This window comes from Myxocyprinus asiaticus, chromosome 34, assembly GCF_019703515.2.
Source record: "Myxocyprinus asiaticus isolate MX2 ecotype Aquarium Trade chromosome 34, UBuf_Myxa_2, whole genome shotgun sequence".
NCBI lineage: Eukaryota > Metazoa > Chordata > Actinopteri > Cypriniformes > Catostomidae > Myxocyprinus > Myxocyprinus asiaticus.
Window position 1 is genome coordinate 11642333 of NC_059377.1, and position 144179 is coordinate 11786511.

At 39.4% G+C, this 144179-nt stretch overlaps 1 protein-coding gene across 2 annotated transcripts; it reads right to left on the reverse strand.

The window, feature by feature from the left end:
* Positions 1-272: 272 nt before the first annotated feature.
* Positions 273-65680, reverse strand: LOC127425585 (dysbindin-like). Of its 2 annotated transcripts, none has more exons than XM_051671720.1 (4): positions 65409-65680; positions 11393-11545; positions 8103-8246; positions 273-706 (listed from the first exon to the last, which is right to left on the reverse strand). In XM_051671720.1, exons 1-4 carry the CDS (start codon positions 65449-65451, stop codon positions 492-494), a joined length of 555 nt encoding a protein of 184 aa, XP_051527680.1. In that variant the 5' UTR covers positions 65452-65680; the 3' UTR covers positions 273-491. The 2 variants fall into 2 exon arrangements, with proteins under 2 accessions (XP_051527680.1, XP_051527679.1); XM_051671719.1 differs by lacking the exon at positions 65409-65680 and adding an exon at positions 20278-20403.
* Between the last annotated feature and the right edge of the window lie 78499 nt (positions 65681-144179).

Consider the following 144179-nt stretch of genomic DNA (forward strand, 5'->3'; position numbering starts at 1 on the left):
CTTTATGACCATTTAATGCAGAAAAACAGCTAATTCCAAAGGCTTTACATACTTTTTCTTGCCACTGTATATATATTTGGAAAAGCTTTAGAACGAGTTAACCACATTAAGAAATACATTTTGAAATATACGAATGTACAGAATAATAAAAAATAAAATAAAAATCTATAACTGGGAATGGTTTGTATTTTATACCTTTACAACTGACAACAATGGCCCAGAAGGGCAAACGGACCCAAAATCATTACTAACTTGTCTGAAGTGAAATGTCCAACTGAATAAAATATATTTATTGATTTTGAGGGCAGGCACAGGATCGGGCTTAAACTGCACAGCACATAAAGAATTTCTTTGCCAAAACTGATAGGGTTTCATAAAACACAATTGTACACTCTTCCTTTGGATACAAGTGCATAGCACACTGCTAATTACATCACTTCTTCTCACAGTCTGTTGTTCATCCTCATTGTGTTCAGGATGAGCTGCTGCTCTCACAGTTCTTGATTGGATGAGCCAAGGATGCCAGTCTGTCCCCTCTTATCATCTTCATCATCCTCTTCATCATCCTCCTCCTCTTCCCCTGCCTCTGTGTCCTGGCTGGCAGAGTCTGTGCAGGTGGAGGACAGAGAGGCGAGCTTATGTCTCAAGTCTGCCTGGGTGGGTACCTGAAGAGTGATCTCAGAAGTGAATGACTCCACGTCTGGACCTGAGAGAGATTCATTATCTGATTAACAGTTTTTATTGATTCTTAATGTATGACATAAAATAAATTACAATATACATGAACAGAATCAAACAATTATCCCCTTTTATCCCCTAATATCCCCCTTCCCAATCCCAAAACCCACCCAAACCCTCAACAACATCCCGTGGTCAAGCCTGAGTCACACACATATAAACACACAAAATAAAATATAATTGAAAACAAATAAAGAGAAAGAGAGGTTGATGATTAAGGGATGCAAATTTCTAGAGAAATGAGTCATCAGTCTTGGGAGTTAATGGGATTCTCAAGTTATCTTTACTCAGCCGATTTAAGGCTGCTCTGTGCCTGCTCAAAATAATGTGTAAAGATGCAATTCCACAAATACCAGACTGAATAATTCTTGCTCTGTCCCACTTCAGCCTCTAATATTAAAAGGTATTTCTGATGCTGCTTTCGTTCTGTGTAAATGAAGTAGCCTTTAAGGGGTCATGACATGAGGAATCAAATTTTCCTTGATCTTTTGACATAAGAAGTCATTGCACTTTAAAAACATACTATAAGCTTCAGAACTAAAATCTTCCTCCTCAATAGAAAAAGAGCATTTATTTAAACCAAGCTGCAAAAACGGCTCTTTTGGAATTTGTGGAACTTGTGACGTCACATGGACCAAATACATTTGCATATGACTGCCTCTTTAGCAAGACATTAATGCCTATTTTTCGTCATTGCACCCTTGGCACCACCCACTGGTACTCAGTCAGTCACACAGGTGAAGAGGAGAGAGATGGTGCCTTTCATGATAGATACATCCAAAGGGGACTTATATAAGACACCTTAATGTATCTATCTGGATTCAGGGGCGGGGCTAGAAGGGTGGCACGGGGCAGCTGCCACCCTAAAAATGAGCTTTGCCACCCTGCTTGCGTCCTGGAGACAGTGTGCAACAGCTTAAACGGTCCGTTTCGCGGCATGGTCCATAACAACGTCCCCCCCCCCCCCCTCCCCCCACCAAATGTCTGGCAGACGAAATTACAGGATGCCACCCCTGGTAAAAATAAATCCTGGACACATCCCTGTCTGGATTTAAATGTTTAATGTTTAACTAATGCCGAACAGCTTTGACCATTATCATGCCTCTCACGCCGCTTTTAAAAGACGCAATGTCAAGTTATAACTGTAAAAAGGATCCCCCATTCTTTTCATCTTGCTGTTTGCTGTCTTGCTGTTGTGCTGTTTTGAAGGCGTCCTGGACCGTTTTTTGCACCCATCTGTACTATTTTTAATTGTTGGTCTTCTGCACAATACTGGCGATGTGCGCCAAGTTTTAAGAATGGTACATGCACAACTTTTAAAAACGCATCTTATTCTGCTGCTGTCACTGACTGGGAGAAACACATGTAGACCTATGTGTAAACAAACTGGGAAAATGTAAGATGTCACTTTGGTAAAGACCAGTGTTTTTGCTTTGGCCTGTTGAAGCACTCAACATCACCGTGGATACGTTTGCGTATTCAGATGATTTCAACATGGATTGTTTTTTTTTGGGTTTTTTTTCAGCTCATATCAGTATGGATTGCTTGTGAACCATTCACAATATGATTCAAGCTTTGCAAAGGAACTGTTATTGAAAGATAAGGCATTTGCAATTGGACTATTGGATGAAAACCATAAGTAACCAATTCCATTCACGAATGTTTCAGATGTCATGACTGTTTGATATGTTATGCCAGTGGTTCCCAACCCAGTTCCTGGAGGCCCCCCAACACTACACACTTTGGATATCTCCCTAATCAGACACATCTGGTTCAACTCATCAGCTCGTTAATGGAGACTCCAAGACCTGAATTGTGTGTGTCAGAAAAGGGAGATATACAAAATGTGCAGTGTTGGGGGGGCTCCAGGAACAGGGTTGGGAACCACTGGTTTATGCTGTGCTTGAGTGAACAGTTTGATATATTAAGATGAAATGTGTTGGGTGTATGTTAGGTGTTAACCCTGAAATGCAGTTTTATAATGTTGTGTGGAATTTGGTCATTTTCTTTGGATTGAGTTTCAAATATGGCTGTTTTGGAAGGGCTGCACAATGTTAGCCAATCACAACAGTGGGTGTTTACATTGAAGTCTTAAAGGGCCAGGCAGCTTAAAACCAAGCATTTCAGACAGAGGTCCAGAGACAGGGTGGAAATGTATTATATATGACTAAATTATGACTGTTCTGGTGCAAAAAAAAAAAAAAACGTCACTAACATTATAAGTTGACCTCAGGGAAGATAATAAAAATATAAATAAGAGTATGTCATGACCCTTTTAAACTTTGTTGTTGTCATGAAAGAGCTTATATTTCCTAATTTATAGTTTCATATTTAAAAGTATAATTTTTCTATATTTATATATTCATAACTTTATATTTAAAACAGTCGTCTCATAACATTATTTATGCAATTGTAATTGCTGTGCTACTGCATTTATGCCACCTCTGAGCAGCATTAAACATGTGTAAATACACCTAAATGCCAATTCAGACAAGAGCTATGTTCCAAAACTTAGTGAGCTGCCTACCTAGACAGCATTTTAAGACATTTTCGACATCCTCCCATCCTGACGCAAAGGCAGCAAAATTATGTTGCCTTCTACAATACCTTGACTGAGTAAAATTTTACAGTAGTATCCTATGTATTTTTGTCTGATAAGCCAATCCCATCATTTATTGCTACAAGCTCATAAGCAGACAGAGAAATGTCCATTAAAAATATTTTTCATTCAATAGCAAAAAGTATTGATAAAGATAGTTAAATATAATTAAAAATTAACTATTTTACCCAATATTTGTGCACGCTATGTATTTTTAATGCTTATATAACAGTTCCAGTCCTCAGATTTGATTGGATAGGTGGCGTTCCAAGAGTGCTGATATATATTCCAACAGCACTGTAACGCTTCACTTTTTGTTTCACTCAGCTTTTCCATGTTCGTGGAGTAAGTCATTTAATTATTGATTCGTTAATGACTGATTAGTTAAAAAACACATAGTTGTTCACCGCCGAAACAAGAACAAATTGTTCACCTAATAGATTACTTCAAAAACACTGATTCATAATTGAATCAGTGTTTTTGAAGTAATCTATTAGGTGAACAATTTGTTCACCTAATAGATTACTTCAAAAACACTGATTCAATTATGAACGAAACATCAGTAGTTCAAACCCAGAGTATTAAACAGCATAGAGAGTGCTTCTTTTGTAACTATTTTCAGTGGCGGAGAAGAAATGTAAGAAGCCTGCGGCCGAATCACAGCCGTGCTCATATAAGGAACAACAGCACTCTTGCTTGTGTGATATTGCTTCATTATTAGAGTATCACATTGTTAGCTTTGCAAAATATGCTATCGTCAATAGGCACACTCCCAAGGTTGAAGCTTGTTCCAAAAGGCAGGCAACAAAATTATGCTGCCTAAGTTTTGGTCATTCTATGGCATTGAATGTATCCTTTGCAGGATATTTTCATTGTATTGTATTGTCTCTGTATTTTCTCTGAATTCTGGGTTTTAAAGTTTCATTACATTTTATAATAATACAAAAAAAAAAAAAACAAACAAAAAAACTGTCTAATCAAATGAATTCATAGAATTTTAATACAATGAAAACAGAAAAATTACTTTACAACATATCAATGCATTATTTTTTTTTATTAAATGAAGAGCATCTATACTGATCCTCACAGCACAATCCAAAAGCCAAAATTGTAGTTTTTTGTTATTATTATTATTATTATTATTATTATTATTATGGTCAAATACAGCACTGCACAGTAGATCGTCACAGTATTAATGAAAGCAGTGAGAAAACACTTGCTTGAGATATTGTTTAAATATAATGTAATTATTATTTATATATTATTATTATTATTACTACTATAATACATTTACTATACAGAAGTAATATATAGAGTTGTGGCCAAAAATATTGGCACCCTTGGTAAATATGAGCAAAGAAGGCTGTGAAACTTATCCTTTTGATCTTTCATTCAAAAACATCACAAAAATCTAACCTTTAATTGAAGTAAAACAATTGAAACAGGGGAAATGTCTCATCATTAAATAAATATTTTTCTCCAAAACGCCATAATTATTGGCACCCTTTTATTCAATACTTTGTGCAATCTCTCTTTGCCAAGATAACAGCTCTGAGTCTTCTCTTATAATGTCTTATGAGGCAGTAAGGTTTAGATTTTTTAATTGTTGGTATTTGATAGAGTCCATGATGCCATGTATCCGAACAAGATGTCCAGGGCCTCTGGCAGAATAACAGCCCCACAACATTAAAGATCCAGCAGCACATTTAATTGTGGGCATTGAGTACTTCTTCATCTCTGTGTGCGCCAAACCCTTCTCTGGTGTTTCCTGCCAAAAAGCTCTGTTTTTGTTTTATCTGACCATAGAACCCAGTCCCATTTGAAGTTCCAGTAGTGTCTGGCAAACTGAAGATGCTTGAGTTTGTTGTTGGATGAGAGCAGAAGCTTTTTTTTTCTTCTTTTTTTTTTCTTGAAACAGTCCCAAACAACTTGTGGTGATGAAGGTGATGTCTGATATTTAAATGTTTTTTTTGTTGTTGTTGTTTTTTTACCACCAGCTGTGATCCTTGGAGATTCTTTGGCCACTTGAACCATCCTCCTCACCATGCGTGGAGACAATATAGACACACGTCCTTTTCCAGGCCGATTCTTAAGATCTCCAGTTGATTGGAACTTGTTAATTATCACCCTGATGGTGGAAATTGGCATTTTCAATGCTTTGGCTATTTTCTTATAGCCACTTCCCATTTTGTGAAGCTCAACAACCTTTTGCTGCACATCAGAACTATATTCTTTAGTCTAACCCACTGTTATTGGTGATTAAGGGAATTTGGCATGTATATTACCTCATATTTATACCCCTGTGAAACAGGAAGTCATGGCTGAACAATTTCATGTTCTTAGTCACACAGGTGCACAAATTGTTTTTAAATATGTGACTCCAGCCAGGCCTCCTAAGCAACCAAATTGGCCCGGTTGTTAGGGAGGGTAGAGTCACATGGGGTAACCTTCTCGTGATCGCTAAAATATGGTTCGTTCTCGGTGGGGCGCGTGGTGAGTTGAGTGTGGTTGCCGTGGTGGATGGTGTGAAGCCTCCACACGCGCTATGTCTCCGTGGCAACGCGCTCAACAAGCCACGTGAAAAAATGCGCGGGTTGACTATCTCAGACGCGGAGGCAACTGGGATTCGTCCTCCACCACCCGGACTGAGGCAATTCACTACGCCACCACAGGGACTTAAAAGCACATTGGGAATTGGGCATTCCAAATTGGGAGAAAAATAAAAAATAAATTGGTCAAATATGAATGGGAATATACTTCAGATATATTTTACTCATAATAATTTCTAGGGGTGCCATTAATTGTGGCCAGCGTGTTTTGGAGATAAATATTTATTTAATAAGGAGATATTTCCCCTCTTTTAATTGTTTTACTTCAATTAAAGGTTAGATTTTTTTTTTTTTTTTTTTTTTTTTTAATGAAAGATCAAAAGGATAAACAATGCTGATTTTTTTCACAGCCTTCTTTGCTCATATTTCCCAAGGGTGCCAATATTTTTGGCCACCACTGTATTTCTGCCGCATTTTTTTCAAACGGATGTTTTTGACAGCTTCACTTCTCACCTCTGGAAAAGCAGTTCGCTAAATGGGCTAATGTGCTTATTAAACTACAAAAAGCCATGCTTTAATTATACAAATATATAGTCTGCATGTGCTGCGCTTCACAGTGAATAAAGTGCTCTGCTTTTTGTCATTAGTACACAAGTAATTCTCAAAGTAGAAATTCTCCGGAAGTATATCAGGGCCTTAAGAAGGTAGCTGCGTATGTAGAAAGACAGTAGTCAATAACTATGTTTCCATTCGAGGGTTTTTTTTGCCTACAAAATGTGTAGCGCATCAAAAAGTTTACCGATATAGCTGATGGAAATTTCACAAGTGTCAACATAATATATTTCCGTTTAGACGCATAAACTCTGTGTCGATACTTCACGAAGTGAAATGGTTTGGAAACACTTTTTGTTGAGAAAATTGGCATTAATGCAAAAATATAGTGTCACATGACATAATTTACCCCAATCGTTAGCCTGTGTTAATCATGATGACAAGGCATAAATCCTTGAAAGCCAATTTATTGTATGTGAAGCATTAATCACACTGTTATGGATTGATCTTAACGGCATACCTGCACAGATCTGATGATGCAAACACATCTGCGTCATAACACTTCCAGAAGTGCCGACACAAATATCATGTACAATGCACCTGTTATTTAATTAAGGACATCTGGGATGCAAAAGGTACACAATTAGCGATTAACACACATTTCTGTATGGAAACGGCTTAACGGCAGATTTCTTTTGTGATAAACCAAAACTTATGCAACAAACTGTTTTTAAGCATGACGTCATCATGCACACCATATTTATAGATAAAAGGCCATTTGAATGGAAACAGGTAGAAGACGGCAAATTTCACAAATTTTGCATTTTCACTTTGTCAATAACAAAACAGCTCAAAAAGTAGATGGAAACTAGGCAAATGAGGTGACTCACTGTGTTTTGCAACAGAGCGAGGGAGTAGAGTGACCTGATGTTGACTGTATAATCCAGAGAAATTGTTTTGCAGCTCAATGTAATTAGTGATAATTGTAAAACCTGTTTGTTCTTCGCAGGATCCAATCAAACGGCATCTACATCATCTCAGTGTGTTCTGCTGACGGTGGCAGTAAATGTCAGCACTAATTTAATGGCATCTCAGCATTAGTGGACCTACAGAGTTCTTTAAACATATGCAGGGGATGCCAGGGAGCCATATTCGTCATTAGTTAAGTGTGATGTATGGAAATCAATTGGACTCCACTTGAAAAAGACATGAATGCAAACTGCTCCCACAGAGTATGCCAGTATATTGTCTATATTCACACAGTACTAGAATACAGTTGTTATCCCTGTTTTAAAGTGCTAAATACGGTTACGTTCACAAGCAGTTCAGTTATAAACAAGAGTGACAACCGCACTTTATAACCAAACTGTCAGCTGCAATTTGAGAATAAGTCACAGAGATAAAAATATGAGCCATTGTCATCGGAAGGTTTTAGATCCTGTCAGATCCATCTTACAGTTGTTATTCAAGGCTATCGCAGGAATAGAAAAGGGGATTGACTTTGGTTATGTGTTCATACAGTCAGTATTCGATCGGCTACTGTAAGCTGTTCAAGAGTCACACCTATAAGTAAACACGGTTGTCAATCCTAAACATGGACTGTGTGAACGTAGCCGTTGATTCATGGATAGAAAATGTCACTGTGTATATGTACTATATTATACCGAGCAGTGGTGAGGCCATGCTGTTGTCCTCGCCACCAGAGTTGAGAAAGACGTCCAACGCCTCATGGTCAGACATGTCCATCAGGTCCATTTGCTCCAGCATGTCTACATTCACCTCCATAGAAGACATGCTTCCTATTGTCTCTGTGCACCAAAGAAAGAGAAACAAATTCATTTCTTGTAACGTCACACCCCAACATTGAGCTACAGTATATCAAGGATTTGAGTCCAGGATGAACGTTAAAGACCCCATGAAATAGTTTGATGTGCGCAGTTTCCTGTGTTGACATTTATTTTTGAAACGGGAAGTTTGGGTGGGACATATTGAAGGGCTCATCCTTTTTTTATTTTTTTATTTTTTTTAATAGGCTTTAGTTTACATCTGAGCCATAAACCATGATTTGCTAGTTGGTTGCAGGTTTTTTTTAGGGGGAGGAACATTCTCATTCTAGAGATTGTTTAAAAATCTGTGTAGTGCCAGATGAGTCATCAATATGTTTGGTCCAGTTTTCCCAGAAGAGAAATAATGTAAATTTTAAATGTGTATATAACTGATAAAGGTAAATTTTGTCAACTTTTAGGAGTACACTACCATATGTATGGCTTCAAAGCTAATAAACAAGGTCTAAAAGCCATAAAACCTGCAGTCTTTAATACATGGAGTCCCCATCTCTGTGAACACAGAACCCCCTTGGATGAGTTCTGAGTCATCTCTCGCCTAATAGAAGAACAAATTTGGTTGTGTCAGACCATATTTGATCTTCTAAGCTTTCTCCTGGATTCGTCTCCTTGCTGTCATGTTGACTCTGTGATGTCATTAGCGCATGCTTCAAACACAGACTGCAGCGTGAGGCATGCCCGTCACATGTGCGTGTGTGAACGTGACATCAGTAAGCAGAGCGGTGAGCTGCGTACCTCAAGGTTGAGTAAGAGCGCAGCGGCACAGGGAGGTGGACAGCAAAGAGAGAGAGGTGTTAGCTCCCCTTTTACAGAACTGAGATACAAACACAACTGCATACATACACAAAGAGTACTTTTGAACCAAAACAATTCCCGTTTATACTTCATAAATTCCTGAGTTGAGGGGTAACCAGGTCTACTTAAAGGAAGAGTTCACCCAAAAAGTGAAAATTCTGTCATCATTTACTCAGTCATGTTATTCCAAACCCAAATTATTTTCTTTCATCCATAGAACACAAAAGATTATTTTTTTGCAGAATGATCTGGCTGCTCTTTTCCATACAATAAAATTGGGGAACTGGGCTACTGAGTTTGGAAAATGACAAAAAATATACAATAAAAGCAGTTCATATGACTCGTGCTCTATATTCCAAGTCTTCTGAAGCCATATGATGGCTTTGTGTGAAAATAAGACGCAAATTTAAGTTTTGCTGAATTTGAAGTCTTTTACCCTGCCCTTGCTCTTCAATAGGTTTGAATTTGGCGAATAGGCGAATATGAGGCAAATTTTGCAAAGCAAATTATAATGGACTGAATATTATTTGTTGAATAATAAAGATGAATAAAAAAATAAATAATATGGAATATTTTGGAGCTGAATTTTTGAAGGTGAATATTTAATATTGAATTTTAAATGATACAATTTTGTGCGAAAAGTTTTAAATTGAAATTCTCATAGCTTAAATATGTAACCATATGAAATCACATCCCCAAAAATGCAAGCACTGTTAATGCAATGTGTTTATTTTTCAATTAGTGCAATTCAGTGTGCTTTTTTGTTTCAAATAAATTTGTCATTAATTTACTTCCATTGAACCATACTAAAATACTCCAACAGTGTTTCCTGCAGCGCAATACAGCAGCACTGCCCATCTACTGAATCTACAGCGTGAAATACACAACAGTGTAGTCTTATTCTCAAACGAATGACTTTAATGAGCTGATTCTTTTGGTAAATCAGAAACATATAACATACATGCCACGCTGCTTGTGTGGTTTGATGAGGCGTGCTGACTACCCCCTGCTGACACAGCTCGTAAAAACATGTACTTCAAGCTTGAATTGCTCACATGGTAGGAAGATACGTACTTTTATTATGAAATTTGGGAACGCAAAACTATTGCGAGGCTACTGCAAGGGAACGCAAACTATTGCGAGGGAACGCAAAACTTATTGCAAGGGAATGCAAAACTTTTTGTGAGGGAATGCAAAAGGAATTGCGTGGGAACGCAAACTATTGCGAGGGAACTCAAAACTTACTGAGAGGGTATGCAAAAACTATTGCGAGGCTTTTGCAAGGGAATGCAAACTATTGCGGGGGAATGCAAAACTTATTGTGAGGGAACGCAAACTATTGTGAGGCTATTGCAAAGGAACGCAAAACTTATTGTGATGGAACGCAAACTGTTGCGAAGCTATTGCAAGGGAACGCAAAACTATTGCGAGGGAATGCAAACTGTTGTGAGGCTATTGCAAGGGAACACAAACTATTGTGTGGGAATGCAAAACTTATTGTGATGGAACGCAAACTGTTGCGAAACTATTGCAAGGGAACGCAAAACTATTGCAGGGGAATGCAAAACTTATTGCAGGGGAATGCAAACTGTTGTGAGGGAACGCAAAACTCATCGCAAGGGAACGCAAACTATTGCGAGGGCATGCAAAACGATTTCAGAAAAAAATTCAGAAAACACATTCATTGTTTAGAACAAAAAGGAGCAAAATCATCTTGTGTTATACTTAAGAAGGAAATTCAAGAGTTTGGAACAAAATGAGGTTGAGTAAACAAGGATTTTCCATTTTCAGGTGAACTTTCATTATTGCATCATAAAACATTTCACTTTTTGATTCTGGCATATTCCCCCACTGGCTGACCCAAGCCCTGACCTTTTAATTACCTCACTGCCTTTACATTTTCTGCTTCAATGGAGTTTCTCTACCATCAGGCCAGCATAATAGTATGCTTGCTGTTCCACCACAACTCCCTTCAGCAACTCTTTTCTACATTCATCTTGCAACAATGTGCCTCCTGAGTCATTTTAGACAAATTGAAGGGGGAGGAAGATGAAAGGAACACTTAGTTTATGGAGTTAGGGGCTGGGAATAGCCTCTTCTATCCAATATGGTGGGTACTTACATTAATTGTAATAATGACTGCAGGGTGTTTTTGTACAAGACTGAGTAGACATTTACTTAGGATATAACAGCTTTTCACTAAGACAAAATTATTTTATTATTATTTATTTAAATTGCTTCCATATCTATTGGTAGAGTGTATGGTGCATGTTGATCCAGTTAAAGTATTCATGAGGGGTGTGGGTATCGCTCACCTCTCCTTTCTGTGATCTGCAGGTACCCTGTGGACAAGTAGTGTTCCATGTCCTGCTGAAAAGCCTCCTCCAAAAACTTCTGCCTTTCCTTCAGTTTTACCTGTGGCTGCACAGGCTCTGCCTCAGGGACTCTCTGAGCATGCTCCAGCTCCGCTGTGATTGGAGGACGAGAAGATGCCGATAAGACAAACTTTGTTAAAGTTGAAGCGACAAAGCGTGTAGTTTCTGTGCTACTAGCGACACCAAGCATAGTTGCAATAATAATAATAATAATAATAATAAAAACAATGTTTCCAATTAGATATCCCAAATACTTCTACTGCCACACCCCAAATTTGCTATTGTACAGGTAGTAACGGCCCAAACTCATGCCATAGGTCGGGACAAATGTTGCTCAAACAAACCACTCCACTGAACCATAGGGAAGTCCACCAAAGACTTCAATTTTAAGTGTTAATAAGTCATTTTTGTTTACAAACTGAGGGACGATTCAGAATAATTTTCTGTGGTGAACAACATGGTATCATATAAAAATACGAGTTCATACCCCACTGATTCCTTGAAACAACTTCTAAAATGTAAAAATAAAGTCTCACTTTTGATCAAATGTCATATTCCATTCTATGCATGAGTTCATATTGAACTAAATCTAAAATCTTGCAACATTCTGTGAACCTATTTAGAATTAGAGAGTTCAAACAAACATACTGTACACAGTGAGCTTCCCCAAAAGTTATTAATTACTCTTAACACTTTATGGAACATGCATGTGCCTCAATTCCTCTTCAAAAGCCACCACAATCTCTTTTTTCATCTTTTGTCTCGATTTGTCTTACTCTCTATTTCACTTTCTCCTTTTGCATCTATGTGGGCTGGAGTGCATGTGAATGACTAGAGCTGCTTTATTGGGCTACAGCGACCTGACAGTCTGTTGCTGGGCCTGAATATCCATACTTCCCTACTACATAGTATGCCAATGAAGAAGTATGTTTGAATCCTCAGTATTCATAAAACAGTAAGCGAGAAATATCCGGATGTCCTACTGTTTCCGGTGAGATTCTGAAATGCGGATCAACTGGACACTTTACTATTCCATAATCCCTCGGGAGCTAAGGAGACATCAAGTTCAAAATGGTGAATTTAAAAGAACTGCATTGAACCGCTCATCGGGCGGCTCATTTAAACTGTAAGTACTATATACACTCACCGACCACTATATTAGGTACACCTGTACATCTACTTATTTATGCAATTATCTAATCAGCCAATCGTGTGGCAGCAGTAAAAGGCATAAAATCATGCAGATACGAGTCAGGAGCTTCAATTAATGTCCACATCAACCATCAGAATGGGGAAAATTTTTTATCTCAGTGATTTCGACCGTGGCATGATTTTTGGTGAAAGACGGACTAGTTTGAGTATTTCTGTAACTGCTGATTTCTTGGGATTTTCACACACAACAGTCTCTAGTATTTACTCAGAATGGTGCCAAAAACATAAAACATCCAGTGACAGAAAGGCTATGGTAACTCAGATAACCACTCTGTACAACTGCAGTGAGCAGAATAGCATTTCAGAATGCATAACACGTCGAACCTTGAGGGGAATGGAACAGCAGACAGCAAATACAGAGTGGTTATCTGAGTTAGCCGTAGCCTTTCTGTCAGCTCAAACCAGTCTGGTTATTCTCCATTGACCTCTCTCACCAACAAGGCGATTCTGTCCACAGAATTACCGCTCACTGGATGTTTTTTCCCTATTCTGATGGTTGATGTGCATAACTTAGCATAAACTGCAGCTCCTGACCCGTATCTGAATGATTTTATTCATTGCACTGCTGCCACACGATTGGCTGATTAGATAATCGCATGAATAAGTAGGTGTACAGGTGTTCCTAATAAAGTGGTCGGTGAGTGTATACTTGACTCAAAAGAACAAAGTTGTTCCTTGTGTTTAAATGCTGCTTGTTTATCAAAACCAGAGTAAAATATTCTCATGGTTGTTATTATATCATATATTTGGGACAAGGGTCAATACCCACATCCCTGGATGAAGTATGTCCGGATTCTTTTTATACTACTGTGTGCATACCTAAAGACTGTACCATTTTACCGGCTGAGAAGAGCGTCCTTCATCAAATACAGTACATATTCTGACAGTATGCGATTTTGGACAAAGGGCATATTATGTATGTGTGAGGGCAACAGATGGGCTCCTTGTTAGCTCCTTGTTAAGTCCAGCATCAGTAACTTTACTGTGTATAAGACTGCTAATATTCTTTTGTGGGTGTGTGTCTTTTGTTTGGTCTTTTGTGTGGATTCATCAAGGACTGTGGTCATCCAAAAGAGGAAGCAGCTCTGGTGTTTCATCAAGAGTGCACACATGTCCTCTTGAGTTATCATCCCACAATCTCCTTACCAATGTGCTGTTCATGAACACAATACACTCCAAGTTAGTAATGCACGTATTATACTGTATAATGCCTGATCACAATGAATAAAATGATGTCCTGTGCATGTCCTTCCTTATCCATTTGATGCACAGTCATAATCGGATTATGACGAAGAGATGTAGATGAGCACATGTCTGTTACCTTGCTGTCCTGACTGATTTTGCTCCAAATGTGCCATTTGAGAGAGTTTTCCCTAAGCTTTCACTGTTAAAAATAAAAGACAGTTCAGTTTACGTTAGAGGTTTAGCACTCCTCCAGACTGTTATTTCCCCTGAGAGGATCTCCTCTGTCTGTTGCTGCTATACAGATTCACTGACCTGAAACATACACAAAAGATAAAGTGACCAGATTTCTGAAATGAAAACCGGGGATGTTTCAAGTTCAGTGTTCAACAGGTTATGAAATTTCATGTTATTCATTAATAAAAAAGGGGACAAATCGAATTTTATGTATTCTGACCATGGTGAATGTGGTAATGTGCTGAACTATGCACTCTAAGAAATTATTTTGGTTAAACTTAAAAAAAAAAAAAAAAAAGGAAGCTGGTTGCCTTAAAATTTTGAGTTCATTTAAAACAAAATGTTACAATAAAATAAATAATAATTTGAATAAAAAGGTCTAGTAAACAATTATTGGAATTAACCTTTTTTTTTTTTTTTTTTTTTTTTTTTTACATTATATCAGTGCATTGCCAATGTGCCATTAGTTTACTCAATAAAAACACAGAGTCTTATGTTATCTGAACAAATTAGTCAATCTAAGTTGATTTGGCAAAAATATAAAGTTAACAAATCATGGAAATATTTTTATATCATGCTCTATTGAATACTGTAGCCTATGTCTCAATGGAATTCAAATCTTTTGTTTCATCTTCAATTAGTTCATTCTTTTCTATGCTGTACAGATGACATTGTGGCATATAAGTGAACTAAACAAACATGTATAAACAATGAGGTACTATTGCAGCTGACTTCACAGCACAGGGGCCCTGCATTTGAGCATCTTAATCATTTCATGGAATACAGTGAATAATGTAAACATTTAGCATCTAAAACATACTTTATCGTATGACACAAAGATATTCAATATTTTATAATAATGATAATAATAATTATTACCATGTTACCTGTTTATCACATATGGACCTGTTTTTCTAAATTTCTACCTTTTATTTTGATCAAGTCATATGTATTATGGTGCTCCTTTTCAGTCACTTGTTTCCCTGGAAAGCACAATATAATCTATGCTGTGATATACTGACTAACTCTACATTTTTTGCAGATATTTTATTATACATTTTAATTTTTTAATTAATGTTATTAATGTCATATTCTTATTTTAAATGTATTTCAGGTATATGGTAATACAACAAATGAGTAAATATGTGAGAAGGTGCTTCCTTTAGTGTGTGAATATTACTAGTGCGAGAGGGGCTGTGTTCCACTTCACTTTAAACATCTACTCGCTAACTCCCCTAATCACTTCACCTCGGGGGGATCCCCGCCACCATTTTGGAAGTCCGTTCCACTTCATTAAGTGAGCGAGGGAAATTTCTGATGACAGACCCCTCGATTTTGACAGAGGGAGTGAGCCTAATCTGATGTACGCTTCGTTGTATCCCACAATGCAATTCGATTGTGACGTGACAGCAGATTGCACTTCATAAACCCCACCCCCACACATCTCTAATGTACGAAGTGAAGTTAAGTCAATTAAGCAGTTTAGAAAAGTTATATTGAGATTTAACAGCATAATACTTGTAGCTACCTAAAACTGTTTATCACACAGTTATAGCCTATGTATTCATTGTTGTGTTAACATTTTCGTTTGTGTAAATCTTGATTAATCCTTTCTAACAATTTATTGTAATGAAATTTTTTTTTTAAACATACGAGATTTATACACAAGCCTCTGAAATCAATCTCCAAAAACATTGTTTTCTCAGGAGCAAAAATCACTAAATAATCCACAAATTGACATCAGCCTTCAACATGTTCGAAGTGATCAAGGGTTTAGTGTGTTCCAGTTAAACCCATTGCATGTCTTCCACCAGTAGTTGACTCTCTTGCAACGTAAGCATTGACGTACATCCGAGTCCATGAGACAGAGTGAAGTTTGCGAGGGAAGGGGATACAAATTTGAAATGGAATGCAGCCAGCCAGGGAGGGAGAGGGGATGGTGGGCCGATAGCGCTGATATACACAACATACACTGATTAAAGATACAATTATTGATTTTATTTGTTCATCTGCGGGGATTAATTTGACTACTTCTCACCATCATGTTATAGTTTGTGCGGTCTGTGTGGGAATTCCTGCATTATGAAGGCCAAACTTTCAGGAACGTTTTACACTGTGCAATACAATCCCGCGCCAAATTCAGAACCTGTTAGAAAATACATAATATATCTTTATAACATAACTAGCTAGTGTGTGTGCCTTACTTTGAAGTTTATATCAATGATGATAATTCTCTTCAATTGCCTGGTCCAGTGGCATAACTGGCCCGACCAAGTAATCAGTAAAGGAAGACGAATGATTTGAAGCTGCTATAGTGAGCAGCCCCCTCTGTTGGTCAAAATAAACAACACACAGTAGGCTTTGCTGCTCAGGCTTTCTTGCAATTTAATATTTCAATATGAACGCTGTCTTGAACGCTCGGGAAAAACGGGGACGTCTGGTCACCTTAACAAAAGAGTCTGCCTTTCTCTGGAAAACACATACTCAGAGGACTAGAGCATAGCAGTCTTCTAGAGGACTGGGGAATACTGAATTTAAAAAAAAATCTGAGACTTCACATTTGGCAAGATGCTTTTTACAAAGTGGCTTACATTCTCAGTCTTGGCATTACTAGTGCATGAGCTACAGGAACACTAGTCATCTAGAGAACAGAAGAATACTGAGTCTTCAAGAGGGCTAGAGAATACTGAGCCAAAGAATACTGAGAATTATAGAAGACTGAAGTGTACTGATTCAAAGTAAAAAGACTAGATAATCAAGTCTAGAGTCAAAAAATACTAAGTCTGCTAGAGGACTAGAGAATACTAAGTCACAGCATAGTGTCTTTTCGAGGGCCAGAAAATACTGAGTAAAAAATACAGAGCTTTCAAGAGCACTTGAGTACACTGAATGAAAGCATTCCAAGTGTGAAAGAGGACTAGAAAATACTGAGTCAAAGCAAAATGAGTCCGCTAAAGGGCCAGAGAATACTGATTAAATAAAACTGAGCATTTTAAAGGACTAGAGAACACTGAGTCGAAGCATACTCAGTCTGCTATAGGCAGAGGTGTAGTCAAGACCAGATCATCCAAGACCCAGACCAAGACTAGACCCCTCAAGACCCAGATCCAGACCAAGACCTGTCGGTTCAAGAACCAGGCAGTACATTTTAATGACCCAAGATGCTAAATTTATATTTGAAGAATCCTCTTCAAAGTTTCCAAATGCACATTTTACCACTGCAGGCTCTGACATTTTACAGACAGCTATATAGAAAAAACAGTCCAGTTTTACAAGATGCCTTCATAACCCAAATGCCCCAGGTGTCACAAAGCAGTTTATTCTTCAACCGTAATAAAAGTAAGATAAAAAAGTATCATATGTATGGCTCTTTATTGCAGGCTTTATTTTTAAAAAGAAGAAAAAAATCCTACAGGAATCCTAATAGATTGTAAATGAAATAATACAATTTTAGTTTATTCAACAGGATCATAATGTATTCTTAGTGGATACTTATCTGATTGCTTTAGTTCAAAACTGATTCACATGTTAACATTAAATGCCAAATTCATATTTGCTAATCCAAATTAAAATGAAAGATGGAAACTTAATTGAAAACTATTGTTGGAAAATTAAACGATTAAAACAACTATGCATAAACAGAATGTTCTTCACTGACAATAACACTGAGCATCTCTGATCGAAATCAAGATGTAAAACAATCGTAATAATTGAAAAGAACAGTTTGAAAGAACTGAATCGCGAAAATGAGTCAGACTTCCCAAAACCATGGGTAACTGAGAATTGTGTTTCATATGTATTATGAATACATCAAAATAACAATGTTTATTTTTCAAAAATCACAAACATGTCTGTTGAGCGCATGAATGCAACAGTCAATCAGAGGCGTTTAAGTGCAGATGAAATCCACTCAGTGAATATTCTCATTATAAACAACAAGGTGTAGAAATAATGTAAATAAGAAATCTTTTGCACAGTGTAGATAGCTTCATTGATTATATCGGGAGATTTTGCAAGAGTGCAGAACTTAGTCAGTGAGTTCACGCTGAACTGAAGTGATTGACAGCTTCAGTGATTATAAAGGAATGCTCTTTGCTCTTTCTGTATATAATTATATCACAATTTGAATCACAGTTGGGTAACACTTTATACTAACTTTCATTAATAAATCATTGATAAAAAAAAATTTGTGCTTTACAGATCATTAGTTCATGTATATTCAAATTGTTAGAAATAGAGATAATGCACTTGTTCATGTTAACTAATGAATTTAACTATCATCAGAATCAGAATCAGAATGAGCTTTATTGTCAAGTGTGCTCAAGTACACAAGGAATCTTTTTTGGTGATAAGACAAACAAGCAAGTGCACACAGAACATTACAGTGAGACACAGAATATAAAACAAGGTAAGAGTATAAATAGACATAACAGAATAGCGTATGCACATGTGCATGTTGTAATGTATGTGCAAGGTAGGGGTATGCACAGTTATTGAATTAAATATGAGTGAATTTACATATGTACATGACATAGTTATACATTATTGCACTATGGGGGAGTCCTGAAGGCAGTTTAATTGTTAAGGGTAAAAACTGTTCTTGTGCCTGGATGTCCTGGCGCTCAGTGCTCTGTAGCGCCGGCCAGAGGGAACAGTTCAGAGAGGGAGTGGGCAGGTTGTGGGGGGTTCAGAGTGATTCTACCTGCATGTTTCCTCACTCTGGAGACATACAGGTCTTGGAAGGTGGGCAGGGGGACACCAATAATCGTCTCAGCGATCCTGACTGTCTGTTGTAGTTTCCTTCTGTCTGATTTGGTGGCTGAACCAAACCAGACAGTTATAGATATACACAGGACAGACTCAATGACTGCTGAGTAGAACTGTGATCAGAAGCTTCTGTGGCAGATTGAACTTCCTCAGCTGGTGAAGGAAGTACAACCTACACAATACTTAACAGATCATTAGTTAATATCAAATAAAATACTTACAAATGTTATTAAGCTTTCATTCCTATATGGCTTTGCACTTTTTAACATTAATATACTATTTTAAAAAAAATGTTACATAATGACAAACAGATCATTCATTAATGTCCAATTGAATGCTTACAAATGTCACTAAATATGTTAATAAATGATTTATAAATGAGCTTATGCACTTTTTTACTTTCACAAATGTTTTCAGAAATTATTAATATTTTTCACCACTTCATGTTTACAAATCATTTACTAATGTTTAGCTTATTAGTAACCAATGTCTGACAAAGCCAAACATTTGCTGTTTGTTTATGCAGGTAAGCATGCTTTTACACATCTTTAAAACTAATTTATTAATCATTTGTTCATATTTTTTATGTAGTCTTCTGATGTCTGATTTTCGAAGCTGAACCAAACCAGACAGTTATTGAAGTGCAGAGGACAGACTCAATGACCACTGAGTAGAACTGTATCAGCAGCGCCTGTGGCTAATCATTAGTAAACCTTTATACACATTTACAATGTATGAATAGTTTCAAATTTAGATTGGGTACTACAAAAAATATGAACAAGTTATTAATAAATGATTTGTAAAGATGTCTAAATATTAAAAACTGACATTCATTAACAAACAAACAGAAATGTCTTGCATTAATGAATAATTTTTAAACATGAATAGTGTGTAAATTGGTGAAAAATACTAATAATCTTTGAAAACATTTGTAAATGTTAAAAAGTGCATGACCTCATTTATAAATAATTTATGATTTATAAATGAGCATTCAAGTGTACATTAACAAATGATCTGTTCATCATTATGTAACATTTTCTAAAATCATTTATAGATGTTAGAAAGTGCAAAGCCATATAGGAATGAAAGTTTAATATCAATTGTAAGCATTTGAATTTACATTACATAATGCTTAAAAGATCATTAGTTCATATTAGTTAAATTCATTAGTAAACATTAACAAGCACATTATCTCATATTTCTAACTATCTGAATATATATTAACTAATGATCTGTTAAGCATTGTATAATGTTTGTAAATTATTTATTAATGAAAGTTATTATAAAGTGTTACCCACAGTTGTTTTCCATGCTGCTAATGTCAGGAAGGATGAGACAAAAGATCCAAGTGCAGAGAACAATGCTCAGTTTATTAATATGAATACAGCAAGGCTGGTAAAGCTTAGAGAGAGAAACCCGGCACCTACTGCAGCGTGGAGAAGGATGGTGTGTATGTAGGCTTGTGTACGTAGTGGTCATGTGCAGAGCAGTCCCAGTGCAGAGAAGTATCGCTGAGGAGAAACTCAGAAGGAGTCAAGCGTCAAGGAGGCGAGGCAAACAGGCAGGATGGTAACTACAATCCCGGCGCACGCAGCGCAGACTGGTAACCAATATACAGACATGATACAGGATATACTAGGGCAGAGGGAGAGAGTGGTAAGAAACAGGACTCAAGCAATGAACATAAAACAGAGGAAGGTAGAAATAGCCCGGGAACTATGGCGATCTGGTGCCACTCATTCGTAGCAAGCTGGCACGATCAGTGTTACCATGGAAACAATCAAGGCTTCCAAGGCAACGCTGATCACGCGAGTCAGTGATACCTGAACCCAAACGAGAGAACGTAATGACAAAAGAAAACAAACCAGTGGACTCACCGTGACCGTGACAGCTAAGAGGAACAATGTGAAGTTGACCGTTTAGTCACTGTCTTGATTTACTGATGCATACAACAGCAATGAACTAATTCAGGAACACAGTTCTCAGCTTGTTTGGGATGTGTAGCTACAGGTGCATCTCAATAAATTAGAATGTCATGGAAAAGTTAATTTATTTCAGTAATTCAACTCAAATTGTGAAACTTGTGTATTAAATAAATTCAATGCACACAGACTGAAGTAGTTTAAGTCTTTGGTTCTTTTAATTGTGATGATTTTGGCTCACATTTAACAAAAATCCACCAATTCACTATCTCAAAAAATTATAATACATCATAAAACCAATAAAAAAAACATTTTTATTGAATTGTTGGCCTTCTGGAAAGTATGTTCATTTACTGTATATGTACTCAATACTTGGTAGGGGCTCCTTTTGTTTTAATTACTGCCTCAATTCGGCGTGGCATGGAGGTGATCAGTTTGTGGCACTGCTGAGGTGGTATGGAAGCCCAGGTTTCTTTGACAGTGGCCTTCAGCTCATCTGCATTTTTTGGTCTCTCATTTCTCATTTTCCTCTTGACAATACCCCATAGATTCTCTATGGAGTTCAGGTCTGGTGAGTTTGCTGGCCAGTCAAGCACACCAACACCATGGTCATTTAACCAACTTTTGGTGAAATCAGCATCTTTAAAAAGCTGGTCAGCAGAAGGAAGCATGAAGTGCTCCAAAAGTTCTTGGTAAACGGGTGCAGTGACTTTGGTTTTCAAAAAACACACTGGACCAATACCAGCAGATGACACTGCACCCCAAATCATCACAGACTGTGGAAACTTAACACTGGACTTCAAGCAACTTGGGCTATGAGCTTCTCTACCCTTCCTCCAGACTCTAGGACCTTGGTTTCCAAATGAAATACAAAACTTGCTCTCATCTGAAAAGAGGACTTTGGACCACTGGGCAACAGTCCAGTTCTTCTTCTCCTTAGCCCAGGTAAGACGCCTCTGACGTTGTCTGTGGTTCAGGAGTGGCTTAACAAGAGGAATACGACAACTGTAGCCAAATTCCTTGACATGTCTGTGTGTGGTGGCTCTTGATGCCTTGACCCCAGCCTCAGTCCATTCCTTGTGAAGTTCACCCAAATTCTTGAATCGATTTTGCTTGATAATCATAAGGCTGCGGTTCTCTCGGTTGGTTGTGCATCTTTTTCTTCCACACTTTTTCCTTCCACTCAACTTTCTGTTAACATGCTTGGATACAGCACTCTGTGAACAGCCAGCTTCTTTGGCAATGAATGTTTGTGGCTTACCCTCCTTGTGAAGGGTGTCAATGATTGTCTTCTGGACAACTGTCAGATCAGCAGTCTTCCCCATGATTGTGTACCCTAGTGAACCAAACTGAGAGACCATTTTGAAGGCTCAGGAAACCTTTGCAGGTGTTTTGAGTCGATTAGCTGATTGGCATGTCACCATATTCTAATTTTTTGAGATAGTGAATTGGTGGGTTTTTGTTAAATGTGAGCCAAAATCATCACAATTAAAAGAACCAAAGACTTAAACTACTTCAGTCTGTGTGCATTGAATTTATTTAATACACGAGTTTCACAATTTGAGTTGAATTACTGAAATAAATGAACTTTTCCACGACATTCTAATTTATTGAGATGCACCTGTATATAAATTATATGGCATGCAATACATTTATATTAATCAATATTATTAATAGCAATTACAATATCAAGAGAAATAATTTTCAATTATGATTTTAGTCATAATCGTGCAGCCCTACTCCCGCCAACAACTCATAAGAATACCGGCCACACCCACTTACAACTCCCACAACGTAACAAGCTTATTGGGTCCCGCGGCTACCGTGAGTAAAGTCATGGCCTCTACATGGCAGTTATAAGCATAAATTACTAATGATTTCTTTGTGTTGTTAGACCATATTTCTTGCACTTACATCCATATGATGAGCGAGACTTGTCGAAGCATGCATGATGACACAGAGGCAGAATTACTTGCAAATTCTCAGTAATGGTGAAGCTGCCACGCCAACTAGTAGTTGAAATAATTATCATATTTAGTGCATTGGTGATACACTGCAGTCTTGACTATGACCATAAGCCGAGACCCAGATGCAGACCAAGACATTGAGTAACGAGAACCAGACCAAGACCAAGACACTGAGTAACGAGACCCTGATCCAGACCAAGACCGCCTTTATATGATCTCAACATGTCTTGAGACCAAGACCACAAGATCAAGACTCCAACTCTGGCTAGAGGACTGAAATGTACTGATTCAAAGCATACTGAGTCTGCAAAAAGACAAGAGAATTCTGAGTCAAAGAATACTGCATCTGATAGAGGGCTGGAAAATACTGAGTCAAAGAATACTAAGTCTGCTAGAGGATTTGAGAATGCTGAGTTAGAGCATACTGAGTCTGCTAAAGGTCTAAAAAACATTGAGTCGAAGCATACTGAGTCTTCTCTAGGACTGGAGAGTACTCAGTCAAAGAATATTGAGTCTTCTAGAGGGCTAGAAAATACTGAGTCAAAGCATAATGAGTCTTCTAGAGCAGGGGTTCTCAAACGTTTTGGGGCTAGGGACACCTTACAGGGGAGAACATTTTCCAAGGACCACCCTTATAATTGTAACTCTGATTAAGCGTATGCTTACTACCATTTGCACTCTTAGATGCCACTGGAACCATTTGTATTCTAAAACTTTTCAACCTAAATACCAGACTTGTTTCATGGTGATAAACAAACACATTTCAATTTGAATCATGTTAATACCACTTATATACTTTCAAACAGAGGGTCATTTTTTTCAAATTGCATTTGGACTTAACAGCAAGTTTTCAACTTTTGTTACAGAACATATCATAGTAATTAAGCCTATTCATACATTTTATTGAAATATTTGCATTAGGATACATCACATTCCTATCTCACAATTCACAATAACTCACTTGATGAGCTCACCTAAACTAATGAGATTGGTGAGCCTCTCTCTCACAACACATTGTTTATTCTTAGAGTGATGGATGACAGGCAGACTCTAATATCATTCTCCACATGCAAACGAGCCCTGTACTTAGTCTTCATTGCAGCCAAAGTGGAGAATGATGACTCACAGAGGTAAGTGGTAGGAAAAGGGAGCAATATTCTCATGGCCTCGGCAGTGAGTTCAGGATACTCATGTGAGATGAAAGGCCAAAAGTCTGCATGAGGCACCTGCTGGAATTGGGCCTTCAATGTCCTATCGCAGGACAAGTCTAACAGCTCCTCTTCTGCCTTACCAGTAAGGCCACTTGCTGTTGCAGCTTGGGCAAAGGGATCCCTCAACCAGACCCAGGCATCTGTGTTCACATCTGAGAAGTATGAGCTGAAGTGCTTGCTCAGTGCAGTGAGGTGAGAGGTGGCTACCTCTCTCACTATAGCCACAGACAGGTTGTTTGTGTATAGAAACTCATTTGGGAGAAAATGTATGTTACTCCATCTTGTATCCTTCTTCTCCATAGCTCTGCTTTCTTCATGAATGTGGTGATTTTGTCGCTGACTTCCAGGATAGATGCATAGCCTTCTTGGATAGAGAGGTTTAGGCTGTTGAGCAAGTTAAATACATCAGCAAGATATGCCAATTTGGCTAAAAACTCCGGGTCGGAAAAAAATCTACGATGTCAGGTTTGTCCACTCTCATAAATTCTGACATCTCACTGCATAGCTCGAACTTACGCTGCAAAACTTTACCACGAGAGAGCCATCGTAATTCTGTGTGATATAGCAGTGTGTCATGCCCAGCGTCCATCTCCCTACAAAGTTGTCCAAACAAATGTGACTGCAGTGCCCTTGACTTCACAAAATTAACTGCAGTGACAGCTGTGTTCAAAACAGAGTGAAGGTCTTGTTCCATACCTTTGGATGCGAGCGCCTGCCGATGCAGCATACAGTGCGTAGCCATAATCTTTGGGTTTAGAGCCTTTATCCACGCAATAACCCTATTCCTTTGGCCTGTCATCGCCACCGCACCATCCGTACAAATGGCCACACATTTTTCCCAGCTCAGTCTTCAATACTTCAGTCATGAAAGTATCCAGGAGTCTAAATATTTCCTCAACCGTTGTCCTGCCAGGCACCTCCTTGCAGAATATAAAGTCCTCCAAAATCTTCCCTTCCCATGGATAGCAGACCAAAACAATCAACTGAGCTGCACTTGCAATGTCTGTTGTCAGGAGCACAACCTCTCCCTCAGTGTCAGCAAGACAAAGGAGCTTGTGGTGGACTTCAGGAGAAGAGACAGAGAACACAGTCCCAGCACCATCAATGGAGCACTGGTGGAGAGAGTCACCAGCTTCAAGTTCCTCGTGTCCACATCACTGAGGAACTCACAAGGTCTGTCCACACTGAGGCCGTTGTGAAGAAGGCTCATTAGTGCCTCTTCTTCCTGAGACGGTTGAGGAAGTTTGGAATTAACCGCCACATCCTCACACGGTTCTACACCAGCACTGTAGAGAGCATCCTGACTGGCTGCATCACTGCCTGGTATGGCAATAGCACTGCCCACAACTACAAAGCCCTGCAAAGGGTGGTGCGAACTGCCAGACACATCATCGGAGGTGAGCTTCCCTCCCTCCAGGACATATATACCAGGCGGTGTGAAAAAAGCTTGAAGGATCATCAGAGACTCCAGCCACCCGAGCCATGGGCTGCTCTCTCTGCTACCATCAGGCAGGCAGTATTGCAGCATCAGGACCCGCACCTGCTGACTTCATGACAGCTTCTTCCCCCAAGCAATCAGACTTTTGAACTCTTGATCTCTCACAATCAATATACATCAGCACTGCACTTTATTAATCTAATTATCTCACACAGAATGACCTCTGTGGTCGTGGGCATGGACTGAGTCTTGGTAACGACCTCTGTGGTCGTAAACATGGGCAGAGAATCAGAGACGACCTCTGTGGTCGTGTACATGGGCAGAGACTTGGAAACGGAAGCCTTTCTCCTCCTCCGGGAGGCCGAAGTTGTCAATGGCGGTTCTGGGATGGACAAGACTCGCAATGCAGGCTCTGGGACGGACGAGGCTGGCAACGCAGGCTCTGGGACGGACGAGGCTGGCAACGCAGGCTCTGGCTGGCAACGCAGGCTCTGGGACGGACGAGGCTACTGGCGCTGGCTCGTTAACTGTGGCAGGCATGGGCATTGACTCATTAACTGTGGAAGGCATGGGCGTTGACTCGTTGACCATGACATGGGTCTCCGGCTCGGCATCTGCCTCCCCCACAGTGAACATAGATCCGGTAATCCGCAGGGCAAGGTCGATATACTGAGCAAGGCTGATGAAACTGTGACCACCAGGCATCAAAGTGGAGATTGGCTCTTTCAGTCCAAAATGGAAACAGTCCTTGAGAGCCAACTCATTAAAATCCACCTGGCAGGCCAGATCGCAGAAGTCCTCCACGTAATCCTCCAGGGGACGATTCCCCTGACGTAGGCGTAGGAGCTGTATTGCTGGGTTCATATTGGCGGTGAGGTATTCTGTAACGTTGCTGGCAGGCAATGACAGGCAGACGAAGAGATGATGACAAAGTGTAGAACCCAGGTGCAGTTTTATTAACAGTCGTGAAAATCCAAAAACCCTTTACTATACAAGGAATTTGTCTTGGTGACAGGAGCTTCCAGTGTACAACAATACAAAAACAATAAAAAAGCAGCAGCAAGACATAGATAATAATAAAAAAATAAAAAATAAAACTAATTATACACATACGTACAGACACACACATACATACATACACATGGGTAGTGCAAATCTAATACAATCTGTTATGTACAGTGCAAATACAAATCTGTTATGTACAGTGCAATGTTTTTTGTTTGTTTTAGTTTTTTTTCTCAGAGGAATAAAATGGCAGAAGAGGTTGGATGTGTTGGATAAATATAAGAAAGATTAAACTGTGTATTGCACATAGTTATTGCTCAATGGGGCAATTTAACTGTTCATGAGATTGATAGCCTGAGGGAAAAAACTGTTCCTGTGCCTGATGGTAGGCAACAGTTCAAAAAGGTAATGGGCAGGGTGAGTGGGGTCCAGAGTGATTTTTCCAGCCTTTTTCCTCACTCTGGAAGTGTATAGTCCTTGAAGGGGGGCAGGGGGCAACCAATAATCCTCTTAGCAGTCCGAACTGTCCTTTGTAGTCTTCTGATGTCTGATTTTGTAGCTGAACCAAACCAGACAGTTATTGAAGTGCAGAGGACAGACTCAATGACTGCTGAGTAAAACTTGTTGAAAAAAATGGTTAATGAAGTGGCACTAAGCACAATTTGCTATTTTCCAGATAAATATGTAATTGTGCAAAGACGTCTGAGAACCATGTTTTTTTTTTGTTTGTTTGTTTTTTTTTTTTTTTTTTTTTTCGTGGCAAAGTCTAAACTCAGTTTCTGCATTTACTGTTTAGGGATTCCACCAGCAGGTGGTAATAAAGTTCATGACCAACCTCTACAGTTACAGTTAATATGATGAAGTAGAGCAATATGAAATAAATATACTTACATTCTCTATTATTTAACAGAGCCTACATCTAATTAGTCCCGAAGAGCAACACCTTTCCATGCTTATTCATATTTATTGCATTTTTACTCTCTCCTTTCTTAATGTATGCTGAAAACTGCAGTTAAAGTGAGCCAGTAAACTAATCTAATATAAGTAATATTTTATTTCAGTCTGAATCATTCTCTTACTAGTTGAGAAAACTTTACATTTCACCAGATTAACTATTATCCTTCACTAGTCAGTAGGTATCGCATTTTGGTTTCTCTTGATTGTTTAGGGCACCCAGCTGCAAGGAACATAAATCAGTGCCTATGCATACAGCCCATTTACACTAGCTACCAATGTCTTATGAATGGGCTGTCTTCATATATCGCTTGCACTTTGTGCGTATGATTTAGCTAACCCAATTGCGCCTAGATGTAGCACATGCTTGAGTGAAAATACCAAACCTCCTTGGACACGTCCACTGACATTGTGTGTATAGCAGTATACAGTGTTTACTTACACTTTCTAACTACATTTTGTACAAACATCATGAACTTTCAGTTTAAGAATTATTTTTAATCTCTCTCAGCAAAGGTCACTGGTGCAAATTAAGAGAAATACAAGGGTTTTAAAAGGCCCTTCACACTTGATTTCTGATAGCATGAAGCAAACACTTTATACTGATGGGAAAGTGCTGCAGCTGCTCAATTGTTTTGGAGAAAACTCATTTAATATTCAGCCAAGCCAAACAAACAACTCACCACTGCCAGAGTTTCCAGGATGGCCTTGTGTATCTAGGCCCTTTTCTGAGCATCTGACTTCTCTGGTGCATATAAATGTCCTAATTCTTTGGTAGAATTGCTTGTCAGGGTTTGCATGGCCCAGCATTGTACGAATATTCTATTTACATTAAAAGTAGAAACAGTATTTGGTAAAAGTCCTGGTGATAAGACAACTCAACTTTTTTCACTCAGATGAAAACTTGTTCTTACATAGTTTAAGAGATAAAATGGTGATTCTCAGTTATGTTTCCTTTAACTTTGTCTGAGATGTTCCTTCTAAAATTCCATAGGAGAAATACAAACAGGCACAAGTCAGACAATTGCTGGCATACAGTAAGAGTGTAGATGAATATTATAAAATTAAAGTGGATAGGATTGGCCAGATATGTGGTCTTGGAAAAATTTGATGAGAAATGCTTGAGTTCAAATTGACATTTTTGACTTTTGATTGCAGACTTTGATAGCATGACAAATCCGAGCACAGTCTGAGACATTATGAGTGGACAATATGAGTTCACTAAGGTCTTTCAGGAGAAAGAAATCATAGAAACAGAAGGCTTCTGCAAAAGTCTCCATGTTCTCTCCATTTAATCTCATTGCTGTCTAAGAGAAACCATTGAGATATTAAAGATATCTCTTTTGTGATTATTCTTTCTTATGGATAGGCACACAAAAAGCAGGTGCTGACCTAAAGGCACTTAATGAGATGATGCCTAGAGAGGTAGAGAAAGACATGGAGAGGGACATAGAGGGCAAAGGGATGGTTAATAGGCGTCGCTCTGATGGCAGTTAGCTGGCTCTGTGATTTAATGGCAATTAATTGGATCCACTTATTAACTGTGTCATGCCACAATGAGTGAATGAATGATTGCCTGCAGAACACCCCTACACACACACTCCATCTATCTTGATTTGTGCTCTTGTAATTACTTCATTTGTGTGTAATTGGAATGACAGATTGTAGGGATGTAGAGACAACAGAGACACGTGCTGCAAGCAGAGGCACTATTGAGTCGAAGACGATGTGCTTGCTTCGCCATATGGGCTGTTGAAAAAAATCATTCACACCAGCCTTATTTCACATCTCACTCTTTGTTTGGTGACACCTGTGCCTGTGACTTTACCATGCTCCAGCTAATTTAGTGTCATTCAGCGCTCTGTAATGTCTCGACATCAGATTGCATGACATTTTGCACACTACGTGAGTGGTGAAGTGAAGTGGCCAGGATTGACGCTGCTGATGCAAAGTGACAAGAAAGAAATTAGGCAGTGTGAGGCACTTCACGAGAGTGACGTTCAATTAAAGCAAAGCACACTTGCTCCGAAGCTTCGTCAGGGAAGGTTTGCACTGCTACTTGACAATGAGTTTTTAATTGCATATGAATGAGATTATGAAATGGATATCGCTCAGGGTTAAATTGCTTTAAATAATGTTTAAATTCAACATGAAATCAAAATTGATCCCATTAACTTTGTTAATACATCTTGGTCTTGTTGTGTACGATTCATCAGTGCATGTTATTTATCAAAATGCAACAACTTTCTCAGCCTCTGAACGACTTTCTTTTTCAGCTGGCATGAACTAGGGTGTCAACCAATAGCTAAATGGCTATTTAGGCACTGTTTTAGGCTACTGTTGTAGGTAATGCAGCCTTTGTAAAATCTTGCCAATAGTTAACACAATAATTTAATGGCTGTTAATGTAATAAACAATTACAGCATTCATAGCAAATAATGATAGATTTGAAAAAGAAGCATTGCCATCTGGATACACTATTTGGATGTTCTCAAGGGTGAACTTAACTTTTAGCATCCACGTCCTGGTCAAAAAGCATCCTCTAATGCAGGGGTTCTCAACAGGAGTGTTCAAAGGATGCCAGGGGGCACTGAGAGCAAATTAGTAGAGAGGGGGGCATTAGGTTACAAATCGGGGGCATTTATCAGTCATAATAATCAAATCTATCGTCAAGTTCCACTTTGCAGGGGCCTGGGTAGCTCAGCGAGTAAAGACGCTGACTACCACCCCTGGAGTTCATGAGCTCAAATCCCAGGGCGTGCTAAGTGACTCCAGCAAGGTCTCCTAAGCATCCAAATTGGCCCGGTTGCTCGGGAGGGTAGAGTCACATGGGTTAACCTCCTCGTGGTTGTTATAATGTGGTTCGCTCTCAGTGGGGCGCATGGTGAGTTGTGCAGTGGATGGCTTGAAGCCTCCACATGCACTATGTCTCCACGGTGACACGCTCAACAAGCCACGTGATACGATGCACGTGTTGACGGTCTCCGACGTGGAGGCAGCTGAGATCTGTCCTCTGCCACCCAGATTGAGGCGAGTCACTACGCCACCATGAGGACTTAGAGTGCATTGAGAACTGGGCATTCCAAATTGGGGCGAAAAAGGGGAGGGAAAAAAAGTTCCTCTTTGCATTAAAACGTTTATCTAGACTTGGAGTTTATCAGTTGGCTCTCAATTATACGTGTTGGTACACATTTGTACCATGGTACATTTGATTTTGAAGTCTAGCAACGCATCTGAAGTATCTAGTTTAGCAGCGTCAAATACACATGCGGAGGCACAACCTCGGCTAATGCACCTGTATGGCTTTGTAGATGGATACAGCTCAATGGACAGAGCAGCGTGAGTGCAAAGCTCTTAAAGCTTGAGCTCTTAAACTCTCAGCTTTGTGAGAATCAGTGAGAAGCAAGGCGCGAGAAGTGGAAACCATTTGAATTTGGCACAGAATTCTATATCACCACCCTTGAATTTACTATAGTAACACTAACTGTACTTTAGGTAGAAAAATAGATTGATAATATATATTATCATGTCACTACTTAAAGTGCTCTATTAAATTTGTCATAGGCTACATTAGGGGAGAGAGGGAATATAAAACATTTTTGTTACAACTTATAAATATTTATATTTTGTATTTATTGTTTTTACATGTGTTTAGAGTAGGTCTACTGTTTATAATTATAAAAAATACCATAGTTTGTTTTATAGAAATCATGTTACATCTAACCATGGTAGTGAAGAAGATCCATGCTTCCATGTGTTTACTATGGTCTTGTTAGAAATCCCACTGTTAAAACTATAAAAATAAATAATGAATAAATTAAAATGTTAAAAAAGGCAAATGTAAAATATATTAACAATATTTCTGTCTTCACATTTGCATTTTATAGGCCCCAGATATAGCCCTCCATCTGTAAGGGAATGAAGTAGGGGGGCATTCATCACAAAAAAGTTGAGAACCACTGCTCTAATGTGTCCTCAGAAATGTAATAAAACAAAGTTTTGCTGGATAAAATCAACCCTAGTCTTGTCCTACTTATTTTTTCTTGTTGAATATCTTGTTTCACTTGGAAATATGTCACTTTACGGAAGTAAAATGGGTTGCAAATGCTATTTCATGATGATTTTAACAGTCTAACTCGAGGTTTAATGCTAGAGTGACCCATCATGCTCCATTTTACTTCGTTTGCAAATATCTAAGCAGTGTGAATTTTTGGAAGGTCTTTGGAATTGCCAGTCTGCTGTAAACAAAGCTGACTTCATTCCTTCCATTGCTAGTCATTCAGGTCTCAACATTTTGGCCCTGACTGAGACCTGGATCAGACCAGAGAACACTGCCACACCACCAACTTAACTCCCCCCCCCCCCAAAATCTCCTTTGAATCACATGCGATTACTATCACCCACCCTATTAAAATCAATTTTGTAGTTATATACCGCCCCTCAGGTCAGCTAGGTAACTTCTTGAAGTAGTTGTTGAATCTGTTGCTCTCAACCTTCCCTTAAGATGGCAGCCCTCTTGTACTTGGGGACATCAACATCCACATGGAAAAACCTCAGACTGCAGACTTCAACACTTTGCTTACCTCGTTTCATCTCACACAACTCACAACTGCAGCAATTAACAAGTCAGGTAACCAACTGGACCTCATCAACACACGTAACTGCTCCACTTATTATGTTGTTGTTACTCCACTGCACACTTCTGATCACTTCTTCCTTAGTTTCAACCTTAACTTGCCTCCTGGCACAACACACACTCCTCCTCGGCATAACCTATGCTCACTCTTGCCCTCCCATCTCTCCTCTATGGTGTCATCATCACTTCATCTAACCAGTTCTCCTCACTTGATGCAAATAATGCTACTAACTCTCTATGCTTAACTTTAACATCTTGTCTAGATAACATTTGTCGCATCTCATCCAGGCAAGCCCGGGCTACACCCTCCACCCCCTGGCGATCCGATGTTCTCCGTGAACATCACTCTAAACTCAGAGCAGCGGAGAGGAAATGGCGCAAATCAGTCACTCATCTCTTCCTTCTCTGCTAACGTCTCCACTGCACAAAAATAATTCTATCACAACAAAATTATCAATTCTTCTGATACTTGCACACTTTTCAAAACTATTTCCTCTCTCATTTGCCCACCTCCTCCCCCTCTCATATCATCTCTAACAGCTGATGACTTTACCACATTTTTCATAGATAAAATAACAACCATCAGCAGTCAATTCTCCACACCACAAACCCACGAACACACATTAACATCACACACACTCACTCTTCCTTCTTTCTCCGCCCTCTTGGAAGCAGAAGTCTCCAAACTTCTCCTTTCCAGCCATCCTACTACCTGCCCCCTTGATCCTATCCCCTCCCACCTACTTCAAGCCATTTCTCCTTCAAACTTGCCTGCACTCACTCACATCATTAATACAGCTCTTCTCACTGGTACCTTTCCCACCGCATTGAAGCAGGCTCAGGTAAACCCACTGCTTAAGAAACCCACCCTAAACCCTGCACTTTTAGAAAACTACAGACCAGTATCCCTCCTCCCATTCATCGCTAAAACACTTGAATGATTTGTGTTCAACCAAGTCTCATCTATTCTTACACAGGACAACCTGCTTCTTAAGTTACTGAAGCTCTGAGACTGGAGAGAGCAGCATCCAAAGTGTACTCATCCTGCTGGATCTGTCTGCTGCTTTCTACACAGTAAACTACCAGATTCTCCTGTCAATCCTTACGACAAAGGGCATCACATGAACCGCGCTCCACTGGTTCAAGTCTTAACTCACAGGTAGGTCTTTCAGGGTGTCTTGGAGGGAAGAGGAGTCTAAGTCTCACCAACTAGCTACCGGGGTGCCTCAGGGTTCAGTGCTTGGATCGCTCCTCTTCTCAATATACATATCATCATTAGGATCCGTCATTCAGGCACATGGCTTTTCCTATCACTGCTATGCTGAAGACACACAACTCTACCTCTCATTCCATCCTGATGATCTGATGGTAGTGGCCCAGATCTCAGCCTGCCTAGCAGACATTTCGTGTTGGATGAAAGATCACCACCTCCAACTCAACCTTGCTAAGACAGAGCTGCTCGTGCTTCCAACGAGCCCAGCAATTCGTCACAACTTCACCTTTCAGCTAGACTCGACAAACATTACACCATCCAGGACAGCCAGAAATCTTGGAGTTGTGTTTGATGATCAGTTGAACTTCACAGACCACATCGCAAGGACTGCCCAATCATGCAGATTTGCCTTGTACAACATTAGGAAGATCAGGCCTTTCCTATTGGAGCATGCTACATAACTCCTCGTCCAAGCTCTTGTTCTATCCAGGCTGGACTATTGCAATGTTCTTCTGGACGGCCTTCCAGCATGTACTGTCAAACCTCTGCAATTGATCCTGAATGTGGCAGTGAGAATGGTCTTCAACTAGCTCATAATCCATTCATACTAACGCACTACCTTCATGTTCTTTAATAAAAAATAAATAAAATAAAAACCTTTATTTGCTATGTGTACAGCTCTAAGCTATGTGAGATTTGTTTTACAGCACTTACTATATTGTTGCCCCTTTTGTTGAATGAATCGCTTCTATTGTTCTCCTCATTTGAAAGTTGCTTTGGATAAAAGTATCTGCTAAATTAATAAATGTAAATGTAAATTAAAATGTGTAGTTTAACGTAAAGTGAACACCTGTGAACCATTTATTAATTAGTCACAAACATTAGTGAATGAAAATGTGTAATTTAATGTAAAGTGCACGCCTGTGAACCATTTATAAATGAGTTACAAAAGTTAGTAAATGAAAATGTGTACTTTAATGTAAAGTGAACACCTGTTAACCATTTCTTAATGAGTCACAAACATTAGTGAATGAAAATGTGTAGTTTAATGTAAAGTGCATGCCTGTGAACCATTTATTAATGAGTTACAAACATTAGTAAATGAAACTGTGTACCTTAATGTAAAGTGACCACTGGTTTGCCATTTATTAATGACTTTCCAACATTAGTAACCTCTAAGAGTAAAACTTATTGTAAATTGCACAATAAAGAAACCTTTATTAAACTAGATTCCAACTCATGCACTCCATTTATTAATGAGTGACTTTTAATGCTTCAAGATTACATAAATTATCTTACATATTATTCCATTCATAAATGAACATACATCACATAATATAGTCTGATGAACATTAAGCAATTCTGAACTATACATAGAGCAAATAAACAGATGGATGAGGCCGATGACCGTGGTGTCATCTGCAAATCTGCAAATTGTGGTGTTACAATAAGTTTTACTCTCAGAGGTTACTAATGTTGGAAAGTCATTAATAAATTGCTCATAGGTGGTTGGTTTACATTAAGGTACATATTTTCATTTACTAACGTTTGTAACTCATTAATAAATGGTTCACATGTATTCACTTTACATTAAACTACACATTTTCATTTACTAACATTTGTAACTCATTAATAAATGGTTGTTCACTTTATATTAAGGTACACTTTTAGCTTACTAATATTTGTAACTTATTTATGTATAATGTACATTTTCATAGGTTTATAATGTTGATAATAAATGGTTCATGGTTTACTCATGAATAAACAACATAGGTGTCCATTTTGCATTAAGGTAACCATTCTGAGGTTACAAGGTTGATATATTCATCTTAAAGCTTTGTAAGATATGATTAAAGTTAGTTCATAAATAGACAATAAAATGAAAGATTCATGAACATTTTATTTTTATTTTTATAAACAATAAAGAAATTAGAATTATCAAACAATGCTGTGTGTGAGCATGAAGACCTGCAGAGGACTGTGTAAGACACCACTCTGAGTACCACCATTCTTTTTACATTAATATTACAAGGAAAGTGTCATAGTCATTACATAAATCATTTTTATTAAAATAAGTATGAACAAGTACCTTTATTAAGCATTTGTAACTTGTGAGTTAAAACTGGCTCACTATTTGGCAAGTATTGCATGAAAGTCGCCCTTTTATTCATGTTGTTATAACTACACATAAATGATTTATAATGCATTTGTAAATTAGTTATTAATCATGAATTAACCCCTTTATAAACGCTTTACAATGGGAAGGTTAATGTAAAGTGTTAACAAGATGTTTAAGAAATGAAAACTTTACAGAGTCAGTTTGATTGAATTGCTCCAAAGAGAGCTGAAGAACAGTACTGATTTTCTGTCTGAATCTGGCCAGCAATTTTTATGCACGTGTTATGAGTGTGACTGGATTTTTCATACATCAATATACCAAATTTAATTTGGACTCAGCAGTGAATCCTATATGCCAAAGTTTTCCTAAGTCATGGAGTGAGAAACAGGGGGAGGTCTTTACCAATGAGAGTCCTGCAAACATACACTTTTTACACGTTTTATAGAGGTCAACACTGACCGCCCACTTTTTTCAGCCATCTTGATTCTGGAAGTATTTTTCCTGTTAATTTTCTCCATATCGATAAAAAAAAAAAAAAAAAAAAAAAAAGCATCAATAAAGAGTTTTAACCCATGAACCAAACCAGCCAGCTCTGAGATGAATCACAACATTACAAACTTTGATTTGAAGCAAAAATTATAAGAAAATTGGAGAAAAAGGCAAATGTATAAGACTACTGTATATACTTAACATCTTTTGTGAGTCAATGAACTAGAATCCCATGAAGCTTTGCAAATGACGTAATCGAATCATAAATTACTTTACAATAACTACAAAAACATTTTGTAACTATTTTTCCAATAAAACTATTGACTTTCATAGTCTTTGATTATAACCATAAAACAATATCTTATATAAGTTTATTGCAGAAAATCCTGGTGTTTAGGAATATATAACCTAATGGCTCGGGTATATTTTGTTTTTCCGAGAGATATTCCATCTTGCACGCAGTCAAACGCTCAGCCTTCCAATACTCTTGACCACGAGCACATGCGGACACATTTGACGCATGGGCACTATGACTGCTTTGTGATACTCCTTAGTACAGTCAACAGCAGGCGCATGCTGGCACATGGAAAACTGAAATAAATTTTGACCCCCTAAGAATTTTGATAGTGTAGGACGACTGACTCTATTACATTTTTCCGCAATGCTTAATGGAAGTGGATAGTCGCTTATGAGCTCTTTTGCCACAATTTCACTTTCCATGGCAATTGCGACTTCTCTGTTTGGTGGAACTTTCTTCAGTTTTCAAGTGTAGTTCTTTATTTGGCAATTAAACATGTTTAAAAATTTTTTTTCTTAAAAACAAACTTTAACAAATTGGAATCACACTGACTTGTGCCATCTACTGAAGCGTATATCATCACTTAACAGTCTTGGAGCTCTTGTTAGGTCCGTGTTTTAAATAATCACTAAAAATCACTTTCTTTATGGAGAAAATGAATGAGATTTTTACTTCCAGAAACATACTATTGGACACAATTGGACGTGCACACACATACAGAAGTCCACAAGCTATTCTCTCGTCTTGCCATTGTTCATTTAGTTTGATGAGTGTGCTCTTGTGTCCCAGCATTCCTTCATGCCAGCACTCTCCGGTGAAGTAGCGTAGGAGTGTGAAGCTCCGAGTGCAGACTGAGTCACACTGCTCCTGTCATTACCGATCTCCATAAAGAGCTGAGCAATAGGTTGTAGGCTATTAATTCACTTCAAGAATACTCAGCCACTTTTTGTTAAAAAGAATTTGACCCCCCTCACAATTTACTGCCAACAATATTTTATGTCCTTTTGAGCTGCTAATTTACTGGTGGATCAATCTATCTATTACAGCCTCATCTAATCCAACACTCAAAGGACAAGTACGCTTGCCACATCACCAGAGAATTCTAACACCTTTCTTAGAATTGCTTTAGTAGGGTTAATAAGAAAAAAGCAGCACTCTGAAGTCATCTTATGACATCTTAACTAGCTCTCAGTTAAACCCCTTAAACCCCACCTCAGTATGTAGTATAAAAATTTAACAACCTTGCACTTCGATCAGCGTTATTTAATGTGCCTTTCTGAAAGAATGTATTATCCATGCTCTACAGCAGTAGATGTCTCCACCCAGGATCAAAGTACTGCCTCAGACTATTACTTCACATTTCTGTCAGAGAGATCCGTGCTGCACGAACTGTGTGCATGTTATGTCTTAATATGTAATGGACCCATGATGCCCACCCCAGAGATAGAGGGTGTTAGGCTGCTCCGGAGAAACAGAAAGAGGCAGTACAAAACAAATCCTTTTGCTGAGATTTGAAATTACATCATTCCTACCCTCAAAGCTAACGGGTGTTATATTTTTCATTATGAGGCTTCGACTTTACGAGCTGCTTGGACAGTACAAAGTCATACAAAATATCTTGAGCACAACCATTAAACTTTTCATGAATTTACTTACTAATGTGGCTGTACCATGGTACAGTGATAGTATCAGATGGTACTACCATGGTACTTTAATATTTAAAATGGTACTGAATGATTATTATAATCATTACCATGGCATTTACATGGTACCTCAAAGAACACCATGGTATTACAATGGTATAAAAACATGGTACTACAGTAGGGAAGTGGTCTATACAGTGTATATATAGATGTATATAAAATGTAAGAATATAATTTATTTAGACATCAAAATATCAAAGAATGTGGCATTTATTTTAAAGAAATACGGCTCACTTTTCGAGCAAAACATTTAACAGATAAAAGTTTTTAAATGATAAAAAAATACATACTATTCAAAATGAAGACAAAAGCTACTTTCAAACTTCTTGTTGTCAAAGTATGTAGAAAATAATTGTACACTTACTTCAAGGGATACCATGGTACTACTATTGTTCATGTCCAAAAAACAATGGTCGTACCATGGTACATTTTTTTACTGATTCTACATCTGTTAACTGCATTATGTTACAGTAACTCATGCAGTGTATCTGTTGCCATGACTGAAGGTGATTGTGTTCGTTTGATTGCATTCCAGGCTGTTTGAGCATTCTGTAGGTTTGAGTGGGAGAGAGGCAAAGCAATGACACTGCATGATGTTCAACAGGTAACCAAGCAACGAGCAAACAACAAAACACAGCAGCCATGAGCTGCTCCTTTCTCGCCCACTTCATCATATCCTATTGAGCTTGTTTGAAGAGCACCGCATCTCTGTTACACACAATTGACTGAATACTCAAATACATGAAGATCACTGACGGCTGCTCTGAACAGTTTCAGCTGCCTTGTCAAATGTGGTATAGAAGTATACACCTCATATCGGGGTACTAATCACCCTGTCAGGGTTTATTTTGTGATAATGACGGGGTACTGTACATTATTCCACTTACTACATGGTTACTTACTGAATAAATAAATAAATGGACATTAAATGTTTATTATGTGTCACATGTATGTTCTTTGAAGTACATTGGAGTATCATGTAAATACCATGGTATGAATATGGTATCATTCATTACAGTGGTATATTTTAAAGGACCATGGTATTACCATCACTTTACCGTGGTACCACCACAATACTTTTTGTGAGGTTCTAAATATATATTACTTATATTTAGTGTTTAATTGTTTATACATTGCTGATTATAGGTAACCCTTTCCAAAACACTTTCATTCATGTGTTATTAACAAAAATATGCAATGCCTTAACATATCAGTATTTGATGGAGATTAAATGAATATATATTATGAAAATATGATTCAGAGGTTCATGATGTTTTCAGAGTTTCAATATCGAAAGAACTCGACTCGACTTACACGACAGACATCAGACTGGCTTCAAAAAAGGACACTCGACAGAGACTGCCCTCTTGTCAGTGGCTAAAACCCTGCGACTGGTGTGAGTTGACTCCAAATCATCTGTCCTCATCCTCCATGACTTGTCTGCTGCTTTTGACAGTGAACTACTAGATTCTCCTGTCCACTCTCTCTGACCTGGGCATCACAGGAACTGTGCTTGGATGATTTGAGTCATCTCTCACAGACAGATCATTCAAGGTCACCTGGAGAGGAGAGGTTTCTAAGTCACACCAGCTGACCACTGGTGTTCCTCAGGGATCAGTGCTCGGACCCCTCCTCTTCTCAATCTACACTACATCACTTGGACTGATAATTAAGGCACATGGTTTCTCCTACCACTGTTACACAGATGATATGCAGTTCTACCTGTCCTTCCAGCCTGACGATCCCACCGTCTAAACTCGTATCTCTGCCTGCTTCTTGGATATCTTGTCCTGGATGAAGGAACGTCACTTTCAGCTCAACCTTGCCAAGACTGAACTCCTCGTAATCCCAGCCAACCCATCTGTTGACCACAACCTCACTATAAATCTTGTTTCAACTACACTAACGCCAACCAGGACAGCTCGGAAACCTGGGAGTGGTGGTAGATGACCAGCTTAAATTCACTGCCCACATCTCATCAACCGCCAGGTCTTGCATGTTCACGCTTTACAACATCACTAAAATTAGACCTTTCCTGTCTAAATATGCTGTACAGCTCCTGGTCCAAGCTCTGGTCATTTCAAGACTGGACTACTGTAATGCTCTGTTGGTGGGCCTCCCAGCTAGAATGATTAAGCCATCGCAGTTGGTCCAGAATGCAGCAGCACATCTGGTCTTCAATCAGTCAAAGAGGGCTCACAACACCCCACTCTTGATTTCACTCTACTGGTTACCTGTAACTGCCCGAATCAAATTTAAATCTTTGACTCTGGCCTTCTGGACAGCCAATGACATAGCACCCTCTTACTTCAGTGCACTCTTCCAGGTCTATGTCCCGACTTGCTCTCTGCAGTCAATGAACAAATGGTGCCTTATGGTTCCGTTGCACAGAGGCACAAAGTCAATTTCATGATCATTCACTCTCTCTGTTCCTTTGTGGTGGAATGAGCTTCCAACCTCCACACAATCTGCTGAAACCATCTCAACATTCAAGAACCAGCTGAAAACACATCTGTTCCGAGAACACAACTAATCCACACTAAATGCACTTACTTAATATTTAACAATATAAAAAACAAAAAACTTTTCTGTCTCTTTCTTCTACGCTAGCTTATATACTACTCCAGACACTTTGAGAACTTGGCAGTGCGATACTGCAGATATTGTTGACTTTTGTACGACAAATTGCTTGATATGTTCCACTTGTATGTAGCTTTGGATAAAAGTGTCTGCTAAATGACTAAATGTAAATGTAAATGAAAGAAGTGACATTTTAGACTATGTTATATTATGAAAATAGACCCAAAATAAGTATTCTATATAGTGAGCAAAGAAAAGAAGTATAATACAAAGAGTGTCCCAGTGCTGTGATGCTAAATATCAGCACTCTTGGAACACTGCTTGTCCAATTAGATTAGAGGACTGGAACTAACTGTTGTATTAAATGTAAAAATATCTCATAATGATTATAATATACAGCTAACTTATATTTGAGATATTTTTAAATAGCCCATTATAGGGGTTTCCTCAAAACATGAATTGACCAGATATGTCTGTATAAACTATAAGTACTCACATTAACAGCCATCAGAAGTGAATGTGCTGAGTGTGCTCAGGGAAAATCCATTGGCATCAGTAGTGTAATATTGTGATAATGACATTAGGCTGTCAATCAATCATGTGCATTATTGAGAGTCAGTGGAGCTCCTAATCCTCTCACATGGGAAAAATCAGGGGTGTCAGCTCTGGCCAGACCAATAGGATTAGACCATACTAACTAAAGCACGGGGGTGTTTTTTAATACATCAAGCCAACGATATTTGACAGCAATTGAACATTTTTTAATAGTGCACTGAGCGGATGTATTCCCAAACATTAATTTTTTATGATGTTACACAGAAGTTTAACACACAATGTCATTTATCTGCAGATGTTAAAATTTGTTTCCCAAATGTATACTCATTTCATTTAATTTGGAAAATTAACAACAGTGACAAACCAAATTATGTTCCTTTACCACAAAGACACTTTGACGTTCAACACTGATTACCAGTGTGAGCCAAGTGTGTCATTAAAACTGAATTGTGTCATTTCTTTGTCACTAGCATCTCCAAACCAAATTTCAAAAATAATGTTCGGAAAAACATATTGCCAAACAGCGGCTACTATTTCTGCAGGATAAAGCATACTACCTTGTCTGCAGTATAGCATAGTACCATACGACTCTTTACATTTATGCAGTACATTCTACAGAATAGCATACTACCATATGGCACTTACTTTTTTAGCAAAATAGACTGCAGAGTGGCAAACTACTACACAATTATTATTATTTCTGAAGTATATACTTCAAAATAGCATACTTCCATACAACTCTTACTTTTTCTGAAATATTAATTGTAATAAATAAAAAAGCACTATAATGTGAACATAAAGTATATATTTAGTGTGTATACACTAATGTTAGTCAATAAACAACACATCATAATATTATGAAACACAGACTTTATTCATACCTCCAGACTACAATGTAAACATCTGTCTTACACACAAATATACCTCAGTTGCTTTCTATTTTTCATGAGTTAAAAGCAGTTCTTACATTCATACAGACAGAATAATCACAGACGTTTTGTAATATTTAGATCAAATCAGAGCAGAAAACTACACAAACATTTATGACTTCTGAATGAGAGATGTTTAAGGTGATTCACCGGTAGGCGTGTGTGTACTCACTGGTCACACATCAGGCTCGCTGCCGTACTGAGGTAAATCATGGATAAAATATACTTAAATGTCCACGAAAGTCATAATTTGGCAATATTTGTGCTGACCTCAGATCTGTAAACACCTTTCCTGGGACTTGGCATGGATCAAAAGTATTTCTGAGACTTTTCTTGATATCATTTCACAGGTTTTTTTCCATTCACTGCCATTGTTCCCTCCCACTGATGGTCACAAATAAGGCGGCTGCAGGAAAAAGTGACGTCACTGAAACAGTTCAATAGCTTACCACCAAATGACTCTATTTCTGCTTTTTATACTGCAGAATAGCATACTACAATATGACTATTTCTGCAGTATATAATGCAGAATAGCATACTACCATACAACTCTTACTATTTCTGAAGTATATACTGCAGAATAGCATACTACCATACGACTCTTACTATTTCTGAAGTATTTACTGCAGAATAGCATACTACCATACGACTCTTACTATTTCTGAAGTATATACTGCAGAATAGCATACTACCATACGACTCTTACTATTTCTGAAGTATATACTGCAGAATAGCATACTACCATATGACTCTTACTATTTCTAAAGTATATACTGCAGAATAGCATACTACAATACGACTACTTCTTCAGTATATAATGCAGAATAGTATACTTCCATACGACTCTCACTATTTCTGAAGTATATACTGTAGAAAAGCATTCTACCACACAACAATGACTATTTCTAAAGCAGAATAGCATACTACAATATGACTATTTCTGCAGTATATAATTCAGAATAACATACTACCATATGACTCTTACTATTTCTGAAGTATATACTGCTGAATAGCATACTACAATACAACTATTTCTTCAGTATATAATGCAGAAAAGTATACTTCCATACAACTCTCACTATTTCTGAAGTATATACTGTAGAAAAGCATTCTACCAAACAACAATTACTATTTCTGAAGCATATACTGCAGAATAGCATACTACCATACAACTCTTACTATTTCTGAAGTATTTACTGCAGAATAGCATACTACCATACGACTCTTACTATTTCTGAAGTATATACTGCAGAATAGCATACTACCATACGACTCTTACTATTTCTGAAGTATTTACTGCAGAATAGCATACTACCATATGACTCTTACTATTTCTGAAGTATATACTGCAGAATAGCATACTACCATATGACTATTTCTGCAGTATATAATTCAGAATAATATACTTCCATACGACTCTCACTATTTCTGAAATATATACTGTAGAAAAGCATTCTACCAAACAACAGTTACTATTTCTGAAGCATATACTGCAGAATAGCATACTACCATATGACTCTATTTCTGCAGTATGTAATATAGAATATCATACTGCCAAACGCCTCTTACTATTTGTGCAGGAACTAATGCACAATAGCATACTACCATGTGACTCTGTACCATATGGCATACTAAAATACAACTCTATTTCTGCAGTATATAATGCAGAATAGCATACTACTATACAACTTTTACTATTTCTGAAGTATATACTGCAGAATAGTATACTTCCATACTGACCTACCAACTAAGACTGAACAACAGTATCACTCTACCTCACTCACAACAAGTGCAGTATTATTACATTACTATGTGAAATAAGTGTGTTATAATATATTGACTTAGTACTTATACAATGTTCATAATTTACAGTTGCACATATCATCATCTTCCCATTGCTGCTACACTATATATATATTTCCTATTTATATATGACTTGTTTAATTCTGTGTACTTGTTGTGGTATTATTGTCTGTATTTATTGTCAGTATTTATTGTTGTCTTTATGTCTACATGCTGCACTGTAGTTTCCGGAAGGAACTGTCTTTCATTTTTATCCATTGACATTGGCTGCAGGGCTAAACATTTACTGTATCTCCTATACTGCTGCACAAATGGGCTCTGAAACTCTTTTGTTTAAAGCAAATCTTTTGAAAAGCTTTCGAGAGACATTAACAGTACCCATAAACTTGAGATTAATGAGCATTAATTTCACTAATGCTAATCTTGAGCATATCTCTAGAGAAGGTAATCTTTTTGTTTGCTTATTTGCTTGCGGACATTTGCCTGAATGTTTGTCTCTGTGTTTATTTTTTCAAAGCAAGCAAAGATGTATGCTAAATAAAGGCCAACCTTATGCATGAGAAGACAAGTCTTTGGCCACTAGAATGAGAGGGGGGATGGAAGACACTAGGACAAAAATAGATTCTAAGGTTTATGTAAGTGTCTGCTTCAGGGTTTTGTTTCTTTACCCCTTTGGATTTGTCAACGTTGATTTGAATTGATTAGATGGGCTTGTAGAGGAGATTTGCCCTTTAATAGCGGCAAAATGCAGCCATGGTAAATGTGTGCCACCCTCATCATGCCAACCCACGTATTTCCCAGAGAGATTGTGAGATGTGTTCTGGAGAGGAAATGTCCTGGTTACTTTCGTAACCTCCATTCCCTGATGGAGGGAACGAGACGTTGTGTCAATGTAGTGACACTAGGGGTCACTCTTGGGAGCCCGAAATACCTCTGGTCTTTGAAAAAACATACGGGTATAAAAGGAGCTGGTATGCAACCACTCATTCAGGTTTTGTGCTGAGGAGCCGAGACAAGGACCCGGCCATTTCAGCGGGTAGTCCAGCATTGTGGCAGGAGGGACACAATGTCTCGTTCCCTCCATCAGGGAACGGAGGTTACGAAAGTAAACAGGACGTTCCCTATCTGTCACTCACTCGACGTTGTGTCGATGTAGTGACACTAGGGGTCCCTATAAGAAACCCCACAACTAGCTGAACTGTGTTATATGAACTGGCGGTGTGTGACGGGCAGACCACTGTGTGCCTCGTAGCCAGCGCACCAGGCCGACACGTAACCTTCCCCAACGCTGTTACGAGTGTCGAACGGCCCTTCGGGAACAAGTTGACTGCCCAAAAGATAGAGACAGGCTAGCCCAGTCGTGGCCCCTTATCCTCTTTTTTTCCTCTCCCCAAAAAAAGAGTGAAATTTGTTAACCGGCTGGAGCCACCAGATCTACGTCGGGGGGGTTGTCACTCCCAAGGGGAAGACACAGCAGAGACCACACCCCGCCCAGAGGCGGGGGGGGGGGGGTATTTTGAGTGGAAATACGTCACATGGTCTTGCCGAGCCTTGTCGGAAGTATGTCATGTGGAGAAGACCCCTTGGTAGGTCCTACACTATGGGGGAGGAGTTTCTACAAACATGGTGACTGGGGCAGAGGGGTTCAGCTCAGCTGACTGAAGGGGCTCAAAGGGGGCTCCCTGTAGACCCTGAAAAACTACAGAGAGGTCCCATGAGGGAATGAGGCGCGGTCTGGAGGAATTCAACCTCCTGGCACCCCTCAGGAACCTGATGATCAGGTCGTGCTTCCCTAAGGACTTACCGTCCACTGTGTCATGGTGTGCCTCTATAGTGGCTACATACAGCTTCAAGGTGGAGGGGGACAGCCGCCCTTCCAACCTCTCCTGCAGGAAGGAAAGCACCGACACGACTGCACATCTCTGGGGGTCTTCACGTTGGGAAGAACACCACTTAGCAAACAGACGCCACTTCAAGGCATACAGGTGCCTAAAGAAGGTCCTTCCTGTTGCGAGGAGCGTGAGGTCCGAGAACCACGTCTGGGTGGGCCAGTAGGGTGCTACCAGGATGACCTGCTCCTCGTCCTCCCTGACCTTGCACAAGGCCTGTGCAAGTAGGCTCACTGGGGGAAACGCATATTTGTGTAGTCCATGGGGCCAGCTGTTTGCCAGCGTGTCTATACCAGCCATCGCAACAGGTTGGAAAGCGCAAGCCACGCGTCCAAGCTCAGGGCGAGGGGGACCAAGGGGACAATCTTGTCAGACGTACCGGCGGGTGGGGCCTCGTGGCGGGGCAGAACCTGAGGTGCCACGTCGTGCCGTGGCCGTGCTGAGTTCAGGGACATCAAAGCACTTACCTGGCTCCTTATGACCACCCCTGAAACAGCTTGGGATGGGGGAGGAAGAGTCTTGTCCTCGTGACCCGTGGAGACCATCACATCGGGGGCAAATTTGTGCCACAGCTGGGCACGCAGGGGTGGGGAGACTTCCGCTGGAGCGCCAAACCTGCCGAAATGGAATGGTGGACGGTGGTCATGATGACGGCCGTGCACACCGGGTATGTGACCCAGGGAACAAGGAAACCGCTCTTTTGCTGAACTTCTTGGGTACCACAGCCACTTGGGCATGCGGCGAAATTAAATGAAAAGGTAACAAAAGATTCTCCTCCCAGCCCTCCACCAGGGGATAGAGTGGTCTGCTTACCAGCTCCAGAGCAGCGGGTTTCCTCGTCCCTGGGTCGCCCATCTCAGGGGCACTTCGAAGCCTTTTTCGGGTTCTTGGCGGCCGGCCGTGAGATGGGTGGTGTCTGCTTCCTGTGGTGGGCTCCATGCCGGGGCCGGGCCGCAGGGGTGGGTTGCGGCGGAGCTGGTGCAGTCACTGCAGGAGGACGCCCTTGGCGACGAGCAGACGGGGTGTGGGATCTTGAGCTGCGCCGGGGCAGGATGTGTTGGATAGCTTCCATCTGCTGGGCAAAGTCCTCGATGGTGTTGCCGAACAGGCCAACCTGGGAAATGGGGGTGCCAATGAACCGTGCCTTATCGGTCTCTCCCATCTCGACCAGGTTGAGCCAAAAGTGGCGCTCCTAGACCACCAAGGTGGACATCGCCCACCCGAGAGACCGCACTGTGACCTTTGTCACCCGGAGGGCGAGGTCGGTCACTGAGCGCAGCTCCTGCATCAATCCCGGGACGGAAATACCCTCGTGCAGTTCCTTTAGTGCCTTGGCTTGGTGGACTTGCAGGAGAGCCATGGCATGCAGGGTGGAGGCAGCTTGTCCAGCGACACCATAGGCCTTGGCCGTCAGGGACGACGTAAACCTACAGGCCTTGGACGGGAGCTTCGGGCGCCCGTGCCAGGTGGCGGCACTCTGCGGGCATAGGTGCACCACGAGCGCCTTATCCACCGGGGGGATCGCTGAATATGCCTTGGCCGCCCCACCATCGAGGGTAGCGAGGGTGGGGGAGCTGAAAGATTGGGACCGGGCAGTAAAAGGTGCCTCCCACGACCTTGTCAGCTCCTCGTGCACTTCCGGGAAGAAAGGAACTGGGGCGGGACGTGGCTGTGAGCGGCGCCACGAGCCCAGGAACCAATCATCGAGCCGCGAGGGTTCAGGGGAGAGCGGAGGGTTCCACTCTAGCCCGACGCTCGCGGCTGCCCGGGAAAGCATGTACGTCATCTCCGTGTCAGCCTGTGACTGGGCGACCGTAACCGAGGGGGGGAAACGAGCTGAGGCTTCTGCGTCTGACTGGACGAGCCCGCTCTCCGATGCGGCACTCAAGAGCTCATCACCTTCGTGGGCTCCGAACAAGAGGTCGAACTCGCCGTGAGACGAGCCGGCGGACTCATCCGGAAGCCCGATCGGGGCAGACAAGCATGCTGGGGAATGGGAGGTCCGTGGGGGGATACCCGGCGGAGGTTGTCCCATTGAGGTCCCCAAATCGCCCGCAGTGCTAGCCGCGCTGGCCTCATACCCGTAGGTAGAAGGACCGAGGCGGAGAGCTGCTGGGGTGGCTTGCTTTCTTACAAAGGCAAGCCGCGACCGCAATGTTGCCATGGTCATGTTCTCGCAATGAGTACATGACCCATCCATGAATGCTGTCTCCACGTGGGTAGTGCCCAGACACGAAAGACAGCGATCGTGACCGTCAGAAGGCGAGAGATAACGACCGCAACCAGGAATAATACACAAACGGAAAGGCATCTTTAAAAAGACGTTCCATGTGAGCCACTCTTTTAGAGAAATATACTCTTTTTTTCAGAATATTCTCTTTTATTTCTGCCGAAGCGCCCAGGGGCGTTCTCTGCAGTGCACCAGTGCAGAGGGGGAGAAGCTGCTGAAATGCGCCGTCAGATCCAGCAGAGGTGAATGAACAGCCGTCAGTGAGCATCATCCGTTCGGCTCAGAAGAGAAAATCTGAATGAGTGGTTGCATACCAGCTCCTTTTATACCCGTATGTTTGGGGGAGTGGTATGCAAATACTGAATGATGCTTTTGTGCTGTGGTTTCTCCTTAAGTAAAGTTTTAATTTGCGAATGAATACAGAAATTTCATACTCAAGCACTAATGCATCTTTTTTAAGTAATTCGGGAGCAGTGAAACCACTTTCTATTTCAATGGTTTAAAGTTAACAAAATTCAAACTGAAATGTATTATGTATAGTGCAACATATTTTGGTCTAAAAGCCACTAAAATGCAGATTCAATGCTGTCTTTAATAAACATTGCTAGCATATTTTTGGATGTTCTGGCAAGAAGTTTTTGGAATGAAGCTAACTAGCACAACCACTGGCTAAACACATGCACGTCCGGCAGTGGGTATCAGTTACTATTGTCTTCATTCTTCATTCTGTCTTAGTATCGATAAAGCTATAAATACCACTTTAACCCAGGAATATGATACGATAGCTGTGAAGTAGTCTGATGGTGCAATGATAGCCTGTCTGAAAGGACTAGGCAGCCTGACAAGGAGATGATTAGATAAGAGGGCTCTAAACATAGGGGAGTCTTCCCTTGAGTTGATCAGATGGCCTCTTTCTGTCATTTTCTCCAGTTCTGAGCACATCAGAGTGCTTTTGACCATAAAACAGCAGGGCTGGTACATATGGAAACACTCTTTAAAGAAATAGTTTAGCCAGAAAAATACTGCCAATCATGTACACACATCATGTCCATGAGTTTTCAGAATGAACACTAACCAAAGGCAAGTGTGAAAATGAAAATGTTTTGAACCCTATGGCAGTTGTTCCTCCCTTCCTGAAGAATAAGACTCCGTACAGTCCTACTGTCCACTGTAAATGGGACTATTTATTAAATCTATAAAGTCCAGGGCCATAACATTACATACGCCTAGCAGATAACAAATGTAACTGTCAGCAGGAATCCATTAGTGCTCACTCAGTCAAAAAACTGCCATTGAAATGGAAACAATAAGGAAAAGAATGAGAATGGCCAGTGTAATCCACAATGTTAATTAAAGTCCCAGTGCTGGCCATTTGAACATATTACTGTTAGTGGCTGCCTTATTAATGAGGCCGGCTAGATAGGAAAGGCTATATAATTGTGCACACAAGTGGAAGAACTGCAAGTCTTTTCAAGAAAGAAAAGGGGTCAAATCCATGATGCAACAGAATGCAACAGTATCCTAATTTACTTTAGCGACCTTGTTCCCTAAGATTTTTCCCCCATTAATTTTCAAGATTAATGAGATGAATCACAACAGTACAAATTTTAACTGAAGCACAAAATAAAAAAAAATAAATAAAAAAAATCAATGTAAAAAACTAAGAAAAAAATTACAATGCTGTAAACTAATAGGAATAGTTTACACAAAATTTAAAATTTGTCATCATTTACTCACCGTATGTCATTCCAAACCCATATGACTTTCTTCTGTGGAACACAAAAGGAAACAAATTAAAGTAAAATGAATAACCTGGTCTGTCCTCTCAATACAGTGGCAATGGATCATGCCTCACTTTAAAGCTTTAAAAAAGCACCCAAAAATATCATAGCAGTAGTCACATATTGTGACTTGTGTGTCATATTCCAAGTCTTCTGAAGTCATATGTTTTGGTGAGAAACAACCCGAAATGTACATATTTTTTTTTTGTGAATATCTGCCATCCATTGCATGTTCATGAATTCAGCATGTTGTTTCCGAGAGTGGCATCAGCAGCGTGGGAGACCCATGTTCAGATCCCGTGCTGAAACCAGGAAGTAATGGTGTTTGCATAATCAGTGACGAGCATGATTCGGAGGTTGCATTTTCCCCTCTAACATTACAATTTTACTCCACTGATGGTTAGGATAGGGGTTTGGGTTGGGGGTATAGTAAAATATGCATTTCTCACTGTATTGCAGCCTGTACAGCTGAAAACAACTTGTTTTGGCACCCCTCTGTGGACATTTCACCCAGAAAATGGAGCTCACATTGCCCATACGCCCAACAACACTTACCACTTTGGCCACTGGGGGCAATGTTTCTAATTTCGGAATGCCCAGACGGATTTTAGCTAAGGAAAAGTAAACCTACTGTTTCTGATTTCACTGTGAGATCAGTCTGGTTCATGAGCACTATGAGAGAAGCTTGTTCACAGTGGGTTGCATGTTCGTGCCAATACTTGCAATATTTTTTTGCGCTAAACAATGCAGGTTCTCATGTGAACACTTTGGCAACTGTATTAAGAAGATGGACCAGAATATTTAATACACTTTTTTTTAGCATAAGAAAGAAAGTCTCACACGTGGTGAGTAAATTATGACAGAATTTTCATTTTGGGTGAACTATTCCCTTAACTGATTGGTGGAGCTCTCTTCAGGATTATGGGTAGTGCAGTTCATCTCAAAATAAAATGTATTACATTTTTAAATTTGTCTATTATTTAATTACATTTTAAAAATTTAAATTACACTGACTTAATGGCTTCTACAGAAGCATATATTATCACCTAACACTCTTGGAGTTCATGGTAGGTCTGTGCTGAAAGGTTAATACAATATTACTAAAAATCTGTTTCTCTATGGAGAAAATGAATGGGATTTGAACTTCCAGAACCCAACTACTGAGATCTATTTTAAGAGCGAGAAATCAAGAGATTTATTGTTATTATTATTTTTTTTTTTTACAAATAGTCCTCTTCAAAAAACAGTATTGTCTCAGATGGGGTCAATGAAATTTCAATTTCAGCTCACACAGCTCAATACATTCTAGCACTCAGCCCTACATGCATTTCTCTCATGATACGACATGACACTAACTGTAAGGAATGTTCAGCAGTGATCTCTGACCTCTTCATCTATGCTGAAGGATGTGACCCAGAGGGTGTCATTCTCTGACATCACCACACAGATACTGCTCTAACAGCAGATAACAGGATGTTAGTCTGTGTCCTAGGAGACCAGCTTATATTGGCAATAAGCTGTACTATTATATGCTCTTAGGGTTTCCACAAAGGAAAATAACAAATTAAGCCTTTGATCATTTGAAAGCAGCTAGAAGCTTTTTTATAATTATTGTTGTGAATCACTAAAAAGATTACAGGAAAAAAGTTATCTATTTAACTAAAATATTAATCACAACATCAAATGATGAACAAAAGTTTTCAGGGTAAATTTGTGTTTAAATGAAGAAACCTTTAAAAATTACCATGTTATAATATGTATCTAATAATCTAATATAATCTAATATAATAAAATATAATATTTATATATAATTCTATAATTATTAAAAAAATATCTAAAATATTCTGAAAGCTTCTTACACAGTTTGAAGGAGATCACATATTACATTTATTATGATTTTAGTATAATATAAATAAATGTAGTAACTATGGTATTTCGGAGTAAATTATGGTTACAATCGCACATTTTTGTAAGAGAATGAGGTTTTAATTTATGTCATACTTAAAAACTGATTTAATTTCATACTTTAGAACTGAGTTTACTCTCAAATGAAACCACAGCATTTTTCTGGCTTTGACTTTTGTAAATGAAACTAGTGATTTTGTATAAATCTCTAATAAATCAAAATGACCCTGAAGACTTTGCTTACTTAAATATTGACTAACAGTAGTATATACATAATGAAAATGTATTTAATCTCTGTAAAACGGCATCTTGCTTTCCTGCAGCAAATGTGCTCATGTCTTGTTCCATTAGCTGTAGTGTTATTGGGCTAGCTGATGGAGGAACATGTCAGAAATGAGAATACAAGCATGTCTGAGAGAGAATGACAGGCTTAGGGAGGTGTTGGCAACCAGTCTGGATTTGTAACTGGGTTGACAGGGGTTTTGACGCATCTGGAGGGACCACAACACAGAGCGCTGCAGTTTGGCACAGATCTCTTTGAGTGGCCTCTAATTGGAGAGGCATTACGAGTTGAACCCATAATCCCTTCAAGCCAATGACAATAAGAATGTAAACACCGCAGCCTATTAAAATGCAAGTAACATTGCATTAAGGTAGGCTATTACTGTTCTGAAAAGTCTTTAAAAATAACTCTCTGCTATATCAGTGCAAGGATTTGAAATGAGCAGCTTTGCGTTGTGGCAAAGCTCCTTCCTGCGACAAAAATGTTATCAAATTCAACGAGAACTAAAATAGGTCCTCCACATCGTTAGCGACAACAGAACACAACACAGCTGCACATAAACAAGAGAACAGTTACTAAACATGTCTGAAGAGTTTGTAGTCGAAGAATTGATGCATTTCTATGGCCAGCCTTATTTTTTTGAACGGAGTACTCTGAAATCAAACAGAAACATAGAGGAGGCTACAGGCAGACCAAGTCACACCGTGTCCTAACATGACGGCAAACGAGATGTGATAAAAGGTATATTTTCTACGGTAATCAGAGTGTTTGTCCTTACCAGCAGTGGCGAGCGACGGTACATTCTATTGATCACTTGTTTTCTATTTTTGGCATTGCACAAATTTAAAACAAAATAATTAAGTGATTCTGTAATTTGTCAGCTAAAAAAGTAATTAAAGGATCCCTAGTCCTTTTTCTTGTCTTGAGACCTGTATGGTCTCTTTTTCTCTCAGACAGGAGTCAAACCAATGTGCTTTAGCTCTAGCCATAGTTAAATTATTTAGAGAAACTGATATGGTTCTGTTGTTTACTGGAGGGAAAGTGATTGTAGCTCATCCGCTGGCTGTGAAAAGCAGGCCTGAGCAATCGTCCCTTACCCCTTTATTGACGTTTCTTTTTATTGTGGCCCTTTACAATACTCTAGCTCTTCCCTGTGGCTGTCGGAGTCTTTTGTGTGCCGTATGATATGGGTTGAATGGGCTAAGGTGCCATCACATCTCATATTTCATTTTTACAGGTTAGTAAATTAAAATCCTGCAGAGCTGCTTGACTGAAAGCGAGGTGTGCTACTTTATACACTGCTAGAACTGTAAAAACTCTTCTGAAACACTCTACGCAAGTACATAAATGCAGACTCTTATAGCAACATCAGCTTAATTTTGCTTGTTGATGCACTCTGAAATGTATCAGACCGCAATTCCTAAAAGTGCATTAGATTTACATACATTCTAAATTATAAACATCTCAAAAACATCTGCTGCAGGAATGTCCTTTTGACACAGCTAATAGACATATTGCAGATGAGCAAACAACCTAAAAAGTACATCTTCCAGATGTAAACACACACATCAAACAGACATCTAAGTGATGTACCTGTGCTATCAGGGAATTGCAGCAGGTTACCACATTTTTCAGTTAAGGCTCGGGTGAGTTGAGGCTGAGAATCCAAGTGCAGTATGTACTGTGTAAGTGAAGAAAATCTTGAGAGAAATGATCTTGAGAGAGCTTGACTTGAAATTAACTATGAACAGGAACTAATAAAAAGACGACCAGCAAAGAACAAAAGATACATTCAAGACACAACAAAGACAAACATGAGGGCTTAATGATGTAACAGGCATAATCTACAACCACCAATGACAAGACACATCTAAAAACAAAGAGGGATTGAATGAACAAAGACTGTGAAGCAAGAATGTGCAAGACAGCTACCAATGACAAGGCAGTTAAAACAAAGAGGGACTGAATGAACAAAGACCACGAAGCAAGAACTTGGACATGGTAAAATGATAAAATAAAAGACAAGAAAACAACAAAACTGTTACATGAAGTTGTAATTTTGTTTAGCCTGAAATGTCATTCAAAAACAACTTTTAAGAATTAAGTTTACAAGCATTATTCTAGCAAGCAAGTTAATTGTGTCTGGGTATGTTTGATAGGAAATATGAAAAACAGATTTTTATTCCACAATAACTGCAACTGTTAAACATTTAATGTTGTTTTTCACATTACACCTTGAATATTTCATTGCATATTCTTTTATTTTACAAATCATAATCATGGAACACATTAATCCATAAATACATATTTGTCTAAAATATGGTAGTCGACATAACACTGGTATGTTTAGTTGTACCTTCTTAATGTCCATAATATAAGATACAATCATAAAAATGCTAATGTCAGGATTTATGTTTCTAGTATAATTTATTAGCAAGACTTGGAGGCCTGACTTCACAACTTGACTTAAACCTTGTAACTTGAGATTTGACAAGTCTTTTCCAGCCTGATCTCATGAAATGTACGTAACAGTGGCAACATTTCTGCAAACTAAATTTATGTGCTTCAGTACACTTTGGCTACAGTTTCCCAGTGAAATGTCCAGCAGGGGGCGCCAAAGGTGAGTGAAATTATGTTGTAATCAGAAGAGGTTTTTAGGTAAATATTAGATGGATGTTTAAACGAGTAAAACGTACCTCCCTAACCTAAAACTTTAACCTAAATCTAACCAATAGTGTTCAAAAAGATAAATGAGAGGTGAACAAAACAGACATCCTTACCCTAAACCAGCACCTAAACCTAACCAATAGTATTTGAAAAGCAAATTCAACATGAAAAACACATTTACTGGAGCAAACACATCATTTCGTGTCACTTCTGTGGCACTTTCGCTTCTCTTTCACTCTGAGCATCCTTGGCTGGGCTCAAGGATTGGTCTCTGAGTCTGAAGTCCAACACTGTATCAGGTGAGCTACTGCGCAAGCTGATCATGTTAGAATATCTGTGTAAATGTAGGTGGGTCTGTATGTATAGTTTTTTAAATGATGTGTTAGAGTAAATGTGTTTTGATACTATAGCATAGCAGGGTGTGAGTAATAGAGCGAAAAATAAGTGTTTATTAAGACATAAACAGCCATAGTACCAGTGATTTGTGTGAAAGTTAATAAAACGCACAGTTGTTGTAGCGCATCTACTGTTCATTTCACCAGGAAACTAAACATAAAACTAAGCAAAATGTAGAAAGCGGTATTTGCAAAAATGTAGTTATTGTAACGTTCATTCTATGAGACTAAGTTGATCTTTTCCATTATTACTTGACTCAAGATTTAGAGGCTAAAGTCCCAAATATTCTACAGAAGTAAATGAAAGCAAATGCTTCTACCTTTGTAAGCGCAATTTCACACATCATTGCATTCCAAAATTAGTCAGAACACAATTCATAACTGTGGTGGCAGAAGTGTGGTCGAACATTCATTAGGAGAGAAAGCGGTAAGGGTGCACACACCTGAATGCTATAATATTTAACACCTCTTTCTGATTGCAGTAAGCACTGTGGAAAGCGATATAAGGAGGAACCATGCCAGAGGTGAGGAGAGAGAGTCACGTTTCAACCGCAGAAGTTGTTTGTTTGTGTGGAAGCTGAAAAGCAATTTTTTTTTAGTGACATATCATTGAAGTGCAACATTTTGAGTTGAAGCTCACGTTTCCCATTTCCTCCTTTCACCCAACAATGAATTCCTTTACAATAACTCCAGTGTGCATTGCATTCTCAGCATTACCATAAGCGGTGCCATAGTGGGCATTATAAACTGTCTGTAAACCAAGTAAACTGTCTGCTTCTATGGTCAGTTTTCTCTTTCAGGTCAACTACTCTAATGTAGTTTACAGCAGCAACAGTTTGAAGAGAATATTGCCAAGTTTATAGCTACCTGAATAATAACACATCTGGTTGAATAGTACAAAATGTATCACCCTTTTGAGAACTGAGGTTTGTTAATGCAACAGTGAAACAAGAACACATATTAAGTATGTACAACATGGCCGCACACTTGCAATGTGTTGGCTAGGCATTTACGTCTGCGTACTTGCATAGAATACTGTATGTTTCTGGCCAAAGAATTTAGGCATGACAAAATAATGACTACATTTATGCTGGACACAGGTCTTCTAAAAGCTCAGATTGTTCCATTGCTCTATTTTCATTTATGTCAAGATTGCAGTTCCACTTTATTTATGAAGCAATGTCCCTTTAAAGCAAGTCAGATCACTCAGCAGCCATGTAGACAATGCTTACGGGCAGCTATTTTCAGTCATGCAAGTACAGCTTCTACTTGAATGGGGAAAAACTGTTTGTCAAGATTATGTTCAAATAACATATTTCAAATCAGGAATAAAATCTGACAACAAACAGAAACTAGCTAATGTGTTTGAACATTCTAAAGTAAACAAACATGCTATTGGCTCTTTTAACTGTAAGGCGGGACTTCCAACAACCATCATATTGAGTGTTTTGCAATGCCTCTTTGCAATTGTGAATCTTGGCAATTGGCTCTTTTAATTTCTCCCATTCATTTACACGAATAGTCCGTCTCCTCCCCTTAAAATGTCACTGAAAAAAATTTGTTATGAAATAACAACCAGTCCTGACCAGATATAACTCACCAGTTATATCTCACAGTTATATATAGACATCTATGTGGGTCCAACAGAAATGGAATTAAATATTCTCTCCCATGCTCTACCCCCACCCTCCCACCACACTGAGTCCTTTTGCTCTATCAGCCATACGCACTGCCTGCCAATTAGTAGCAGCAGAGATCTTCCATCAAAATCCTTCTCTTTTGCCTTCTTTATTTCAAGCTTTCTTTCTGAGCAGCCATGTCCATTATTTACAAATGTTTACATACCCCTTCAGCCCCCAGGGGACGGTTGCACCAGCTATACGTATGTTACAACTTAGCCTAGTTTTGGCGTAAATGGGCACTAAGTCACAATTTACGCACTACTAAATATTTGAGCGTTGCACCATTAAACTTATGCAGACTGATATTTTATGACATCAATGAGCTCATGTTTTGCGTGACAGGCTTCAATCCTTTCAACATACATTACGATGTTAACATTTACACTCGTTTACATTTACGAGAGAGAACAAAACGTACTTTTTTAAGTGGCTCTTCAGCATGATTAAACTGTGCAGTTTTGAATGTGTCAAGTTTCAACACATTCAAAATATACACTACCGGTCAAAAGTTTTGAAACACACTCATTCTTTATTATAAATTTTTTTTTCACATTTTAGAATAATAGTGAAGTCATTAAAACTATGGAATAACATAAATGGAACTATGGGAATTATGTTGTGACTAAACAAAATCCCAAATAAATCAAAACTGTGTTATATTTTAGCATCTTCAAAGTAGTCACCCTTTGCCTAGAATTTGCAGAAATGTACTCTTGACATTTTCTCAACCAACTTCTTGAGGTATCACCCTGGGATGATTTTTAAACAGTATTGAAGGAGTTCCCATCTATATGCTGGGCACTTATTGGCTGCTTTTCTGTATTATTTGGTCTGTCATCAATTTCAAAAACTTTTTTTTTTTTATTAAATTTGAGTTTTATAATGAAATAAATTAATATGGTGGCACAATTATATTTTTGTCTACAAAACTAATTTCAAACATTTAAGAATACGCCTTCAGATCAAAAGATTTTTAAGATCATGAGAAACATTTCAGTCAAGTGTTTCAAAACTTTTGACTGGTAGTGTATATATGATATTAAAATGAATAAATGTCTATTTTTCCAGCCTGTTGTATTAGTATTTATTTATCACCCCTTATTTATTTTAGATAAAGTTCCTATATATTGTTATTTACACAGGGCAAATATAATATTTATCAAATCAACTTTTATTACATATCGTATTTTAATGGGGATGTAATTTATTACAGCTGACAGTTACGTGAGCAAACAAGGTTTGAACATCAACCTTAACAAGATAAAACTGAAATTCATGGCTTTTTAACACTGCTGTGTATAAATTTGAAGGCTGCTTATTGGATAAATACAGGTAAATGTCATATTATGACCTACTAGTTAAGTCTTGCCTTAAGAACAGGTGGTGCAAGCAAATTAAGCACTGAATGAGTTACAAACTAACTAGTAGTTACTAAGCCTTTAGTGTGAACTTTACGTCCTAACTTACATGAGACCTTACGCACAGCTGGTGCAACCCTACCCTGCACACTTCACTGCTCACTGAGGTTAAGTAGTTTAAGCAGCACAAGCTTTTTTTCCATAGGAGCACCTGTTTGACCAGGTGCTCTCCAACTGTGAGTGTGCTGCTGTGAACCTACCTGTACTGTACATGGTGTAATCAGTGCTGGGTAGTAATTGATTAAATGTAATCTGGATAATGTAATCAGATTACAAAAATCAAGCACTTGTAATTGGTTAAATTACATTTTAAAATACTCGTAATCAGACTACCATTAATTTTTTATAGATTACATGATTACATATTAACAAGGCAATGGCAGTAAATTGTTAATAATTTCCTACAATTTCCAGTTTAGAGGTCAAATGTGAACATGACCCTTTTGAAAATACTGTTAAATTTTGCTCTGTCCATTTTCCTTAATGCAAAGTTGTATCATTACCCATACATTTCCTTACTGATGGTATGAGTGAACAGCACATTTGGTACATTTACCAGTAAAGGCAACCCAATTATTTTCCTGTAATTTACCTGGTTGTATGTGTGAACAGGGCTAATAACTACATGTTTTAAAATATTCTGCTCTTTTAGAATATTCTTACTGTTTAAAAGATAATAACTTGCTCCTCAGCTTTGTAATAGCTGATGGACTATCAGTAGGCAGTAAGCGTTTCAGTGTTTTTAGATGAAAACTTTGACCTAGGCAACGTCGTTGCTGTTGATTTTATGGTCAGTAATTTTTGTTAATTTATATTAATTCATATTTTATGTTGATTTTATGGTCATTAATATTAGTAATGTTGCTATTGTTTTACGCACTCAAAATGAACTTGTCGTCTCAGTGTTTTGAATTATAACTTTGGCCATGCACTGTCATTGCTTTAAGATTGAATGTTTATGTCATTCATAAAAATGTCATGAGCTCTTTATGTGAGGCACTTTTTGTTAGTAATAAAGAATGTAATAATTTTTTTTTCACTTTTTCTTTTATGTTTAAATGATTATCCTACTCAAATGCATGTGACATCAAATAAAATAGAATTAGGTTGAAAGTAATCCAAAATTAATCCAAAAGTAATTTTATTAGATTACCCCAAAAATGTAATCTTTGAGATTATGTTATTTATTGCATTTTTTTCATGTAATTTGAAATCAGTACCTAATTACAATTCATAAGTAATCCGCCCAGCACTGTGTATAATGCAGCATGACACACAATACTCAGTTCCACACATGAGTACAAGTAGTTAGCCTCTGTTTGACTTCTATTGTTTTTATATTGAGCTAGAAATATTCTTTTTAAATCATTATTTAGTTCATTTAATAAGCCATATGAATAAAATAAATAGTTCTCTTCATTAACTCACCCTCATGCCATCCCAGATTTTTATGACTTTCTTTCTTCTGCTGAACACAAACAAAGATTTTTAGAAAAATATTTTAACTCTGTATAAAATGCAAGTGAATGGGTACCAAATCTTTGAAGCTCTAAAAAGCAAATAAAGGCAGCATAAAAGTAATCCGCTCCAGTGGTTTAATCCATATCTTTAGAAGCGATATGATTGGTGTGGGTGAGAAACAGATCAATATTTATGTCTTTTTTACTATCAATCTTCACTTTCACTTTCACATTCTTCCTCTATTGTTTTTGGCAGTTCACATTCTTTGTGAAATAAAAATACATAATATTGACCTGTTTCTCACCCACACTTATCATATCGCTTCTGAATATATATATATATATTTAAACACAGAAGTCTTATGGATTACCTTTATGCTGCCTTTATATGCTTTTTGGAACTTCAAAGTTCTGGTCACCATTCACTTGCACTGTATGGACCTACAGAGCTGAAATATTTTTCTACAAATCTTAATTTGTGTTCTTCAGAACAAAGAAAGTCAAATACATCTGGGATGGCATGAGTGTGAGTAAATGATGAGAGAATGTTCATTTTTGGGTGAACTATTCCTTTAAGGGGACAGTTGGGGTGTAGTTTCCTATATAGTGGGGAAACACACACACACACACACACACACACACACACACACACACACAAGGCTCCAAATCCAGTCCATGTCTCCAACTGTCAAACTTATGAAATAATTGCAGTGTCTGAACACACCAGGAATGCCAGTAAGAGAGAGAGAGAGAGAGAGAGAGAGAGAGAGAGAGAGACCAAATTAACCCAATACAAAGACACTAATCATTCCTGTCACATGCTGATTTAAATAAAATGAATGTTTAATCTAAAAACAAGTGATCCTGGCACACACGTATGAAAGCAAGTGAAACGGAGAGATCAGGCTGAAAGGAGAGTAAAGACGCTCTGATATTAGAATAGTGCTCTCTGCTCAGTTCTGTTCAGTAGCACTATGTCATGTCACTGACTGACTGGCATTTAGCTGTCAGCAAAAACTGCTGTGTGTAAATCCAACACAGGATTATACAGCAAGAGTTCTCACTTAGCAACAAAAGGGTGTCTCTTGAAGCCTATTAAAGACCCAGTGAAATCAGAATTGCAGTGGTCTGGCATTTAGCATCTGTCTGTTAGCTTTGTGAGCTATATGGTTTCTACGTGCTACTGTAGATCTAAGAAGATAAAAGTACTTAGCAGATATACAGTAAACAGTTTTAAGTCAACATTAAATACAAATTTAGTCTATTTGACTATATATATATATTGTTTTTGAGCAAATAGACTAAAATTACTGATGATCCCTATTGTTTACAGGGGCACATACAAATAATTGTCCAATAAAATGCTCTCTTGAATGAGAATGCAACATGATCACACAGCATATCGACACGGTGCTTCGACATCGACATCGAGTATGACTCAGAGGCTGTTTTTGTCGCTCTGAAATAAAAATTTTACTCCACTGACGGTTAGGTTTAGGGTTGGGTAGTAAATAAATTAAATATGCATTCCTGTTGACTGTATTACTGTACATCATTTACTACTAAAAATACAACTCACTTTTGGCGCCACACTGAGGACAATGTACTCGAAAACTGGAGATCACATGTTGCTATACTGTACGTTCAACAACACCTCCAGCTTTTGCCACTGGGGGCAGTGGTTTGAATTTTGGTAAGCACAAACCGATATCAACAGCAAAACTATTGACTTACTGTTGCCAAATTCACAGTGTGATATGTCAGTCAGAGAATGTCCCTCCCCATGATACCACAAATGCCATGACTAGCAATAGCAATATAACATACTAGCATTAACAAAATAACTTCCTGTTTCAATAAGAAATACGTCAAGACAGGAAAGAAAATTTGCTTGTGTCAAACCCTTTCATGATGTTGTTAAGATCCTTAAAGAAAAATGAACGGATCAACTCCATGATGTAATAGCAAAACCCCTATGTGTTCAAACATTGTAGAGACAAAATAACAAGCCATCACTGTGACAGGGTTTTAATAGCAGAGTGGTTTGAGGGTTGTATAGAGCGGGTGGGTTGGAAAATTAAAGGTGTGCTGGGATGATATTTACTGGCTCTGAGCGCTGAAGACTTGACCGTAAATCACATCCTGCATCAAGTAGGAGGGGGAGATGGATGGGGGGAAGGGTGGGGTTTTCATAATCACAAGAGCAAGACTTCAAGAGCTCTTCAGCAGTACTAATCAATGTGCAAAGCCAAACAGAGTCAAACACACAGGAAAACCTGCATGCCATGTTCACATGTAGAGATGCAAGTTGTTCTTTATGTATGTGTGTGTGTGTGTGATCACAATCTCTGTGCTCCATCAAAACTAAGTACTCAATTTTGTCCCCTGAGGATTTGCTCTCTCACACACAGCTTCCACACTGACTCATAAATGCTGCTATAATTCCATTCGCCGGTGCACCAAAATCTTCACTCGTAATGAAATATTAACAAAAGTTTTTCTTGTGAGATACAGCACTGGACACAGCTTGAAAGCTGCAGCTGGAGACAGTAGCAACAGTGACTCTAGAGCTAAAAGACAAATGTGCTGAGCACAGAAAAGACAGACATCAAAGAGGTGTTTTTTCTCTAGATTTCTCATTTTTGGCATTCTTTTTTTTTATTTTTTTATTTGGAATGCCCAATTCCCAATGTGCTCTAAGTCCTCATGGTAGTGTAGTGACAATCCGGGTGATGGAGGACGAATCTCAGTTGCCTCCGTGTCTGAGACGTCAATCCGCGCATCTTATCACGTGGCTTGTTGAGAGCGTTACCGTAGAGACCTAGCGTGTGTGGGGCTTCACACTATTCTCTGAGGCATCCACGCACAACTCACCACGTGCCCCACCGAGAGCGAGAACCACATTATAGCGACCACGAGGAGGTTAACCCAACGTGACTCTACCCACCCTAGCAAACAGGCCAGTTGGTTGCTTAGGAAGCCTGACTGGAGTCACTCAGCACGCCCTGGATTCAAACTTGCGACTCCAGGTGTGGTCATTTTTGGCATTCTTGAATAATAAAGAATAATTCTGATTGAAAATGTTTTATAACACGATAGGATGATTAATCACAAATTGTTACATATATCAACAATATATGCTGAGAAAAGCCCCAAATCAAGATAATTTGGTAACACTTTACACTTTTTAGTGAGCATTTTTACTTACATGTTATAAATGCTTAATAAATACACTTCTATTTATAAAAACACAAAATGCCCTAATTCTTGATTTATGTAGTCACAAAGTAGCAAGAACAGACTATTATAGTGAAATGAAAAGGCATGATTATGTCATTTTGCTCCAATCTGCCTTGTTTTTATATTCATTACTGTAATGTCTTGACTCACGTGCATTGTCACTTTCTAGTCCTCTACAACAACATCTTTCTGCTCTTCATACTCATTCACAACATATATCATAGAATAAAGCATGATGACCATTAAACTGTACTGAAATTTCATAGGTTACTAATGCTGATTACATGTTATTAACATTAATAACATGGTAACAGGTAAAATGGCTAACTATTTGGCAAGTATTGCATAACAGTTGCCCTTTTTATACATGTTGTCATTACTGCATATAAATGATTTACAATGCATTTGTAAATTAATTATTAGTCAATAACGAACACCTTAATAGACCTTTAACAAAGGGATTATTAATGTAAAGTGTTATTGATAATTCAAAGACTTTAAATTTTTAATATGGCAGAAGAGTAAATAATTGAATAGATATTTCTAAAAGTGACGTTAGAACTCAACATATTGTTTTATTTCCATATTTATTGAACGGAATGTTCACTGCAATTATGTCTCAGTTTGTCTTGGGGATTTCTCATCTGTGTCAGCTCCTCTTACCTGTGGCGTTCCTCAGGGCTCTATCTTGACCCCTGTCCTGTTTTCTCTCTATATGCTTCCATTAGGAAGTAAACATGGGGTATCATTTCACTGTTACGCAGATGATACCCAAATTTATTTACCACTGAAAATAAATGACAGATATGCACTAAAACCCCTGCTGGCCTGTCTAAATGATCTGAAATCATGGATATCACAAAATTGTTTAAGCCTTAATGATAGTAAATCTGAAATAATTATGATTGGGCCATCTGATAGTTCTGGTCCCCCTGATCTTAATCTGGGCCACCTGGCTCCTTTCCATAAATCGTCAGTAAAAAAATCTTGGTTTTGTTTTTGACAGTGCCCTTAAGTTTGACAAATAATTCGAATACATTTTGTTGTAAATTTTCATCTAAAGTTTTTATCTAAAGTCAAGCCTTTTTTGTCATTGAAGGATTTTGAAAAGGTGATTCGTGTCTTTATCTTTGCCTGACTAGACTATTGAAATTCCCTTTATATAGGAATTAGCCATGCATCCCTTGCTCGATTGCAAATGGTCCAGAATGCTGCAGCCAGAATGCTGACGGGTGTACATAAGTGTGAACATATTACCCCGATCTTAAGCTCTCTTCACTGGCTTCTGGTTCGTTATAGAATTGATTATAAATTATTATTATTTATTTTTAAATCCTTTAATCTTGTATCTTTCCGACTTTTTACATACACACAATCCCCTGAGATCACTTAGATCCTCAGATCAGAGGCTATTGACAATTCCTAGATCTGAACTAAAGCTGAGGGGTGGCCATGCTTTTGCGGTAGCTGCCCCAAAACTGTGGAACAGTCTACCTATTTACATTAGAACTGTTTCAACAATACATGATTTTAAAACCAAGTTGAAGACGTACCTTTTCTTCCTGCTTTTAACCAACCTTAGAAGTTGTATTTTGTATCTAATGTCTTTTAAATAATACTTTATTATGTTTCCTGTCTGTAAATTGGCTGCTGTATAGTGCATTGGTCAACGCTTGTTGTTTTAAACTGTGCTTTGTAAAAAAAACTTGAATTGAATTGAATTGCAATCCATTTTGCAATGGGGTCTCTTCCATTCTGTTGCACTCCATCCCACTGTTTTTGAATGCAAGAAGTGTTGGGTAAGTTACTCAAAAATTAATCCACTACAAATTAATAATTACTTCTTTTAAAATTGTAATCAGATTACACAACTCAGTACTTAATGGAAAAAGTAATCACATTATACATTACTAATTACTTTATTTTTAAGTTACTTTCTAAAATACTTTTTACAGATTATTGAACTCAAGTCATTAACTCTGTACCACATGTTTGTCCTTTAAAATGACTCGTTAGTGACTCTGCGGTTGTCACACAAAGGCAAACACGTACATATGAATATAATTTATGTTTTACATGTATTCTACATAAATATTACTTTAGAAATATGTGTAACCCAAGTAATGAACATAAAAGCAATTAATTGAAAGGCAATAACTGTAATTTGATTACACAAATTTAAAATGTAATGCATTAGTCTACTTTTGACTTAAATTTACTTAGATTACTGTAACTACTTACTTTCTAACCAGATTACACTGGTCCTGTGTGAAGCTGCATACTTTTAACTTTATCTAAGTAATCCCCCTGGTATCAGACACTTTTGTTTGTGGAATAAATTAATAGTGGCTAACTGCGAATAGTGCATTTCTTCAATGCCTCCCATAACGATCTGCATCGTTGCTGCATCCACACCACTCGGTGTCAGTATAAGTCCAAAACGAATGCCATATAAGCCAGCAAAACATAAAAAACAAATTCTGAGTGCACCTTTAATTGTACTAAAAGTATGCATTAAATTGACAGTCTTAGTTATATGTAAACATCAGAACATAAAAAATGAGGCATTTCAGCACTTTATCCATGATTTTCAGCCTCCAAAAAGGAATAAAACAAGCCAAGTCCACTACAGAACCACTGTATGAAATCCTGATCAAAAGCTGCCGTTCCAGCACACTCATTTGTAAACAACCCACGCGGAGGCACAGAAGCACTGCGGGTCAATGTTGCTCGAACATACTTCAACAACCATCAATAAAACAAACCATGAGAGAGTCGCCACTTACAGGAATTCCTTTTGCTGCCACTGGCTGATCCTGGGGAAGACATCCCGGAGCTGCTGCTGGCTCTGTCCAGGAGTCTTGCAGTGGGAGTGCCAGAGTGGGCAGGGGGTGGGGTGGGAGAGGGAGAGGTCCGTTCACAGCAAAGACCACTTCCTACACATCCAGTCTACACACAATCTTGCTGTAACACACCACAACACTCACTTGCACACACCTACAGTATACAGTATAGTGATGCTTCAGTGTGATGTGTGGAGGAGAGGCAGCGTGCACAAAGCGCTCGGCTGTCTGACAGTCTGGGAGGCAGAACAGCAGTGTGTAGTAGATAGGAACGTACCACTCAGCATCTCAGGAGGGGTTCAAAGAGAGACTAAAGGGGAAAATTGCATTGACAGGGCAGGGAAAGGATCATTAGAAGGGGTAGGAGAAGAAAGGGAGAGTGTGCTTGAAGTATGACATAACCACATACTTTCCTGCCCTGTAACAAAAAAATCTATGTAATAACCCTTCACATTTGTTAAAGCACTGAGTTTTGTTATATGTGGCTGTATACTGTAGTTAACGCTCATCATATTAACTATACAAACACATGCACGTTTACCACAGTTGCTCACCCCAAAAGCCAATACATGTTAGTATGACCATAAATCAACCTCTTGAATGTTAATACGAATATCACACTTTTAATGGAGTTTGTTAAGGAAAGTGTAACTATTACTATTGCTTATACATAGGGTTAGGATTTGAACAAACCCTACATACACTATATGGCCAAATGTATGGTACTGGTATCTGCCATAGACACACATCCAAGCACAGCTTCTGTAACACTCTATGGACCGTGTTTCCACTGACTTCAATGGACATATTCCAGCCTGATCTCATTATTATACATAACCATTAGAACATACTATATATATATATATATATATATATATATATATATATATATATATATACATTCACACACACACACACACACACACACACATCGATGAGACAAAACATTATGATCACTCACAGGTGAAGTAATTAACATTGATCATCTCCTAACAAGGCCACATGTCAAGGTCTGGGTAAATTAGATGGTAAGCGAATAGTCAGTTCTCGTAGTCAACCTGTTGAATGCAGGAGAAATGGGCAGAAGTAAAGACTTTAGTGACTTTGACAACAAGGGCCAAATTGTTGTGGCCGACTGGGTCAGTGCATCTCTGAAACATCAAGGCTTGTGGGGTTCTCAGCAGCAATGAGTACCTACCGACAGTAGTCAACCAGAGGAGGGACAACCACAAACCAGGGTATTGGGTGCCCAAGGCTCATCGATGTGCAAGGGCAAAAAAGGTTATCCTGTCTGGTCCGAACCGACAGAAGGTCTACTGTGGCACAAGTCACAGAACATTTTAATGATGGTTACCTGAGTAATGTGTCACAACACACAGTGCATCACACCCTGCTGCGTATGGGGCTTCGTAGCCGCAGACTGGTCAGAGTGCCCATGATGATGGCACCAGGATGCACTGTGGGAAAATGACAAGCCTTTGGAGGGAGTGTGATGCTCTGGGCAATGTTCTGCTGGGAAACCCTGGGTCTGATCATTCATGTGGACATCAATTTGACATGTACCACCTACCTAAACATCAGTGCAGACCAGGTACACCCCTTCATGGCAATGACCTCTTTCAGCAGGATAATGCGCCCTGACAAACTGCACACCTTTTTCGGGAATGGTTTGAGGAACATGATGTAGAGTTAAAGGTGTTTCCCTGACCTCCAAATTCTGTGGGCTTCACCTCGCAACTTACAGGACTTGAAGGATCTGCAGCTAATATCTTGGTGCCAGATACAACAGAACACCTTCAGGTGAGTCCATGCCTCGGCGGATCTGTGTTGTTTTGGCGGCACGCTGAGGACCAACAGAATATTATCATATGCACCCAAGCCTCCATTACTAATTAAAAAATCACACTTTAGAACTAGTAACGACAGCTTGGGCTGTTTCTAACAAGTATTTGGAGAATCAACGATGTGTGTGTGTGTGTGAGAGAGAGAGAGAGAGAGAGAGACACAGAGAGAGTGACTGAGTATGTGATTACCTGCGTCTGTTATAGTGATGAACAATAATGCTGCAGCTGTTACTTTAACTCTATTCCTCAGCTGTAGTGTGATAGTAATCTGATATGATCGCTGCCATACGTGCTATCAGAATTATCCTAAGGATATTTCACTCACGTTTGAGCGTTTTGTTGTTGTAGAGAAAACATAGAAGACGCCAGTTTCATTCTTGTATATTTCTTGAGGAACTCTTATTTTGACACCGACACAGAAAGCATTCTCTCCTCCACCATGTTGAAAGTTTACGTCTTCTCTCGAATGGGAAACTTTATCAGGTAGGCGTATTTGATTCCTCCATCTGTCGCGACTCTCAGCTGTGATTGGCAGTAATGCTGAAGCTGTTAGTTCAACTCTATTTCTCAGCTATAAAGTAGTAGTAATCCGAGCGATCATAGAGTGAGAGCCAAATCCAGATGACTTCAAAGAAATCTGAGCACTGACTGACAACACAGTTTGTCAACATCAGCTCAACTCACTCATAGTACACACAAGAAAGTATTTTGTTGCCACCTGCTGGCTCAGATCTTTAATGTCATAGGGATGAATGAAAATTCACACAACTAGCAGCTCTTACACATCTGCACTGCTCTTACACATTAGTTTGGAATGCCATGAACACAAGTGGAGTGACACAAACAGTAAAGCATCCCAGTGCTGATTGAGTGAGCTATCAGCACTCTTGAACACCTCTCGTCTAATTAGATTTGAGAACCGGAACTACCTGTTGTATAAATATGTTAACTTTATTCTGGTTTTTTTTTTTTTTGAGCAGAACTATGTATAGTCTACTACCACAAAATGGTTTTAACATAGGTAATTTTGTTGCATGTGGCTTAGGGTTCCCTCACCCCACAAATTTTACCCTGATTATGACCTTGATCAAATTCCTACACAGTCTTCTCTAAATCACCTGTTGCCTGTAAATCATTCATGCTCATATTCAACTGTAAGATTCATTTGTCAAGGGAACAAAAGAATGTCACCACATTAACCAATTAACAATAGCATCACAGCATGAAAAATGACAGCTGCCAATGCTAGATGGATCAGCTATTATTTTTCATCCAGCATGAATGATGCACCCCAGCAGTCAATATAAAACTAATGCGATATCATCACGAATACTTGTAATTGGTTTGAGAGGCAGGGAGCCACATCTCCTCTTAATTGCCTCTCCAAAAGATTGGACGCCAACTGTAGCGCCATACCAGAGTGAATCATTGAGAGCTCAATAAGCAGAAGATTAGATTAGCGCAGCTAAACACAAATCAGCTGTTAAAACAGACTGTTCTGTACACGAAGCGTACAACAGAAAACATATATGCTTACATTTTACAGTATATCTGACAGTATATGTATAGATTGAGATGTTAGGGGAAAACTAACGAACATGCTCTCAGAAGACTTGGAATATGATGCACAAGTCACATGGACTACCTTTATGATACTTTTGGGTCCTTTTTTAAGCTTTAAAGTGCATCACTATCCACTGCCATAGTAAAGTCATATGGGTTTGGAATGACATGAGGTTGAGTAATTTTTTGAGGGAATTATGATTATTAACATATTTTATAACAAGGACATGCCCAAAAGCACTTACATAGACTTAAAAATACATTCTTAAAATGCCCCTAAATCACCTAAGAGATCAAATAGAATTTTAGTAAGGAAGCATGATTTGTCAGAAGCACAGAAAAAAAAAAAAAAAAAAGATTCACTCATACTAATCCCTGCAGCTGTGGAAAATGATCACGTCTGCAAGAATCCTGCACTCCAGGCAAAACCAATGGCTCTCAATCACTATAACATCAATAGTGACCTCAGTTATGATTCTCAATCACCTTTAGGTACAGCCTACATTACAGACTGCAGTGCTTGCATCAATAGGATTGTAACTACTGCTCATCTCAGAAGCATCTGGGCCATTTACAGTATTTAAATCATCTCTGCAAAGGTTTGTGGGTTGCTTAATATTTCATGTATGTTAACATGAAAAATTACATGCTATAATGATTTGGTGTATGAAGTAATTTAAAACAGTGTTTCTCAACTGATGGGTCGCAAGTCTGTTCTGATATGGTCACGAGCAGCAGGGAAAAAATTCCTAAATGTAAATATAAACTGCAACAAACCATAAAAGCATGTATAGTTATAAAAGCAAAATAAATAGGCTTAACAACTTTTCATGGATATCAAAGCATAAATCAAAGCATAAATCTTTGTGTCACTAAGTAGGCAAATTAGTCAAATTAGGCAGATGTCAAAATGTACAGGTATCGTGTCATGCCATCATCCTCGAAAACCATGAATGCAAGGTAAAATACAATCCAGACCACATTCAATTTTGGTTAACTTGCAATGAGGATAAACATGGTTGTTGTCACTAATGTCCGATGTAATATCCGGGTCCTCCATCAAAACCATTTGAGAACACCGAAATTGTGTTATAAGACAAATGGCTCATTTTCAAAATTGTTTTCCAGATTTCAAATGTGGCTAAACATTTCCTGGCAAGTGTTGCTCTCTGAAATGCATAAAATGCTGTGTTAATTCAATCAGATGCTATGGCTGGTTTTTGATTGACCATTCGATAGCCTTTGCACTGCTGTTTCTGCAGCAGGCATCCATCTCTCACACAAATAACTTGATTTTTGTTTATTCCATTTTGCTGTCTGTTCCATGGAGAGCAAAGATGAACGATCAACCTCACTGTGTCTCTGGAGAGAGGAGCTGGAAGCCCCAGTCTGGTTGGTTCAAAGACATTCAGCCTAAGGATGGATATTGACAAACTCTGTCTGCCCAAACAGAACCTCAAACTACACCCCAGTATGCCCCCCATGTGTACATTTGTACAGCTTACACATTATGGCTAGATCTATTATTCATAGATTGTATAGTTGCATTGCACATACTCTTCAATGCTTATAAAAGTATAACAATAGAGCATTTTGTATTTGAACCTAATGTTGTTGTGTTTTTCTAGATTATTTGATCGCACATCTTACAAAATTGTGAAAAGGAAACATACAGTATATATATGCTTAAATATTTTAAATTAGTTTTGTAAAACAAAAATATAATTGTGCCATCATATTAATTTATTTCATTATAAAACTAAAATGTAATAAAAAAAAAATTGAAAAAAAGTTTTTGAAATTGATGACTTGGACCAAATAATAAAGAAAAGCAGCCAATAAGTGCCCAACATAGATGGGAACTCCTTCAATACTGTTTAAAAATCATCCCAGGGTGATACCTCAAGAAGTTGGTTGAGAAAATGTCAAGAGTACATTTCTGCAAATTCTAGGCAAAGGGTGACTACTTTGAAGATGCTAAAATATAACACAGTTTTGATTTATTTTGGATTTTGTTTAGTCACAACATAATTCCCATAGTTCCATTTCTATTATTCCATAGTTTTGATGGCTTTACCATTATTCTAAAATGTGAAATATATATATATATATAAAATAAAGAATGAGTAAGTGTTTAAAACTTTTGACCGGTAGTGTATATACTGTAAATATAAATAAACATAGTTCCATAGTTCCAATCATCAAGTATACTGCTTAATTTATTTATTTATAATATATATTTTTTTATTATTATTATTGTTATTAAATAATACAGAATACCATACTTTGAAATATTTTGCATTCATTTTGACAATGAAATCTTAATTTTAATCATCATTCTTTTGCCACTTCTAGAGAAAAATCATTTCCAATTTATACCATCAATAAAACATTTTCATTCCTTTTTTTTTTTTTTTTTCTGAAAAATAAATACATAAAATACAACACCTTTTGGTTACATGTTTGGTTTATAATAACAGAATTTGGAATACAAAATGTGTGAAGCACCTTTATTTAAATTATTAATATTTACCTAATAAATATGCATCAAAAAGCAAATTTAATTAATGAATGAATTTAAGTGAATACAATATTAGGTGAATTTTACATGGGAAAATGAATTAGAAAAACAAAACAACCATAAAATTCATGTTAAAACATCAATTAAAAATATAAGAATTGCAATCGGGTCACCCAGATAAGTTATTAAAATCATTCATTTTTTATGTAGTTATTGTACAGTACTACATGTATATGCAATTGTGTGACCAATGTATCTTACAGGAAACAGACTGTCTCACCATTTTAGAAACACGGTAACTAAATGTATTTGTGTGTGTGTGTGTGTGTGTGTGTGGAGAGAGAGAGAGAGAGAGAGAGAGAGAGAGAGAGAGAGAGAGAGAGAGAGAGAGAGTATTATAGTATGTAAGTTGATGTCTTTGTTTTGCACTTTTTATTAGTATTTTATATATGTTTTATTAGTATGCAGCTCAGCTGTGAATGCTTTGGTAATACGAATGTACATACTGTATATTTGTCATGCCAATAAAGCTTCTTAAAGGGGCGGTAACACTATATTTTGCGCTACATTCACTTCCATTCAAACACATCCGCAGCAGACCGTAAACGCAAGCTCATGCGAAGAAATTTCATACTATGCTGCTTACCAAAGTTCAAGCTTGGTGAACTCTGAACCGTGAATTCGTACGACAAGAAGACACGTGACCAGTAGGAGAACGAAACATCACATGCTGACCTTTTGGCTCAAAGTATACAAATTTTAAAGATCCAAGATTAATTGTTGCACGAAAGTGAGTAGGCAGTATATTTTAACAATTTTAATATAATAGTATTTGTTTTTTGTGATTTATTATTTACTTACACCAGAAGCCCTCCCGCGTGACATCATATCCTGGTTTGTAGCATTGTCCGAAAAAAATTTGTGTGCTCAAAGCCTAGTGTGACCACCCCTTAAAACTGATAAACTGAAACTGAGAGATTAACAAATGAAATAATTAAAGCACAAGTCTGTCATTGTTCTCTTATATACTGAAGTCACACCACAACCCTTTGACAGCTACATCACAAAACTCTTGTGTTGTGCTGTGTGTGAGGGATCATGTTTGATTTGTGCCTAAAAAAAAATTAAAAATACAGAACAGATTGAATTTGAAAAACACTCCAGGAAAAAATAAAAATAAAAAATAAATAAAATAAAACTCACAGCAAAATCCTTATCTTTGAGGTGTAGCGCTTTGTCAGTATTCTGCTCTATATGTGCAGTTCTGCCTAGTAACTCATTCTGCAGGTCTACACACATCAGCAAACTGGATTCTTTTTTTTCTTTTCTCATTAAAATGAGAGCTGACAAGTGTACATTCTGTATCTAATGAAGCATAATACTGTTTGTCTTGGAAAATTTCACCAAGGGAAATGAACCTTAGAGCTCTCCGCTGAACATACACAGTTTTTCAACAGAGTAATTGACTCATTCACTTCCTCCAATCCATTTACATGATACCTATATGCGTGTTGAAATGAACTCCATCACAGTTATTTGAGCAAGCTTTCATTACAATTCATCCGTTTACTCAGGCTGTGACCTGAATTCATTCAGTACTGTAGATCAAAGGAGCTAATTTTAACAATAGCACACTTCATCACAGAGAAGAGTTAATAGTCTCTGGACTGAATTGCATATCTATTTCTCCTACATTTCCTCACAAGTAAGATTATGAAAGAGAAAAGTTGTGCGCTTTGCATTTGACTGTGTAATTTAAGGGCTAGGTTCAACAGTAAAGACCTATGGGTATTTTTGATGTCAAAAAATGTTACCTGTACACATATAGATTAGCATTCAAATCTGATTTAGGCTTATACATGAAGTTCAAACAGGGGTTATAGGGAAATTTAAATTTTCTACACAGCACTAATTATTTCAATTTGGACCAGTACAGAACATGGCAGCCAAAAGCTGTCTGTGAATCTTGATTTGTTTGAATCACTCTATTTGTATGCTCTTATTCGAGTCTTTAATATATGTGTAATAATGCATGCTCTTTGTTGAATATTTAATGCATGTTGTTTCTGTTGTATTTTTGTAGTAATAGCCTAACAATGCATGTTTTCATAAAATATTTGGGTAATACTGCATGATCTTTGTTAATGTGTCAATAGTGTAGGCCTATAATGTCTATAATCTCTTTGTTTATTTGTATCAATACATTCCCTTTGTTTAATATGTGCAATAATGAATATGTGCCTAATAATACATGCTCTTTGTGTAATATGTGTGCAGTAATGCATGACCTGTATAATATATGCTTAATAATGCATGCTTTTGTGTAATATCTGTGTAATCTGCATGCTTTTGTACAATATCTGTGTAATAATGCAAGTTCTCTGATAAATGTGTTTGTAGTATTGCATGTTCTTTGTTTAATAGGTGTGTAATAACACATGTTTTTTAACATGTGTGCAGTGATGGGCAGTAGCTTCGCTAAAAATACGCTTACAAGTAGCTTTTCAGTAGAAAAGCTATATGTTGACTAGGTAGTGTCGTAGCGTTGAGAAAAGCTACACCGCTACATCATGGCTTGTACCCGGTGTATACTATCGGCAGTTTCGTATCGAAACTAAAGATGTCCGATCACAAATCAATCGCTCATCTGAGTCGGTTCTTTAAAATGAATTGGTCACACGTTATAGGAAAGCAGTCTGAATCGGTTTGTGATTCAATCTGAATGCCTCAGAAAGCTTGCGCTCGAGCTGCTGAATCATTTGTGCACGCTCTCACTTGCCAATAAGCTCACAGAGTATTTTATAACATGGAAAATAAAGATAACGTTGGTTGCAGTGGATCTACAATCAATGGAAACTGAACCTGCAAATGTGTCCTATCGTTTGCCAATGATGAAGAAGGTCTTTATAAAGTTCAACACGTTTGCAGCTTGTGAACGACTTCTGCAGGTAAATAAATTTTCCAACCAAAAGAGTATCAAAACACGTATTAGCCTACACATTAAACACATAAAAAAGTACCATGGGATTACCATGTTTTTTGGAAGTGTACCATTACCTGGACGCACTATGTTAATACAATGGTAGGCTATATGAATATGGTAATCATATATCAAAGCACCATGGTATTACCATCTGATACAATCAGAAATCACATTTTTATTGCCCAGAAGTGCTCTCTCTCTCTCTCTCTCTCTCTCTCTCACACACACACACACACACACACACACACACACACACACACACACACACACACACACACACATACACATACACATACACAAGAAAGTTGGCCTCTGATGATATATCCTGTAATTCTGTGTCTTGCTGCTGTATTTCTGTATTGTATAGATGAATATATAGATGAATAGAATTTTTATGCAGAAATGTGCAAATTAAATTGTTTAAATGGGTATGGGTTTGTAGAGGTTGTAGTCTAAATCTGAAAAATAAAATGTAAAAATAGTGATTTTACATATTGAACACGTGTTTGTAAAGGTAGTAGTATAAATATGAAAAATAAAAAATGTAAGAATAGTGACTCATATATTGAACACAAGGGTTTGTATAAGTATTATGTCTAAATATGAATTTACATGTTTTATTTTTTTATTTTTATTTTATTTTTATTTATTTTTATGTGCACATACCTGTACATATTGCACTGTATACTTGTATACTGTATTGCACTAAACTGTAATATACTGTACCCAGGCTTTGATAATATCATGTGAATAAGTCTTATAGATACTTTGTCTATGACAGTATGCTCTCTGCATTTTTTGAGTAGCTTGCCCAACACTGTATGTGTGTAAAAATACATGCTCTTTGTTTAGTAAGTGTGCAATAATACATGCTCTTTATTCTTGGCTTTCGTATGACACATTGATTGTTATGTTCCTCATGTGTGAGTCACTTTGGATAAAAGCACCTGCTAAATGACTAAACGTAAATGTAATGCATGCTCTTTGATTAATATATATGTAATACATGCATTCTCTTTGTTTAACATGTGTGTAATAGTGAGTATGCGTGTAATAGTGCATGCTCCTGTAATATGCGTGCAATAAAGCATATTGTGTGCATGCTCTGTGCAATATATGTGAGAAAATGCGCGTTCTTTGTTTAATAGGTGTGTACTAATACTAATATTGTATGCTCTTTGTTTAGTGGGTGTGTAACAATACATCTTCCTTATGTTATATTTGTTTAACAATGCATGCTCTTTTTGTCCTATTTGTGTAATCATGCAAATTCTTGCCCTTTTATTAGTAGGTGTTTAATAATACATCCTCCTTATGTAATATTTGTTAAACAACACATGCTCTTTTTATTTGTTTAAAAATGAATGCTTTTTTTGTAATTCTTGTGTAATAACCAATGCTATATATGTAATAATTGTTTAATAATGAATGGTCTTTGTTTAAGATATGTGTAATAATGAATTTTCTTTTTGTAATATTTGTGTAATATTAATGCATGCTCTTTTTGTAATATATGTGTAATAATGATGCATATGTTTTGATAATATCTGTGTAATAATAATCCATGCTCTTTTTGTAATATTTGTGTAATAATAGATGCTCTTTGTGTAATATTTGTGTAATATTTGTTGCCCAGAACATGGAGACCCCTGGTGGGATCTGTTTGCAGCATAACTTGGAAATGGCTTCATGTGTATGTGATTCTGATTATCATATACAGTCTTAAACCGAATCTAATGCTTACAGAGCACATTTTGAAGTGAAATAGGGGAACAAAAAAAATGAAAAACAGTGAAAATGAAGGCTCTGAGGCATGAGTGGATGAGCGTCCCAACTGACTTCACAAGTATACAGGCCTGGAGTTCTGGAAGTCTGCTACCAGCTACATTACTATGAAGGTGAGAGGCGGTTGCTAGGCGACAGTATGCTCAGGGCAACTTTCAAATTTTGAATCATAGCTCCCTATGTCTTCTCCTCCAAATCAGAGGCAAGCAAGTGTTTGTACTGGGGCTTAGAGTAAAAGCCAAAGGAGAAACTGATACATTTAAAAATATTGCACTGATAGCAGTGGCAACAGAAATAGGGTAACAGGGACTTCAACTAAAAATAAGTGACTGTGAAAGAGATGAAAGGACAGGTTGGCCGCAGGTATAAGGATGGGAATGTGCAGTCAGAGACAGTGTCCGAATTACTACAATTTTATGGCATGTACGCAAACTTACTTTGCGACCATTGATGAAGTACTGTATGTTCTTCAGGTATGCAGGTATGTAGTCTAGTAATACTAATACCCAGACATAATACATCCACCATGTTGACATTGTTCTTTGACCCATGTGTGCATGTGTGCTTTAACCTCTGCTGCCAAGCAAAGGCAAAATGCAGTAACTACTGATTTAGTCAAAACTGTTATGACCAAAATGCAATATTTCATCCAAGTATTGTTCTTCTACTGTTTCATTAATACTGAGTATTCTTGTTCTGGCAGGTTTTCTGTCACTCTGGCAGGTGTGTTCTTTTCAAAAGTCAGTACATTTTGCACCCATCTGTTAAATGACAGCAGTCGAGCATAAATACAGAAAACATGTACTTGTCCACAGCAGCAGGCAGTAGATTTAGTTCAGACCTGTGTCAAACACTCCCCAGCAGGTGTTCTTGTCATGAAACGAGAAGCACACTCACATTCACACACACACACACACACACACACACACACACACACACACACACACACACTCATAGAAAGTTGTTGCTATATCTCTTGCAGACCATCTGTTCATTCCACAGTCCTCTTAAAGAAACATGGATTTCTGCCTTTCAAGGATGCAATATGCCACCTACAATCATCAGTGTTTCAGTGAGTTGGAAGGCAAATTTTGGAAGCCTCATTTTCTAAGCAGTACAAATGTATTGTTATTGTATGAGCCAGATTTGATAAAACATTCTGCATTTTATTGTGACAGTTATAGGACATATTGTAATTACCAAGTTATGGCTACTTACTGGTAGCATAATGTCTCCAAAATGATCAGAAATACTAATTAATGTTGTTTGCTAAGGAAATATCACTATTACTATTGCTCATACTTAGAGGAAGAGATTTCAACAAGCCCTTAATCCTAACTATTAAACTTAATTGCATACTGAAATGTGTCCCACACAGTTTGTGCCATGGACATTGTGCTACGTGGCATTTAATCTAGTTAAGCATTTAATTCTTTCATGAAATCATAAAATACTACTTAAAATAAATAAATAAATAAATAAAAGAAAACAAGGACAGGAATTCATAGGAACTGTAAGGGAAACCATTAAGGAGAATTACCACACTTAAATTATCCTCTGATGGCCTGTAACAGAACCCTCTTTTATTTATACTCTGATGTGTATCGCACTGAAACCCTTGTAATTTTTTTTTTTCTTCTATTCTTTACAGTTCATACTTTTCAAATTACTATTAGGGAGATTTAGAGTGGTCATTTGTGCAGATAATAGCAGCCAGTAAAAGCCTTTTAAGTGTTCTATGTAAGAAATTATTCAGTAAGTCTTGATGTTTATATTCAAGTGTGCAATATCATTTAGTGCTGCATAACCAATTAGGTCTACTTATGGTCTGAATTTCTGGAAGTTGTCTCTCCAACATTGGGCTTCTGCTATGACAGCATATGCATTTCTTGCCATACAGACATAAATCTTTATTATACCTTTATTATACTACATTACTTTACTAGTTTTTATTTGCTTGCAAAATGCCACCACAATGCTAGGGTAGTTGTCAGGGTAGTTGTCAGATGCTATGTTGTTGCTAGAGTGTTCTAGGGGGTTGCTAGAGCATTATTATTAGGTGGTGACTAGGGTGTTCTGGGTCGTTGCTAGGCCATTCCTAGATGATTGCTAAAATATTCAAGGTGTTTGCTTACTGGCCCAAGTCAAAATCTAGTATCTAGATTTGGCTTCAGTCCCTCCTTCACTGGAATTGTGTGCCCATTATACCCATTTTATCGTCTAACAGGCAAAAAATATAAGTCCAATCACTTAGAAAAGTAATAAAACACCTCTCCTGCAGATACAGTATGCTATCTGTTCACGCTCCAGTTGTCAGTCACATGTTCGGTAGAGCAAAAGGCATTTACGCTTAACTTGGATTTTTACATGGATTTATAAAGTTAATCTGCCCGAAGTAGCTGCTAATCTTGAAATATCAGCTTGTCTTGGTGTTAAATGAAGGCACGAAACTATTATTTATTCACTGTGCGGAATGAAGAAAGTGTTTCACTTAGTTTGAAGAGCATGATGCTGCAGCAGTGATGGACTCGGCTTGAGTGACAGTCTGTGACAGTGAACGCAGCTGTGTGAACTTCCGCTGTCGTAAAAGTCCCATTCAGTAATCTCTCAATAAATGGCACATTAATTAAAATTAAACCCAGTAATGTAACGACAGGAACGCTGCCCATTGTAATGAAGTAAAAGTAAAAAATGTCATTAGAAATTAACTTGAGTGAGAGTAAAAAGTACCCAGTTTTAAACCTACTCTAAAAGTAAATATTTTTCCAAAAAGTTACTCAAGTAAATGTAACGGAGTAAATGTAGCACGTTACTACCCACCTCTGATCAAATCATATTAATAAGTAAAGCACTTTTATATGATTTAAGCTACTTAGATAGCATCAAAACTCATTGGTTCCCATCATGTTTCGTGACCAAACATCATGACGTCAAGTAGCATGTTTGGTCACAAGACACGATGAGAACCAATGAGGTTTGATGATACCGACGTTGCTGCCATATTTGATTTATCTGATCTGTTGATCGCATTGCTTCAGAAGACTTGGAATATAGTACATGTTGTTTTGTTTTTTCGAGCTCACTATTCACTTGCATTACTCCGCAAATAAACCCTGTGAAGTATTTTTCAAAATTCACCTTTTGTGTTCCACTGAAGAAAGAAAGTATAATTGGTTAGTAAATAAAGATAACATTTTAATTTTTGGGTGAACTATTCCTTTAATGTTGTTGTAAGTGTTGTTGTTGTTTGAATAAGGTCCAAATTGTACAACAGGAAGGCAATGGCCACAAAAATTATTTACTTATGATATGCACAATGAGTTTTTGGTTGAGCATTCATCTGCTCAGTGGCCTTGGTAACAGTGGTTAGCATGTGCACATCTGCCATTATTAATAAGAGCTTTTGTTAAACAGCAGAGTGGAGATGTGTGTGGTAATGATGACAGAGATATGGATCTACAGGAGCAGCAGCCAATCAGAAGCACACAGCGTTCAGAACATGGCCTGAGCTTTGATGGCCAGCCATGATCAAATTACAGCCTGTAACTGGATTGCTCAAGCAGGGTTCAAACCACGGCTCTCGCACATCTGAAGGGGCTCACCTGAATCAACACACTCAAAATACAGCCTTGAAATGAAATATCATAAAACACTGTCATTTAAAGGGATAGTTCACCCAAAAATGTAAATTCTATCATCATTTACTCACCCTCATGACATCCCAGATGTGTATGGCTTTCTTTCTTTTGATTTTTAAAAGAATATCTCCGCTCTGTATGTCCATACAATGCACGTGAATGGTGGCCAGAACTCTGAAGGTCCAAAAAGTACATAAAGGCAGCATAAAAGTAATCCATACAACTTCAATGGTTAAATCCATGTCTTCAAAAGCGATATAATAGGTGAGTCCTTTTGTACTATAGATCTCCACCTTTGGCCAGCCCCAACCAGTAGGTGGTGATATGCACGAACAACGCCATCCACCCAAAAACAAAAGAAGACGACTGTGGAAGTGAAAATGGAGATTTATGGTAAAAAAGGACTTAAATATTTATCTGTTTCTCACCCACACCTATCATATCACTTCTGATAATATGGATTTAACCACTGGATTGACCACTGGATATGGATTACTTTTATGCAGCCTTTATGTGCTTTTTGGACCTTCAGCATCCTGGACACCATTCAATTGCATTGTATGGCCCTACAGAGCTGAAATATTCTTCTAAAAATCTTCATTTGTGTTCAGCAGAAGAAAGAAAGTCAAACATCTGAGATGGCATAAGGGTGAGTAAATTATGAGAGAATTTTCATTTTGGGGTTTTTCAATTTTCAACTATCCCTTTAATGGTCCTTGATGATTCTCCATGGCAAGAATGAGTGAGGAAGAAGAATTGAAATGCTGCAAAAATAAAAAATGTGATATATATACATATACTTTTTTTTTTCTCCCCTTTTTCTCCCCAATTTGGAATGCCCAATTCAATCTGGGTGGCAGAGGACGTATCTCAGTTGCCTCTGCTTCTGAGACCATCAATCTGTGCATCTTATCATGTGGCTTGTTGAGTGTGTTACCGTGGAGACATAGTGTGTGTGGAGGCTTCATGCTATTCTCCGCGGCATCCACGCACAACTCATCACGTGCCCCACCGAGAGCGAACCACATTATAACGACCACGAGGAGGTTATCCCATGTGACTCTACCCTCCCTAGCAACTGGGCCAATTTGGTTGCTTAGGAGACCTGGTTGGAGTCACTAAGCATGCCCTGGATTCGAACTTGTGACTCCAGGGGTGGTAGTCAGCGTCTTTACTCGCTGAGCTACCCAGGCCCCCATACATATACACATACTTAAAGGAATGAACATGTTTAAAGGCACAGTTCCCCCAAAAATGAAAATTCTGTCATAATTTACTTATCCACATGTCATTCAAAACCTATCGTTTGTTCCTGCGAGACAAAATTTTGATGTCAAACCTGGTATGACGCATCTTGATGTGCAATATTTGAATTAAATGCAAGTACAAATGCAACAGGGAAGATTTTCTGTAAACAATGACTTAAATTTCTGTCTGTTTCTCATACAAAGCTATTGTATGGCTTCAGAAGACTTGGAATATAGCACATGAGTTATATGGACTAGTTTTATGGTGCTTTGTTGTCATTATTATAGCTTGACAGCCCCAGTCACCATTCACTTTCATTGTATGGAAAAGAGCAGCCAGGACTTTCTGCAAAATATCTCTTTTTGTGATCCATGGAAAGAAAAAAAAGACAACAGAATTTTAATTTTTGGGAGCTGTTTTAAATTTGTTCTTGTTGTTCCTTTACAGTAAGAGCAAGAACAAATCTGGACAGTGGCGCAGGAGGCAGAAGAAAAGGAATGTTATGACTGGTCAAGGGAGGGTAAAAGTGAAGGAAGCAGACAGTGAGAGTGGATAGGGACTAAAACAACTGAAAGAGGAAACGGTTGAGAGAAAATAAGAAGGTGCAGGGGGGATTTTGGGTGAAAGCAGGTTAGAGAGTGCATGCAGAACAGTGACTATATCAGAGAGACAGAGAGATGCAGATGACTGCACACCGTATTATAAAGTGACTGTCTCTAAAAATGTGTGTGTGTGTGTGTGTGTGTGTGTGTGTGTGTGTGTGTGTGTGTGTGTGTGTGTGTGTGTGTGTGAGGGACAGAGACTCAGCAGTCTGGCTGAAGCAGCAGAGACTAAACTGACTCAATTAGAGGATTAGAGGCAGATTAGTTTTGCCTCTGCACACACATACGTCATACAGAATGACTGTCCAGAGAGCAAGAGCTTCATGACCAATAATTCACCATTCACTTTCCTCATACATGTTCCTATTCTATTTACACATATGAAGTTTTTGTTTTCTTAAAAGGATTCCTTGCATAAAAGTACTGTGGCTACATGGTATCCTGTTCTTTTTGTTCCTCTTTCCTTCAGTAGACTCTGCTTGTTAACAGCACGTGTCATCACTAATGATCAATCATCACTCAGAGAGTGTATCTACTTGATCTCATTAACTGTTTGGTCAATTCAACATTAACACAACACAGAGCAGTTTCAACTCTGTTCAGTGTTAGTTTTAATTTAACACCGGGGATTTTGCTGTGCAGTATTTTTCCATAAACACTCACATGATTGTCTTTAATAGCATGCCTTTGTGAGACAAAAATGCAGTACAAATATGATGGCCCTGATCACCAAATCCCTTACACATGCTCTGACAACTATTTAACTGTGAGCCCACACATAGTGGATTTGTATACACCCAACTTACTTACTTAATTGCCTGATATCTTCCAGCTTAATACTGTATCAAAGACACAAAAGGGACATTTTTTAAATAGAAAATTGAAGTAAAAATACTATGTCATCCTTTCATGTTGATTTAGTTGTTCTCTATTTAGTTCAATGCTTATGCTTCTGTTCATTACATTTAGTCTGACTTTTTGCATCTGGGGCTGTACTGAAAGCAAGGGGTTAGATGGGCATTTGACCACTTTGTTAATGCAGCATACTGTGACTTTAACAGTTGATTATCAATTTAAATGCCAGATACTACTACTACTACTACTACTACTACTACAGCTATAATACATTAAAGTTCAGCACATCTGCTGATAGAGAATGTCTGAATCAGGGTAAAGAACTCAATTATCAGCCTTTTGCGCCACCTAGTGGTGAAATGTAGTAAAATACACAGATCATCATGTAAAAATTATGAATTATTCTGTTATATCCGAAATTAAATATTTTTTTTAATGGTTACCCATTAAAACATAAATTTAAAAGTCTAAATTAAATTACTTAAAATATTAAATTAATGACATTTGTCATGAAGAAACAAGTGATTCCACAACAAAGAGACTATTTTGAAAGATACTATGGTTACCCTGGTAATTTTATTGTAAGGGTATAAATTATACAATAATATAACAATATTTTCTGAGGCTTGATGACCCAAGCAAAAAAATAAAATAAATAATAATAAAAAATTATATATATTGTATGTGTATGTATATATATTTATATACATATATATATATATATATATATATATATATATATATATATATATATATATATATATATATATATATATATATATATCATACTGTGTCTTTTGTCTAGATGACACCTGATTTCAATTTACAAATCTGCTTTGTAACACATGCACTGAAGACATGATTCTCCCACCTGCCACCCACTTTCACAGATTAATTCAAACCCATAGGTCTGTGAAGATGTTCTTCTGAACATCTCATTCATGAAGCCCCCTCATCCTCTACTATAATCACAACGACAACACAAAAAAAAACTGACTTGGCAGATGAGAGTTAAAGAGGCTCTCTTCTATCTTTTGTCTCTATGGTCCTTTTTAAATCCAGACTACTGTCAATCATGCCATGCCCACCGCTTAATGTATCTTTAGTCTTCTGAGATGATGGGGAAATGATAACAAATGGGGGTTTTAATGTGATTACATAGAGACCGGTCACTGATTGCCCCCAGATACACTATATTGCCAAAAGTATTCGCTCATCTGCCTTTAGACGTATATGAACTTAAGTGACATCCCATTCTTAATCCATAGGGTTTAATATGACGTCAGGCCACCCTTTGCAGCTATAACAGCTTCAACTCTTCTGGGAAGGCTTTCCACAAGGTTTAGGAGTGCGTTTATGGGAATTTTTGACCATTCTTCCAGAAGCGCATTTGTGAGGTCAGACACTGTTGTTGGACGAGAAGGCCTGGCTCGCAGTCTTCGCTCTAATTCATCCCAAAGGTGCTCTATTGGGTTGAGGTCAGGACTCTGTGCAGGCCAGTCAAGTTCTTCCACACCAAACTCGCTCATCCATGTCTTTATGGACCTTGCTTTGTGCACTGGTGCGCAGTCGTGTTGGAACAGGAAGGGGCCATCCCCAAACTGTTCCCACAAAGTTGGGAGCATGGAATTGTCCAAAATCTCTTGGTATGCTGAAGCATTCAGAGTTCCTTTCACTGGAACTAAGGGGCCAAGCCCAGCTCCTGAAAAACAACCCCACACCATAATCCCCCCTCCACCAAACTTCACAGTTGGCACAATGCAGTCAGACAAGTACCGTTCTCCTGGCAACCGCCAAACCCAGACTCGTCCATCAGATTGCCAGATGGAGAAGCGTGATTCGTCACTCCAGAGAACGCGTCTCCACTGCTCTAGAGTCCAGTGGTGGCGTGCTTTACACCACTGCATCCAACGCTTTGCATTGCACTTGGTGATGTATGGCTTGGATGCAGCTGCTCGGCCATGGAAACCCATTCCATGAAGCTCTCTATGCACTGTTCTTGAGCTAATCTGAAGGCCACATGAACTTTGGAGGTCTGTAGCAATTGACTCTGCAGAAAGTTGGCGACCTCTGCGCACTATGCGCCTCAGCATCCGCTGACCCCGCTCTGTAATTTTACGTGGCCTACCACTTCGTGGCTGAGTTGCTGTCATTCCCAATCGCTTCCACTTTGTTATAATACCACTGACAGTTGACTGTGGAATATTTAGTAGCGAGAAAATTTCATGACTGGACTTGTTGCATAGGTGGCATGCTATCACAGTACCACGCTGGTATTCACTGAGCTCCTGAGAGCGGCCCATTCTTTCACAAATGTTTGTAGAAGCAGTCTGCATGCCTAGGTGCTTCATTTTATACACCTGTGGCCATGGAAGTGATTGGAACACCTGAATTCAATTATTTGGATGGGTGAGCGAATACTTTTGGCAATATAGTGTATGTCCCATTGCTTCTATCCCAATGGTATTCCATAAGAGTAAAATTAAACTTGATTATTAAGTGGATCTAGCCTATAAAGCTGATTTACTTATGGACCTCAGTATGGTCCTTAATATATATATATATATATATATAGAGAGAGAGAGAGAGAGAGAGAGAGAGAGAGAGAGAGAGAGAGAGAGAGAGAGAGAGAGAGAGAGAAAAGGGAAAGGAGCACCATGCAAAAGTTTGGGCGCCCCAAGAGATTTGAGCTCTCAGATAACTTTTACCAAGGTCTCAGACCTTAATTAGATTGTTAGGGCTATGGCTGGTTCACAATCATCATTTGGAAAGGCCAAATGATGCAAATTTCAAAGCTTTATACATACTCTGACTCCTCAAATCTTGTCCCAACAATCAGCAGCCATGGGCTCCTCTAAGCAGCTGCCTAGCACTCTGGAAAATTAAAATAATTGATGCCCACAAAGCAGGAGAAGGCTATAAGAAGACAGCAAAGCGTTTTCAGGTAGCCGTTTCCTCAGTTCATAATGTAAATAAGAAATGGCAGTTAACAGGAATGGTGGAGTTCAAGTTGAGGTCTGTAAGACCAAGAAACCTTTCAGAGAGAACTCCTCATAGGATTGCTAGAAAGGCAAATCAGCACCCCTGTTTGACTGCAAAAGACCTTAAGGAAGATTTAGCAGACTCTGCAGTAGTGGTGCACTGTTCTACTGTGCAGCGACACCTGCACAAATATGACCTTCATGGAAGAGTCATGAGAAGAAAACCTTTCCTGTATCATCACCACAAATTTCAGCGTCAGAAGTTTGCAAATGAACATCTGAATAAGCCTGATGCATTTTGGAAACAAGTCCTGCAGACTGATAAAGTTAAAATAGAACTTTTTGGTCACAATGAGCAAAGGTATGTTTGGAGAAAAAAGGGTGCAGAATTTAATGAAAAGAACACCTCTCCAACTGTTAAGCACGGGCGTGGATCGATCATGCTTTGGGCTTGTGTTGATGCCAGTGGCACAGGGGAACATTTCACTGGTAGAGGAAAGAATGGATTAAATTAAATACCAGCAAATTCTGGAAGCAAACATCACACCATCTGTAAAAAAGCTGAAGATGAAAAGAGGATTGCTTCTACAACAGGATAATGATCCTAAACACACCTCAAAATCCACAATGGACTACCTCAAGAGGCACAAGCTGAAGGTTTTGCCATGATCCTCACAGTCCCCTGACCTAAACATCATCGAAAATCTGTGGATAGACCTCAGAAGAGCAGTGCATGCAAGACGGCCCAAGAATCTCACAGAACTAGAAGCCTTTTGCAAGGAAGAATGGGCGAAAATCCCCCAAACAAAAATTGAAAGACACTTAGCTGGCTACAAAAAGCTTTTACAAGCTGTGATACTTACCAGGGGGTGTTACTAAGTACTGACCATGCAGGGTGCCCAAACTTTTGCTTCTGGCCTTTTTACTTTTTTGTTATTTTGAAACTGTAAAAGATGAATATAAAAAAGTAAAATTGCTTAAAATATTAAAGAAATGTGTCATCTTTAACTTTAAGCCTTTTGGAAATTAGGCCATATTTTGCTCGCTTAGCTATTCACAGCAACAGAAATTTTGATCAGGGGTGCCCAAACTTGTGCATGCCACTCTCTCTCTCTCTCTCTCTCTCTCTCTCTCTCTCTCTCTCTCTCTCTCTCTCTCTCTCTCTCTCTCTCTCTCTCTCTCTCTCTCTCTCTCTCTCTATAGTGACTTTAAAATTTTCATATGGTGTAGCAACAATTAAAAGGTATTAAAATACTTTCCTTGCACCCTGAATACACGAGAGTGTACACAATGTAATTATTATTTCAAGGTAAAAAGATATTTTAAAAAATATCATGAATTTTTAAGCCATGAATATCAAGAAGCTTTCACTGAAGTTTTCAAGATGGTTACACCGCATGACCTGAACAGAAAACTGCTTTTTCATAAAAATGTTTTTTTTTTTTTAAACTTCACACACAGTCATGAGGGTTTAAAGGGGTGATCTCTGCTTTATGTTTTTGTAAACATAAACAACAAAATGGCTTACCACATGTTGGTTAAACCACATTAATATTATTTGTTGAACGAATGATTTTCAAATATTGATCATATTTTAAAACACATTGCTCTGCACTGCTCATGCCAACATTTCTATTTCAGGAATTTCAGCTTTTAATGAGACTTTTATTTTTCATTTTACTGTGTCAAGATTGTTACACCACATGACAATTTTGACTTAAAGCCCAGAAAAAAAAAAAAAAAAAAAAATTCAAAATGTGTTTGAACTCAGAAATTGAAAACATGTTCATTATAGAAGAGGTGTTTCCAAGCAAATGCTTTTTGTGAAATATGAGTCGAAATAATTTTTTTGTGGTAACATTGTGACATTGTGAAAAAACAATTGTGTGTGTGTGTGTGTGGGGGGGGGGGGGGGGGGGGGGTGCATCATACATTTCTAGTTGGCTTAATAAAAGTTCGGCAAATTAATTAATATGAGTAGTGTTGACAATACCACCTTTATGCACTTAATGTTTTCTTACACAGTATACATGGGTCTTTATGCAAGAAAATATGTAGCTGCCATTTAAGGAAGCACATGCACAAAGTTGCAAGGGAATCATCAGTCGTCAATTTTATTTATTTATTTATTTATTATTATTATTATTTGTATTATTATTATTATTATTATTATTATTATTATTATTATTATTTTAAGTTTTAAACCAGAGACTCTCTGTTTATTTGGCTTCACTGAGGAGTTAATTTGTGGAAATGTTTGCAACGTTTCGTTCTATTTCGCATGATAATTAGATTCCATAAGTCCATTACTGCTCGACAAATACCGATTTTTGTGCTGAAATGAAGAGGTTTGAAGAAATAATACTACATGATGTTCGCCTGGTGAGGGCAGCATACACTCAAAAAAAAAAAAAAAAAAAAAAAAAAAAAGGTAAGCTTTTTCGCTTGAACAAATACCACTGAACGTGCAAAGATGTTCTTGTAAGGTACAGTACCGCCACCACAGTAAAAAGCTCGTTCTTTTCGTAGTAGTAAACTATTACTTTTATAGTGCTTCAGTATGAGTTTTCTTCTTTCCCTGTTATTCAGTAAGAACAATGTAGTGCATACTGCATTCAGTCAAAATATTATTGACAGCCTATACAGCATTGTTGCATTTATTGTGCTAGCTAATTATACAAATTCACAATCACCGCCAATTGAACAATTAACAAAATCAATTCATGAAGTTTTAACAAAAATAACTATTGATAGCCCCAAATGTCATGGTACTACTACACTTCTTCCAACCAAGTACTTTTTAATTCATGGGAAGGGACAAAATTCATGAAACAACAAAAACACTGAATACAGGATTTACACCATCATGCCTTTTTTTCTGAAAGCCTACAGTCTAAGAATATAGATTTGCCTTTTCGAGAGTTCTTCAAATTGTATCTGTGCTAAACTTTTAATCTGCTTAATAAAATTCCAAATGAATGCACTGAGAGAACTAATTCAATTATACCCTGCCTTTTTCCAACAACAGATTTATAATCAGGATTCTGATTAGACACTTAATTGAAGTGTAAATTATGCCATCTGCCTGAACTGTTTTGCATGGGTCTGTATCATGAGCTTGACCCCATGTTCTTGTCTGGTCACAGATAATAAGCATTGGCCCTAATTTAATATTTGAATCAGGGCCTGAACAAAAGACCAGGGGGCTCCGGGGCCCAAATGATTGCTTCTGATAAATTAGAAGAAAGTGAAGAAATTAAGATAAACAGAGATGTCTTTCAGCAGGACACTGACCTAAAAAGTAAGAACATGTGACCTGCTCATCCAGGCAGATGAACATAAGTATTTTATTCAGCTCGGATGGATGTTTCACTGATCTAGAAACATGCACACTTTGAGAATGCAATTTGATTCTCTTAGAACAACACTCGACTGGAGGGGGTCAGTATGTATTCTTATGGCAGTTTAATTTGGGGGAAATTTTTTTTTAAATTACTTTATAAAACTATCCATAGGTTTTCACATGAAAGGTGCAATAATCATCATGTATTTTTGATTCCATGGAACACAATAGGATAAAGTCATCTGGAGCCATATATTAGTTTTGGTGTGATGAACAAACCATAACTGAAGTCATTGTTCATAACATAAAACCATGAGAATGTAGAATGCATACAAAGAAAAGGCAACAATTAACAGGGGAGATGCTGACGCTGGTAATGCTGTGCCATGAGATGAGTGAACACCAACACACAAGACAGGAGGTAAGTGCAACAAGCACCTTACGGAGACGGGTAAAACAGTCTTCCCAGGCCAGTGTGGATGACCACATCGTCGAGGTAGGCAGCTGTGTATGTCTTATGTGGTTTCAGGATGATGTCCATCATTCGCTGAAATGTAGCAGGCACCCCATGCAGGCCAAAGGAAAGGACCCGGTACTGCCAATGGCCACTGGGGGTGCTAAAAGCCATCATTTCTTTAGCTGATGGAATTAGCGGTATCTGCCAGTAGCCTCTTTCCAACCACTCATTCAGCTCATCCATTTGGGGCATGGGGTACCAGTCGAATGTGGATACTTCATTGAGCTTCCGGAAGTTGTTACAGAACTGGAAGGTGCAATCAGGTTTAGGGACTAAGACAGTCGGGCTGGACCAAGGGCAGTTGGATTCCTCAATGAGTCTGTCCAGGGCTTTCTGAAAAGACATCCTTAAAATCGTGGATGAGTAAGTGCAACTCGTTCCTCTGTGTGGGTGACAGTTGCTCACCTACCTCTACCACTGGGGGTCCATCACTGATGAGGGCAGCCAGGCGAGCTTTGGGTTCCAGCCACAGCCAGGCGAGCTTTGGGTTCCAGCCACCGCTTCAGCAGGTTGACATAATACAGTTTCTCTGTTTTCCTTCAACCAGGCTGTCATACTTTGTATGTCACAGGTCCTACCCATTTGACAATGGTATAAGGTCCCTGCCAAGATGCCAAAAACTTTGCATTAGCAGATGGAATTAAGACAAGTCAAACTGTGTCTGAGTGGGGCGATTGTAAACTCTCTGCTGGGCACCCTGGGCTTCTAGGAGATGTTCACTGATGAGCAGCATGACCCTATCAATCTGATTCTGCATGTCCTGTACATGCTCTATGACAGAGCAATGAGGAGAGTGTTGTTGTTCCCAGGCCTCCTTGGCCACATCAAGTAGTCCTCGTGGTTGCCGGCCGAACAAGAGCTCAAAGGGGGTGAATCCTGTGGAGGCCTAAGGTACTTCTTGAACTCCAAACAGGACATACAGGAGCATGAGGTCCCAATCACGCCCATCCTCAGTGACCACCGGCCTGAGCACCCTTATCAGGGTCTGGTTAAAGCGTTCTACTAGACCGTCCATATGGGGGTGATACACTGAGATTCGGAAGTGGTAAATCCTTAGGAGTTTACAAAGGTCGGCCATCAGCTTGGATAAAAAAGGGGTGCCCTGGTCAGTGAGGATTTCCTTCGGAACCCCCACCCTGGTGATGAGTAGAGGAGGCTGCTTTCCTTAGCGGTACTGCTTCAGGATACTGGGTGGCACAGTCTACTATCACCAGGATGTACTCATGGCCCCAGGCAGACTTTGGCAACGGTCCTATAATGTTCATGCCAATGCGTTCGAAGGGCACCTCGATGATGGGCAGGGGAATGAGGGGGCTTGGTGGCGGCCATTGTGGTGTGATGTGTTGGCAAGTTTCACAACGCTGACAGTACCTTTTCACGTCGCTCTCCGGCCCCGGCCAATGGAAACAGATTTGAATCTGCTGTGCCATATTCTGTGCTCCCAAATGTCCAGCCATTGGATGTGAGTATGCTAAAGTGATGATGGCCTCTGTTTTTGACCAGGGAACCACCAACAGCCGCTTCTCTTCACCTGTCCTGTTATCCACACTGAATAAAAGATCCTGGTCAATGATAAAGTGAGGGGAAGGGAGATGTCCATCTTGTTGTGGGACTCCATTGATGATTTTCACTTGAGCCCAGCAGTGCTAGTCTGTCATCCTCTCTTTGTTCTTTAATAAATGAACCTTCTTATTGTATCTGTTGAAACAGATCAGAAAACACTGTTCGATTTTGAGACTCACCTTCCCGCTCACTTTCTGTGGCCAACATCACCAGTCGCACTCGGGGCCTTCTATAGTGTGTTCATGGGCCTCTCCGGGCCACTGGGGGGCACTGTAGCACCTAACAGATGATCGAACCCCGGCCAGTCTCGACCCAGCAGTAGAGGAACAGAAAGGTCTGGAAGTAGTCCCAGGTCTACCATCCAGGCCCCTGGATCTGCGTAAATAACAGCTTTAGTAGAGGGGACATACCTGGTGTCTCTGTGGATGCACGTTACCGGAATGACATCTTTGCTGGGTTTATTCGGAAACACCAGGCATGGCTGGGCGAGACTGATGGAGCTGCCGGAGTCAAATACTGCTTGTATCCGTTTTCCATTCTGCTGAACTTCCCTTATTGGAGCGTTTGGGGGTTTAGAGCGGTGTAAAACGCATCCAGCCATCCAAGCTCATTCAACTGGAAGATTCGGGTCCATCGTCATTGCTCCCTCCCATAGCCCACTGAGCCCGGCACGGTGTTCCCCTCTGTGGGTGCCCTCCGAGGAAACATATTTGCTCTCTCCCCAGCTGATTCGGGTCTGTCAGCCAGCTCAGCCGCCTCCACCAACCAATGTGGCGGGGTTGGTCATATCTGCCACTTTTCGCTAGGACCCGGACTGTCGTGTGAGAGTCGTAAGTCTACTCCTGGAACTGCTTGGCAGCACATACTAGAGGTCATGGCCGCCGCCACCAGTACTGCCAGTTTTGCCCGGCAATACTACTTTTTTCTGTTATTTCAGCTTCATTAACCTGCATCCACATATGTGATCCAGTCCTGACTTTACCTTTCATGTTGTGATTGGTCAACATCAATTGGTTGCCCTGCCCTGCTGCTTAACTGAATGTGCTGCTTCAGAGCAGCAGTATTTCCTGCCCGGAGAAGATGAGAAGCATGAGCAACGAATGTGAGATGATAAAGTAGCTACCGTCTCTGTAATAAATATTGATTATTTGTTTATAGCGTATTATAGATTTAGACATTTACCATTTAATTTTTAACATTGTATTATTCTAAAAGACTTAACATTTAACCGTACATGTGTACAGCATGGCTGAGTGTAGTAGCCAACATACTCACATTTAACTTGATAACCAATGAAAATATGTCAGGAGTAATAAAACAAAATGTAGACTGTCATATTTAGCGTTATGTAAATTGCTTGTATGTTTAATTTGCTTGCTTGGCAAATGTTGCCTGTCGATTATCTTTTGAGCTTTTTTTTTTTTTTTTTTTAGCAAAGTGCCATCGTTTGGTAGGGAATGTGAATTTTTAGCCATCGTTAGTTGGTTGTGCGTTATTTTTCATTTAAATGTGCACTTTTTTCGGCATACAGCGCGGGGAGAGTGAAGACACCTAAAGATACTTAAAATGAAAACTGACTGAAATGTAAAAATGAAAGCAGACATTGATAGTATTTTATTCAGCAATATTTACATTTGTTTTGTAAATATTGAAACAAAGAGCTTGCAAATGAATTATTAAAAAACTATATTTTAATTAAGTCCTTTCATTGGACATAGTGGATATGGAACTTCTACCATTACTCTGGATATTGTTTTAAATCAAAAAGGAACTTTCTTTCAGAAGTTTTATCACTTTCCATACAAAATTTGTATAGCGTGATATATGGTTAACCAAAAGTGTTAAGAATTTCACAGTACAATATTTGCTTATATCGCCCACCCCTAAAACTGACAATTACATACATCAAACTTAATGAGTGCAGTAAGATGTCAGGACCAAATGAGTAAGTGGTGTTTTTGTAAACAGACATGAGCAGCAATAGGAGACAGCTTGTATCTCATCAACCAGCAGTGAGAGTTTGAACAGGTTGGTAAATAGTTTAGTAAGATAGATGAAGTAAATGTCCAAAACAAGTAAGTTAAGTGATGCTAAAAATCATTAAACCTAGTGAGTAAACATGTTAGGTCCATGACAGTAACTATATATGAGTAACCGGTGTTTTTGTAAACAGATATGAGCAGCAAAAGGAGACAGCTGCCTGGTATCTCATCACCCAGCAGTGAGAGTTTGAACAGGTTAGTAAATAGTTTAATAAGTTAAGTGATGTAAATGTTCAAAACAAGTAAGTTAAGTGATTATTAGAATCATTAAACCTAAAAACACCTTAAAACAAAACGCAGTAGACAGTGAAAAAAAAATGACACTTTTATTATCCCCTTCCATTTGGCAATACTACTTTGTGGCATGTGATGGCACCTCTGTTGGCGATAATCCCACCCGGGCTAAAATATCTTTCTTTAACGTTGGGTAATTGTTGATGGCAGCATCTGGAAGGACAGAGTAAGCCCGTTGAGCTTCACCCGTGAGATACAGTATGTTGCGATTATACGGGCATAGTCGTCCTGCTCCCACCGTTCCCGGACGGCGATTACCTCAAAGGCGTGCAGATAGGGTTCCACATCGTCCTGGTTTGTCAATGTAGTGAGTAGAACCGGACTGTGCTCTGTGATTGACGTACGCCCGGTTGTTTCCATACGCAGCTGGATTAACTCACGCGCAGTCCGTTCTTGGCTGGCTGCCAGCTGCTCTTGGCCATGCATGAGCTGTTCCGTATCCGTTTTTTGTCTGGTCGCAAGCTCAGCTAAATGCCGGATTATATCCTAAATCTTCGAAAAAATTAGTCGATACCACTGGGGAGAGAGAGAGGGGGGAAATAGAAGGAAAGAGGTATGCATGGCTAGCCGGTCACAGCTTGAAATAAATATTTCTGCAGAGGTGCATTACACATATATGCACGCTTGGAAGACAGGAGAGGAGACGTCCAAATCCCAGCAGCCTGGTCTCTTCCTGTGTGCCCACCACAGCAGCAGCACTGGCACAGAGCAGCCCACACCAGCCATGTTCAGCATGAGGCCCAGCAGTGCTTGTGCGGGTATGTGTTGGCGAATAATTGTTTGCCTGAATGTTTAAGAGACATTACACATTGTGTGCGAGAAGGGAAGAAATCCCAGGCGAACACACAGGGGATTAGAAATATCCCGTTCAGAACCGAATTATGTTCCAGGGAGAAAAAATACATATATTTATTTCTACTCTAAATGCAGCTGTAAATTATAATAATAAAAAAATATACATTTTTAATAATGTGTGTATATATATCTGTACATTTGATTGCTTTGTCATATCAAAACAAAATTTTACTCAGTTACAGGTGACATGATTGGGAACAGAACAAAAGCACCTATTTGGAGTCACCTTATTTACACCCTGAGGTATATAATGTAAATTTAGAAAAATAAGAAAAAAGTTTTCTTTAAATTTTTTTTTTTTTTTTTTTTTTTAGTTATAAGCCTTTAATTTTGGGTATGCCACTGAAACAGGACATCTTTAAAAACACCCTTTAGAGCTTAAAGGGTTAATGACAACTATTTAAATGCCTCCATAATTTCCCTTTGACCAAGGAAACATAATTAAAACATTCAAGTGCAAGGCATTATGGGTATTCCCCATAGACTCAATTGAGTTATTAACACTTACAATCTTAAGTCTATGGATTTTTAAGATAAGTTCAAGGAGCATAGATATTTCATTAATGAGCCCAAAACTTGACATTTCAAATAATGTTTAATTAAGACAACTTTATTTTACCAGTAATGTCAACATTAGGGTTTACAGCATAGAGTGTGTGACAATCACTCTTCAAGAGGTAAACAATTATAAATAAGCACAAGCCAAATACAAAAGCAAAACCAAATGTACTTGTGAGAGCCTGTTTATTTAGCAAATTAATTCCTTTAGGGCATGCCTGTGAATCTTAAAGGAACAGTTCTCCCAAAAATTACAATTCTGTCATCATTTGCTAACCCTTATGTCAAAGTGCATTTGTATTTATTTATTTATTTATTTATTTATTTTAAAGAGGCCTTATTATGCTTTTTGGGATTTTACCTTTCCTTTAGTGTGTAATATAGCTGTTTGTGCATGTAAAAGGTATGCAAAGTTACAAAGCACAAAGTCCATGCAAAAGGGAGTTATTCTCTCCCACAGACAACACTGCTCAAGAACTACAGAAAACGGCTGGATTGTAGTCCAACAATTTCTTCCGTAAAGTATCTAAGTCACTATGTAACACATTTTCATAATGCCTGCCTAAGGGCTACTTTGGCCAACCCTCAAACAAATGTAGTTATAGCAGAGGCTAGGATGAGTTGGGTTAGTGTTGTCGCCATGTCAAGAAGATGCTGTTTTCTTCACTGCAAAAGCAAAATCTCTTTGTTTGGACTTCCAAAGGCAGACGAATTGAAGAATCAGTTGTTCAAATTTATTTTAATTATTTAGCAGTACAACCACAACCAATGCTGGATTTTCAAGTCGGTAACTCCTGAAGATGGTGCAGTTCCCACTTTGTTGGGACAATCTGGCGCTTCAGGATCACAACCTGTAAGTATGCTTGATTATTTGTGGATTTATCTGCTACCGAGAGTTCAAATGCAGAGTTTTGTGTTGTAGCTATGGTGTACACCCAGTGCACAGCTGTAGGCCTCTAGCTAATGTTATTGTGTTGAAATAGTTTTGCTAATCAACTGCGGGCCCACTTTTACCTACAGTTGTGTAGAATTATGCAGATTGTTTGTCGTTCTTACTATCATGAATAGTGATCAAGTGTGGAGATGGATTTATTTTTACAAACGGTAATTTTACATCTGCAATCCACGGTAGTGTTCGGCTAACTTGGTATGTAACGTTATTGTTTTGGTAAGGGTGTATTATTCAGCTGTGGGACGGTTTTTACCTAAAACTGTGTAACAAAATGGTCGATCTCAAGAATCTCATATAATTATATAATTACAAGCTGTTACGGCCACTATCCACGGTAGTCCACGGCTAACTTGCTCACTAACCGGGAGTAAGCCTCTGTTCTCCATTCATATCTTGGGTGAAAAAATTTCGGCTACACCCATTCCAGCAAAAGATGACTAACTTAGATGCACTATGTGTCTTTTACTTGAAGCTTTGTTAGGTTCACAATAATTAACAGTGTACTTGTAAGAAAGCTACAAATTAAAACTTACCACTGTGAAACGTCCTGCTCAAGTCGTGATTGTGAAGGTGGTTCGGGTCAATCAGCTTGTTCTTCCAAACTTTCATTATCGGGCTCAAACTGGTACGGCAAAACCGACGCCACTGTTACCATAGTTACAATAGTGTTTACAGCTGCTCAGGAAGACTCGGGAGATGAAACTCAGGCTGTGTCTCGTTTGGAAGGATGCGTCCTTCGGAGGTTGCATTTGTCAGCCGCATACGTCATCGAGGCTGTCTCATTCCAGAAAAGCGAGTAGGACACTTCGAATGCAGCCTTCGAATGTGACCTTCTTTCAGGATGCATGAGGTGTATCCTTTGTGGGCACTCACAACCCACAATTCTTTGCTTCAATGGAAATGTCTAAAAAAAATTCAATTTGCCCGTAAATGTGATGTTCAAACGCAAGGAATGTTAATTCCCAAGTTGAAGTACCTCAGTAGATGGGTGCAGAGTATATAATATGTATAATTATATTAATATATAATTAAAATAAAGTATTAGACTAAAATTACACCTGTAAAATCTATTTTCTTTTCTCTTTACATCGTCATAACTCTCCTAAAATGTACCTCATACATTCCCTTCCAAAGGGACTTTGTTCCCTTCTCACTCAAAGCGCTTGTGCTTGTTAAAGAGTGGCGTGCTGTCATAGCAACCATGTTACGTTACGTTTCCGTTTGTCTTATGAAGGCCGTCTTGTTTAAACGAGGCTTGTTTAAAGGAGGACACTTGGTATACTGCAGCCTTCAAAGGACACGTGCAGCCTTCCAAATGGTAAGGGGCATTACATTTTTGACACACGTGGTTGACCAATCACAACAGACTAGGCTAGCTGACAAATCAGAGGAGACTGGGCTTTTCGGAAAGGGGGGCTTTAAAGAGACAGGACCTAAATCAAAGCGTTTGAGACAGAGGATGAAAAATAGGTTTAGCAGAAATGTACAGTATGAGAAACAGTATGTGTTTTTGGAACATTAAAGCATGTAAACCTATTCTAGTAGACCTCCAAAATAAAATCATGAACCTGTAAATTAGCATAATATAGGCTCTTTAAATGAATACGCACACGAATGAGTCTTGAGTGCTAGAGCGGAGGGCAAGATTTTCAGAGAATATTGAAAACTGAAAAGAGAATTTCGGTCTGTTCTGCACCGAGCTATAATATGGCTTGTTGTATGCAGAGGTTAAATTGGGTCGGTACGGTCCAGAATGGCATTTCCGACACCTTCGATTCCAAAAAGGAAAAAAAGCCTGTTTGTCAATCCATCCCATTTATTGTCTTCTCCGATGCAGTTTTTGTTTGATTCCCTTGACACATTCCATCTCTACTTGTTCAGAAATATTTCAAGCTCATTATGCTTTACTCTAGTCAGTTGTGGATGCTGGTAGAGGCAGCAACTATGAGAGTGGCACCAGACCCCACGCCCCCGCATAGATGCACGTTCCGCTTCTGTATCGTGCTGTGGTCCGATCTCTGATTCATAGAAATCACGTAATATGGAATCAACTGCTCACACGTTTCTTAGATCCACTTATATGCAGTAGCAATTTGCTTAGTTTTGTTAAAAAGCTGAACACCCGAAGGGGTTTTGAATCAGGAATCAACCAAAACGACATCAGATCAAAATAGCTACAACTTGAGAAAAAAAGACCACTCGACCAACACACTGTAAAAGGTTTCACTGTTATCTGTATATTAATGTGTACTCCATTTTTGTTGATTCAGCATTTATTTTTCTTTTGTGTTTTTTTTTTCTTTAGGAATTTTTTTCTAGCAAATATACATTGGGATTCACTAGTGAAAACGCTTCTTTATGAGGCAGTGAAGGATTTTAAACTATTATAATTTAAAACAAATGTTTTCATTACCAGTAATATTATCAGAATAACAGTTTGAGTAAAAGGTAGTCGTGCAGAAGGTGTTTGTTTCCCCCGTTAAGAACAATGTGCATTTACTTTTAAATTGTAACATTAGATATAAATTTAGCCGGTTTTATAAGATGACTTCCAACGGGCAAGAAGGTAACTTGTCTCAGCTGTCATCTGATTTTTATAAAAAGTATAAATACATCATTCTTAATTTTTTTTATTTTTTTTTTTTATCTACTAAACCAAATTTTCCATGTAATTATATAGGACACATAAGGGCCAGGGTGGCACTAGTCCACCCAATCAAAACGGCATAAATATAAGAACAGTTTGCAAATAAAAAGAAACACAAAATAGCTCACATGCAAGATAATCATCATATTCCTGTAATAAATATAGTTAGAAAGATGTGTTTCTATTTCAAATAAAAAGCTTGATATGATTATGGTGAACTGAAATGGGTTGCAGCGTGCTCCTTACCGAGTCGCTCATTTACTCTGCACTGTGCAGCTCTCTACAGCAGTGGCGGATTTAGGCATGGACGACATGGGCAGTTGCCCAGGGCGGCATCTTGTGGGGGGGCAGCACGAGGCACCCACACAGACCCCCTCCCCGGGCAACAACTTTGGGGGCGTGTTGAAGCGGGTTTCGCCCAGGGTGCCATACAAGCTAGAAACGCTACTGCTCTACAGTCATGCCTGTAAACAGATCCGCTTACCGCGCTTGGCACCAAGAAAATGTATCCAACTTTGTCTCACTTAATTTAATATTATTGTTATTATAAATTTACGTGGGAGTGTGGTAGATGTTTCTGTAATTGACATGGCAGGGTATGAAATTAGTGGGTAATTTTGCTCGTCATCTACCCGCAACTGTGTGGCAGGCGACCTTTAAGACTTTTCTGAGTGACAAATGACAAGAAACGCTGTTAGACACAAATACACGCATTTGAAGAAGCACACTTGATCATATTTTGGAAAACAGACAAAAGAGAAGCCAACGATGCGCGTGACTGATTCGCTGTGTTTAGAGGTTTATTGGCACGTTGGTGTCTCGTGGAACACACGCATATGATGAGTTCTCATTATTTCTTCCCTGTTTGTAATCTGGGAACAATTTGCAGGAATATTGACATCTAGGAGAACGCTGAATATGATCTCAGGATGCAAGGACATTGGGACGACAGGTGAATTGTCATATGTGTCATAATTCAGTAGCTACAACCTCAGATATGGTTCTTGAACAAGAAGTTTCTCTTCTGTGCTTGTCTACTCTTTAGCCTCCATTTGAATGTAACATTCCCCAACTCTATAGAACAGCTTCTAAATTTAACATTTGATTCACTCCCATTTTTCATCAGACCTCTTATTTTACATAGACTACTAATCAAAAGAAATATTTTGCGACATTGCAGAAGCTCCACAAAGCCCAGAACGTAAGCCAAAGTGGAGCTGTCAGATTTTAAAGATTCAATCTTTGGGGAAATAGCCAACGCTGGGTTTCCCGATAACGTTGCAACTGAAGCCTTTACAATCATCTTAACTGACGTTGTTCGTTATTTTACGATGGAGTAATGCCTGTTTCCCAAACCAGTGCGTAGATTGCTTGTTATAAAGTTGAACTTAAGTGCTTTGTTACGGGAGCTGTCCGGTCCAAAGGTGCTGATCACTTTGGCAAATATGTCCAGGTGTTTGTCTTCTCAAAATGAAAATAATGTGGAAATACTAACAAACATGGAAGTTGTTTGTAACCTTGTTGAGACGACAGAATTGATTAACTATTACAGAATTCAATTAAATAAATAATTATGGCTTTGGTAAGACAGGGTTTTAGATGTTTGCTCAGCTAATAGAGATTAATAAAAGTGACACAAGGAATGCATGTAACGTGAATGTACCCGAAGAGCATCACATCATATGATCATAATAAGGGGATCTCACGTAACCTGTGTTGTTTCTTTGTCTGGAAACTGAACAGATGCACGAAGAACAGGATAAAAATGACAGACATCAGTATTGATCTACTCATAGACCTTTCTAAACAGAATGAAGGGAATCTCTCATTGCATGCTCACTCTAACCTCCTTTGATAAACGTATTTTTATTTATTTATTTAGGCCGATTTATTTAAGTTTTAAACTGCAGGCTCACATATGTCTAAAGAAATCTGTTTAATAAGATAATCTTTCTATTGCTATCATAGTTATGATTATCAAATAAGGTCAATAAAACATCATACTGTATTATGTAAATTTTGATTTATCTTTAGACCTAATTTAGGCCCTGAAAATGCAGACTTTTGAAAACATGGGCAGAGACTCGTGAATGACCTCTGTCGTCGGGGGCATGGGCAGAGACTCGTGAAGGACCTCCATCATCGGGGGCATGGGCAGAGACTCGGGAACGACCTCCGTCATCCCAGGCATGGGCAGAGACTTGGGAACGATCCCCGTGGTCATGTTCTCTTCCTCCTCCTCCTCCTCCTCTGGATGGCCGAAGTTGGCAACGTTGGCTCTGGGACGGACGAGGCTGGCAACGCTGGCTCTGGGACGGACGAGGCTGGCAACGCTGGCTCTGGGATGGATGAGGCTGGCAACTCATTGGCCATGGCAGGCGTGGGCGTTGGCTCGTTGACCATGACAGACGTGGGCGCAGACAATTTTTGAGGTAGGGTCTTCATGGACCTACGCACCGACATCAGTGGCAGATCATAAAACTTGGAGACAGGGGCCGTGGAAGGCTTCAAGACAGGGGTTCCCACCATAATCCATTGTATAAGGGGAACCGCTAAGTTCCAGAGTCTTCTCCACATAATCGCCGAGCGTCCAGTGAGGATCAGCCGGAGGCATGAGTTCCCTCAGTGCACTATTCAGACTGGTCCGTAAGAAAACCACCAGAGAGCGGTCTGGATAGTGCATTTTATGTGGAGCAATTATTATTTGATTGACTGAATGGTTTTCTGAAGGATTTATTTGATCTGTCTAGCATTCCAAAAAGAAAAAAAGCACATTATACGGTAAAAAGCTTTTATTTTGGCTCCAGCATATTCAGTACAATAGGTTGGTAAAGAAATGATGCCAATATCAATGCATTTATTCAGGATCAGATACATCTGAACATCATTAAATGTAAATGAACGGAAAGAGTTACATCACTTCTATCAATAAGTTATGTGAAATCAAAGACTCATCCTTGACTATGCCCTTCAGTGGCTCCTCTTGAGTTGCAAGCCAAAAAAAAAAAAAAAAGAGACAATTCAGGAAACAACCAGCCACCACAAAAAGATGTCACAACTGAGCTGCAGTGAGGGTCAATTGACATGTTTGTTGTGACTGTTGCTCCTTTTTATTATAAATATACGCACAAAGGAGAAAACCAGAATGTTATTACTGGATAAATCTGAATTTTCAGTTGATTAGGGTTAACAGTTTCTTGATTAGGGTTGGCAAAGTCAAATCATGTCTTGCCTCAAGAGCTGTTTAGAAATGTTTTACTGTGACACTGAATTGAAAGCAAATCTTGAAAATGAGCCTTAATTAATTTCAGTTTAGAGACAGTAGTAATACATTTATTCCAGTCCTCGTGTAAATGTTTTATCTTCTGTCCTATTTACAGTGTATTTATATTTCGTTTATACAGTTTGATGACTACATTTTAAAGCTAAGTAAGAGAATCTACAGAAACGTGCCAAATGTTTTATTTTGTCAACAGACAAATGCAAATATGCCATCAAATGTCATGACACATACAGTTTATTGTTCATAGCTTAAATCGGCCTTGATGATTTATTTTCCATATTTCCATAGATTTTTCCACATTCAGCTTTTTTGAATTCCAATTTTTTTTATATACAGTGCATCTGGAAAGTATTCACAGTGCTTCACTTTTTCCCCATTTTGTTGTGTTACAGCCTTATTCCAAAATGGATTAAATTAATTATTTTCCTCAAAATTCTACAAATAATACCCCATAATGACAACGTAAAAGAAGTTTGTTTGAAATCTTTGCAAATTTATTAAAAATAAAAAGCAAAAAAAAAAAAAAAAAAAAAAATCACATGTACACAAGTATTCACAGCCTTTGCTCAATACTTTGTTGAAGCACCTTTGGCACCAATTATAGCCTCAAGTTTTTTTGAGTATGATGCTACAAGCTTGGCACACCTATTTTTGGGCAGTTTCTCCCATTCTTCTTTGCAGGACCTCTCAAGCTCCATCAGGTTGGACTGGGAGCGTCGGTGCACAGCCATTTTCAGATCTCTCCAGAGATGTTCAATTGGGTTCAAGTCTGGGCTCTGGCTGGGCCACTCAAGGACATTCACAGAGTTGTCCCAGAGCCACTCCTTTGTTATCTTGGCTGTGTGCTTAGGGTCTTTGTCCTGTTGGAAGATGAACCTTCGCCCCAGTCTGAGGTCCAGAGCGCTCTGGAGCAGGTTTTCATCAAGGATGTCTCTGTACATTGCTGCATTCATCTTTCCCTCGATCCTGACTAGTCTCCCAGTTCCTGCCGCTGAAAAACATCTCCACAGCATGATGCTGCCACCACCATGCTTCACTGTAGGGATGGTATTGGCCAGGTGATGAGCGGTGCCTGGTTTCCTCCAGACATGATGCTTGCCATTCAGGCCAAAGAGTTCAATCTTTGTTTCTCATGGTCTGAGAGTCCTTCAGGTGCCTTTTGGCAAACTCCAGGTGGGCTGTCATGTGCCTTTTATTGAGGAGTGGCTTCCGTCTGGCCACTCTATCATACAGGCCAGATTGGTGGAGTGCTGCAGAGATGGTTGTTCTTCTGGAAGGTTCTCCTCTCTCCACAGAGAAATGCTGGAGCTCTGTCAGAGTGACCATCGGGTTCTTGGTCACCTCCTTGACTAAGGTCCTTCTCCCCCGATCGCGCAGTTTGGCCGGGCGGCCAGCTCCAGGAAGAGTCCTGGTGGTTCCAAACTTCTTCCATTTACGGATGATGGAGGCCACTGTGCTCATTGGGACCTTCAATGCTGCAGAAATTTTTCTGTACCCTTCCCCAGATCTGTGCCTCGATACAATCCTGTCTCGGAGGTCTACAGACAATTCCTTGGACTTCATGGCTTGGTTTGTGCTCTGACATGCACTGTTAACTGTGGGACCTTATATAGACAGGTGTGTGCCTTTCCAAATCATGTCCAATCAACTGAATTTACCACAGGTGGACTCCAATCAAGTTGTAGAAACATCTCAAGGATGATCAGTGGAAACAGGATGCACCTGAGCTCAATTTTGAGTGTCATGGCAAAGGCTGTGAATACTTATGTACATGTGATTTTTTTTATAAATTTGCAAAGATTTCAAACAAACTTCTTTCATGTTGTCATTATGGGGTATTGTTTGTAGAATTTTGAGGAAAATAATGAATTTAATCCATTTTGGAATAAGGCTGTAACATAACAAAATGTGGAAAAAGTGAAGCGCTGTGAATACTTTCCGGATGCACTGTATAATTATTTACAATTAATGGCAATGTTTTTACATAGATTTCATTTTTCTTGCTTTTTTAGCACTTAACAGACATAGACTTATTACCCTACATCACAAATTCACTCATTTATGTTTGATCAAGCTGTTGTATTCTGATTAGGTATATAAGTTGTCTTTAAGACTCTGTTTGAAATTGCACAGTAATTTAAAACTAATTGGTCTAATTTAGCACACAGCCTCCCAGTACATTCATATTCTGCAAACAGTGCATGAAGCATGAATATTATCAAGGGACAGAACTCTATAATCAACCTAATCACATTTAGAAATGAAATTAGGTTGCTTATGCACCAAATATTTGCTTTTGCAATTTTTAATTTAGAGAGAGGTATTGTTTTAGTTGCACCAAAAAAAAAAAAAAATATATATTTTTTTATTTTTTGTCAAGGTGGACACATGCATTTGTTATTTGATATTATTCTAAACAATTTTGAAGCAATTTGCGTAACTATAAGAGGACTATTTTAAAGTCTGTTGTAAGAGCCACACTTCCTGCTGCCAGGTGGTGGCGCTATGACCATGACCCAAAATAGTCACATCCATGTGATAAGCCCCAGAGACTAAACATAAAGTGGCAACAGTATTTAAGGTATCAAATATCCCTTTACAATTTTACATCAGCAGTGTCTTGACATTATTCCAAAGAATTTTGAAGCAATTCATGTAAACACAAGAGGGCTATTTCAAATTCTGTTTAATGTGCCATACTTCCTGCTGCCAGTTGGTGGCGCTATGACCGTGACCCATAATTGCCTCGTCAATGTGATCAGCCCCCATTACCAAGCATACAGCTGAATTTTCATCAAAATAATACAATGCACACAGAAGATAAAAGCCATAAAATTTTAGCCATAATTGTATTGCTGCACCATGGCGACACCGTTCAACCCCCCCCCCCCCCCACCCCCGCACACCTCCCCCTGCAACATTTGCCCCACTTTTGTCAAATGGTGGTGCTACAGAGCTCATGCCCATGCGTTAACTATTGCCCAGGTCTAATGGCCGACAACTCTGATGTGTGTGAAAAATATCATGAAAATTCAAGCATGCCAAGTACCTCAAAAACATGTGAATATACATAAAAAGGAATAATGACATTTAATGTGTTGCCATGGCAACACTGTTTAAGATTTCAAGAATCCCTTCAGAATTTTAAATCTGCACTGTCTTGACATTATTCTAAAAAATGTTTAAGCAATTCAGGTAAACATAAGAGGGATATTTCAAAGTCTGTTAAAAGTGACACACTTCCTTCTGCCAGTTGGTGGCACTACGACCATGACTTACAATAGCCCCATCAGTGTAATCAGCCCGCAAGGCCAAACATTTGGCTCAATTTTGATTTAAATCACACGATGCATGCAGAAGATATGAGACACTTTCTTTTCCCATTGTTTGACATTATTTATCGCATCACCATGGCAACACCATTCGATATATCAAAAATCTGTTTGCAATTTAGCATCATCAATATCTTGGCGTGATATCGCCCACATTTGGTACCTGTAACATGAAATCCCTAGGAGGAGTATTTCAAATTCCAAAGCATGCATTTTTCAAAAATCCTAAATGGCCAACTTCTTGTTGGGCGGTACATATGACTGTCAGCGTGAAAGTGTTACAGAGCCAGGGGTGGTAGTCAGTGTAAATACTCACTGAGCTACCCAGGCCCCCTAAATATATATTTTTTAATTCAATTTAATTATGATGCATTGACAATCTAGTTTTGGGATTAATGTGGATTTTACCATAAATCACCATCCACAGACAGAGAATCACTTTAACTATGACACCGAAATATATATATATATATATATATAATTATTTTTTTTATTAAATTTTGATCCATTGGCAATTTAGTTTAGGTATTAATGTGGACATCACCAAAATTCACCACTGACACATAGAGAATCAATAATTATAACATGGAAAAATAAAATAAAATATAATAATAAAAATTTTTTTTTTATTAAATTAAATAAACATATGATGCAAAGCATAGGCAACCTAGTTCCACCATCTGCAGACAGAGAATCACATTAACTATGACACAGAAATAAAATCAAATGAAATATTTGATACATTAGCAACTAGTTCACATTTTGAGTAAAATTACACAACCAAAAATGACCAATTTGACCAATTCTTCAGCTTGAGTGTTTCCCACCAGATAAGATTTTTAATGATTGGATAAATTACTATGTGTGACAAGTTCTTTAACTCTCTTCTTGAGGAGGAAGTGGGAGCTGGGTAAACAATCCAACGTGAGTTTTAATTTACACACTTTTAAGTGTTAACAACTTGCTTTTCAGCACAACATAAAATGTATGGAGACACCACCAGCGTTGTGCGTCTCTCTCTCCCCTCTCCGGCAGTCTGGTTACCCTTTTTATCCCCCTCCAGCTCTCACTGAAACACAGAACAGATGTTAGAGATAATTTCCCATAAATACTGATTGCTTTTGTAAGCTATGGTAGTGTGTGGGATTTTTTTCTTTTCGTTTTTTTCTTTAAATAAACTTGGATAAATATTCAAAACTAAAAATTTTATTTCAGAGATGCAAACTGGATGGTACTTTCTGAAAACATTCAATGAAACAAGGTCATGTTTAAAATGTTTGTCATTGCAATAATGAGTAGTGCTGAGAAAGAGTGGAAAGAGTGATTCACATGTCAATTCAAGCACTATTTAAGATGGAAACTGTGCTAAATAATTTCCTCAGATGTCTAATGAAACCTTAAATGAAAAATCACATTGCTGATCGATTAGACAGCCTGTTCTCATTAATGTGTTTAAAATCTGCCATTACATTCCCTTGCACTGTACATAACCGATTTGTATTTAGATTTGCACTACGTATGTGTATGTGTGTGTGTATGTATGTATGTATGTATGTATATGTATGTGTGTATGTATGTGTGTGTATATGTATGTATATATATATATATATATATATATATATGTGTGTGTGTGTGTGTGTGTGTGTGTATATGTATGTATATGTGTATGTATGTGTGTGTGTGTGTGTATATATATATATATATATGCATATATGTATGTGTGTGTATATATATATATATATATATACACAGGTGCATCTCAATAAATTAGAATGTCGTGGAAAAGTTCATTTATTTCAGTAATTCAACTCAAATTGTGAAACTCGTGTATTAAATAAATTCAATGCACACAGACTGAAGTAGTTTAAGTCTTTGGTTCTTTTAATTGTGATGATTTTGGCTCACATTTAACAAAAACCCACCAATTCACTATCTCAAAAAATTAGAATACATCATAAGACCAATAAAAAAACATTTTTAGTGAATTGTTGGCCTTCTGGAAAGTATGTTCATTTACTGTATATGTACTCAATACTTGCTAGGGGCTCTTTTTGCTTTAATTACTGCCTCAATTCGGCGTGGCATGGAGGTGATCAGTTTGTGGCACTGCTGAGGTGGTATGGAAGCCCAGGTTTCTTTGACAGTGGCCTTCAGCTCATCTGCATTTTTTGGTCTCTTGTTTCTCATTTTCCTCTTGACAATACCCCATAGATTCTCTATGGGGTTCAGGTCTGGTGAGTTTGCTGGCCAGTCAAGCACACCAACACCATGGTCATTTAACCAACTTTTGGTGCTTTTGGCAGTGTGGGCAGGTGCCAAATCCTGCTGGAAAATGAAATCAGCATCTTTAAAAAGCTGGTCAGCAGAAGGAAGCATGAAGTGCTCCAAAATTTCTTGGTAAACGGGTGCAGTGACTTTGGTTTTCAAAAAACACAATGGACCAACACCAGCAGATGACATTGCACCCCAAATCATCACAGACTGTGGAAACTTAACACTGGACTTCAAGCAACTTGGGCTATGAGCTTCTCCACCCTTCCTCCAGACTCTAGGACCTTGGTTTCCAAATGAAATTCAAAACTTGCTCTCATCTGAAAAGAGGACTTTGGAACACTGGGCAACAGTCCAGTTCTTCTTCTCCTTAGCCCAGGTAAGATGCCTCTGACGTTGTCTGTGGTTCAGGAGTGGCTTAACAAGAGGAATACGACAACTGTAGTGTCTGTGTGTGGTGACTCTTGATGCCTTGACCCCAGCCTCAGTCCATTCCTTGTGAAGTTCACCCAAATTCTTGAATCGATTTTGCTTGACAATCATAAGGCTGCGGTTCTCTTGGTTGGTTGTGCATCTTTTTCTTCCACATTTTTTCCTTCCACTCAACTTTCTGTTAACATGCTTGGATACAGCACTCTGTGAACAGCCAGCTTCTTTGGCAATGAATGTTTGTGGCTTACCCTCCTTGTGAAGGGTGTCAGTGATTGCCTTCTGGACAACTGTCAGATCAGCAGTCTTCCCCATGATTGTGTAGCCTAGTGAACCAAACTGAGAGACCATTTTGAAGGCTCAGGAAACCTTTGCAGGTGTTTTGAGTTGATTAGTTGATTGGCATGTCACCATATTCTAATTTTTTGAGATAGTGAATTGGTGGGTTTTTGTTAAATGTGAGCCAAACTCATCACAATTAAAAGAACCAAAGACTTAAACTACTTCAGTCTGTGTGCATTGAATTTATTTAATACACGAGTTTCACAATTTGAGTTGAATTACTGAAATAAATGAACTTTTCCACGACATTCTAATTTATTGAGATGCACCTGTATATATATATATATATATATTAGTCTATTGTGTATTCTATATATACTTTTTTCTTTTCAATATTTATCTATTTTTTATTCAATTTTAATTATTTTTTAAAAGTCTTGTTGCTGTATTTGTATTGTTGTGTACTGGAAGCTCCTGTCACCAAGACAAATTCCTTGTATGTGTAAGCATACTTGGCAATAAAGCTCATTCTGATTCTGATTCTGATTCTGATTCTGATTCTGAAAAGAATTGTGTCACTGTGCCAGTGCTGTTTAGTGCATGTTTTGGCTTGTGTGAGTTTGCCTGAACTTGCCCTCTGCTGCCTGTAAGAGTGGATCTACCTGATTACTGTGTGGAGGGGACAAGACTGCATGTGTGTACTGTATGTGTTTGCAGGTGCTTTGACTTGCCTGTGGCTGAACTTTCGTCTGCCCTTGAGGACCTGCTCCTGCCTAACACCTGAATTGATCTGCTCTAACATGCTGCTATTTGTTCTGCTGTCGCTGTTCTGCTTATACATGCCCTACACACAAACACAAACATCTCACTCAGGCACGTTTACATGCCTATATTTTTTTTTTCTTTTTTTTACAAAAATTGTTGAATGCACTTTCAAAACATCCAAGTTTCAAGGTCAGTAAATATTAAATGTTGTGTGGTCTTTCACTATCAGGGTTTAAAGAACAAGCACAAACACAATCACAAGAGGGCAGATATATAAGAGTGGTTCATGAGTTGTAAGGCCTTTTGAATTTGACATAAGCAGTATGTCCAGAAACCAGATTTATTTCTAAGCCCATTACATAGTGTGGTGATGTGGGCGTGGCTGAGCAAGGGAGAAAGAGAACGGTAAGGATTGACACCTGTGGGAAATTATCTCTAACAGCTGTTCTGTGTTCCAGTGAGTGCTGGAGGGGAATAAAAAGGGTGTCCAGACTGCCAGAGGGGAGAGAGAGACGCACGATGCTGGCTGTGCCTCCATAAATTGTATGTTGTGTTTAAAAGCAAGTTGTTAACGCTGAAAAGTGTGAAAATAAAAACTCACGTTGGATTGTTTACCCGGCTCCCACTTCCTTCTTCAAGAAGAGAGTTAAAGAACTTGTCACAGTGGTGCTGAAACCCGGGATTGTTTAGAGGAAGGATACTTCGTCATGGAGTCCTTGCCACTGGCTGAAATCTTCAAGACCCTCGCCGGCATCAACCAGGCTCAACATCAGCTTGAGCTACCCAGGGAACAGGAGCGGTGATTCCAGGCACTGTTCCAGGCTCAAGCAAAGGACCGGCAGTTGTTATGGAGCTTAGTACTCCAGGAGGGATCTTCCACTACGAACCCAGCAGTGACTACAGCCATGCTCACTAAGATGGGACCGCAAGATGACCCAAAGGCTTACATCGAGATGTTTGAGCGGACGGCTGATGCATGGAAGTGGCTGAACTCACAGTGGGCAGTCTGCCTACTGCCGCTGCTGACTGGGGAAGCCCAACTCGTGGCCCATCAACCTCCGGTCAACAACCTCCTGGTGTATGAGGATCTGAAAAGAGCCATCTTGGAGCGGGTTGGCCGTAGCCCAGAGCAGCATCGCCAGCACTTCCAGTCACTGATGCTTGGTGAGCACGGCCACCCATTCGCCTTCTCCCGACAGCTCCGTGACGCCTGCCGAAGGTGGATGCTGGCTGAAGATCGCGACACCCGGAGATACTGGTGGTACTGGAGCAGTTACTTGCCCGACTCCCGAAAGGGACAGCAGAGTGGGTCCAGTGCCACCAACCAGCGTTGCTGGATGGGGCGGTCCAGCTTGCTGATGACCATATGGCGGCATATTCTTGGGCCGGCAAGTCCACTTCTTCTCTCTCTCTCTCTTCCCTCCCCCTCCCCTCATCCTGTTCCTGTTCCCCGGAAACGGGGAATTCCTACCCCAAACCCGGTTCCCAGTCCCATGGGCCGTTCATCCTGTCGGTTTCCCCTAACCCTCTCCACTCTCCCCCACAGGCTGGTGAATCCGCTACCACGGTTGTGGCCGTGAAGTCTGGGCTGGTCTACTGGAACTGTGGGGAACCTAAGACATTTCCGATGTCCTACAATGGAGATGGAGACATTGGTCCGGGTCTCCGACGTGCCACTGGCCACCCCTGATCGAGCAGGAGTGTACTGGATACTTGTGAGTATTAAGGGAGGGTACATATCAAGCCTTGGTGGATTCAGGTTGTAATCAAACCTCCATTCACCAAAGCTTGGTTTAATCTGAGGCTTTGGATACAAGCTAGCAGGTGAAAGTAAGGTGTGTGCATGGGGATATTCACGATTACCCTTTAGTGCCCGTCAATATTCAATTCAAAGTGCAAAAGCATAGAATAGAGGCAGTGGTTACTCCCCACCTCACCCATCCACTAATTTTGGGTATGAATTGGCCAGAATTTACAACTTTATTGAGGGGAATTTGTGTGGATGGGTCCTGTTACAAAGTGTTTTGGTGTGTGGGGTGTGATTCGCTGGCTGGGGAGGCGGTGCCGGGGCTATCTATGTCAGCTCCACATCAGGATGATACAAGGGAAGGGGTGCCATGGCTTCCTCCACCCTTAGAGGATTCTGATGCGAGACGAGACCCTTAGGCACGCCTTTGACCAAGTGAAAGTGATTGATGGTCAATGCCTCCAGCCAGACATTGCACTAGCATATCTTTATTTTTTGATTATTAAAGATTGGTTATATTGAGTGACGCAGGATGCTCAGACAAGGGAGGATAAAACCTATTTGTTAATACCAAAGAGCCATCAGAAAATACTATTCCAGACGGCTTATCATAATCTGATGGCGGGTCACTTAGGGTAAGAAAAAACACTAAACCGTCTCATGGCCCGTTTCTATTGGCCGGGCATTCATGGGGATGTTCGCAGGTGGTGTGCGGCATGCCGTGAATGTCAGTTGGTGAATCCGCCAGCCACCCCAAGAGTGCCATTATGCCCCTTCCATTGATCGAGGTCCCCTTCGAAAAAAATAGCATGGACCTCGTCGTGCCATTAGAGTGGACAGCATGCGGGCATCACTTTGTGTTGGTTCGGGTGGACTACGCAACGCGATATCTGGGAGCAGTGCTTCTGCTCAACCCATAGTGTCACGGAGGCACTCTTCAGAATAATCTCCCGAGTGGGGATTCCGAAAGAAATCCTCACTGATCAGGGAACTACGTTTATATCATGTACACTACACGAACTGTACAAATTATTGGGGATTAAATCGATTCGGACCAGTGTTTACCACCCCGAAACAGATGGCTTGGTCGAACGATTTAATCAAAAGAATATGATTCGTACGTTTGTGCATGAAGACGCTCTAAATTTGGACAAGTGGCTCAAGCCCCTATTATTTGCAGTACAGGAGGTCCTGCAAGCCTCCACGGAGTTCTCCCCATTTGAATTATTGTACGGGCATCGACCGTATAGCGTGCTTGACGTCCTACAGGAAAATTGGGAGGAGGGACCATCAAACAGCAAAAATGAAATTCAATAAATTCTTGACCTGAGAGCAAAACTCCACACACTGGGGAATTAACACAGGAGAATTTGCTCCAGGCTCAAGAATGTCAAAGCCGGCTGTATAATAGGGGTACTTGGCTACAGGAATTTGCACCAGGAGATAAAGTCCTTGTATTACTCCCCACATCAAGCTTTATATTACTTGCAAGGGCCCTTTGAGGTCACACGGCGAGTCGGGAAAATAGATTATGAGGTTAAATGAATGGATAGAGGCGGAGCACATCAGATTTACCCCTCAATCTCCTAAAAACATGGAGAGAGGCGATCCCCCATGACGTTGGAGATGGTGATTCCGGAGAGGGAGGAGCTTGGACCGGAGGTAAACTTAAAAGCCACCAATCGAGTCACCCCAGTCACTTGCAGAGTCCACCTCTCACCGTCACAAATCACGGAGGTTGCCAGGTTGCAAGGAGAATTCTCTGACGTGTTCTCGCCTCTTCCGGTCATATGAATCTCATAGAGCACCATATTGAGACGACCCCAGGGGTAGTGGTACGCAGTCGTCCCTACCGATTATCCGAGCACAAAAAAGAAGTGGTTCAGGAAGAATTAAAGGCCATGCTAGATATGGGAGTAATAGAAGAATCCCACAGTGACCGGGCCAGCCCGGTGGTGCTGGTCCCAAAGAGTGATGGCTCAGTCCGGTTCTGTGTGGATTATAGAAAAGTCAATGCGGTGTCTAAATTTGATGTGTACCCAATGCCTCAGATTGATGAACTGCTAGATCGGTTAGGCGTGGCTCGCTTTTATTTTGACACTGGATTTAACAAAGGGATATCGGCAGATCCACTTAACTCCCATGTCCCATGGAAAGACGGCATTTTCCACATCATTCGGATTACACCAATTCGTGACACTTCCGTATAATTATTGCAACATTTCGGTCCCAAGACCAAAGGCATTTAAGAAGATAAAATACAACAGCACAAATTTAAAATACGTCATAACCAATAGAGAAGCTATATTGACAGTGACATGGCCAATGACAATAGAATAGAACAGACAATGACATTCAAAACAAATATCAAGTTATCAAAGTTTGTGTAAAAATGGACTCTTGGTAGTCTGATCAAATAATGAGTCAGTAAAAAGATATTACAAATCACAGTTAATATCGTTGGTTTATTTGTAAAATGAGTACAGAAGGACAATTTAAGCACATTGCAATGTACTCTTTTTAACAACACAAGTTCTTGAACAAGCGAGCCAATGTGAACAAGCTTCTCTGTGCAACAGACGTCAAGATTTTCGCTGAAAAATTACAAAAATGTTAGATTTCGTATGCCTTCAGAAGACTTGGAATATGACACATAAGTGATATTTAATAGAACATCTCCTGAAAAAAGTCTGTTTGGAATGACATGAGGGAATTTTCATTTTGGCTGACCTATTCCTTTAACATCTGATGCTGAACTGAATTGACGTTTTTTATTTAATGTCATCTCATTAACCTAACCCTGTAATCCAAAGAGAAGCAGTATGTTGTGTGTAATTTCCCCCGTAACTATTAACAAGACTTTAATCAATGTGACCTCCTCCACTCGTCCAGATGTTAGTATGAGCATGAGTCATCTCTGACCTTCCAGACAGGAGAATTGAGAAGGGAGCCTGCGTGTAATTTATATGCTTGATTATAACGTCACGTATGTACATTAGGAGGGATCAAACAGTTCAAATGACAGAAGTTGTATCTGAATGTATGAGTCTGTGTGTGCATGTGTGTGTGTCTGGTGGAGCAGTTTATTGTCTATAGACAAAGGAAGCGTGCTGTCTATAAGCAGGAAGTGTGTGTGTGTGTGTATGTGTGTGTGTGTGCCTAAAACTTTCCAGAACGTGGTTTCTCTTCACACTGCCAACACTTAAGCTGTTTTTTATTAGACATAGTAAATGATCTTGCTTCTCAGCCACCAGGCCCAAGTACATTAAAGTACATTGATTTACAAGCACACAGACAAGAAACATCACGCTCAAACACACTACACACACACTGTTTGTTCAGAAATGGGATCTAGAACGAACAGTTTGCTTTTGCTTTAAGAATGTTAGACACTATGAAGTTAAGATCATGCAAGATGTATTTGTTTTATATGCACACAATAACCTAACAGGAGAATGCTGTGACTCAATACTGAACATTTACATTCTCTAGACATTATTTTCCATATCAGTGTTCAGGGTAATTATACCATGCATTTTCAATATAAAGCTGGACACAGTGGAGAACTATGCCCTTGTTTTTCAATGATCACAAATCAAAACAAGAGAATAGGCATAGTGGGTTTTATAACAAATAGGGTTTCTTTCTATTTTTTGGTGGTCTAACATTTGACTATCACAAAAGTACCAAAAAAGTTCTGTGGTAGAAAGGTCAATGTTTAGTTAGTTAGCATGGGCCAGTTAGCCCCCTGCTGGTATATATTGTATCTACTTCATTCTGGCAGCAAAATGCATCCTTATCCATTGACGGCTATTCAAGATTACAATACAGCTTATGGCACCTAGCTCGAGTCTGTGTTTGTAGCCTGCTAGCTTTTTTAGCATTGCTTATCATTTTTCAGCGCGAATCAGGTTTTCCCCCGCATTATTCTCTTATCGCGATTCAACCATGTGCATTTTTCCGCGTGCATCCACTTTCTATTTTTATCGCGATTAAACTGCGTGCATTTTACAGCACGCACCCGTTTTCTCCTCTGTGTTACACGGATTATTGCATTGATCTCAAAGCACCGCTTATCAAGAACAAACATAACAACAAACAATTGAGTGAGGGATTCACATCGATCTCAAACCCTTGCTGCTCGGGAACAACCAACAATAACAAACAACTGCAGTAAGTCATAGCATCCGCTCATATTATTGCTTCCTGTATTACATGCCACATGTTTATTATAGCTTCTTCCGTCAGCAGTGAGGGATTCACATGAGATAAATGTAAGGAATTAGTCAGGCTGACAGAGAAGGTTAATAAGTTAGAGACCTGCATCCGAACGCTAGTGGAGGTCAGTGAGAAAGAGAAGCCTGTAGATACTGTTTCGGATGTGGGTAGTACAGTGAGCAACACACACACTTTTTTTCCGGCTAAAGAGCCCCCACCGCAGGGCGTTTGGGTGACATCTCGGCGGCATACTCGGTCAGCAAAGTGACACCACTCTCCTGTTCCTATTAGGGTTTCCAATTGATTCTCCCCACTCAGTGATGCACCCACTGAGAATAATTTTGAAAGAGCCTTGGTCATTCTGTTGTAAGGAACATGGAAATAGAGACTCCAGCCACCATCGTTAAATGCATTTTGTATGCCAGAGCATCTGACATCAGATCAAATTTACAAGTGCTGGCTAATGCTAAACGTAGATTTAGATGTCTGGCTTCGCCAGTCGGAGATTACTAGAGATAATGTTAAAGAGGTGTGTGAACTTGAAAAAACTTTGTCAGATACTGTAATATGTGGTGACGAGGTTATAGTAGATTAGTGTCACTGAACAGCTGGATGCCTGAGTGGTGTCCGGAGAATAGCATAGGATTTATAGACAGTTGGAAGAGTTTTTGGGGTAGACCTGACCTGCTTAAAGAGAGACGGACTCCATCCCTCCAGGGAAGGAGCCAATCTCCTCCCTAGTAATTTGTCTCATAGCCTTAATAGTGATAGTATTTGACTAACTGGGGCTCAGGTCAGGAAGCAGAAAAACTGGCAAATCCGAATGTCTGCTAGCTGCCTTGAGACGTCACACAGGTCGCATAAACTACAACACATAGAGACTGTATCATCTAGATATCATATAGAGACTGTTTCTGTTTCCCGAACTACCAAACACAAACCCCTCACTAAATCATTTAGAAAAAATTTGATTGAGGTCATACTTTAAAAAAATACAAATATTGAAGATTAACATCATTTAAAGATAGGGCTACTAAACATTCGATCTCTTTCAACCAAATCACTAATTGTAAATGAAATTATTACAGATCATAGTTTGTATGTGGTCTGTTTGACTGAAACCTGGCTTAAACCGGATGAATATATTAGTTTAAATGAATCTACTCCCCCAGATTATTGTTATAAAAATGAGCCTCATCTGAAGGGTCGAGGAGGAGGTGTTGCTACAATTTACAGTGATGTTTTTGGTGTTACTCAGAGGACAGGTTATAAATTTAAGTCTTTTGAACTAGTAATGCTTAATGTAACACCATCAGATATAAATAAAAAATCTCTGTCATCTTTTGCCCTTACTACAGTATATAGATCACTTGGGCCTTATTCTGATTTCCTTGGTGAATTTGCGAATTTTCTATCAGATCTAGTAGATAGACCTTTAATTGTTGGTGATTTCAACATTCACATAGATAATGAAAATGACACATTGGGTTGATATTCTCAACTCGCTTGGAGTCAGACAAAATGTGACAGGACCAACTCATCGCCATTATCATATGCTAGATTTAATTCTGTAATATGGAGTTGATATTGATACTATAGAAATTATACCGCAGAGCGATGACATCTCAGATCATTACCTCGTCTCTTGTATGTTGCGATCAGCTAATGTTACTCAATCTACACCACGCTATTGTTCCAGTACAACAATTCTTTCAACCGCTAAAGATAGCTTCACTAATAATCTTCCAGATTTATCTTATACACTCAGGAAGCCCCAAAGTCTAGAAGAACTTGAAGAAATAACAGAAAATATAAATACAGTCTTCTCTAGCACTCTTGAAAGTGTCGCCCCTGTTCGATTAAAGAAAATTAAAGAAAAAACAATGATCACACTCATGGTACAATGATCACACTCATGCTTTTAAGAGAGCAGCTCAGAAAATGGAGCGCAAGTGGAAGAATACAAAATTAGAGGTATTTTTCGGTGCATGGAAGGATAGTGTCTGTAGCTACAGACAGGCACTAAAAGCTGCCTAGTCAGCATAATTTAGTAAACTCATAGAAAATAACCACAACAATGCTAGGTGTTTTTTCAGTACTGTGGCAAAATTGGTTAGGAATAAAGCCTCCACTGAACCAGATATTCCGTCTTTACTGATAAAATTGAAATAATCAGAAATAAAATTGGAATTATGCAATCATCTGTCATAGTACCTCAGAAAAAAGTGTCTCATAATTTTCCTTACATGCAACTTCAATCCTTCGCTGCTATAGGTCATGAAGAGCTAACAAAATTTATCGAAACATCAAAAGCCACAACATGTATGTTAGATCCAATACCAACTAAGCTCTTAAAAGAGGTATTCCCTGTAATCTCAGAACCTCTTCTTAATATTATTAACTCCTCACTATCCTTAGGACATGTCCCAAGAAACTTTAAAATGGCAGTTATCAAACTGCTTATTAAGAAGCCACAACTTGATCCTGGAGAATTGCCTAATTATAGACCGATTTCAAATCTCCCGTTTATGTCGAAAATACTAGAAAAAGTTGTGTCCAAACAATTATGTTCACTTCTACAGAGAAATAGTATATATGAACAATTTCAGTCAGGATTTAGGCCACATCACAGTACAGAGACTTCACTTATCAGAGTTACTAATGACTTGCTCTTATCATCTGATCGCGGCTGCATTTCTTTTCCAGTGCTTTTAGATCTTAGTGCTGCCTTCCACACGGTAGATCACGATATTCTCTTGAGTAGGCTAGAGAATTATGTTGGCATTTGTGGACTTGCATTAGCATGGTTTAGGTCCTATTTAGCAGACCGCTACCACTTTGTCTGTGTAAACAAGGAATTGTTAAATCAAACAAAAGTTAAGTATGGAGTGCCACAGGGATCAGTTTTAGGGCCTCTGCTTTTCTCCTTATATATGCTTCCCCTGGGAGATATGATCAGGAATCATGAAATAAGTTTCCACTGTTATGCCAACGATACCCAACTTCTTATTTCTTCGAAACCCGACAAAATTTCATAATTCTCCAAATTAGAGTGTATCAATGAAATCAAAGATTGGAAGGCCAGAAATTTCCTTCAACTCAATTCCAACAAAACAGAGGTACTGGTTATTGGACCAAAAACCTCTAAAAATAAGCCACTAAAATATAAATTGACTCTCGATGGAAATACTGTTACATCGTCTTCAACAGCGAAGAACTTGGGTGTTATAGTTGATACCAATATGTCAAAATTTCCAGTGTTTGTAGAACAGCATTCTTCCACCCAAGAAATATTGCTAAGTTACAACACATGCTCTCTGTTACTGATGCCGAAAAACTAATTCATGAGTTCATGACCTCAAGACAAGATTATTGTAATGCATTTCTGGGAGGATGTCCAGCAAGTTCAGTAAATAAACTTCAATTGGTTCAAAATGCAGCAGCCAGAGTGCTGACTAGAACCAAGAAATATGATCATATTAGCCCCATTTTATCGTCGTTACAATGGCTACCTGTTAAATTTCGTATTAATTTAAAAATTCTGTTAAATACATATAAAGCTTTGAATGGTCTAGCTCCACAGTACTTAATTGACCTTCTGATACGCTATATTCCATCACGTTCATTAAGATCACAAAATTCTGGCCTGTTAATAGTTCCTAGAATATCAAAATCCACAAAAGGAGGTAGATCCTTTTCCTATTTGACTCCTAAACTATGGAATAGTCTCCCTAACACTGTTCGAGACGCAGACACATTCACTGAGTTTAAGTCTAAAGACTAAAGACTCCTCTATTTAGCCAGGCATACACCTAATTTATTCTTCACCACACAATTAGGCTGCTTTAGTTAGGTCTGCTGGAGCCTGAAACAATGATCATGATCTATAACTCTGCAAAAAAAAACTGAATGGCATCTATGCTAATATTATTCTATTTGTTTCCATGTCTCAACCTCGGGACTCCTATCCCAAGGTCACCAGAACCAGCTGGATCCAGCTCCATTCCTGCTTGGTATCGGACTCCACTGCTACATGTCTCTGAATGATGATGACTAAATGCAGCCGGTGCCAGCCAGACATCACTTCAGTCTATTACGATGGACCTCAGAGGATGAACTGATGCCAACTTCAACCATAAGTCATGGGATACTTCATATGCCATTGCCTGAACCTTGGACTTAGGATAGACCTCACCGATATTACCGGCCAGTTGAACTGCGAAGCATCTCACTGATCTCTGCCTGCATCACCTTGGTCTAATGATGGACTACACTCTTAAAATGGAATATATAGACTATCAATAAATTGCCAACAAAAGCCTTCATCAGCCAACTAACAAAGGACAATTCATCTCTATGAACTTCTGCAGTTAATCCAGGATGAACTTCAAAGACATTAGTCATTAATCTTACAGTTCTTACAAAATCTTTGTTTAAACACTGGCCCTTAACACTTACTTAGTTTAGTCATTTTAAACCATGACTTGCACTGCACATAAATAAGTAATATTGGCATTATATTCATGATGTTAGTCAGAGGAGAACTGGCCCCCACAGTGAGCCTGGTTTCTCCCAAGGTTATTTTTCTCCATTAACCAACATCTTATGGAGTTTTGCGTTCCTTGTCACAGTCGCCTTCGGCTTGCTCACTGGGTTTCTAAATACAATTATTATTTAATTACTTATTTTTATACACACTTCATAATTGAATTTAATCAAACTACACAATGATGACTCTTAAGAATTTATAGATATTACGGTTTCATTTTCTGTTAATGCATGATTTTCTATAAAGCTGCTTTGAAGCAATGTGTTTTGTGAAAGGCACTATACAAATAAAAATGACTTGACTATATAGTATATTGTATATGTTTTGACAAAAAAAAATTTTTTTTTTTTTTTTTTTGGTAATAGCAATCTTACTCCCATGGGGAAATTGTCTAAAAATAGATTTCAGTAGAATAAAATCATGAAATTAACATTTTGTTTTTATAGCAATAAAGGTTAAAGCAGTCATTTTTTTCCTCATTTAAAACATCTTCTAAATAAATGAATAGTAATTTTGAAAAATAATTTCAACAATGGCTTTGGTAACTGAAAACGAATGTTTTTGAATGATGCTGCATCCAGGCCAATAGGTGTCAGTAAGCCAATGTAAGCCACTTCGATATACACCATTCAGGTTCAATACAAGTTAAAGGTGCACTCAGTAATTTTTACCTCATTAAAAAAGTTTAACTCCTAAAGACATGAATTTTGATTTTGCAATATATGTAGGAAATCATGACCACTCACATTAAAAGATTCCAGTCATATCAGTAACCTTATAAAAGTTGTTTTATTCCACATGGAGAGGGGCCGCACATGGGGGCTGCCATGTTAGAATCACATGACTAGCCGAATACTACTTGCTTAATCTCAGTAATTGTACTGTTATTTGACACCTTCAATCATTGATTAAAATAATCATGGCTGACTGTGAATACAAAATTTCTACAATAGCATCTGAAACTGAAAACTATTGATTTTAAATGATGCTGCATCCAAGCCGCTAGGTGTCACTGTAAGTCCAAGATGACACAAAGACAATAGTTTCTAAGTGCACCTTTAAGCTCAATCAACAGCATTTGTAGTGTAATATTGAAAAAAAAAAGAAGAAAAAAAAGCAACAATCGTGGTAACAGTGAGGAAATTACAATGTAAGTGAATGGGGCCAGTTCATAAATGTTAAAATATACATCATTTTTGAAGCCTAAAAACATACAAATTCTACATTTCAATATGATTTTAGTGTGATAAAATTGCTAATGAACCTTTTGTTTAACCTTAAAGTTGTATCCAATATTACAATTTCGTGTAAGCGAATTTTATCACACTAAAATTATGTAAACATGTATAATGTTTACGTCTTGTGGCTATACATTTGAAACCATGTATATTTTGATGTTTTGGATTGGTCCCACTCAAATCCATTGTAAAGGCCTCACTGTAACCACGATTTATGCTCTTTCTTTTAAAAATAAAAATAAAAACAAGGGACGAGTCAAAATCATGTTTTGTGCTTATCAACATTATGTCATAAATGCTGACAATTGTGCTTAACTTGTATTGAACACATAATATTCTTTTGATTGTAATGGGCAGGCATGTAAAATCACAATAGTTTTTACTGATTACATCAATGACATTGTTGTATGTACATTACAATGCTAATGGATAGCTCTCTTCAGATTTTATTGTCATCCTTGGAGTACCATGTAAATACCCTGGTACATCCATCCATCCATCCATTTTCTATAGCCGTTTATCCTATGCAGGTAGTGCTGGAGACTATCCCAGTTGTCTCGGGCCGAAGGCATGGAAACACCCTGGACAGATGGCCAGACCATCACAGGGCAACCAGGGCTGTATTAACTCACAGGCTTACCGAGGCTTAAACCCCGGGGCCTGTGGTGGGGGCCAAACTCCCAGGGTGGCCCAGTCACGGCATCCTCCACTGTATTCTCCCCCGTCGACGTTCCTTGGGAAGGTGCGCATGTAAACACATTCAGCGGGAGACGCTGATGTAAACACAGAGAAGGTGTGCAATGGTTAAACCCGTCCGTGTAGCGCATGGTGACTGAGTGCGAACGTTCCTCCTCCAACACCTGTGGGGGAAACCAGAGCACCAGGCGGAATCCCATTCAAACACAGGGAGAACATGCAAACTCCGCACAGAAAGCCCCGGTTGAGCCGGGACTCGAACCCGGGACCCTCTTGCTGTGAAGCGACACATGGTATAATGGTAAATATCAAAGTGCTACCTTTTTTGTAAGAGTTCATCACTGATTTTTTTCATAATTATGCCTCTATAGTCATGCAGTTCTTTTTCCCAAGATTTAACTTAATGAGTTCCTTGCCTTAGGGAGCTGTCCCAAGGACAAAGGAAAGCTATGGATAGTTCATCAAAATGAATTCTCTAATGTGACCAGGATGAATTCCAGCATATAGTCCCTTCACCGCAGAAACCCATTTGAACTAGACTCAGTGTGCACAAGCCATCAGAGGTAAACAATTTAATCCAATTATTGTTCCATTAAAAGTTAACACAACCAACAAGCTAATCATATTTCTCACTGTGAAATAGATTTTTGGGAACCCTCCACCACAAATCCCTTCAACAAACCACTTTGGTTCTTTCATTAATCCTAAAATATTAAACTGTTTGTTTGTTCCTTTAAGGCATTAAAGGTCGAGTGTGTCATTTCTACGCCACTAGTAAAAGCAATATAATTTCAAATGATTTATATATTTATGTTAGCTGGATAAGTATGTTTAAAGCCTGGTGGCGATACCAGCACACAAGCATCCCATGCTGGGGGATTAGCACCCAAAACACAACATAAGCTGGTGACCAGCAAAGCTGGTCTTTTAAGCAGGGCCATGAGACATTTTTGCATCAATTCAAACACATTCACCTCTCCCTGTGGTGCTACTGATAGAGTAATGTGCAAGCAACCTCTGACCCTGGCATCTCGGGTGATCCAATCACATGTGGTCAGGTGAGACACATGGATGTTTACACCTGGTTGCTCAAATTAATCTCCTGTGACCATTTGTGTTCAGATTTCAAGGGGAGGGCTTCTGATTTCATGATGACATACATCAATTACTATGTCTTTGTGTTACTGTAAACCACCAAAAAAATAATAAAAGATAAAGAAAAAAAAAAAATGCTGCACTGTTTTTCAAAGATGCAGTTGAAATTGAATTTAAGCACAAACCCAACATTTCTATCAGAATTCTCAATAATTTTAGTGGATTACCTGTATTAACCTGAGCTTCAGATGTTTGTTCTTCTCATCTGTCTCACTGCATATTGATATCAGACACACTGAAGAAGTTCCGTGAAGTTCTTTTGTATACAGTATTCCTATATGTGTGTGCTTTTTCAAATTTTCTGATTAAACGGTTAATTCTTTTGAAGAGCGAACGTAACAGCAAAGTTTAAACACTTGTTTTAGTGCAGTGGTTGATTGACAGGTGAGGGGTGGCACTTCACTGCTGTCTGGGACGCATCAGGATGGATTAGTGTTTACACCTCAAATGCGATGTGGTCACATGCATTTTTGACTACATTCGTATGTGGTTTCCAATCACAAAATGTTTTAGACCCCATTTACACCTGTATTTAGAGCTATCCACTTGTAATTGGATCATCCAAAATGCATTTTAATACCAGGTGTAAACAGGGTCTCTGAGATAGGGGTTCTGGTCCCATGGAAACCAGGAAGTAATTGTGTTCATACAAACAGTGGTGAACATGATTCGAAGGTTTCATTTTTGATTCTAAAATAAAAATTGTATTGTCCTGCCAGTCATTTTTAATCATGATAAATCGGATAATTTTTCGTAGTTAATCACGATTAATCACAGATTTTTTTAAAGTGCTTAAATTTTACTATATATATATATATATATATATATATATATATATATATATATATATATATATATATATATATATACACACACACACACACACACACACACAACTTTTCCTGTCAAAATGCATTTATTTCCAACTTAGGAAAGAAAACAAAACAATATGAAACAATATAATTCTTTATTAACATTTTCAAAAAAGTCTTCCACTGTATAAAGATAGAGATGCACTAAAATAGCACCAATTCAGGTAACATTAAACGTTTCCCAAAGACAATTGGGAGGTTGACTAATTGAAAGCACTAGTCCCCACACTGCATATTCATTGCAATGTGCATTAAATCTCTTAAACTCTCATCCTCCACAATATTAATCAGCCGGCAGACTGTGACTATCATGCAGCTGCATTCATGATTCGCTTCAGGGCATCAGTGCCAGCATCAAGCGTCGCTTTAAACTCCACAGGAAAAGTGTTTGCAAACTAAGTCTAGTTCTGCATTTTATTGGTATTGGTTAAGACTTGACCTGCTTCTGTGGTATTTAATTGTGCCTTACAGAGGCTGAAAAATACTTTATATCTTTAACAAGTCTTGGGCTTGTTTTTACAACAAATAGCGTTAAGGGGTCAATTTCCCATCATTTGATCACTGACACGACTGTTGTGTGTGTGTTTGTGGTGTGTGCGTCAGAGTAATGTCTCCGGGCAGACACATCGCAAAGATTCCATCCTCCTCTGACTGGTGTATATTCTGGTTTGTGCTTTAATAATAGTAGTTGCATTAATTGCGATTAAGAAATTAACGTGTTAAACATTTTAAAATAAAGATGCACTCAATCTGTCAAGGTGCGTAAGGAAGGACCCAAATGCAGGAAGGCAGAACAGGGCTTTTATTTAAATAAACAAATAAAATACAAATCAAAATTCACAAGGGAGAAGAATAAATAACCGAAAACAATACAGAAACTAGACCGACTGAAACTGGAGACATGGAACAGACCAGAACACGCTGACAGAGTTGCAACACAGTAAAACAATCCAACAAAGACAGAACAAAGGAGAGAATATATAGGAGCTGGTAATTGGAGGCAGGTGCCACTGGTGAAGAGCTGAGTGGAGAAACAATCAGTCGTCCTGGCACCAGAGCTGATGTTCTCCATGTGGCACCTGTACAACACAAGAGGGAGAGAGAGGAAAACAGACACAGAGTCAGAAAGTACTGTCCAGCCCAGAATGTGACAGTACCCCTCCCCCTATGGATGCCTAATGGCGTCCAAACTGGGCAGGACAGGACAGGATGGAATGACCAAGGGTGGGAAGGTGGGGGCACTAGGAAGGTGGCCAGGGCAGACTGGATAGGTCAGGCGGTTGGCCAGGGAACCAGGGCAGACTGGGTGAGGGAATGAGAAATGACAATGGAGGGATGAGGAAGGGACCAGAAAGGAGTTTGGTGCAGGACGGAACTAGAATGGGGCTTAGGTCAGGGAAAGTGGCAGGGCAAGTGGGAACTTGGGAGAGGATGAGGGTGGTAATGAGGGTGATAAAGACAGGATGAGCCTGGGTGGTAGCTGGGTAGCAGGAGATATCAGTGACAGCTACTGGGCAGATAGCCGCAGGACAGATAATGAGCTCAGATATGGCCACAGGACAGAGGATATACATGGCCACAGAACAGAGGGTGAGATCAGACATGGCCACAGGACTGGGATCAGACTGGGCTGCGGCCGCAGGCAAAGGAGTAGCCTGTGGTTAGACTGGACGTGGGCGGCCATTGGGCACTGAACAGACTGAGCAACTGGTGTCTGATGGGTGCTGATTACTGGACACATGCAAAAGACTGGTAGCTGGTTTCTGACAGGTGCTGTTTACTGGGCTGAGCAACAGGCTGGTCGACAGCCGCTAGGGACTAAAAAGGATAGTTGACAGCCACGGGGAACTGGACAGGCTTGTCGACAGCCTCAGGGAACTGGACAGGCTTGTCGACAGCCTCAGGGAACTGGACAGGCTCAATGACCACTGGGAACTGGACAAGCTGTGCGGAGACTGCCGTGGTCGGGCGTGCTGACAATGACTGGGAAATGGCCTCTGTAGCTGAGAACACTGACAGCAGCAGGGGAACAACCTGCATGGCCGAGGGAACAGGCAGAGACTGGGGAATGGCCTCTGTGTCTGGGAGCAATAGCAGTGGCTGGGAAATGGCCTCCGTGGCCAGGAGCGCTGGCAGCGACTGGGAAACTGCCTCCGTGGCCGGGAGCACTGGCAGCGACTGGGAAACAGCCTCCGTGGCCGGGAGCGCTGGCAGCGACTGGGGAACAGATGACTCACTCTGCTTTCTTCTCCTCCAGACGGTCGGAATCACTGCAGTAGGATCGGCCGCCGCCTCCAGGCGGTCAACAGCGGCATCCTCCGCCTCCTTGTGGTCAGCAGCACCCTTGAGCAGGGACGCTGCAGCTGACCTGTTCATCCTCCTCCATTTACAGTTCATAGGAGGACAGGGGATTGGGCTTTTTGAGGGTGGGACGATGGTATGGTCTGCCTGGGGAAATCCCTCCTTGGGGGAGTGCAAACTCCCTGCACTCATAAAGGTGATAAACAAAGTCCCAAATGCCCCAGCTTCTCCATCTCCCCCTGACTGAGAGGTTGATCGAGGCAGATGATATAAACCTGTTTAAGATCCGTCTCCTCATAGTCCAGCTCGTCCACTGCAATCAAAAACCCACATGCGAAGTCCCTCACGACAGTTCCCCTCTGACGGACATTGCAAAGGTGGACGAGCTGAATCATGTGCTGACTGATTGAAAAGTCAGTGAGGGGAGATGGAAAAAGGAAGAAACCCTTTATGCCTCTGCTGGGTCCAGAATTGGTTGGATTGTTCTGTCATGTTACGTAAGGAAGGACCCCAATGCAGGAAGGCAGAACAGGGCTTTTATTTAAATAAACAAATAAAATACAAAATACAAATCAAAACTTTCACGAGGGAGAAGAATAAACAACCGAAAACAAAACCAAAACCAGACCGACTGAAACTGGAAACAGGGAACACACCAGAACATGCTGACAGAGTTGCAACACAGCAAAACAATCCAACAAAGACAGAACAAAGGAGAGAATATATAGGAGCTGTTAACTGGAGGCAGGTGCTGCTGGTGACGAGCTGGGTGGAGAAACAATCAGTCGTCATGGCACCAGAGCTGACTTTCTCCACGTGGCACCTGCAAAATACAAGAGGGAGAGAGAGGGAAACACAGACACACACACCTACATACGACAAGACAGACAGAGGGGACTGTCCAGCCTAGACTGTGACACAATCATTTTTTCCTCCAGTGCTGGGTGGAGTACTTGTGAATTGTAATCAGGTACTAATTACAAATTACATGACAAAAAATGCAATCAGTAATGTAATCTCATAGATTACATTTTTGGGGTAATCTAATCTGATTACTTTTGGATTACTTTCAACCTAATTCTGTTTTATTTTATGACACATGCATTTGAGTAGGATTATCATATTAACATAAAAGTATAAGGAGGAATCAAATGTATTCCATTCTTTATTACTTACAAAAAGAGCCTCACAAAAAGAGCTCCTTTTGACATTTTTAAAAAGTGCATTAAACATTACATTAATGAAATAACAATAAATCTAACAGCAATGACAGTGCCAAAGTTTATAATTCAGAACACTGAGACATCAAATTTATTTTAAGTACATAAAACTGTGAGACTCATCTGTGAGACTTTTGCGCTTCAGAGTATGAGTATGATGATATTGATATGAAAATTATCAATAAATTATTAACAATTTAATGCAGTTGCCTTGTTAATATGTAATCATGTAATCTATAAAAAATAACTGTAGTCCAACTATGAGTATTTTAAAAATGTAATTTAATCCAATTACAAGTACTTGGTTTTAGTAATATGATTATGTAATCCAGATGACACGTAATCAGTTACTACCCAGCACTGTTTTCCTCATTAAAAAAGTTTTACTCCTAAAGAAATTAATTATAATACATATAAAACATATGAATAAGATAATGACCAATGATATGAGGAATCCAGTCATATCAGTAACCTTATAAAAGCTGTTTTATTCAACATAGAGAGGGCCTCCTCATGGGGGCTGCCATGTTGAAATCACATGACGAGTTATATACTACTCGCTTATCTCATGATTGCTACATCCAGGCCGCTAGGTGTCACTGTCTGACCAAGATGGCATCAACAAAAAAGTTACTGAGTGCACCTTTAATCGCATGTGTTAACACGTTAACATTGACAGCTCTCGTTTTTGCTCTACTGACGGTAAGGTTTAGGGTTGGGGTTTGGGTTTGGTTAAGGAGGTAGAGTTAATGAAATATGCATTCCTGTTGACTGTATTACATCATTTACAACAACAACAACAAAATCTTGCATTTGGTGCCATTCTGTGAACATTTCAACTGGAAATTGGTTAGTTACACTTCCAACTTCAGCAACTGATCAGTAGTTTGAATTTTGGTAAGCACAAACCGATTTCAGAAGCAGAAGTTTCCACCTCCTGTTGCCAAATTCCCTGAATGTGATCAGTCTGGAATGGTTGCCAGGGTGTTGCTATGCATTTTGACACATTGCAAGGATGTTCTGATTGGCTTCTAGGTGGTTGCTTACAGGTCTAAAAAGAGACATCTCACCTCAACAAGCCTCACAATTTGAGATATAGACAACAAATGTTTGCTCAGCAACATTCTGAGACAGAAAAGATGATTATGGATGTTTGATATGTTAGATATTGTGTCTACCACATATGTAGAAGAAAGATGAATCAGATTTATGCCATCCAAGTACCGTGTTTTTACTGTATGTCTCCTGCTGTAACAATTTTAATGAGGTAATCATTAGTGTTTATTAGTCTCAAAAGAGGGAACACTGGACACTTACCCTCATGCTCTCACTCACAGTGGGAAACGTACTTTATTTTTTATTCATTTGGCAGACTTTACTTTATTACTGCTGTGCCTCATTAACTAGATGTTTAACTTTTCATGAGGTCTCCTGTTCCTGTAGATCAATAGGTCATGGGTTAGTTTCTCAGGTAATGAGAATCACTTATCACTTACTGAGAAAATATGGCTTGAATGCACTGTAAGTCACTTAGGGGGGAAAACATCTATGAAATAAATGTAAAAAAAAAAGTGGTACATGAGAGTGAGTTCTCCTTTTTGGATGAACTATCCCTTTAATACACATTTGTTAATTGTTCAGTTTAGTGAGCTAATCACATAGAACAGCTGTTTCCAGCTCTTTCTGTCTGTGAGTATGTCAAGGCAGCAGGGAGCATGCTGCGTGCCTTCTTCAGTGATGCATTCTCCTCCATACTTGCTGCTGGGATTCAGCGGCTGATTCTTTTATGCTGAACAGCTTTAATTTCTCACATGCAAAAATGCTGATTAACAGGCTAATTATGAGCACTCCCCGCTGCCTCAAAAAACTGAAATCAACTGTGCATCAAAGTACTCCAGTAATCCTTGAATTCTGTTTCACTGTTATAACAGAATCTTATCTGGTGCGTTTGACAGTAGAATTAAATTTTAATTACTTGATCCTAATGGCTCTACATTGCTGTTCCATAATGGCCCCTTTTGTGGAGATTCTTCTTTGAAAACAGAAATGTTACTTTTTTTTTTACTTTGAAAATTACAATCCGTAAGAGGAATGGTTCACCCAAAAGTGATCATTTACTTACCATCATGTTGTTTCAAGTCTGTATGGAAAATTGACAGAATGTCTAAGCTGCTCTTTTCCATACAATGAAAATGAATGCGGGCTGGGATTATGAAGAATGGCTAAAAAGCACCATAAAAGTAATTCATACCACTAGTGCACTTTATTCCAAGTCTTCTTAAACCATATGATATCTTTGTGTAAGAAACTGAACTTTTGAATTGAATGCAAGCTCAAATAACATTCTAGAGCTATGGTATAAGGGAAGATCAATCAAAAGTCATATCTCCATGCTATTACAGCATTTGCTATTCTAGTTTTTATTCCAGGCAACTTGGAGTTAAGTTAGTGAGACTCCAATATGAGTTTCACAGAGAGGCAAATTGCCATGATGTCCAGAGGGGCCTCAGCTGCAAATTAAGGAGGGTTATTGACTGAAACGCTTTTCCAGAAAGCACTGCCTGTTCAAGGCTTGCCACTTCTGCTTATACAGGTTTTATTGGTCAGGTAAGATTGCTCTTATGAGGAATTTCACTTTGCAGTTGATGACATATGACAGACATTAAATAAGAAAATTAGGAAAGCAGTTCTACATAAAGATGCACTCAGTATTTTTTATTTATTTTTTTATTATTAAAAAAAGTTTAACTCCTAAAGACATGAATTGTAATTTTGGAATATATGTAAGAAATCATGACCATTCACATTAAAATGAAGACTCCAGTAACCTTATTAAAGCTTAATCTCAGTAACTGTCCTGTTATTTGACACTTTCACTCATTGATTAAAGTAATCATGGCTGACTGAATACTACATTTCTACAATGGCATCTATTGATTTTAAATGATGCTGCATCCAAGCCCTAGGTGTCAGTGTAAATCCAAGAAGACACAAAGACAAAAGTTACTGAGTACACCTTTAACTACAAATCATTCAAGACCCAGAGAAATCAAAATGCTTTGAGGTCTTCTATATGCTTGTATACTCCTAAAAGATGACAAATGTACTTTTAGCAAATATACACTTTAAAATTTACTGTGTTTTCTTCCAGGAAAACGGACCAAAAATACTGATGACTCATTTTGCACTACACAGATTTATGTCCAATCAAATGCTCTCTAGAAAGAAAATGTCCATCTCTCTATACACCTGCCACCAAGCAAGTATTAAATCATGGTTCATGGGGTGTAAAGAAACGATCAGTCTCCACCTTCACATTCTTCTTTTTTGTTTGGCAATTCGCATTCTTCGTGCATATCGCCACCTACTGGGCAGGAAGGAGAATAGACAGTAAAAAAAGGACTTAAAGGTGCACTCAGTAATTTTTTCCTCATTAAAAAAGTCTTACTCCTTAATTAGAAATTAATAGTAATTTTGAAACATAGGTATAACACATCTCCCACACTCTTTAAAAAGGTGATTTTTGTCACCCCCCAAGATGGTAAAACCTCCCAGCATAATACAATACATGCAATGTTTGGATTATTATATGTGTGTTCTGAATATGCATTAAAATGTCTGAGTTTAAAAATCGTCCTGGTTACTTGCGTAACCTCCGTTCCCTGATGGAGGGAACGAGACGTTGTGTCGATGTAGTGACACTAGGGGTCACTCTTGGGAGCCCGAAACACCTCTGGTCTTTGATAAAAGGCCAATGAAAATTGGCGAGTGGTATACCACTCCACCGGACATACGGGTATAAAAGAAGCTGGTATGCAACCACTCATTCAGGTTTTGTGCTGAGGAGCCGAGACAAGGTCCCGGCTATTTCAGCGGGTAGTTCAGCGTTGTGGCAGGAGGGACACAACGTCTCGTTCCCTCCATCAGGGAACGGAGGTTACACAAGTAACCAGGACGTTCCCTATCTGAAACTCACTCGACGTTGTGTCGATGTAGTGACACTAGGGGTCCCTATACGAAATGCCGCAACTGGCTGAACCGTGTTATGTGAACTGGCAGTGTGTGACGGGCAGACCACTGTGTGCCTCATAGCCAGCACACCAGGCCGACACGTAACCTCCCCCAATGCTGTTATGAGTGTCGAACGGCCTTTTGGGGACAAGTCGACTGCCCAAAAGATAGAGACAGGCTAGCCCAGTCGTGGCCTCTTATCCTCTTTTTTTTCCTCTCCCCCCCAAAAAAAGGAATTAACCGATTGGGACCACCAGGTCTACGTCTGGGGGGATATCCCTCCCAAGGGGAAGACACTGCAGAGACCACACCCTGCCCAGAAAGGGGGGGGGGGTATTTTGAGTGGAAATACATCACATGGTCTTGCCGAACTTTGCCGGAAGTATGTCATGTGGAGAAGTCCCATGGTAGGTCCTACCCTACGGGGGAGGAGTTTCTACAAACATGGTGACTGGGGCAGAGGGGCCTCTGCCCAAGGAAGACGCAGTTTACCAACAGGGAAACGAATTAGCGGAAGATATACGTCGCATGGGGTTACCTATGGGGAACCACCACATGCGGAGCACCTACCCAAGTACAGGGCTTAATTAGCACACGTACTGAGCCGGCAGCGAGTTTCTCCGCGAACTCGTCTGCCACAGGTCTCGGAGGAAATCATCCAGGGAACACAGTTTGTGAACACTACTGGGAGTCAACAGCGCACGTCTTCAGCTCAGGGGAGGTGAAAGGCGCTATGCGTAAGTGATACACCCGGCCAGCTGTCCCGGACTTACCTGCTTGTGCGTGCCACTACACGGGACGAAACCGGTTCCACCCGGAGATTGTAGAACCTTGCAAAGGTGTTGGGTGTTGCCCAGCCCACTGCTCTGCAAATGTCTGTTAGAGAGGCGCCACTGGTCAAGGCCCAGGAGGCCGCTACACCCCTGGTAGAGTGGGATCGTAGCCCTGCTGGGGGCGGTATGTCCTGGGCATGATATGCCATTGTTATGGCATCAATAAGCCAGTGGGCAATCCTCTGTTTGGAGACAGCGCTTCCTTTCCGCTGTCCACCAAAGCAGACAAAGAGCTGCTCAGAGATTCTAAAGCTCTGCATGCGATCCAAATAGATGCGTAAAGCGCACACTGGACACAGCAACGTCAGGGCTGGGTCTGCCTCCTCCTGGGGCAGCGCTTGCAGGTTCACCACCTGGTCCCTAAAAGGGGTCATTGGAACCTTGGGCACATAGCCCGGTCGGGATCTCAGGATCACGTGAGAGTAGCCCAGACCAAACTCCAGGCAAGTTTCGCTGACAGAGAATGCTTGCAGTCTCCTACCCTCTTGATGGAAGTGAGCGCAGTCAGGAGGGCAGTCTTCAAAGAGAGTCCTCAGGAACCTGATGATCAGGTCGTGCTTCCCTAAGGACTTACTGTCCACTGTGTCGTGGTGTGCCGCTATAGTGGCTACATACACCTTCAAGGTGGAGGGGGACAGCCGCCCTTCCAACCTTTCCTGCAGGAAGGAAAGCACTGATCCGACTGTGCATCTCTGGGGGTCTTCGTGTCGGGAAGAACACCACTTAGCGAACAGATGCCACTTAAAGGCATACAGGTGCCTCGTAGAGGGGGCCCTAGCCTGAGTGATCGTGTCAACCAACGCTGGTGTTAGGCCGCTTAAGTCTTCCGCGTCCCGTCCAAGGGCCAGACATGGAGATTCCAGAGGTCTGGTAGCGGGTGCCAGATGGTGCCCCATCCCTGAGAAAGAAGGTCCTTCCTCAGGGGAATTTGCCGGGGGGGGGGGGGGGCTGTCGCGAGGAGCGTGAGGTCCAAGAACCATGTCTGGGTGGGCCAGTAGGGTGCTACCAGGATGACCTGCTCCTCGTCCTCCCTGACCTTGCACAGAGTCTATGCAAGTAGGCTCAATGGAGGAAATACATATTTGCGAAGTCCAGGGGGCCAGCTGTGCACCAGTGCATCTATACCGAGAGGTGCCTTGGTCAGGGTGTACCAGATCGGGCAGTGGGAGGATTCTTAGGAGGCGAACAGGTCTATCTGTGCCTGCCCGAATCGACTCCAAATCAGCTGGACCACCTGAGGGTGGAGTCCCCACTCTCCCCTGAGGGTAAACTGCCGTGACAGCGCGTCCACTGCAGTGTTGAGGTCGCCCGGGATGTGAGTGGCTTGCAGCGACTTGAGGTGCTGCTGACTCCAGAGGAGGAGACGGCGGGTTTCATGAACCAATCATCAAGCCGCGAGGGTTCAGGGGAGAGCGGAGGGTTCCACTCTAGCCCGATGCTCGCGGCTGCCCGGGAAAGCATGTCTGTCATCTCCGCATCAGCCTGTGACTGGGCGACCGCACCCGAAGGGAGGAGCCCAGCTGAGGCTTCCATGTCCGACTGGACGAGCCCGCTCTCCGATGCTGCGCTCGAGAGCTCATCACCTTCGCGGGCTCCGAATAAGAGGTCGAACTCGCTGTGAGACGAGCCGGCGGACTCATCTGGAAGCCCGATTGGGGCAGACGAACGTGCTGGGTAAGGGGAGGTCCATTGGGGGGATACCCGGTGGAGGTGGTCCCATTGGGGTCCCCAAATCGCCCCGAGTGCTAGCCGCGCTGGCCTCATACCTGGGGTAGAAGGACCAAGGCGGGGAGCCTCTGGGGTGACTTGCTTTCTTACGAAGGCAAGCCGCAACCGCATCGTTGCCATGATCATGTTCTCACAATGAGTACACGACCCATCCATGAATGCTGTCTCCGTGTGGGCAGCGCCAGACTGTCAGAAGGCGAGAGATAACGACCGCAACCAGGAATAACACACAAACGGAAAGGCATCTTTAAAAAGACGTGTCTTTAAAAAGACGTTGCGTGTGTGCTGCTCTTTTAGAGAAATATACTCTTTTTTTAGAATATACTCTTTTATTTCTGCTGAAGCACCCAGTGGCGTTCTCTGCAGTGCACCAGTGCAGAGGGGGGAGAAGCCGCTGAAATGCGCCATCAGATCCAGCAGAGGTGAATGAACAGCCGTGGGAATTCAGCTCAGTGAGCATCGACCGTTTGGCTCCGAAGAGAAAATCTGAATGAGTGGTTGCATACCAGCTCCTTTTATATCCGTATGTCCAGGGGAGTAGTATGCAAATAACACTCGCCAATTTTCATTGGCCTTTTATCAAAGACCAGAGGTGTTTCAGGCTCCCAAGAGTGACCCCTAGTGTCACTACATCAACACAACATCGAGTGAGTGACAGATAGGGAACTTAAAGCAATGTACAGGATTGCTCATGGAGTTTCTATAATAATTTAGAACCGACAATCCTAAAGGATCCCAATGGGGTCAAATAATCAACGAAGAAGTAAACAAAATCCAATTGGATAAATTGTGAAAAAATAAAGTGAAAAATAGGATTTTCAGTGAGTATTCATATTTGATCACATTAAAATCCATTAAGTTTGTTGGTTCTGAATTATCATTGTCTGCACATTTCTTTAGGGTTTTTGACTAAGAATTTTTGTTCTTGAGGATTTTTCACTGAAATTGTTGTGCTGATTATCTAATTTGTAATTTAAAAAATACTAACTATAAGCATTTAGACTAGTGGTCTAAATCTTTCAGCCCCACTGCAATTGACTTTTGGTCAGGCAGGGTGACATTTATGGCTCATGCAGTTGGTTCCCTAACCCTCATTGTACTGGGATAGTAACGATGTGTTTTAGCCATGATTTGATGTTGCGTGTGCCTGATCATTCAGGTCACTATGCTTTCTCTCCTCTAATGTGCATGTTCTGACTGATGCACAGCTGTGGAAGTGGCCCTGAAATCTGCTCCTTGTTTTTCTGTGTCATTACCTCTCAAAGAGAAAGAGAGCTGGTGTGAATACCTTTGTGAGCTTCCTGGGAGGAGGGTCAGGGAGATTTAGAAAGACAGATGATGTGCCATACCTCACCTTGAGATGAGACACCAGTCCAGCATTTTCATCTACCATGTTAAAACCGAACTCTACCGTGTCATGCTGGAGTGTGAGTACTATCAGTGCTTATTACACCAGAGGTCCCCTCATAGTGAGACAGATACTGTTTATCTCTAATCTATATGGACTGCTAAATGAATAATTACTGGAAGCTGTTTAAGCCGTCTAGTAGACTGCTGTGATAAGCAATACGGAGGTTAATCAGTGCAGTAGGGTTACTTAGCAAGGTTAAGGTTCATATCTCATCTGAGTGAAAGTTGGTCATTTTTTAAGCATTTGTGTGTGTGTGCATGAGACTTACCATCAAACAAAGATCATGACTCGCATGCAAAATCTGCTACTTATGCATGTACTTTCATTTATCAACATGCAACCACATATTAAATAACTTAAACTGAGCACTTGTTTGGACAAATTGAATGAAAATTTTGCATATTCTAGACTCGTTCTTGGATTTCCACCACTATTACACTCTGCAGTGACATCGTAATATTATATTTTCTATATTTTGGCCTTCCAGACTGAGACAACGTTTTTGACAGTTAAAACTGAGCTTTTTGAAAATGCTCTCCCAAGTGGATAAATTTGAAAACACAGTCTTCACATTGTAGTGTGGACAGGGGAAATGGAGATATCTAAAAACAATGACATTTGTTGTCATGTAACGCAGTCATGTGATACATTAAACCCAAAACAATCAAGAGGGTGGCCCATGGTTTAGCAACGCTGTTGTGCCTGCTACCCACTTTGATAGCATTGTTAAAGATAAATGTTACTATGTACAACCTTCACATTGCATACCTTCAAAAGAAGTTTACTCTGAATATCTGTCCGGCAATGAACCACAAGGAGAATTGCATTTTAGACCGTACATGGAACGGTGATTTTTCACATGTGCAGTAAGATGATTTAAGCATTTTCATTTGTTTCAGTGTGGACAAGAAACTTTTGTAAAATGCTTGAAAACGACAGTGTGAACGGAGAGGGTTTCAAAAATGAAATGCCATTTTTGGATGTATCTGGATTCATGTAGACGTAGCCTCAGAGTGTTGATTGCTCTAAACCACAGCAGATATTTTTTACAACAGAGCAGGATCATCTACATACATTATCCTCCAGAGACCCGATTATGAATGCTGTGTGCATTTTCCATTTCCCTTTTTGATTCATAATTAGTAGTTCCTAAGAAACATGCAAAAAAAAAAAAAAAAAAAAAGTGACGACTCAGATTCGAGCCTTTGGGACTCAGACTTTTTTCTGAGTCCATGACTTTGTGATGCAATGAAAAAAAAATAACAAAACAGAAATTAATGAACGCTTCTCTGTCTGCATGCAGCTGTATTAGCCACTGAAATTGTAGACGTAACCAGAGTTGTTTCACTGTGTTTTACGAGATGAATTTAGTTGGTTATGACATTTTTATTTTAAAGGTTTATTTTATTTTTATTGTAAACCACCGGGTACTTTTTTTAATTGCCTATATCTCTGACACTTTTGAAGGACAATTCTGTTAAATTGATTAATCAAAATTATTATTCTCCATGTTTTTGCTCAATGAAATTTTCTTTGGTTGGTATTTAAAGATTTCAGACTGATTGCAGACCTACACGGCTGCCGCTCAAGCAAATATATATATTTTTTTAATCTTCTGCTGCAGCTGCTGTGAGATGCACATGGATGCATCAGAGATTTATGTACACGAGCAACACTCAGAACTGCCCTGCATTGTGCGGTTTCCAGCAAATTAACTAGAAAATCATGTCTGTGACAGCATGGCCCTAATATTATCATTGGGCCTTTCCAGTGTTTTTAGATGTAACATTTGCAGTCAAATCGTGAGACGTAACTTCTCAGCTAGTGCTTATTACTACTTTGTTGACTCATTTGTATGTACTGTATTTTCCCAAATCAGTCAGCAGATAGAGAAAAAAGATTCAGAAAGAAATCTCAGTATAGACTACTATTTCTTTAGATAGGGATAATTTTAAATAAAATTAAATTGAACTGACAAATTGAAAATGAAGTAGAAATAAAAACTAAATTCAAATTCTAAACATAATAACCTTGGTTGTAATGACTAACGCAGCGTTCACTTTCTTTAGTCTATGTTTGAGTGGAAGAGAAAAAGCAACAAATAATTAAAATGTCAACAGAACGCAATAAGAATTGTGTTGAAGGACAGTTTTGTCTTCATACACCTAAAGCATATGCTTTCATTCTGAAACCACTTTGAAGTCTGTTCAGCAGGATACTAATAATAAAATATGAATATGTAATGCAACAGTTTTTGTTACATTTATATTGACAAACTGTTTTTCTTGGTTGTGAAGTTTAAAAAAAGCTTAAAATATTGATGTTGAGTTTACAGTTACAATTTTAATTCAGATTCATGAACAGATTCATTCGGACTCTGACTCGACTCGGACTCTGCCTGTTATGGACTCAGTCTTGAGTCTGACCCTGCCCCTTTTGGACTCGGACTTGACTAAGGTGGACCCGAACCCAACACTACTTGGCTGCATTGGAAAGCTACATTGCTCCCTAATTACAGAATACTCTCTGTCTGAGGACAGTTTAAAATGCACTTTATTTTCATCCTAACTCTGTATACACCCTCTGAAAGCAACATTTTCCAGCTTTTGGATGCATCCATTGATTCTAAATGTGATAATGCAAAGTGAATATAGGATATTTTAAGGAAAATTAGCCTATAGCCCATGTCATTGTTTTTAACAGTGTGCCGTTTCGCGATAAATCGATTAAATTTTTAAAATGGCATATCAGATGAAATTAAAGACTCTACTCTTTTGACTCAAACAGGTTTTAATGTAAAAACTTGATGTTTCTTACCAGATGTAGTTTTTTTTTTGCTGTCCCCCCCCCAAAAAAATGTAATGTCCACGCATGTGGACACGGGGTCTAACCCCCATTAAATACATTTTTGCCCTTATTACACTTTCTAAACAAATAAACAACCAAAATGCACAAGCCAGAACACTTCTCACAAAGGTAGATTCTGGTACAATATATTTAAAAAAAGAAAGAAAGAAAGAAAGAAAGAATTCCAAACTGTACTTAGATGTGCCAAGATACCAACATCTGCAATCAAAAGATTTCAAACTGAACTGAAATATTTCTCTTCACAGTCTTCCAAGACCAATTTATCTGAGCTATGCTATCCTCATTCATTTTATAGCTCTATACTCTTACTGTACGCCAAACATCGTCTCATTTGTGACTCTTTTTATTTTTTATTAAGGAATGTTTGGAGAAACATCTGAGACAAAGTTGATACTGAAATTAAAGGTCACTGAGACCTCCATGAAGCAATAAAATGTCCTTTTGAGATGGCTCACACTTTGACAGAGTTGATCAGAAAACATTTGATACTGTGTGGTTGTGTTGTCAGCAGGCGGTTCTCTCTTTTCCCTCCCTGTCTTTTTGCTGCTTTCCTCCTTTGATCCACAACCTGCAGCTAATTTGATCCCTCTGGCAGATTCAGGGCTGGTGAATTATATGCTTTACACCCTGTCACACACCAAGAGCAGCTTATAAAATACATCTGAAATATACAATTTTCCTAATAGCCTCCATCTCCATTGATAATCCTCTCCAGCGGAATAAAACCTGTTTGGTATGGCAAAAAAATATTAAGCTTTATGAATATAAGCTTTATGAGAGTTTGGGCTATTTGCCTCAGCTTTGTCTTTTTGTGAGGTGTTTAGTACCTGAAATTGAAAAAAGAGCACACGTTCTTGCACATACACTACCAGTCAAAAGTTTTGAAACACTTGACTGAAATGTTTCTCATGATCTTAAAAATCTTTTGATCTGAAGGCGGATGCTTAAATGTTTGAAATTAGTTTTGTAGACAAAAATATAATTGTGCCACCATATTAATTTATTTAATTATAAAACTAAAATGTAATAAAAAAAAAAAAAAAGTTTTTGAAATTGATGACTTGGACCAAATAATAAAGAAAAGCAGCCAAGAAGTGCCCAACATAGATGGGAACTCCTTCAGAACTGTTTAAAAAGCATCCCAGGGTGATACCTCAAGAAGTTGGTTGAGAAAATGTCAAGAGTACATTTCTGCAAATTCTAGGCAAAGGGTGACTACTTTGAAGATGCTAAAATATAAAACAGTTTTGATTTATTTTGGATTTTGTTTAGTCACAACATAATTCCCATAGTTCCATTAATGTATTCCATAGTTTTGATGACTTTACTATTATTCTAAAATGTGAAAAAAATAAATAAATCAAATAAATTATAATAACCTACAAGTAAAACTGAATTATAACCAATACTGATTTGCTTCTGCCTTGATTAATGATTAATCGACACGCCACCCAACTCAGAAAGTAGGGGCATGACTCGACTGCACCATTATTTGTACCTTGAGACAGAAACCATCCAACCCCTATTCCGAATGTCCCATATAACAATTCTCTTAAAATAAAAAAATACATGCATGTTATCATTGTCTTCCAACTTGAGTAGTATAATGTTAGTTTTTGACTAGTTTTTCACCCTTTAGGCACATTTGTTTTACTCATTGAAATATCTAGATGCTTTTTGATTTCACGTATACCAATGTTTAATGAAAGAGTGTTAATAAATCATCCCACAGTTCCACTCTCAGCAACCTGTCAATCTCCCATAGGGCAAAATCCAATTGAGGAGTTTGGTCTCCTCCATTGGCCACATTTCCACAAAAAACATGACAGAAGCCATTACCTGCCGGCCTTCGATCCTGTGTCTTTAAAAGTATACTTTATCATTGGGGGAGTCAGTGATCAGCGGGCTGCCAACTGCAGAGACTGAGATGGTGGCTGAGCAAGAGTCCTTTATGACTGGACTGTCCTCTATGTAATAATGTGGTCTTTACTCTGTTTAGTGCTCAGAAATCGACACAAACAGCGGTGCAGTGGCAAAGAGGCTGCCAGATTTGACTGCAAGTGCTGATTCAGATCTGATATTGAAGTCTGGCTGTCTGCCTCTGTGGTAGTCATAAAATTTAAATAATAAAAGGAAAAAAATGTCTTTAAATAGACAATTTAAGTTTACAAAGTTCAAATGAAACCAGTTCAAAGTTCAAAGTTACAAATGAAACCAGCCAAACGTCAGACACAGCATTAGATCCACCAGTCAACTTGAGCCATCTCAGTGAGCCTGAAAAATAATTTGTGCAGAAAATGTTAAAAGAGGAAGCAGCTTCATTTTCCAAATCTGATGACTACATTGGTTGCATAGAAAAACTGCAGTTGGCTATTTCACTGAAAGACACCATTCCTGTTGCATGCACTTACCAGTCAGTACCTAAACCACTTTACAAAGAGATGAAGGACTATTTGCATGATCTCATTGCACAATGATGGGTACAAAAGTCAAACACACCTTATGCCTCACCTGTGGTATGCGTCCGTAAAAAGGATGGCAGCTTACGTCTGTACATCGACTACAGAGATTTAAACCGTAATACACAAGATATTATGGACAGTTTTGGAGGAAACTCCTGGTTCTCACTCCTTGACCAGGGAAAGGCATACCATCAGGGTTTTATGGCCAGAGAGCAGACCTCTAACAGCCTTTGTAATGCCATGAGGATTATGCGAGTGGATTTGCGTAACCTTTGGATTGATGAACGCCTCCGCAGCCTTCCAACGCTGCATGAAAGAGTGCCTGGAAGATCTCAGAGATAACAGCTGTGTCCCATACCTGGATGACAAACTGATCTTCAGCAAGTCTTTTGAGGATCATGTCAAGGATGTAAGGAAGGTCCTGCAACATCTGAGACAATACAGAATCAAACTGAAACCAAGTAAATGTGAAATGTTTAAACATGAAGTCTGTTACCTGGGAAGGATTGTATCTGATGAAGGAAATAAAATAGATCCTGCTGATACCGCTGCAGTGAGAGCACTGAAAGACCAAACACTGTTGGACAGTTGAGAGCAATCCTCAGCCTGTTAAGATGCTACCTACAATACATCAAAGATTTCTCTCATATTGCTGGTCTGCTTTATAACCTGCTGAAAGGGACAGCTGAGATAGACAAAGAAAGATGCATGGAGACTAAAACCAAGCATGCTAAAGGAAAGAATAAAGGAGTGCTGTCTCACAAGCCCATTGAATGGACAGACAAGCACCAAAAGATATTGGAGATACTGATAGACTGCCAGGTCAATCCACCAGTACTTGGGTTCCCAGATTTCTCACACCCATTTATACTCCACACCGATGCATCAAACCAGGGATTTGGCGCTGTGTTGTACCAGAAACAGGATGGGAAGCTCAGAGTAATCAGTTCTCGAACACTGACAGCTTCTAAAAAGAATTATCATCTCCACTCAGGGAAATTAGAATTTTTAGCCTTGAAATGGGCTGTCACAGAAAGATTTTGTGATTATCTGTACTACGCACCTACATTCACTGTATACAGTGACAACAACCCACTCACCTACATCTTGACAAGTGCCAAGCTCAACGCAACTGGATGTAGATGGGTAGCGGAACTAGGGACTTTAATTTCACCATCAAAAACTTCCCTGGTAAAGAAAATGTGGATGCAGACAGTCTATCCAGAATGCCATTGGACATCGAGACAATGATGGAGGAATGTACAGAAGAACTGCCATCTGATTGTGTAGAAGCAACCATCCAGGCTGTTGAAGTTCAAGACTCAAAGTGTGTCATGGACAGTAATGATCTCTCTCTATGAATTAACAGCAAGTGCAAAGTCATGCAAGTCACTTACTATGGAAGAGATACGACAAGCACAGAGAGATGATGCTCACATTGTACAACAGTAGTACAATGCAAGCTGACAGACACAAAACCTACCGGTCACCTATTAAAGACATTCAGTGCGCAGAGTAAATGTTTCCTGCACAACTGGGACAGGCTTTGTCTAGAAGAAGATGGGATTATTCGCAGAAAGACCGTCGCCAGAACAACTTGTGTTGCCTGAAAAATACAAACAGTGTGTCTTAAAAGAGTTATACAATGAAATGGGACATCAAAGTGTGGATCGGACTACGTCATTGATCAGAGACTGATTTTTCTGGCCACAAATGCAACGTGAAATTGAGCATTACATAACAAAGAGTTGCAATTGTCTAAAACAAAAGAAACCAAGCAAAGAAACCAGAGCACCACTCACAAACATTGTCACCACTCACCTGTTCGAACTTGTCTCGTTTGACTTCTTACATCTAGATAAATGTAAAGGAGGGTACAAATATATCTTAGTCATAGTTGACCACTTCATGAGATTTGCACGTCTATGCCACTACTTCAAAATCTGCCAAAACAGTCGCTGATCGTATATTCAATGACTATGCACTCATATTTGGATTTCCCCAAAGAATTCACCATGATCAGGGAGCAGAGTTTGAAAACCAACTGTTTGCCCAATAGAAGAAGAGTTGTGGTATTGCTGGATCAAGAACTACTCCGTACCACCCCCAAGGAAACGAAAAGTTGAACGTTTCAATCGAACTTTACTTCAGATGTTAAGGACATTGACCGAAAGACAGAAAACCAATTGGAAAGAGTCACTAAATAAACTTGCCTTTGCATACAACAGCACACGATGTGAAGTCACAGGAATTTCACCATTCTATCTTATGTTTGGAAGACCAATAAGGTTACCTGTTGACCTGCTGTTTGGTTTGACTCCAGAAACAGGAGCCAATGACCACCAAGTGTATGTTAAAAAATGGAGGCAAGAAATGCAGGAAGCCTATGAAATCACCAGAGAGAATGCAAAGAAGTCAGCTGAGAGAAATAAGAGAAATTATGATGGAAAAGTGAGGAGCTCAGTGTTGTATCCAGGAGACCGTGTCCTTGTGAGGAACTTAACACCCAGAAGTGGAACAGGGAAGCTTAGCAATCACTGGGAACATGTCATACACACCATAGTCCGCCAAGTGTGAGAGAATGGCCCGATTTACAAAGTAAAACCTGAACAGAGTTCTGCACCGCAATCTCTTGTTGCCTTGTGATTACCTGCCATCTGAAGTTGAACTCAGGACAAAGAGAACAAAGAGAAAAGGAGGGAAACCAACAAACATCTTGGTTACTGTTGTAACCTCCGTTCCCTGATGGAGGGAACGAGATGTTGTGTCAATGTAGTGACACTAGGGGTCACTCCTGGGAGCCCCAAACACCTCTAATCTTTGAGAAAAGGCCAATGAGAAAAGGAGCTGGCTCACAACCACTCATTCAGGTTTTGTGCTGAGGAGCCGAGACAAGGTCATGGCCATTTCAGCGGATAGTACAGCGTTGTGGCAAGAGGGACACAACATCTCATTCCCTCCATCAGGGAACGGATGTTACAACAGTAACCAAGATGTTCCCCTTCTGTCACTCACTCGACGTTGTGTCGATGTAGTGACACTAGGGTTCCCTTTAGAAAAACGCCACAACAGCTGGACCGTGTTACGTGAACTGCCGATGCAGGTGCAAGCAGGCCGCTGCATGCGTAATAGCAGGTGCATCAGTCCGCACGTAACCTCCCCCAACACCCCACAAGACGTCATGTAGTTCCCCACATCCCAGAGGGGGGGGAAGCGACGGAACTAGCATGGGAGCAGGCCACGCCAGCTGCGGCCTTTTCTCTCTGTGGTTTCTCTCCACAGAGTATTAAATTCGGCTGGGGCCATCTAATGCTATTACATGTGCTGGGGAAGGTGTTCTTTTCCTTTCCTATTCTTTCAGGGGGAAAAGACCCCGCGGAGACCATATCCTGCCCGGAAGAGAGGTAACATTTGGCAAAACATCACGTGGGCTCACTAGCCACACATGAAAGAGGCGCGGTGGTAGGTCCTGCCTGGAAGGGGAGGAGCTCTACAAACACAGCTACCGGGGGCAGAGAGGGCTCTGCCCAAGAGATACGCGGGTCTGCCGACAGGGAGACCGTACCGCAAAAATACACCACAGGGGGTTACCGGAGTAACTGGCACCTGTGGAGCACCTATCCCAGTACAGGGCATATTAGTACCCGTAGTGGGTCCCGCTGCAAATTTCTCCGCCGAATTCGTGAGCCACAGGGCTAGGGAGGAAGGACATCCAGGGTTCACGGTTCGTGAACTTGCATGGGAGAAGAAGCGCACATCTTCGCCTCATGGAGGGAAAAGGCGCTATACGCAAGCGATACCGAATTATCCAACTTATCTGTTCGTACCTGACAAAACACAGGAAGAAACCGGCTCAACCTGGAGATTGTAATATATCGCAAAGGTATTGGGTGTTGCCCAGCCCGCTGCTCTACAGATGTCTGCTAGAGAAGTGCCATTGGCCAGTGCCCACGAGGATGCCAGACTCCTTGTAGAGTGTGCTTGTATTCCCAAAGGGGCGGGCATGGCCTGGGCCTAGTATGCCAGAGCGATGGCATCCACGATCCAGTGGGCAAGCCTCTGTTTGGAGAGAGCGTTCCCTTTCCGCTGCCCGCCGAAGCAGACAAAGAGCTGCTCAGAGCATCTAGAGCTCTGCGTGCGATCCAAATAGATGTGCAAAGCATGCAACGGACACAGCAATGATAAGGCTGGGTCTGCCTCCTCCCGGGGAAGCTTTGCTTGCAGGCTCACCACCTGACCCCTAAGGGGTCAT

What these genes read in the sequence shown, in the direction of transcription:
- LOC127425585 (XM_051671719.1), bottom strand. Translation starts at nt 20,329, where the DNA reads ATGACCACTACGTACACAAGCCTACATACACACCATCCTTCTCCACGC. An exon ending in CCATCCTTCTCCACGCTGCA is followed by an intron (nt 11,546 to 20,277) that starts GTAGGTGCCGGG and finishes CTCCAATCACAG; the next exon opens with CGGAGCTGGAGCATGCTCAG. An exon ending in GCAGATCACAGAAAGGAGAG is followed by an intron (nt 8,247 to 11,392) that starts GTGAGCGATACC and finishes TTTGGTGCACAG; the next exon opens with AGACAATAGGAAGCATGTCT.